Below are 121,794 nucleotides of genomic sequence, written 5' to 3'. Positions count from 1 at the left end.
GAAACAGCCCCATGAGGGAATTTGGGAGGATACATTGGATAATCTCATGCATGTGGATTGAGTACATGCAGCACCATTAGTAGAACACATCAGTGAAAGTTTTGGGAAAATCGGACAATTCTTTCAAAAAAAATCAAAAGTTATGAATTTTTAAAGTATCTGCACAGTCACTGCTGGATGAGAAGACTACTATATACATGTAGTGTATGATGTCACATGCGTACAACAATATAAAGAAAATATAAAGAGAATTTCACAAACTTTTACTTTTTGAAAAAAATGCACATTTCCTCGACTCGTCACTGACGTATGTTAAGGGTAATATTATTCCCCCCGTCTTCTGAAAGAGAGAAATCATAAATGTGTTCTTGCATTATGCGAGAAAAGTGAAAATATCTTGAATTTTCTTTATATTTTCTTTATATTGTTGTACACATGTGACATCACAAGCTGTAGTAGTCTTCTCATTGAGCAGTGACTAAGCAGAAACTTCAAAAATTCATAACTTTTGAACGGATTGTCCAATTTTCCTCAAACTCTTGCTGTGTTCTAGTAATATTGCTGCATTCACTCAATCCTATGTCTATGAAGGTGAACTTGTCCTTAAATGTTCAATTGAGCATCATACATCACTGTATAGTATGCTATGTACAGCATACTGTATACTTGTACAGATAACATTTCATGACTCATCTTTGCCAGTTTGTTTGTTTTTGTTTTTGTTTCCCATTATATGTTTGGATGTGAATTACTGAGTACTCTTAGCTCTATTGCTTCAAATTGCATTGGCACAGTTTCTTACAGGTGTACATTTTACATTTTAATGTACAGTCTGTATTGATAGGGAAAATTGAAAGCCCTACTTATTAAAAAGCAATCAAGTCATCCATTTATTCTACTGACAATGACAAAAACCTAGGCTTCTGATTCCAAAAAGCAAAGTACCGTACAGCTGTACATCCCACGCATGAGACCTTTAATTTGACTACCAACTTACAAAGAACAGGATGGTGATAACTGTAGTACAGTGTGCACCATTGTAATAGAGGACTCTGCTTTCAGGAAAACAAACAAACAACCAAACAAACAAACAAACAAACAAACAAACAAACAAACAAACTACTGGTAGAAATGGATATCTTCCCTTTGTATTTGTAGTGTGATTTGGCCAAATAGAGATTTTAGAGATACTGCTAGCCATACGGAGGGACATACATGTACAATCTTAAACGTTCAGATAGTAAAATATTTCGGCCCTGAAGTACCGGCTTATTGTAAAGTATGGTCTAAGTTCAAACAATACAAATGTGGTGTCTCTAATAGATTGTCTGCCAGCAGTACAAGCAATTCTCTGAGAGCCTTCAATGCCCCCAAACGAGATTCTTTTTGCCTATCAACATAGAACAGACAGGTTGGTTATCTGCCTACAACCATTGTATATGCAGAAGCAGTCTGAAAATTGCCAGCTCATTGACACGCTATTTTACACACTAACTCCCCATGATAACCAAAAGTTTAATATGAGCGCATGCACTGTGTGAGCTCAGTTGGTGATTTGATCACGGCACCATAGGCGAATTGGTCCCCCCTACAAACATGTACCACAGCCTTCAGTCTGTCAAGGAGGAGATTCTGTGAAACCAGACGTAGTCTCTTTGGATTATATCCCTGACAATAATACCTAGACTGATCTCTCAGTCAACATTGCAAGCATCACGTAACACCAAAATAACACTTGGACTGACAGATCTCACTTGGCAATGAAAAACACACAAAACGACATGTATCACAAAATATCAGCAACAAGAATAAACAGGTTGTTGCATTGCTGGTAACTTATTAAAAGTTTACATGGTCCATGATGAACTATGCTGAACTTTGTTGAACTTTGTTAAACTTCACTGTTGACCAGCTACAACGGGTCACACAGATTGTCTGAAGTGAATATTTACATTGTTCTAGAGACCAATAAATCAGCCTCTTGTTCAGTGGCCTCCTGTTAACTGTACAGTTGTAATATGGTAGGCCCTTCACAACATGAGGAGCCTACTAACAGCCACCTATTCTCAGATTGACCGCCCTCGCGCAATGGCTTTCTTGTGTATAAAATCAAAAGTACTCATATGTGTGGGATGGGACGCAGTATGCTGGAATATATTCAAACATAAATCAAGATAAAAAATGAGGACAGTATACCTGTAGGCAAATAACCTGAGGAAACAGGGGAGGAAAAAGAATTGAAGAAAATCCTCATTAGTTGATACACATAATTGATGACAGTGATGTTAACACATCTTTGCCATTTAATACTAGATTTTAATACGTGCTTCATCATTGGTACAGGTTGAAATGATGAGCTTGCACCAGCGCACCTGCTTTTGTCGCCAAGATTAAAGAATTCCGTGTGTAAGGTATGAGTCAACAATCTGAGCTGAGCGCCCATGATATAAATTTGCAGTATTTTCTGCCATAGTGAAATGAAATTAAAGTGAAACTGAAGAATATATTTTCTATCAAGATACAAGGTACTTAGTTATTTTTATAATTAAACTCTTAAAAGGCGGTTGATGACTGTAGTAGGTCCAATCATACACAGTGCAGAAACAGGGGAGGTAAGAACCTGGCCTTGACCTTGTATGGATAATCCTAAACCGCAGGGCGCTTCTTCACACATTTACAACTGTGGGAGCGAACGCTTTGTGTTTGGGCTGGTCACAGTTCCTGGGATAAATCCCTGCAGCAGCTGGTAGAAGAAAGCTAAACAAGGATGGAAGAGGTGAAATAAACATACGACTCCTATAAACACTATCACCATTCTGTGATCACAGTGGGAAGTGGTGATCAACTGCTAATACAACATGAGGGTTCCAGTTCTGTAGCGAGGCTTTTATGGCAGAATGTTGTTATACTATCTGGGCCTACAAAATAATGTATGCATGCTAGAACATATAATCATTTGGGTTATAATTAATACTGCAAACGAGTGTAGAGTAGTGACTAGTGTTGTATACTGTACAGTGTGTAACACTAACACAATGCCAATGGCAATGGCAATGGCAATGTTAATGGCAATGGCCATTGGCATTGCACGGACTGTCGACGAAAGTGAACCAAACGAAACTTACCAAACGACAGACAGAGACTAGTGAGAAATATGAATATGAAGAGCGCCGTTACATTTGTCATGGTCATCATTCTCAAATGAATGCTGGTACTTAATGTTAGATGCACATTCCTCTTAAATCAGAAAACTAAACAGAATTGTACGCTAGTAATCACAAGAGAGGAAGTGAAGACTGCAGCAGTGCCCGTTTATTCATTCCCGCAGCAGCTAGCATCGGCGGCTCACGTACATACATACGTACGTACGTACGGGGGACGTACCATCGGAATACACAACATAACAATGCCCAGGGGAAAATAGTGCCGTAAGATGGCGCTATAACACTTGACGCTGACGAGCCATGTATTTGCCCCGCCACCGTAATTTCGCCCAATACAGCCTATTAAACTCCTATACGATTTGCAGTTTGCCACGAGAACTTATTTTCATTTTACTCACAACCAACAAAAATCAAAGTGTCAAATCTAGGTCCCTTCGTAGTTTGACAAAACAGATGTATGAAATGGTTTCAGCATTCACATTTGAACATTCCTATACCTTCCCCCTCTACCTGACTCTTCTGCACTCCTCTGTAAATTCTGTATTAAAACCACGCAGAATTAATTATATTCGTTTCCTTTTTCTTTTCTCACTTTTTTTCAATAACATCGCACCCACCAACCGAAATAAAAAGTCGTAAAATTTAGAAGTCCTGCTGGATCCTAATATTGGTATGGTTTCTTGCAAAATTTATCAGTATATTTGATTTCTATTCATTTGATACATCTCTTTCATCTTAAAAATCGATACTGTCATGTTTAAAGAAGTAAAGGTCTACAGAAATTATGTAAATACAGTAGATAAATAAATAAACAAACAATTGATCAACTAACAAACTAACTGACTAACAATATAAATATATATGGCCATGCAAAAATAAACAGTTGCCCAACTTCAATTCTGATCTCTACTTTGACACAATTGATGAAAAAAAAAATCAATTTCTCTTCCTTCTCAAATCGAGTCAAACGAAGACTATCCCATCAGTACATATCAACAGTACAACTATGAACCGCATACATATTGTCGAACTCCACTTTCATCTGTTATTATTTCTATAGAATTAGAATAATAGACATCCTGTTTTTGTATATATAGTCGTACAGCTTGAACAATTTTCTATCCGACCGTATCATACCAACCATTTGCTGACTGGGTGGTGAGCAGGCGGCATAATTATGAGGAAGAATCAAAAACAAAATGTTGCAAAATGACTGAGTAATTCTGATGTTCTTACAAGTAATGATTTGAACTCAGTTTCATAATCATTCATCGCGTAAACCAGACCTTTCAATTCAAATGACATCTGGATATCGCAAACCCATACAGAACTGACCACAAAATATTATTATATAAGCTACGACATTACGGGGTTCGGGGTACTGCACTTACATGGTTTGAAAACTATTTGTTATGTAGAAAACAATTGAAGACCTGAATATAAGAACGACCCAAGTCCAATTTTTGGCCAAATTCAGTTTGACATGGGAAATTGTAGCTTATGCATGGACTCATCTTGTGTATAAATGATAAATTCTAATTACCCCCGGAAGTGCCTGAAATGAATGAGTTAAATCTTATATTAATGTCAGAATGAAGGACTTGGGTCATTCTTACATTCATATAATAGCGCCCTCTCTCATCCTTCTCTCATCTCTATAGCAGAATATCATGTATATGAATCAAAGAACGACCCAAGTCCACCACACAAAATGGCCTCTCCACAATATTGTAATAATGATATATGTTCTAATTTGTATATACAATGTTGCCTTCCCATCACAGTTAGATAGAATATTATTGGATAAATAAAAAAGATATGAAGTTGTTTTAGTTTACTCGAAATGGTCTTCCATGGACTTGGGTCGTTCTTATATTCATATACTCAATTGTTTCCTTTGATTCAGTATCCTCCAATACATTACCTGTAACATGTGGAGTCCCCCAGGGTTCAATCTTAGGTCCGTTATTGTTTCTAATCTACATTAACGCATCTTCCATGTTACAGTATTAAATTTATATTATTTGCTGATGATACAAATGTATTTTACTCACATACTGACCTAAACCATCTAGTTACTACTTTGAACAATGAATTACCGAAATTATCTACATGGTTTAAAAGTAATATACTGGCACTAAATTTAAGCAAAACTAATATTTCATTCATTTTAAATGTAAAAAAGCTGATTTGCCGGAATATGAATTGTATATTGATGGCACATCTCTTGAAAAGAAAACACTTAATAAATTTCTCGGTGTGTATATAAATGAAAACCTAAAATGGGATGATCATGTAAAACACATTATTTTGCCTGTATCCAGAAACGTTGGCCTGTTAACTAAGCTTCAGTATATTTTTTTTTTTACCAACTCGTGTATTGTTTACCCTGTATGCTGTGATGTGATCCTGCCATATATATCGTATTGCAACATTATTATTTTGGGCAACCCACAGAACACAGACCGCATATTTCTCCTACAGAAAAAAAAAAAGCAATTCGAGTGTGCAGTCGAGCACGCTCTCGAGATCACACCGACCCATCGTTTTTCCAGCTTAAAGGGATAGTACAGTATTGGTGGAGATGAGAATTGGGCTTTTAACTTTTTGTGAGATACCAACAAAACACTTATGATATAGTACAGAGCATACCATTTTAAGAGGAATTCAAAGTTTATTTGATGAAAATCGGGTTTGGAATGACTGAAACATCCAAAAACAAAGTAAAACAAAGCAATCGTAATAAAGTGTGGGTCCCACACTTTATTAGAATTGCCCTTTTTTGAATATCTAGGCCATTTCAAAACCAATTTTCATCAAATGTAGAATTCCTCATAAAATCACATGCTCTTTCATATTTCATAAGAGGTTTCTCATTATCTCACCAAAAAATGTTAGAAACCTGAAATTAGGTCTCAACCAAAACTGTACGATCCCTTTAAATCCCTTAAAATAAATGACATAAACTTTCTCCAAAAAACTGTATTTATGTTTTGCCTCAAGTCAAACCGCTTGCCTCCAATATTTAACAGAATATTTCGGTCAAATTCAGAGATTCACTCTTGACCGTCAAGCCTCAGCTTATTTTGGAGACCATTCTGTTTAAGTTCCCCAAGTTGTTTGTATTTGTTTTGTTTTGCACTAAAACTGTGTTGATATACTGTTTGTCATAAATTACTTGTACACAATTATATCTGATGTAACGGAATTAAGCAGAAATAAATCAAATCAAATCAAATCAAACTGATCATTAAATTGTATTCTTATTATTATTTGATGGGATGGGGGTTATCATAATACTTATCATAGTCAAAGTCATCTGATGACAGAAAGTTGGGGGGGGGGGGAGGCTGCACTCAACGGTTCAACAGCCCTTGCAGATACAACTCCACACACACACAGCTTTAGCTTTACCCAGCATTAAAAATAAAGAGACTCGACTTTGATCGCTATTGTATTTCTGTATCATTATGAGAGAAATAGTCATCATGTTGATATCATCTTGAATATTTATCAAACAGTGCAACATTTTATATGCTTCTTTAATCACGGGCAAAATCAACGAAGCTATCTCACATCGTTGAGTCTTTGGCCTACTTATACTTACTGGTACGTGCGATGTCTCAAGCGGACTGTGCCTCATCAACCGGCTCAAAGCGATGCACCCATCAACATAAAAATTTATGCGTGCGCTTTTTACAACCACATGCGCTGTTATTCAATAGAGTGTATAGATGGGCGCGTATGAAGAAACTCGTTATAACCAAAGAGATTAGTATGTAATCTCTTTTGGGTATAACCCATAGATACAATGTATCTGCAGGTACATCTTTCTGCTATACTTATTGTCCAGCATAAGTTTGGAAATTCGACTTTGATCGATTGTAGTTCCTGTCCTGCTAGAATAGTAGCTGTCCTGTTTGGTATCATCTTCGAGCTTGACCATCTTACAGTAGGTATAGGGTCCTTAAGGACCAGCTCGACTTTGATCGATTATACATGTACTTTTGTGATGTCAGGATAGCTGCAGTCGTCATGGATGGTATCATGTTAACGGTTAAACGGATGGTTATAAGGAAACTCAACTTTGATTGATTATAGTTCTGTAATATTAGAACACCAGTCGTCATGTGTTAATATCGTCATTCTAAGCCTGACCATTGCTCATATAAAAGGTAAGGACTCTCGCCTTCCATCGATCAGGCCTATATACAATTGTCATGTTTGGTATCATCCTAAAATCTTCATTACCGTATGGTCCGAGCTATATAGGACCACCTACGCACAACATGCAGTTAGTTTTCCCTGATGTCATCGTGCTCTTGCGTACATTCGTACATTCCAACTCGTTGTTCCTTCAACTCTCAAGAAAATAACTAGTAGTTCACAGTACGTCACAGGCGCCCACAATCGAATCCATGAAACCATGTTCTGTGGTTTGGTGATGTGTCTTTTTTATTATAATTTCACCAGGGTACTAAAAATTGTTGATGTTTCATTACGCAGAGTAGCTCCTTGCCTCCAATTTGTTTTTCTTTCTTTTAGAAACTTTCTGTTTCTTTCTTTGTTCATATATCTATATCAATTTCAATTGCAAAAGTGTCAAATACCTCCGAATCGCTAAATTTTTCAAACTAATTCTTAGAATTTGGCAATGCATCTTCAAATTGGCATCTAATACTTTCTTTCTGAATTTCTGCAGATTTCATCACGTTCCATCTTATTTTCTCCAATCTAAGATGTGCCGTACAATTTGGGAAGTGTTACCTACAGCAGTATTCATCTCGAAAGTGACCGTGTTCCTCATCATCATTATGACAAAACAAAAATAAAAACAAAAACAAAAACAGAGAAACTCTATACTGATCAGAGGCTGGCACCAAGCTGTGCATGCAAAGATATAGCTACTCACTGATAAGAGGTTTGGCGCCATATGCGTGCAGAGATTTAAAAACAAAAAACAAAACACGCTTAATGAATTCCAAAATCTAGGGCCGGTGTATACATAAACACATTCTGAGCCAATGAAGTTCTCAGGAGGAGTAAACAAGCTACACAAGCTTTCGAGAAATTTATGAAGCGATGACGTCATCGACTCAGTTATCTAATCTTGATTTGTGTTCATAACACTCCCATGATAGAAATATTCAAAGCGTTTTTGATGTCATTTGCTGTTGTTGGTTAGTTTTCTCGAAATATCCTCAAATGGACTTGGAATTTTCTTATGTTCAGGTAATGGTATTCATAATAATTATGTGTCTCTTTTATCATAATTATTTCATCGACACTTCTGATGTAGAAATAAAATCTAAGAAAGAGGGTTGCTAATTTTCACAAAAAGCTTCTTGATAGTCAGTATGAATATGTAACTGATTGATGTAATGATGTCATCGCCTCACAATTTGCAATATTGATAATAGTTTGTACACAGCGGTGTTGATAACACAGTTTGTGCACAGCGGTGTCAATAATATGGAGAGCGTCCTCTATCGCTAGCTCGCTTGCGCAGTGCAGCTCGTACACTGTCTTGTGGATGTCGGCAAAGTTCCTCAAACTTTCATACTTAAGCACGCCGATAGGCCTATGTTTTTTTTTTTCTTCTGAAATTACGGTCTTTCCCCCGTTGCACTCTCCCCTTGCTAACTGTAAAGGACGTCAAACGATTGAGAAAGTATATTGACTTAGGCTATTAGAGGTACCGTATGTTAGTTCCCGCGGAAGGCGTCAATGACAACATGAAGTCAGGGTTTATTATGCCAACCTGTTCAGGTCATTTCACGTTACACACTCCAGCTTCCTGCGACTGTACGCCAAGCCCTCCACAGACAGAGTTCAGTGTATGATCTCACTGGAGGAGACGTCCCCTCGATAGCCGAGTCAGACTAAAAAGACCCCCCCCCCCAAAAAAAAAAAAAAAAAAAATGGCTCGCGCTCTCATCAAGAAGGCGAATCAAGGGCGATATCCAAGAGGTCTCTACCAAATAAGGGGACATCTTCTTTCTCCGGAAGTGACGCCACTACGTCTCCGAAACGTCTCCGCGGTGCAGCGTCTCGGAGACGTCGCAAACAAAGTTTATCACCGCGACGTAGCCACAAGTATGGAGACGTCGCGTCGCGTTTCGAGACCAGCTGGAGAGTAGAAAAAAGTCTGTCTCTTAAAAAAGAAAAATAAACAAAAATCGAACATCTTAATTCTCTCGCGACTCCCCGGACAATGCCGAAGACAAAGCTAGTTTCCAGGAAATGTCACGGAGATGTCTTGGAGACATTTCGCCACCTCTGCGACTTAAGTCACCATTTAATTTTAGGTCATTGCCTAGTCTCTTACCCAATAAAGATATTCATTTCTTCTCACCCCACAACATTTCTCCCGTATGATACACGGCCATGATAGTTACGATGATACAGATTATATCATAATCTGCATGCACAATGAAATTTTCAGAAGCTTCCCTTAAAGCAAGCGAAGACATCGACAAATTATAATTTCACTCTCAGGCCCCAAATTTAGAGGAACATTGCAGAGACAAATTGCATTCAGAAACTGAGCGTTAAATAACAAGTGCGGTTACGACGAGGAAAACCACGGATTTTAGACGGAAATCGTTAAAATGAGGTTTTGCTCGTATTTTTGATTTGCGCCTACCATATCCTTGTATCACTCCAATTCAATTTCAATTTATTTCTTCAACGTTTTAAAAAAAGATCAGTAAATAATAATGATTACATAACTTCTTTTGAAAATAAAATTTCAACTTTAATCTCTACATTCTACTCACTTCTTGTAAGCCTCGAAAATCTGATGTTTTTCAGGGATTTATTTTGTTCTTGTCTGAACGGATGCGCACAGCATAGCGTGTTTATTTTCCACCGCAAATCCAAGCCTCAGGAGATTATGTTACACTTGACACCTGACAAATCCTGGCAGCGGAACGAACGTTAAGGATATGGAAATATGGGTGTACAAAGTCCCTTGCTTCCAGATGACATGAAAAAGAACAAAACATGACACATGCATGCGTATTTTCGTTCACTTCCTTGGCGTGCCAATCTCTTCCTCATGTCCGGTGGTGGTGTCAGTCGACTGTGTTCCACCTTCCTGCCTAAATCTGAGACGATGCACTCTCAACGTTACCATGGTTACTGCAAGGCACCTCATTGGATACTAGTAAAAGAGAGTCGATACTGGCAGTGAAAAGAGCCTGTCGGGTCTCACCTGCGGAAATGCGGAAGTCCTGGAAGTGGCGTCACATGGAATTGGGCTGATGAGTACAACATTTCATTCATTCCTTTCACTATATTTCATTTCATTTCCGACAAAAGTATACAATACAATATGAAATTTGCATAAACAAAATAGAGCACATATTTTGCATAATTTGAGTGTCTCGGCTTGAAATGCAGCACTCGAATTATCTTCAGGATGTAAACATGGGGTGAGATTTTGTTTAGCGTCAGTGTAGGTTGATGGGAAGCTATCACTTGAAGTGATTTAGGACATTAAAGGCCGTGTCACACCTTTCCGGGCAAGCCTTGCGCGCGGCTTGCGAAGAACAATTTTTGCCACCCGAAGGTCCCCGCAGATGACTCGCACATGACAGCACCTAGCACGTATCACATCCGTAGTTACCCGGAGATGTGCACGCAAGTCCTCTTTACCCGCAGCCAAGTTTTGGCCCTGTCACACCATCTTTCCGGGCAAGATACGCGGGCTCGATGCGTGTGGGGATTTTCGAGCACGCAGGACAATTTTTGCAGGCGGACAAGGATTTGGGCGAGTTTCGCATGCGTCTTACCTGCTGGACCCGTGCGACTTACGTTCTACTTACGTCCATTCCGTTTGACCCGCGTTTGACCCGCATGAGTGGCGAGTGAGGGCTGTAAACTCGGTGAAGTAATTCCTCTAAAGGAATTTGACATGGCAGATGTCCCACAGAATGTCATGCAGACGACACGCTCTTCAGGCGCATCAAGTATAGATCCACGGGTAACTTGCGTACGTCAAGCGGGTCAACTGCCTGTGACTTGCGGCATCTACGCGCCTCCTACTGCTGTCCTGCGTGGACTCACCCGCGACTCACCCGGAAAAGTTTTGGTCATGCTCTAAACTTAGCTGCAGGTAAATCGGACCTGCGTGCTCACCTCCGGGCGACTGCGGGCGAGATAAGCGCTATGTACTGTCAGGTGCGGACCAACTGCTAGGAGGTCCTTGTAGCAAAAATGTTTACTCACATATCAACCCGCAATACTTTCCCAGACACGGTGTGACAAGGCCTTGAGCATGCTCAAAACTCGTTCCGGGTGAGTCGCGGGGGTTTGCCCGCAGAGGTACACGTACAACGACAGTAGGAGGCCCTTAGCTGCAGCACCTCGCAGGCAACTCATGCGAGGATACTTCGCAGTTGTAACGCAGGTATTTCGCAGCCCCAGTATGTCACTCTTAACTGAAAACGGATCGATTTCGAAGCTCTCACGCAGGTCACACGGAATACACGCAAGTAGAAGGCAAGTAGCACGCATCTAGCAGGTGTATCGGAACTCGCCAACATCTTTGTCCGCCCGCAGAAAATTTTCCTGCATGCTGGAAAATCCCTATTCGCAACAAGCCTGCGTATCTCACCCGGAAAGGTGTGACAGGGCCTTAACAATGTCAAACTTCTAGGAAGAGGTGCAGGAAAATACCTGCAATGTATGCAATTTGCGGTCCAATGGTACTCTGGGCTGCTTGCAAAACATATCAACGTGTAACCTGATAATAATACCGTTAACCCCCCCCCCCCCCCCCCACCTCTGACATGTCTGGACGTATATTCGTCATAAACTTAAACTATGAAAGAGAATGAGGAGAACAGTAGAAAGGAGGAGACAGCTAATGACAGTTTTTAACAAAAAGTGCCATAGAAACATAACTATGGTGATAAAGTTTGGACAATCGTATTTCCTTCTTTATCGGATGAGTGCTGTCTATTTGAATAAGAGGACCAACCCAACGTGAGTTTTAAGAAATATAACTCGAGGTGCGTTTTTTCCTTTTTTATATTGTTGTGGTTTTGACATTGAGAAAGAAGGGTCTTCCACGGTTGGTTGCATATGGGGGATAACGCTCGCCCCTGTCGCTCTTGATATTGCCTTCTTTATAATGATAGCTATCGGATTTCTCATAATTTGACGATTATCAAACTCGTTATCTCTTGAGCGAACTTGATGTTCTCAGCGGTTATAGTTGATCCCAAGATAAAGAGGTATGTTTGGTAAATGACAATGATTTAGTTGATGGTTTCTACTCTCGAGATAAATTCAAGGTTATTACTCTTTGCTCTTACAAATCTTATGAACACATTGAAAGATCGCGCAAGAAATGATAACATAATCGATGACTCAAACGTGAAATACTGCGTGGTTTCTTTTTATGGTAATTATGAAGGCGTACGTCTATTATCTAACGAGGGACTAGATAGGATATTTTATTCGTGCGTTAGGCTTTCGAAAGCATCAGGAGTTTCGATGCTCAGCACTTACTAAAATGCTCTGATATAATGCACATTACCAGCTGCGCACGGCAAAGTAGCTCATATTGTTTTCAGAGCTCTCCCCACGCACTTCCTTTCACCAGCGGTTAGACGTCTACGTAAACAGATAAAATACGCTGACCAATTTTGTCTATATCAATACTCCCTTTGTTTCAGTATTTGTCACATTCTCTCCGCTCACCGTGAAAGAAGGAAACAACACATGCGATGGCGTTCCAGAATTTCGGGCGAAATGTCTTCATATTTTCTTTGATATTAATGGAATATTTAACGTTTGTTCCTGCCAACGGTGAGAAATTTATCTCCTATCATTTCTGGATGTGGTGTTTAGTTGCTTGTTTTTGGTCGAATCGAGTGAAACCGCCGAAATTCCCGTAGCATTTTACAGTCTGTCATTGTATAAGTCATTGCAAGTATACTTCTATGACTGTGCCACTAAATTATGTTTCAGTTGTTTGGGTGTAATCCAAAATTTTTACACTCAGTATAGCGTTCCTTTACTGAATTGTTGTCAGGAAATACAGCCATGACACGACGTCTAACCAAAGTCATCTGTGAAAATTTGTGAAAAAAAAATTGTGAAAACTTTGTGTTATGTAGTCATTTTGGCGGAAGAAACCTCTCGAGTATTGTGACCTTCAACTTGACACACAAACAGGACCCCAAGAGCTTATGACACCGGATTGTTTTTTTAAGTCTTTCCAGGTCTATCATCATGATCATATACGCAAACACGGCAAACATACTGTTGTAGTTGTGGTAGCACTCATATTCTGCTGTGTTGAAGTTTGACATAAATATCGACTCGTTGCATGATTTTGCAAGATAAAAGCGGATGTTCTGTTGTTGTTTCTCTGGTGTAAGAAGTCTTTGTCAACGCTATTCGCTGGGGAGAAACTGGTTCTAGTTTTCATTAATCTATACATTAGGCGCTTGATGTTTGACGTTTGATTATGAAATGTTCAACACATTCTACTACAGAAACAAATACAATTATTATACACGCAGAAAAAAAATGATTTGTAAGGAGCTTTCATGAATAAATGAAGTGATATATCGAATTGATCTATTATATATATATATATATATATATATATATATATATATATATAATATATATATATATATAAATAAATAAATAAATATATATATACATAATATAACCCGTTTTTTCACACATTCAAATACTACTGTCCTGTGATCTGCTCTCTTCCCGGTTACATGTTTTATCTCCTAGTGTGACCCACAAGACAATGACAAATGAAAGTACTGGTTTAGAGCTGCTACTGCATGTTTTTGTCGAAAATAAAATGTCTTTCCTCTTTTCTCATACAACGCATAACACTGCCAACTCGCATAAAGCCATTGTGGATGGCAGTCTACATCTATTTGGCAATACACACACACACACACGAGAGAAGTGGTCATATAGGTCTATCGTGACCATAGCTAATCACACTGAAATCCAACCTTTATAAAATAACAATGGTATTTTATTCGTCTTTGTCTGGTTTGACTCTACCAAATAAAACAAGTCATCATCAAAGTCTTCGATAGTGTTCCGCACGAGAATTTGGGAAGAAGATAGGCAATCTCGCTGTTACCCTCAAACAAGTCTAAATGTGGTACTTTGAATTGAATTCTGATAATGAACTATAAATAAAGAAAAACGGAAACGTAATCAATCTTTACTAAATGATAATCAATATGTCATAACCATCACATTCAAACATATATTTGTTTGGCTAGTTGTTTTGGTGTTGTCGTTTTTTTCCTCGGGGAAGATTGAGTGCTTGCGTTCGCTTAAGAATATCAAGAGTTATAAGTTTAAAGATATACAGAACATTCATGCTATCATTTGTTTTGAGGCCTTTGTAGTATTGTAGTACCATTTTCACCCTTTAATCGCTTGTTTTGACTATTCAATTTATTTATATGTGTTTGTTTGTTCTTCCATCAGGTCTGACCATGATCGACATGCAAAACAAAACGGTTCCGATATGCGATGAATTTACATGTCAGCAATCTAGCTGTGGAAATGCTACCCCGGAGTCGATTTCTTGTCGGTGCGATTTCGCGTGTACATACTTTGAAGACTGTTGTCCAGATCACGCCGACTCTTGTGGGTTATCAAGAACGTCTAGTGGACAAAATACGACTGGCGCAGAGCAACTGTTTCAGGAGACTATAAAACCGTTGGATAGAGAACTTGTATCGTGCAGCAAACTGCTGCAGGAGCAGGACGAGTTCTGGATGGTTGCTAAGTGTCCTAAAGACTGGAAAGAGGAGCAATCAAGGTCGAGATGCGAGGACCCGTATCCCAGTCACATAAACCTGACCATGGCGGTCATCCCTGTAGTTTATGAGGGGATACTAACGTACCGAAACATCTACTGTGCCCTGTGCAATGGAAGGGTTTTGGACGAGTTGGTTTTCTGGAAACTGGCTTTTCTCTGTCCGTCGACCTATATGTCAACCCTGGAGTCAGGGAATTTTACGGTGAAGGACTTGGTGACGAGCAACCAGTGTAACTCGACTCTGGAACCTCCTGATGGGAGTGTTAATCAGACTAGCGCAAGACAATGCTTTGCAACAAATTACATCGATCACTGTCCACCTGGGACATCTATAGAGCTGGGTGACATCTGCTCATCGTTCACTCAAATTGTTTCCGACGAAGCAGGCGTGCGTTACAAAAACGCGTACTGCCAAGTGTGCAACAGCCTGCGAAATGCCTCTTTGAACGATTCCTTCGCGGCACTAGAAGATTTGTGCCGTAGCCTAACGCCACCTTCGGATGGCAAAGGTACAGCGGACAGAGGAACATCAACTGGAGGAAGACCCGGGAGACCCAGACCCGATGTAATAGATCGTCTCCTGCCATTGTCGATCACCATGGACTTCTCCAGAGACAACAGCATTCAGCTGGTGCACAGGGAGGACATCATCAAGCAAGTGGAGATATCCTGTCCGCCCGGCAAGGTCTACGACCCAACCTTGGAGGACTGCCTCACTGTGTCATGTGCCGATGGATACCAGCTTCGTGAAAATACCTGTCATCGATCAGTTCCCCCTCTTAATCTCTCTTGTGGCATTAACAACTCCGACCTTAACCTGCGGCTCTCTGTGGAGGTATCTTCAGGCGAAGGAGATATTCCCATGTGTCTGGCAGCAGACATCATTAATTTTGTTGAAAGCATTCTGGAATTACCGAGACAAATTCTGAAACCAAACACAGAAAATGTGATTGTTACGGCCCGTGATACTCAAAGTCATCCTATCAATGTCTCAAATTGCGTCACTTTGCCTGAACACAACAGTATTCTCCTCGTTTACAGTATCGATGCAAACAACCTGGCCTATAGCGAACTGGACAATCTGATCGACAGAGCCCTCCTCTTGGAAAACTCCGATCCTAAGCTCACAGGTCTCACCATTCTTGGAGTGAACATTACCCAACAGTGTATGGTATCGTCTGGACTTAACGCGTGTCCTGATGAGCTCACTGTTCTTTCAAATGTATCGACAGAAACCATTAACGGTACTATGTTTGCTCATGACAGAGAGAATGACGAACTCTTTCACCCTTATGAGACCGTCCTGACTGTCCGATACTATCAGCAATCTAGCTTTGCTAATTTTGATTTCAGGAAGGAGATCCAGTTTGAAGTGTGTAAAGCGCAAATCCTAACCTGTCCCACGGTAACCAGGCCTGCAGATTATTTCATTCCTCTAGCAAACATGACTGGATTCCTAAATAATACCGTATCAGGTGAAATTCTCAGTCCACACGATTACAGAGTCACCTCCGAGGGAAATGTTCAATTCTGTACTAAGCTGGAGCGTAATGCCACACTCAATCAGACCGAAACTTTTATATTTTTTAGTTATAGCAGAGGTCAGGTGATCCTGACCTACGTTGCCCTTAGTATTTCGATACTGTCCCTTCTCATTACATTCGCCAGCTATTGTATATTCCAAAATATGAGGCGCTGCGTGAGTAACAAATTGATCATGACTCTCTGCCTTGTGCTCCTCCTTGCCCAACTTCTTCAAATGCTGAGTCCACTTGGATCCACCGTCCCAGTTCTCTGTGTATCACTTTCCGTTGTAGCACATTTTATGTGGACCAGCGTCTTTGCACTCACCACTTGCCTGGCCTTCGAGTTGAACCGTACCCTAGGGTCTCGAGACACTGTAATATTGCCAACTGACAGCTCAAAAGCCCTTGCTTACTACATTCTCTTCACCTTGGCCACATCTTCCGGCCTTGTGGCAACTTGTGTGGCCCTTTACTTGACTGTTGGTGATCAGCTGAGTTTCTGGTATGGCAGAGATGGGACCTGTTGGATAAGTGACAAAATGGCTAATTTCATTGCTTTCGGATGTCCACTTGCGAGCTTCATCCTGGTGAATATCCTCCTCTTCTGTCACACAGTGACCGGAATAAGGAGCACAACGAAAGTGAGAAAGAGTATGATCGGTGAGAAGGAAACCCTGAAGGAGCAGTCGAAGGAACTCCGCGTATATGTCAAGGTTAGAAGATAGCATTTATTTCTTTATTATTTTCTTTTATTTATTTCGTCACTGTATGTCCCACTGATTGGCGTGGCACGAAAAGTGTTTCAGCCAAACATGTTATTTGCATAAATCAATATTTTTTTCACAGAGAATCTAAGGTTTTTTTTTAATTTTATAGAATATGATTCCAGTGCATCAACACTATTGCATGTAATCATGACCTCAAAATTCGATGCATAACCTACGATATGCTATAGATTACATTTTTTTTTTTTTGCGTAACGTATACGATATGCAATAGATTACGTGGTTTTTTTTTTTTGCATAACATATATATGAAATAGATTACGTGTTTTTTGTTTTAATTTTCACCCTTTTTCTTCTTTCTGTGGTGTGTATATACCCATCCTTTCTTTTTTAATCAGTCATGCATACATTTAATTTTCAACTGAACATGTTATGTCGAAATGTAGCAAAAATGGAATCACTTATATAAACAAAATTCCACGACATTATGTCGATGGGTTAAAAAAAAAGTACACCCAAACAATTTATTTCTTCCTGAACAGATGTGTCTTCATATCTGTATAAGTTAGTCGATGATGTTATCCATGCAAATGACTTGTATGTGTTTCGTTTTATATGAATGCAGATATCGACTCTCCTTGGATTCACATGGCTGTTCGGGTTTATTGCTGGCTTCGCTGGTGTCAACGCACTTTGGTATATCTTCATCATTTTAAATGCTCTCCAAGGCTTTTACATATTTCTAGCCTTCATTGCTAATCGTCGCGTGGGTGCCATGTGGATGGAACTACTTTGTCACTGCAACACCTCGGGTCTTACAAGAATGTCTCGTGGAACCTCATCCGTGCCTCTTAGAACGTCTCGTTTCACATCGGTCACGTCGCTGCCGAGGAACGACGAGCAGTCGCCGAGCGGGAGCCGAAGATATTCCGGAGACAGAGTCCAAGGAAGCCGAAGGTACATGGGCGTTAGTCAGAAGGTGACGGGAGATCGGCGTCACTCGGCAGAGCGTGGAACGAAGAATGGGGAACAACGATTTTCGAGCGGGGATCGGACATCAGTTTCGTATGAACGGAGATACTCCAATGGTGACCGGAAACAGAGCGGAGATCGGAAATACATATCAGCTAGTGAAAGGAGACAATCTGGTGGTGCTAAAAGTTCTTCTGTATCACAGTATGTTTGAAGCATGCACGTTTTAAAAACATGATGACAGAGATTCGACGAGTGTTTTGAGTTTGATAGCTGACTGTATGAAATACAATTTTCTGCTCGACGGAACTTGAAACATTTACCATATCGAAATGGTTACGATATTGCAAATACGGACATTCACGCTGATTTTGTTTGATTTTTTAAATGTATTTTAGGAGTGTTTTGAACAAGAGCAAGTTTGGACTGAAGCGTGTAAGGCGAAGATCCGGAATATTGTGCCAAGGCAAATATTCTGGGATAGCGTATCTGCATGTAAAGCAATTACTAGTATATAACCCGTTCCGAATCATGGTCACACCACTGTTCTACATTTTTGTATTGTGCAATCCATGATTTGCGGAGAAGTAATTGTCCATTTTTCATTTCTTTCAACGTGGGAGGACAGCAGCTTTTGACATAATTACATCACTTAGCTATAGGACCAAATAAAAGAGCCTATCACTCAGTAAAACAAATAAACAGACTGAAAACAAACCCTCTTCATTGTGTCACTGAAATTCGTTACCACCTGCCAAATAGCAGAGTAGAACTGAAAATTCCTTATCTAGATTAGGTGTCATTATGTTATTCCGAATGTATATTAGGAATCTGCAAAGAGTATAGCCTAAACTGTGCAGCATTTTCAGTTCCGACTTTGTACCAGTGAACACTGTAACTGCTGGTATTGATGAAACTGTCGGCCTACTCGTAATAAATATTTCGATTTTCCATTGTATAGGATTGGAGATTCTATATGTAAAAAAAAATCACTTTCGTATGAAGGCCGATGAGTTTATTGGGACGTTGATTATCATAGGGTAACCACGATCATGACAATTTAGCGTGTCTTTCGTTCCCCATGACTCTCCTTCAAACAGCGAGTATCCGGAAATGGCAGGCGGATATATGGTGCCATCGGATAGATCTGAACCAGAATGGTGTCACTTCCTGAAGAAACCATTCTGTTTTAGAGGAATGTGTCTCGTTTTAGAATGGGTTTACGTGTCATAAGGTGAATTATATAAATTTTTATACAAGTCATGTGTTTGTGTGTCGAATTATTATGACCTCATTTTGATTAAGTACTACAGGATGTATTTACCTTTCAGAACTTGATAGAACTTGATAGAACGTGATATTATAGTGTATAGATATATCATGAATAAAAAGTGTGGAAGCGTGCTGCTATAGACTCAAATGAAATACGAATAGTGTAGTGAACACCTTGAACAGGGTAGAAATATAATTTAGAAGTACCTTCATGTACAAGTGATGCACGATTCGAGAACATCGTGAAAACATTATTTGTTGTGATCATAGGCTTTATCAGTTCACCTTGTCAAATGTTGAAGAGTTAAACATTTCTATTGATCAAAGGTTATACACGGTACATGTATCTCATTATGCCACTGCGTGTTAGTGAGAAGCCACAAATAGAAGCAAAGGTGACTTTCATAGTGCTCACTTTTTATTCAGCTTGAGATTTCGAAAGTAACGCTCCGTTAATAGCGTGCATCTGATGTATTGATATCAGATAATAGGTGGTATCGCACGTCATAATTTGTTTCAGTTGATACTGTGTCAATTTATAAAAGGGCAGGCTCAGTAAATAGAGTAGGGTTGTAGCAAACTTGTCGCGCGCTATCTCAGTGACAGAGCGATATGTCTAGTGCTAAACAAGTGCATATCTTGTATCAGAAAAAAATAAATAAATGATAATAAAAAACAAAAACAAAAACCATGAGAGTACCTGGTATTTCACTGGGCTTTTTCTTATGAAATTTACACCCATCTCTGAATGTTTGATACAAAGATTATAATCTCATCAAGCGGTTCCTGGACAATTGCCCCCGTTACCCCAGACCCGCCTTCCCCTGACCCTATAACCTAAATTGTAACCCTTATAACCCTAACTCAAATCCTAATCTTGAACCTAATCATATCCACAAACCAGTATTTAGCCGGGGGAGGGGACAATTTCTCAGAAATTTTTTGACATGTAGAGTGCATTTTAACAGATGGTCCTACACACACACGCACACACACACACACACACATACACACACACACACACATTTATGATGTACATGCTGTCACTCCATACACAAACATTCTTATCGTCAGTATTTCAGAATACACACTCTCTCAGGTTGTTGCCTAGAAATAAAAAGTTAAGACATTATTCTTCACGCCATCAAAAGTAACCCACTCAAGTGAACTTTGTTGCAGTCCTGGAGATCTGAAAATTGTGTTATTCTTTTTGTAGTTTCCTGATATCTTGTAACAGCACATATCGTTTCTTCAAACTTCAACTGTTATCTTTCAGAATATTTTTAAACTTCACTGAATCCAAATAATAATATGTCTAGGGAAATTTCCCTTGAAATCTTATTGTAACTTTTATTTCATTGCAGTCAGCTGGCAGTTGTCTTTTTTCCCCCCTACAAATCTGTTCAATTCTCTAGTATATATATATATATATATATATATATATATATATATATATATGTGTGTGTGTGTGTGTGTGTGTGTGTGTGTGTGTGTGCTGTGTGTTATGTTGGGGATATTTGATTTTATATCGTTTGGAATTTGTTCTTTAATTGATAAAGAAAATCACGAATTTTCTATTCTTATGTTACGCGATGCCTTTAAGATCGATAAAATCATGAATCCTGCTAGTGCAACATAATCACCTTGCACTGCTTGGATTCTATTGTCATAGAGAGATAGATTTGTCTCCAGATCAGGCTCAAAAGGAAAATCCCTTATCATATCCATCGGTCTCTAACTGGTCACGTGATGTCGGAGCACGTTGTCTTAAAGATTGTAATACTGTAGAACCATTCGGCTTTCTTCTTCGTTGCATTAGCAAAACACGTAGATCTAGCTGATATGATATTTTACAACAGTCTTACACAGCGAAGCAACAAGCACTTTTGTAACATTCATTTGTTCTGTTCTTTTTATTCATACGAATAAAAACAAGTTATCAGTAAAATGCATTTACAGCAAGATATATTACATTAATGCTCTGTCGGTAAGAAATATTTACACCTTTATTCTATTAAAAAAGGACAAATCTGAATGAAGTTTACTCGAGATTTCTTATTCATGTCCGTGACGCGTAGAATGGATCCAAACATCAGATACAAACAAAACAGTGGCAGCACAAAGAATAATATCACGACAGAACGTATCATATCTTTGTTATCATCTTTTGCGTCTATCTCGATGAAGAGAGATGGATATGTGGAGAGGGGGAGAAAGGGAGGAGAGGGAGATCTGGGCCCCGTTTCATAAAAGATGTAAGGATGGCAACTCTTGCTGGAATGGCAACTTCCAATAGAAACAGCCAATCAGGAAGCTGGATTCTTGTCCGCATTACCATGACAATTGCCATTCTAGCAAGAGTTGTCATCGTATCAACCTTTTATAAAATGGGGCCCTGGAGTTCTCAATGATGAAACCAGTCAATCACGGAAGTACTGCGAAAATAATATATAGCTTAGGCTTTGGAACCTTTTCTATTTACAGCATGTAAAAAGTAATACATCAAACTAAAGGATATGCGTAAAATGATTGTAGATTTTGTTTCAGTTTCAACTGTTTATTCATGTTGCTTTCCTTAATTCAAGTTGGGTTTCTCGAGTACAGCTAACTGTAAAGGATTCTTTTTCAACTTTTCAATAAGCTTGCAAGTCCAATTGTGAGAGACGCAATCATGCCTTTTACAATGCCAAAAAAAAAAAGGATGATATAATCATTTTGTCTCTTTATCGACCTCAGCCTTACAATATCTGGACTTGAGGTTGATTATAACAAATTGCAATAAACAAGGATGATGACATGGCAGGGTTACCATACGAATGCATGAGTTGGGACTGAAGGAAGCAGAACAAAAGAAGAAGGCATGCATAGATTATACACAGGTGAACACGCAAGCAAGCGGTATTGTAATGGAATTACTTTAGTACACTGCTACATTTCTGAATTATGTGAACCTCGTATGTCATCATGCTTGTTCAGTGTAATTTGTTAGAGGTTTTTCAGAGTATTGTTTCTCTGCTCAAATCTGTACATGGAACTATTGATTTATATACGACATAATGTGAACTTATGAAAATCGTCTGGAATTCCCCTTTAACGTATAACATGTATAAAGGTTTTGTTGTGGAGAATTTCTTCACTGCTAGCCCACATTGATGACATTGTGGTGCTCTAATGTCACTGGTGTTTCCCTTTAAGTACGTCTTACGTATAAAGGTTTCGTTGTGGAGGATCGTCCTCTAATTGCACTCTACTTTCATTTTCACAAAAGAAAAATCTCCTTGAATGAAAGTGTCGTGGGAGATGAAACCACATCAATCTAGAGGCTGTTGATTTCATTCTACTCAAAACCTCTGATTCGTAAAGAGGTGTATTGAAGAGGAAATCTTGCAAGGCTACCACATGTTTCATATTTCCTTTTCTTATTGAAAGGAATCAATTCATGATTGACTCTTTTTTAATCGAATTTAATTTAATCAAAATTAGTGCTGTCTGCAGGGTCTGGAAGAGGCCCCTCTACTAATCGAAAGAGTGTCAAAGTGTTATTTGATTTCATCATTCAATATTTATAAATAATTCTCACTATTTCTCACGGCGTGCACATTTGAAACGTCCATTAAGATTCCTCATTTTGAGTCGACTCTTCGATTGCATCGAGGTTCCGCAGTTTTAAATCTTTGAAAATGTCATTTCGAGGCCAAAACCCTCCCCATCGTCAGCGGAGGAGTGGACATGAGCGACATGCCTGCTTGCAAGTTATCATTCTCGTCCGTGAACGATGTCGCTCCCAGAGACTCCCCGCCCATGAGGTCGAGGTTGGAGCCCCGCGATCCGCTGCTGCACGCACTCCCCAAGCTGGAGATGGAGTTCACGGAGGCGGCGCCGGGCGTGGAAGGGGCGGTGGGTGAGGCGTCGATGCCCAAGAATCCCGGGTGCATCGGCTGGCCCCCGTTGGAATGCGGACACTCGAGACTTGTTCGATGGTGCTCCCGGGCAGCGGCTGTGGCGAACGTCTGGTTGCAGAGGTCACACATGTATGGTTTGTCTCCTAAAATACAAAGATACAAAATAAAATGCAACGAAGCAAAAATCCAATATTTAGTGTCTATTCTGGTGGTGGGATGGAAACAATTAAACATAAGATACAGTGTTTACACACACAACACACACATGTTCATATGTTTCAATGGTATAACCGTTATTACTACTTTCAGGGGATATGGGAAAGGTCAGTTTATTCATTCTTGACTATACTCTGTGATATTCTTATACTACAGACAGAAATAGGCAGGTTAAACAAACAAAAACATCCGAAAAACAACTCCAACGGAGTGCAAAGTTCATGGAGATTTCAGAATCTCGCTGAAAACGGGTTAACAAAAATACCTGATGGAGAAAATACTAGGAGATAGAGAAGCAGTTATAATTAGAGAAACGATTGGATTGAGGACGAAAATTACGTTTAAAGACACACGTCGATCAGGGTTTGTTTGGTTTCATCGCATTAACGTCGAGATTGAAATTTCTCTTTCTGTATAGTCGAACACACCTGCATGGATGCTCATGTGAAACTTGAGCTCATAGGACTGGGCGAACGTTTTCCCGCAGAACTGGCACACGGCCGGCTTGTCCTTAGTGTGCGTACGACGGACGTGGCTGTCGTGTGCCGCGTGCGAGGCGAACGCCTTGCCGCAGTGGCGACACTTGAACGGCTTCTCCCCGCTGTGCTGACGGAGGTGCGTTCGCAGAATGCTCGACGCCGTGAACGCTTTCCCGCAGTAAACACACTTGTACGGACGCTCGCCGGAATGAACGCGGAGGTGCTTGTTCAAACTCGATGACTGAGTGAGAAAAAGAATGGATAAATGGGGAAAAGATGAAATTAACTTCCGCCAGTTCCTATATTACGAATTCTGTGAATCACCATGCCAGCCATTCATGTTTGTACATTTGCAAGTTTTTCACAACGCTTAAAGTTTTTAGTGAATGTGGGAAAGTCTCGTTTTAATTAGTAGGCCTAATATTCCGCCTGACACTCGTCGCATGCTTAGATTCTGTTCTGTCATGGCTATAGCTTTCGTAAAGTTCTATTTATTGCTGTTCATCCTATAATGAATAAATAGATAATTATTGTTTAAGTACTGCGATTGTTGGCTATATGTGAGTAACGTGAATAAAACAAAGAGGGATAAAGGTCGAAAGTTACCACATTGCACTTCATGTCAGCTTATTCCATTTCCTGGTAAAATGATAACTTCAACCTGAACTTCATCCAATTGTTGTCATACCGTCTGTCGCAAAATGATAGTCGACCAGAATAACAACACAGAAAACCGCGATTTCCCTCTTACTAAACCTCACTCTTTTGTTTAACCACTCGTGCCCTGTATAATTCGATCAGCCTTTACAAAACCATGAACCCACAATGAAAAACACCTTGTCAGCTATACAGATACAAGCGGACTTACAAAAAGGTGAGGATTTGGTATGGTCTTAGATCATTACCAGTCAGTCATAGTTATGATGAGATAGTGTTAACAGAGACATAGTACGACTAACAAACATGTTTGCGAACCTACATAAGTGATATCGAGGAAAAGCAGAATTATTATTGAATTTATTCAAGTCGATTATGATTTAATCTTATCCAACAAAAGGGTCCTGTATTTCTTGTGGTTGTCTTTGCTATAGTGTTGTAAAGGCATTATCTGTCATTGTGCAGGCGAATTACACAAGACTGAACGCAGCAAAAAGCCGCTGCAGCTGGAAAGTATTAATCCCAAAATGGATGAAGAAATATCAAAGTATTTAGAAAAGAAATTTGGTCAGTATCAAGATATCCATAAACAAAAACTAATCAGCAAATGCCATTTACACAAAATGATTTACATGTTATTCTGTCAATGAGAAAATTGAGTTTGGGAGAAACTTGATCCCTCAAATCTATTGAATTATCAAAATATTAGAAGATAATCTTGGGTATGTTGGAGATCATTGGCAGAAGCTTAATTTGCTTTTTTTTGTGCATTAGTTGAGTATAAAATCAGGCAGCTCAGATTTTACAACTGGCAGCATAATCTTAACAATACCTCAATTGATTTCCTTTGTTTGCAAAAGAAATTACGATTTCTCTTGATTTTACATGACAAACAAATATTTTCTTTCATTTTGTTTTATGAGTAGTTTTTTTTTTTCAAAATTATTTCTACATAGAGCAGAGCCAGAAAGTGAAGGCGTTCGGGCCAGCATATACCTGAAATAAAAACATGATATAGCCTACACCTATTTTTACGAGTACATCCACACTTTACACATAGACCTGCATCTTCCCGACATAGCAACAACACCGTATTTTTGCAAACTTTCTTACATTCGATAAGTGTTATAATATAGTCAACAGGTATGAAGAGCTCGTTGCCATAAAGATACTTTGGGGGTAATGAGTTAGAACTTGTCACTAAATAGCCTATTCCCCATGCAAATCATAAAGAATCTGGCACGCACAAGATTGAGGCTCGGGGTGGGCGCGGAGAGGATATCGTCACTGGGGCGACAAGACCTTGTATATATTTATCTACAAAATGTCAAATGTTCAGGAGGGCTAAAAAAAAAACATGGCAGCCAAAGCATTATACCGAATGGGAAAACCTTTCCTTGGACATGCCGTGGTTGCTTCATTTAGGGCGTACGTCAGCTTGGACAGGACATCACTTAACTAGTGATTATCTGACCATAATCTAAAAAATTATTTTCCCCAAAATTTGGGATACAAGGTCTCGTCACCCCAGCGACGATATCAACTGCACTCATGTGAACTCACCTGGGAGAAACTCTTACCGCACACGGAACATTTGTGCGGTCGGTGCTTCTGGTGCACATGGAGAATGTGGATGCGGAGGCGGTCCCGCTTCTCGAAGGAACGCTTGCAGAGGTGGCAGGGAAACTTGCGGTCGCCCTGGTCCACGCACCTCGTATATTTCAAGTGCTTGTCTCGGTAGTCCTTGTAGGCGAACACCTTGCCGCACCGATCGCAGTGGTAACCCTCAGATTCTGTGACGTCACAAATGAAAAATATTGATATTGCCAAGCCTCTCTTTAAATAAATATATTTTGATATAATCATGTGATAGTAGCTTTATCAGTTGTTCCATCCTCTCTCATGGCCGGCACTACGAGTTTCAAGTTCTGGCAGATATCAATTTATGTTACTGATTATAAAACGTTCAAGTGTACAAATGATGCTTCTTGCATAGTTTAATTTCTCTATGCTATTTAAAGAAGTGATAAAAGGTAACGAAATTAATGGAATTTCAATAAAATAAAATCCTGATCCTGTAGAACTTAAGTGATTACTCATTCATGTCATGTTATAAGATAAGACACCACTAACAATATTGTTAATTTCATTACTGCATTTCGTTATTGTCTGTATGCACCTGGAGCACTCTCACATAGTGGATTGTCTATGTTAATTTTTGATGCTACATTTGTGGGCTTTCAGAGCAACAGTAAGCCGCAATTACTTTTGCCATCAGCCCAGACCAGCATGTAACATTTTCTTTTCTAATTTACGTCCTGCTGTGGCATTCTTATGTGTAATATTTTGTACTATTGTGCTGTGATCGTCTTTATTTTTTACATTGGTGAATTAATGAATGATGATAGTAATGACGATAATAACAATAATAACACGAGTTAGAATAAAACGATTTGTCCGAACGAACAAACAGAACAGAAAGTAAAACAGGTGAGGAATTCAAGGTAGTAATCACGTACAGGAAGGAGACAGGAACAAATTAAGGATGACCTCATAAAAGCTCGCTTGTGTAACTGCATGTCCCCGTAAATATTGAATTACGAAAAGCCAGAGAACTGATAGGATGTATTATGCCAAGTAAATTGAAATAAACATTTAACGGAGGAGGCGTTGCCATGCAGGTTCCCGCGAAATTCTGAAATCGCCATAGCCTTTGCACGGTATCTACCAGTTAAAGAGATATGCCTATCTCGAAGTACGATGAAGTAAACGGAAACTGTTATCACAATTGCAGCAGTAATCGAGAGAGTCTCAAGCGGAAGCGAACGCTGTTATCTGCGGCATTGATATTGTATTATACTAGTCTTGTCCGCTAACTCAAAATGCTGCATTTTATAGAGCGATCACATCCCATTTTTTTTTGGCTTGGAGGGAAATTGTATTTCATCTCCATGATACCCTTAATTGATGAAGCAAAAAAAACAAACAAACATGATAATCATAGTTGTTAACGTTTCATTATTTTCGGAAATTGAATGCGAAGATCATGTGGATTTATAGTATCTCACCTTTTTACATAGCAGTGAGATTAATTATCTATTATCATGAGTAGTTATTATGCAAATTAGAGATGATGACGTCATCACCTCACTAATAAATCTGTCATCAACCTGCCTGAAAATCTTTATTTAATTTAAGTCAAATCAAATAGAAAAAGAAACTTAAGTGACAAACACATTCATTTTTGCACCACGACTGTTATAGCTCATATGGTGATTTTATAAAGAGAAGAAGAAGGGTTGTTGATGTCATGACTAAAAATTAAAAAAACAAGGTTTTTATTGATAGTTTTGCGCTCAAAACAGAATGGGAGCAGTGTGAGACCCTCATATCATCGTCTCATTTAATTCACACACATAGCTCTCATCAATATCACCGTAATTTGAATGTCAAAAATGTCATAACATTCCCATTCCATATCTGATCCTTATGAAGCTTTAACTTGTTTTGTTGTTAGACTTTATTCAAGGCAAGTGCTTTTATTACTGAAGTGGGATAGACGCACAGATGAACAAAAGCATAAACTATGAAACTGACATGTGACCTCGTCATCAGGAGCAGCGTGACTAAGAGAGTAATCTTATACTAGAGGGAAATTCCAGTCAGGACTAAATGAAGAATGATAAGCCATGCAATGATAATGCGAACATGGAGAAAGCGGTTCGAATACCAGGAAATTGAGCTGATATGGTGATGTTTAATCGCTGTAAGCTGACGCATATTCCTTATCTATTGCTAAAGACTTCTCGACTATTAAGAAACAAAACAACAACACGAAGCTGTGGATTGCAGATGAAAAGATCCTCCTCGGTTATTATGCTGGTAGAATTGGTGGTCTGACCATGCATTGGCCCTGTACTTCCATCGTAATAAGACCTACATTGTACCAGCTATACTAACAACTTCCAAACATGGTCCTTGAAAAATAACGAAATCGCAACAGGACATTAGCTATGTTATGAATAAAGAGGAGGGCTCATGAGATGCATGTGTATAATTCAACTGTTTTGCACTCTTATTACAAGTTTCACCCTTCGATGTGTTCACACTCATGACGACGAAACTAATAAGCATTCTGTTCTAGTTTCTCTTTGCCCACTCTTTTTATGCCAAGAAATTCCAAAAAATATAATAAGAATATTAATACTCACACAGACACACGGACATTGCCTCTGTAAACAAACTTCTCCCCCTCTCTCTCCCTCACTCGTTCTTTTCTTTTGCTATTCAGTCTTCCTTTCTAGCATACTCTCACTCATTTGTTATTGTTGTTATTGTTATAAGTTACGTCAATACAAACTTAGTTCGATCATGCATACATTTTTCAATACAATTACTGTAACGTGACTCTCGGTTTTATATACGTTGAGATCAGTAAAAGCAAGGAGGAGAAAGGAAATGAAACGGAAAGTCCATATTCATCAGCCCAGTTGTTGTTGAATAGCCCATATTCAACGATGCCAACGTGACACCGCTGGTCTTCAATGAGGTCCAGAACATAAAAATTACAAATACCACAATATGAAAATAACGCCTGCCTATTCCCAATTGTATCACGGAAACATGTGCTCAAAAATTGTTCAAAAAGGCGTACACCGTGTATATACGAGATAATACATGACTCAGCCCTGGTGGTTTTGTTTGGGAGCATCCCACCAAACTCTTTCATGGTGCCGCCCACACGCGTTATCTTCGTGGCATTGTCATTTCCGGTTCACTTCATAAACATTCGTGTCATTTACATCTTTCTCTTGCCCCAACACCATCCATAATATAGGTCAAATGGCGGAGAAGATGAACAAAGTTCGGGGTCATCTCAGACTATATCAAAGGGTGGGAGTCACGACGTGGACACATCTATAAGGTTGACCAGTAGGCCTATAGTCTTCAACGATTACTTCTCGGTTCTCACAGTCCGTGCCTAAAAACGTTGATTTCTATTCACTCACATTGGACCATCAAACTCATGTTCTCTATACGTATTCATTCATTCATTCATTCATTCATTCATTCATTCATTCATTCATTCATTCATTCATGTATGCATTCATTCATTCATTCATTAACTCATCCATTCATTCATTCATTTACTCATTCATTCATTCATTTACTCATTCATTCATTCATTCATTCATTCATTCATTCATTCATTCACTCATTCACTTACTCATTCCTTTATTCATTCATTCATTCATTCATTTACTCATTCATGCATTCACTCACTCATTCATTGATTTACTCGTTCATTCTTTCCTTCCTTCTTTCATTCATTTATTCGATCTTTTCTTGAAAGAGAATTTTTCGTAAATGGAAAGTGGTGTCAAATTGACAGAAAAATAAAATATAAAATTTTATACACAGATAAAAAAACCCGCAAACAACCCTTACCATCAATGTTTTCGTTGTTGCCTATTCTGCTGTCACCGCGGGCGGCGTCCTTTAGGGCTATGGGGATCCCCATGAACTGTAAATAGGAATCCCCGTACCAGACGAGTAGCTCCGTTCCCTGTGAAGAATAGAAAGCAAGATAAAAATAGAGATGAGATCAAAATGAGAAAGCCTTTCCCACGGTCCTTATCTTAATGGTAAAGGACAATGAGTCACCAATGCTTTAACGCAAAGAATTTCGTTTTGTATCATAATTCATAGCAGAATAGTCGTTCTTTAATTGTTGTTATCATATTGCCAAAGTTATGAGGTTACAATTTGTTTACATCATCTTGAATTGAATTGAATTGAATAGAATTTATTACTCATATTTCACGACAAAACCAAATACAATACAATATCGCTGGACAAAAAACATCAAAATCAAAATTCTTTTGACAGTATGTTTTGGGTGCAGCGAGACTTGCCTACATGTGAAGTTAAAGGGCCTTAATTACAAATTTTGTGGCCTCAGGCGCGATAATACTTCAACTATGTTATACAATATAATCAGTTTGATAATAAGAAGTGCCCAGTCCTGTCTAGAGTATCTCTCCCTAATTCTTTGCGTTACTCCGTGTCGCCTTCCATCGCCTTCTCTCACTCTTCATTTCCTTATACGTGTTTCTCTTCCAAGCATCAGATTCATGTCCGAGACATCTTCTCGACAAATCCTAGGGCATGAGATTAAGCCTCCAAAAACCACAATCTTTACATTGCATCGACATGGTACATAAACACAGTATTGGCGGGACTGAAGGAGTTAATATCTCACCCGTGGAATGTCTTTGCATGCCTCGTAGTATATGCTGTCATCGACTTGCACCGCGATGAGATTCTGCTCCTGGGCGTAGCGGGCGCACTTCACCAAGCTCATCCAGTTATAAGCACCTTGCTTGCCATCAACGAAGTGACTCAACTTGCCGTCCTTGAAAATCTAAGTGAAAACAGGGAAATGTCAATAATTTGTCTTTTGTCAAGGAGAAACTTAAGAAGCAGTTTAAGGGGATTAACCACAACTATATAACATTTCATATCTTACCAAAGTAAAAAAAAAAAAAAGACAGGGAACAACGTCAAAGAAGTTACGTTATTTCTCATTTGACGTCTCAAATAGGAAGGGAAATACCTGTCAAGAGAATGAAACGGCTAAGGATGAGCTGATGCGACAGAATTAAAACTAATCTCGATTAAAATCTTCCATAATCTCAAATGATTCGGTCAGAAGGGTCTACGCACACAGAACCAATGCACAATCAACAACACTCCTTGCCTGATAGTGATGACAAAAGGTAAAACAGACCCCCTCCCCCCCCCCCAAAAAAAAAAAAAAAAATGCAAGAAAAGAAAATAAGGCTATTGTGACATTTAAGTAAAGACACCTTATAGGTGAACGCGTGAAGATGAATTTCCGGTACGTGACTGCGCTGGCTCGATTGGGAGAGAAAAAACGTGTATTTGGGATTCGGGGGTAAAGAACGATGATTTGAACCTCGCTAAAATCATCTTCGGGCAATTAGGACGAAGGGAACGTGAACAAACAAGTGTCAAGTTCAGGCTATAACAGCAAGTAATGGGGTGGTGCTCGTGGTCATCAACTCGTGCTTGATGAAAGGTTGACTCGATCGTCAACAAAAACACGTGCAAGATTAATAGCAGGCTATATAGTATTGCATTTTGAGGGCATCGGGCTGAGAGAAAAGTGTAAATATTTGATCGCCCGAGGAAGCCATGGCAGAGCCTTGCTAACTGAAGTGTGGATGGCAATGACGAGACAGTTTATACTTGACAACTATTGCCTTATAATCAGCCGTATACCGAGAGAGTTATTTAATCTTTTGTGGTGTGTGTTGGTTTCAAAACGTTCTGTTCTTGATTTCTAAGTTCTGTGAAAAGAAGGATAAACTACATGCACACACACTGCAGTAAAGCAAAATAAAAGTGTTTTCTACCCTAGGTAAGAGAAGTAGAAGATAATGATTTCAGTGTCATTATTTCTATCTTTTACTGTTGAGTCTTTGTGTTAGAGATTATATGGTGTACATTCTACGAGTAGGCCCTACACAGCAGACTAGACAGGCTGCTTCAGCATAAACCTTTTTTTTTTATGTGCCCGAACGTTACCCTCCCAACCACAAACACCCCCCCCCCCACCCACACACACACAAAAACAAAAGGGGAAAACAACAGTAGAGAAGCCAAGACATTAAGTCACAGAGTTATAAGAAACACGAAACGCGATAAAACATGACTGGGCTAATTCTTACCTCCCACATTAAACTCGTGTCGTCATGTGATTTGATCTCGCTCGGATGTACTACTCTGCCGGTGAAAGGACCAAAGCGGGCGCCCTTTAAGATGACGGTTTGCTGGCAATAGACGCTGTAGTGTGAGTGTGCTGGACTAAGAGTCGTCCGCAGAACGGCAAGACCTGTTGTGAAGAGGAGTTTGATAATGCAGAAATTTATTATTTAGTTCGAATGAATTGACTCATGAGTCAAGGGGATGTCATTAGCTATCAAATCGTCTTGTGTGTGTGTGTGTGGGTGTATGTCTGTGTGTGTCTGTGTGTAATATACAATATACCTCCTTTAACTCGTCTGCTCTGCGTTTGTTTTCTTAAATATCTTTCTTAATAATGCATGCTCTATCATTTCAGATATGGTAAAAAAAATTCAGTTTATTCAAAGATTCTGGTGATTGAACAAATAATCTAGAGCAAAGTAAAGTGCCTTTAAGTCATAGTGTGTTGGTTCTACCTTCTGGTAGTTCTGATGCGTTCACGTCCGCGAGGCTCTGGCGGACGATCTTTGCCTTGCTGTCCTCGTCTGCCGATTCTGTCGACTCGCAGCTTGGATTGTCGACCGACAAGCGCTTGTCACCTGCGAGAAATATGCAAATGAGTGAGAAGTAGTAGAAGCATTAGAACCACGCTTTCGCTGTGCATTGTGGGGAAGGATGTCATGCAAATAAAAATAACAAAAAACAACAATCCGACAACAACAACGACAACGACGACGACGACGTCGACGACGACAAAGCTTTCCACTGTTTATACCAATAGTCCTGATGTGCTCAGTATAACACAAGACAAAGTACATGACTTCTCCAATCATAAGCTTGATAGCGCTTCCATATCGTGCCCAGATGTGTGTGCGTGCTGTGGTTGGTGTGTGTTTGTGGGTGGTGCATGGACCGGTATTGCACTGTATTGCATAACAATAATACATTTTCCTGCTTGAAACAGTAAAGAGGTGACCAAAGTACATTCAAGGGAAACATTATTGGATTTGATGTAGCTCTTTTCAAAAAATATAAATCCATCTGATCGTTGCTGTAGTCGTCATCTAAACAGGTGGAAAAGTGAGTCCGTTTAAGGTCATTCCTCAGCAAAGACACAAGTCAACATGGCACGCTTCACGGAGCTGTAGCGACTCTCTGTTACCATGGAAACCTACAGAAAATAGTTTATCTATCACAGGCCCATTACGTGTTTCGTGTTTATGACCCCCTTTTTTTATTCGAAAAGGATACGAATTTTCATCGCACCTGGACTACCTCATTTCTTATCGTCTTGGCTTTTCGCATTGGATGCGTGGATATTAAATTATGTAACGACAATGTGTATCATCATTAAAACGATCAAGTGCCTTTTTATCCATCGACAACCAGAAGTGGAGCTCATCATCAAGTTAGTCATGGTTTGTTGTGCATTGCCAGATTTTCCTCTTATCCTATTTTTTCCCTCTCCCTAAAACTTCAAAAGGTATGCTCAAGACAGCCATTCGGTTCTCGACCATTTATTCCCAGTATTATACCTTGAATAAACGTAATCTGTAGCTGCTCATAGGGGGAAAAAGGGAAAAAAGCCCGCACCGACAGAAATAATGTCAGAGAAAAGTGCAATTTTGCTCTTCTGTGGATGAGGTTCGTTGTAATAGCATAGGGGTCATTAAGGTAACCCTGCTCACTCTTAGGACGAGATTTCTGGCGCAGTATGGCTTCGGATGGCTGCCTTTCTTCATCGTTGGGTATTATAACGCAAATTCACACAGGCCACGGAGATAAGACGCTTCGTCAGAAGGACGAGGCAATTTAATCGAAAGGGGATTACAGAGGAAAGCAGTATCCTATCTCCTTTTATTCCATATTAACCCCTTTCAATCAAGTTTATTATGAACTGGTCTTATCATTAAAGCCTCTCTAAGACGGGCTTAACACTTCCTACACAGTAGATTTAAACTTTGCGGCCTTTATGCTGAAAATTTCCGTCGTGCGTAATCAATTGTGCGGTAAGGAAGGACATTTATAGGGACCATCATATGGGGAGAATGTTGTAATGTTGTAAACAAAGACTTCAGTGGTACATACATAATGTGAAAATGTAGAAATGAAAGTACTGTAAAGCATTACACCACAAACTTGGTAAAATGGGTTGAGTGATATTGGTTAATTTGCTGTTTCTTATAAAGTTAATGGATTGGTTATTTTGATTATTGACATCCTTTTCTTTCTGGGTGAAATCGTGATGTACTAGGCCTTCCTTTATCATTATTTATTTTCATTTTATTTTTCAGCGAGTGGATTGAGTTGTTCGTGGTCATTACAAACATATGTTTTGTTCTTTTTCTTTAACAACAGATTTTCTTTTACAAACATGATAGAAGTCAATCTGTAGCTGGAGAGTGGCTGAAATTCTTCTCCTGATTCACTGTTTGCAAAGGGCGAAACGATTTTTAGTGGCTGTTGTCATTATTTTTAGGGGTCGTCGTTGATCCCTCTTTCTGAGAACACCTCTTAGGATACGGTGGTTTGCCGAGTCTGTACCGTCTCTGACCTAACAGTGTAACGCGCTGCTGCCTAATAAGAGCTATGCTCGTACAGGTATATCATGCCTTTGCGAAAGAATAGTCAATCAATACTCATTCATCGCTTGAAAGATGACCGACGAAACCGCAACTTTACGCTCCTTGCAAGTGTAATGGGAGTTTCATTTAACTGTTCAATCTTTTTTCCCGTGACTTTGAAGACAGAGAAACAAGTTAAACGAATCAGATCGCAGCGGTTCTCCGACATCCGTTTTTGATTTTTTATAATGTTAATCCCAAATTAGCAGAATAGCCAGAATTGATTCATTATCAAAAGGAAAAATAACGGAGTACGCTTTGGACAATATTAGACTTTCATGGTACTCAAATCGATGGCCGAAATATGAAGAAGTAGGTGCGAATTAGGCACAGAGAAAGAACAAATTGATTATTTAGCTAGTGGTGTATAATGGGTATGGAGACAGGATGGATGAAACAGCAGGGTATATATAGAGAGTTGAATACCGCCTCTTAGAGTGCGAAAGACTTCGTATCAAAACGGCTGGGATGAATGATTAAGCACATGACTACGTAATGAAAACTTATAACGGGAGAAAAGGAGAGAATAGAAAGTATGTTGTTTTTTCTTTCTTTTTTCCTTCCCTTTTTCTTGGGGAGATGAATATACAAAGGCGCACATTGCCGGGGTTTCTGACAAACATAGTATTGCTATACTGGAATCCCACAAAGTGACGTTGCCTTCGATAATGTACCAACCGATGTGCCAACACGCAAACTTTCATGCAGCAAATAACAAGTTATATGATATTCATGACAAAAAAGAAAAAAAGCACCTGATGATTGATTTTTTGCTACATTTCAGGGATAGACACCTTACCCTTTACCACAACTTTGACGCTCTAGTGGACAGAGTTGGTACATTGTCTCACTGCAAGCCTGTTGAGGTCTTTTTGTCCACTTTTCCTCCTTTGGAAGTGGGTACCTGTCACTATTCTAACGGCGAGACTACCACCTCTTTTATAATTGCCGCAAATCGCCTCTTTTGATCCAAAGTCATGCTCTTAACGGGTCCTTAGACGGGAGAAAAGACCATAATCCACTCTTTTCTACACCAGGCAGTGTTTTGTCCACTTCTACAGTCCCCTTTGCCCCGCGGCCTGGCGTGAACCAAGTAAACACCATGTCTTTTTGCAGGTATCATCTCCTGGTATAATAGCGCCTATTGTCACTTTGAAATTAGGTGTTCCTGTCGCAATTGTTATGGAGAGCCGATGTTTTAGCCTCCCGAATTGTCGGCCGACAGGGGCGAAGAATGCCCCTGTCCACTTGAGAGAGTTTGGGGATTGCGACTTAGCGGAATACACGGCGAAAATTGAAAGCGATGTTAAAGACGTTGGTTTAAGACCAGCCAGAAATACCTGGCCAAACAATAGGAGCTTCTGTGCACCTGGGTGTAAAACATGAAGAAGGTTGGAAAGTGGATAAGAGGGAAACAGAAAGAAAGAGAGAAAGAAAGAAAGAGGAGAAAGGGAGAGGAAGAGAGGGAGGGAATGACAAGAGTGAGAAAAGAGAAGAGACTTTAGAAAAAAAGAATCACGGCGGTTGTACAATAATTGTTTCATGAGTTAGCGGAATCGAAGAAGAATACGACGAAATAGCGCCTCTATTACTTGAGGGAAACAGTCCCTCTTATGTCTGCTCTCCAAAACATTCCCGTCAATGGGATGGAAATTAAGGAATAGATTAAAAAGTGAATTGGTCCACGGGGATGTCGGGGAGACAGTGGTTCTTGCGGAGAAATGAAAGAAAGACCGCCCGAGTGAAAACAAATAAACAAGTCGAGGAAAACTAATTTATTGGTTGTCACGTGAAAGACGTTGTCGAAGTTTTCTAAGTTTGGTTAGGGGAATCCATGTGTATTCAGCCTGCATAATTAGAAAAATGTATAATTTGACTACCAAATGAAAGATATTCAAAGAAATTCATTAAGACAGTTTTTGAGAAGTCGAAATTAATGTAAGAAAAATGATATAAAGTGTGATATGATTTATCAGTTAGTAAACAAGCTCTGATTCAGAAATGAGAGAAAAAAAAGCGATTGATCATTGCAGTCGGTGTCCAATCAAACACGCAGACTAGACGCTCTTGTTTCGAAACAACGACAAAAAGATGCATTTTATGCATACATGCTTTAAAAATGCACACACCTTTAATCTTCTAGACTTTAGAAGCCACGTTATTGTGTACTTGTTATGAGGAAAAGCGTAGAAATGAACAAGGAAAATAACTCTGTAGTCAGGAAATAATGTTCGCTTAGCCTTTTCTGAAACACAAATTAATCGTAAATAGTTCATGGCTGTTTTTTCGGTTGCTATTTATGTGAAGCCACACACTTTCATCGCACGTTGATGTCAGAATAGCCACGGTAAATGAGCTTCCTTGTTCTCAATTATCATGCTGACATTTTTTGCTTTCATACTGGCATTGTCCTTCTTCTCTTGAGGAGCTAGAGCCTAGAATAATTGATGTTTGGGTATAAACCTTTTCTCAACTTTAGCGGTTTTTATTGCTTTTCTACTGAAAGAAATTGCCACGATCAATGGGCCCGCTTTGGCGGTGTCAGACAATGTTCCAACGTTTCATTAAAGCGCCAAAGCTCGAAGGGAGTCCGACCGGGGAGCATGTGTTTCGCGCCCACACTTGCTTGACTTGACCGCATAACAACGCAGTGTTTTCCGCTGCTTTCTGTCGAAAATAGCACGCTTGTTGTCCGCCCAACAAAAACAAAGCGAGGACGCTCATTGCCCCGAGCTTTGGTCTCTAAAATGAAGTGACTTTCTTTTTTATGGTCTGTCCACCACTAAGGTTTGTGCGAATCCACGATAACATGCTGAAGCCAAGAAGACTAACACAATCATACTGTCACACAGTCACACAACTACACAAACACACTTAGGGCTGTACATAGAAATGTGCTCTCATAGTGTAAGAAAGTTAACACTTCTAGGGCTATTCGAGAAAAGAAAGGAAATAGAGTGAAACATTCAATTATCTCATTCTCCATCTCTCTCTACACTGAAAAACACGCCTAAGACATCGGGGTACCTGCATTCCAAGTGGTTACTTTACCTATTAATACCCAGCGCATGCTTTGTTACAGATGTCGTAGAGTTCTGAAAGGAGCACAAAGTCTCAACTGCGATTTCACTTTCTTACCTCTGGAAAGACAATAGCTTGTAGTGTATACTTTACTGTGCGACGGTACTACTTTACTGCAGCTTGTAGTGTAAACTTTACTGTACAATGGACGCAGATTGTCAGGCATAAATTTACACATTTTGTTATCCAATGCAGGTACACACACCCACAGGAGGGAGACGAGATTTTGGCAAAGCGATACACGTGATGAATCACCCATTTGACTGAATATTCCTACTTAGTACCTCACATATTCCGGTCATGTTAGAAAGCCGTAATGACAATGGGGAAGTGACAAGTTTAATAATAATTCTTTTCTTTCACAATGATAGATTCTTGGAGATTGTTTATGTCTCCAGAAATTTCCGAAACATGCTGCTGTGTGGAAAATTAGAAAACAAGAATGACAGTGATTTGCTTCAGCTTGATACAACAATAACAAGCAAACAAACAAACAAACACCAATAACAACAACAATAATAATAACAACAACAGCAATAGCAACAACAACAACAGCATCAAACAGGCTGGACATTAGGCTATAGTTTATGGATTGAACGTGTTGAATGGTATGAGAATCAAACCGTAGGTTTATCCTGAACAGAGTTGATTTCTAATACAGGTCATTAAAGTATGAAACATGAAACTCCACAGGGAATGAAGTAGTAGAGCAGATTCCGAATGTGACCAGTGGTTTTAGATCATCGTCTTTATGCGTATGCTGCTCGTATATAGTGCAAGTTGTAAAGTGTACCGATAAATAACGTGTCTCTATCGTAGAGGCGGTCGTATGGCAAGCCTTTTTTACATTTAAAGTTAATTTCTGATATCACAAATTCCATTTTGTGATATCAAAAAATCAAATTTTTGATATCAAGAATTCAATTTGTGATATCAAGAATTAAATTTGTGATATCACAAATTCACAAAATAGCGCAAAACTAATGCTCGAATTCACTTTGTATTTCTGCGCTCAACTAACGCTCGAATTCACAGTTGAATTTCAGCGCAAAACTAATGCTCGAATTCCCTGTGTATTTCTGCGCTCAACTAACGCTCGAATTCACAGTTGAATTTCAGCGCAAAACTAATGCTCGAATTCCCTGTGTATTTCTGCGCTCAACTAAAGCTCAAATTCCCGTTGGTTTTCTGCACTGAACTAAAGCTCGAATTCCCTGTGTATTTCTGCCCTCAACTAACGCTAGAATTTACGGTTGAATTTCAGCGCAAAACTAATGCTCGAAATCAAATGATTTCTTTGCGACAGATATGTGCTGAAATTCCATGTAAATTAATGATATCACAAATTGGAATTAGTGATATCACAAAATGTATTTCTTGATATCAAGAATGTGAATTCGTGATATCTCGAATTGAATTCATGATATCACGAATTGAATTTGTGATATCACTAATTCGATTTCGTGATATCAAAAATTGGTTTTACGTGATAAACCAATGGGTATTTGTGATATCAAAAATTGAATTTGTGATATCAGAAAGTCGAATTTTTGATATCACGAAAGGGAATTCGTGATATCAGAAAATCTTTTTAAAAAGTAATATGGCTTGCCATACGGTCGAAATTGAAATGCTACGTCGAAATATAATTTCCTCTATGCATTCTGACATAATCAAGTAGGATTGCCATCGGTCAGAGGATTAATACATTAAAAGTCTTGCTTAGAGCGAACGAAGAAAGCGTTTTATCACCAGTATTATTGGAGTAAGAGATCAAAGCAATATTCTTTTCTCTTTTTTCCCATAAAAAACACCGATAAGTCTGCAGCGCTTTGTAAAACCTATAGATCCTTCGCACGGTATAAATTTCAGTCAACTCGTACGGCTAATTGATAACTAATTCATTCATAATGCATGCAGTCCTCTTGTACGTCTCAATCGAATAGAAACCCGGCCATTCCCTCAGGCTATTTATATTATGCTTAAAACTTCGGCCGTCATCATGTTTTATAGCTGCTTTATACACCGTTTAATTCTTCAAAAACGCAAGCACAAATAAAGTCTATATATATATGAAAAAAAAAAATTCTGAGTTATTTTTCCCACATCTTATTTGTTTATTTTTTCTCTACAGTTCGTTTTTCTTATGTCAATATTTTGTCGTAACATATCAGGTATTACATGTAGAAAATGCAGAAATTAAGTTCTTCATTAACTAGGGAAACAGGCCAACCCAATTAATGACGTCGCAACTCGCATTGCATTGTGATACTGTGTGACGTGGTAGTAGCGATATATACCAGTGTGTATTATACGATAATGATTTCAGTTATGTCATGGGGAATCTGCTATCAATATTCTAATGTAAAAGACACATGTGGCACACCCACATCTCCAGACTGACTAGAATATGAATCGTTCGGGGGGGGGGGGGGGACAGGGAAAGTTTTAACGGCGATTTGAAAAAAAAAATAATGATTTTAAATGTATATCATTTAGCATGTAAAAAGCAATGAATGAGGTCTGCTGTGGATTCCCTCAACCCTGACACAATTTAAATTTTTAGTAGAAAAAAGAGGAAAGAAAAAGGGATTCCACTAATAAATTATATTCATTTCTGGTCAGTTTTCTTCTGTCTGCGTTTGTTACAATTTAATTCTGTGTCAATTTCGTTACCGCCGTCTTTCTGAGCAATCTGAAGATTCATTTTGAACTCTAACATAACGTCGTCAAGTATAGTTCTTTATAGATTGATATGTCAGATTAGTGTACAGACATGTTCAGTCGAACGATATTGATTTTTATTTCACCAATTTACTTTTTGGGCAATCTTTATTCGCACATCCCTGTGTCTGTACCTGTATGTCCAGACCACGCATGCTTTATAAAAAGGAACGGCGAAAGATAGTTACCATCATATAAAGACATTAAAATCTTCCTTGCAGAGTGACTAGTCATGATGCAATGACACATGAATCAATTGTCTTTCTATTCGTGGGGCAGCTCCAGTTTGCATACTTCAGACATTGTCAAATATTTATGAGTGGCGGCATTAAACCTGGGATCAAACCCATAGGAAACAAGACTGTTGTTACTCCATCTCTTAAACCTCCTTGGATATATCCACTCAAGATGACGACGTGTTTTGAATTTCATTCTCATCACACCTGGTTGTGCGTTAGAACACAATCCCAGGTGATGACGTTGAAATCTTAACTTAGTGCATTGTCAAGTCACCAACGTTTAGGCCTAATTAATACCAACATCTTAACCAGTTGTATTAATTTTACTTTCCCCTCAAATACCATGTTTGTTAATCTATTGTTGACGTTTGGTAGAGTTTTCACAAAATATTTACAAAATTCACTTCTGTTCACTTAATTTTCTGGCAGTTCATGACAAAAATCACGCGCCGTATATAGCGGATTGAACATCATAATTTGATACGGGGGTAGAATGTCAGAAAGATTTGGTCCTTGAAGCTTGGTTGGACTTGTGGTGTACATGGTGTTATAAATCTACATACCTATGATGTCTAGTGGAATGCCTGACATAGCGCAACCGGGATATCTCTCCGCTCCGCTACTCCCTCGTAGATACCCGTACAGCGCACACTCGAGGTCTGCCGGAGTGAAGTTGAACGTTTCTCGCTTCTCCGTGGTGTCACCACCAATACCAGCCCCCGGTGTAGAAGGCGATTTCACGGCCAGCGGTCTGTGAAAGGTTTGCAGTGGACGCACGGGAGATGCGGCTACTCTCGACGGCGAGGCCGCGGCTGAGACTGGGTACTGCGGCCCGCTGAAGTTACGCCGGGCAACCAAGGGGAACGGCGATTTCATCATTTCGGAGGGAAAATGATGTTGCATGTTCTTGTACTGTGAGTGTGGCGGGGTGGAAAAGATCCCTGGAATACCGCCCGAAAAATGGGCGCTGAGACTTGACGGGGTCAGGGGAAACCCTGTTGGCGGGAAACCAACCGGGCTGCGGAAAGACATCAAGCCGTCGGGAGAAGTGGACGAAGAACCAGCGATCATTGGGGGTGGATGTGGCCATAGCGGTAGCGGCAACCTGTCATCAGAAAAGAGAAAACAGAGAGAAAAAAAAATGAGGAAATGATGAAGAATTCAAATCAGTTTACATCTTAATCTCTAGAAACAAACGAACATTTAACAAACAAACGAACAAAACAGAGACTAATCAATGTATTTTGTAAAGTGCAAGCATAATACTAATAATTCTGATTTCTTACTAAAGGTAGATGATAAACAACGTTTTATGATCATTCATCACTGTCTATTCTGTATAAGATCTATCGATTGTGTTGACATGGACACATAATATCATGCACCCATACACACACAGAACGAAGATGTAAAGACATTGGATGTGCCTCTGTGGTGATTGTAAATCTGCATGAGGTTATTGTAAGATCCAATGTCAATATCATCATGATAATCCATGAGAAATAATTTGATTTTTTTTTTGAAGCAGACAGTTTTTTTTCTAATGATGACGAAGAGACATAAGAAAAAAAAAAGATAGTTCAAAGTATACACACAGTGTACCTTGTTCCAGCCTTAGAGTGGGTCACTTATAATATATGTAGTCATATATTATATAAGTAGGACCTGTCATGAAAATAATTGAAATGCTGCTGCTATGAACAAAGGCCTCCCAGTTAGCTTATTGAAACCACTGGTTTCATCATGAGCATTTTCTTACCTTCCCCAAAAATTTAGGACACACTTGTATCATTTGAGCCTCCTGATCAGAGCAATCGATTTTTTAAATTGCTTTTATCGAATACGAATTGATTGACTTTGTTCTATAACGAAATATTTATGACAGCAACAAAATATTACCGACAGGAAAAAAAAACAAGAATAAATATCCATCTCTGCTCGAATTTTGATTCTTGCTGTATTGTCTCTCTCTATTCTCGAATCAGTAGATGATAGAAATAATCTGAACATAGTTGGAAATGATATTTAAAACGATGTAAATATCTTACGGCAGTGTTCATTGCAGAAGTAGTCAAATCATCCTTGTTTTAAAATAAATTTACATTGGCAGGAACAGCGATTGTTAATTTGATTGTTGTATGTTCAACTAGAAATAAATAATTCATCATTACCAACTTACATTTCATCCGGAAAGTATAGCAAATGATCACAGATGAGATAGCTACGGTTTATCCTGGCCAATAGCTGCAACTAATTCTAACACCAATGAGACCAGTCACAACTTAGCGGTGAGTGAGTCATGATATTTAAGCCACTGGTTTCATTAAGTTGTAACCATTCAACACGAGGCTAGAGAAGAAAATTGTCGAAAGGAATGCAAGACGATAGAACCCTGACAACGCTAACAAAGATGGCCACTATGTCGGCTGACAAGCATCTCTCACGAGATTGTTGGGGGCAACAAATGAAAATCACACCTAATTTTTGCCTCAATTAATGAGATATAAGATCGAGCGGCCTTTAAATAAAAGGTGATTAAGGGTTGGAACGTTTCTTGCTCGTGGAGAAGGACATATCCTTTTCTCACTTTGTCCCTGCATATTTTGCATGTGAGGTGCTGAAACATTCTCGATAGGACAAACACATTTAATCCCCTTTACGGATGAACAATTAAGTTTGGTTCGCGCGCCACAATGACCGCACAATCGCGGGAAGAAGACACCATAGTGAGTTTGACCTTTTATGCTTTCTCTTCACAACTTTTTACGATGTCCATGGTAACATAAACAAAAAATCAAACCTCCATCACAACGCATTATTATTAAATACAAATCTGTGTCTTTTGATATCCAATGCCACATCTTGGTTAAAGATCTGGTTAAAGTTTCGCAACATGACTCAGAACCTGGCGGCTATCTTTTAATATGCAAACCATTAAATTGACTTTGACTATTGTGGTTTTAAACTGTGAGCAAAGAAAAGAAGATAGGTGAAGAACGGATAATTAAGGCGAAATGTGGAAGGGCTAAAACGAGCGAAACTGACGGGGATCTAAAGACATCGATAAGTTGAATAGAAGAGTGGGATGAAGAAGGGAGAGAAGCAAAGACAGACGGGTTTTTGCTAAGGTAGCCAGTTGAGAGGGGAAAAAATGACTAGTGCAGCCGTTTGCTGACGAGTCGCATCACCTCAAATCAGAAATGATACCCCTCGAGTAAGCCAAAGTCGGGTATCCACGTCTTCGGTTTGTCATGCACAAACATCCCGAATCCATGCAGTGGCATCGCTTACGGTCTCTCCGTACCATGCCGTACGGTCTTCCAGGCATCACCCTGATTATCGCGTAACAATACAGGGTACCACTTAGAGATTTTTATCAAAGATCAAACAATCAACTTGATTTGCCATATTCGCGCGCACGTATGAGAAATCAGCGCCGAACGGTGATCGGTAAAGAATCTCCCAATAATCAGACAACCAAATTTCCTGCCATTGAACTTGTACTATACAAATGTTTAACATCGGCGATCTGAAATCAAATAGAGATGTCTGTTGCGATAATCATGCTCAAAATCGTAATTCTGTGATTTTGATAATTAGCACTCTCATGGCTTATACCCCTTGTCATTCATTGTCATTCCTTTTCAGAATTTATTTTATGATATTGTGCGTGTCACAAAATCGCGCGTTTATTCTACAACACTCAAGATAGCTCATACATCATTTCTTTTTTTTTTAACAGTTATCCTCATAATCATCCCATGGGTCATTTCTGTGATGAGAGGGGAGGTGTCTAGAACTCATTTTTAGATAAAATGAAATAGAAATTTCAACTGCAAAGGCCTATGATACCAAGAGAGTTCTATTTCGATCAATGTCAGTGCTTTTTTTAATGCATAATCTATACACATTCTTGCTGCCGATTAAAATCAGCGAAGGTTTAGAAACGTGAATGTGGTCAAAGCATGTTAATTTCGTCTGATCATATTATGGATTACGCTCTTCTCCTCTTCTCCGACTGATCGTGATCGTAAGGTTAGATGTGATGCCGATAGTCGTGCTTTCTTCCCTTACTTCTACTGATTCAGCTGGAGTATAGGGGAAGAGACGAGATATCAGCTCATGTTTCCCCCGTAATGACTGATGCTATCCAATGATGTTATCGGAATTATATCATGTGCGGGGTAGAAATCAAGAAGAGGCGATAAACCAGAAGTTGAGGGATGGGGGGGGGGGGGGGGGAGGGGAGTATCTATGCGCCAGAAGAGATTCAATTCATTTTTGGCGAAGAAATGAATAGGATGCAGCCAGCGGTTGATTTAGGCACGTGTGCAAATATTGCGCAGCAGTAGGAGATAAGGTAATCGAATAGATTGAGATAATAATATGACCAATAGAAAGAGTGGTGTTGAAAATGATTGCAATGGCGAGAAACCTCCAAAGGCCACAAATCTTTGTCTTTTCAAATCGTTAAGAGGAAATACTATCGTCGCAGTTATGCGAGCTGTGATGTGATGGAGCAGCGCCGTGCAGGTGGTACATTCAGGCATCACTCTCTAATCTCACCACTCAACTCAATTACCATGATTACAGGTAGAGCAGGAAAAGCCTCGTGTTGTTCCTTCCCTCCCTCAGCTCAACAGTATATAAGCGCCCTGATTAGTTGGGAGCGTTACGCCTTTTAACCCTCCCGTTTAGACTCCCGCGAAGTTATTATCTTCTGTAATAGACCGTACCTTACTTTAGTCAGGGGGTGGACTTTACTTCAGCTGATGAGGTTCATGGATTATGACACCTTTGGCTCCGGAGATTATCCATCTTTCGGTGTAAGGGTGAGTGTGGGAGTGTGTGTTTTTATGTGTGTGTGTGTGTGGGGGGGGGGGGTGATAGAGACAGAGAAAAAGAGAGAAAAAAGAGGAAAGGGAGGGACAGACAACATTTTAGCTGACCAACCTAAAGAAGGGGCAGAAGAAGGAGAAAGAAAGGAAGGAAAGACGAGAAGAAGAAATAGCCCTAAAAATTATGTTTTTGAAAGATAAGACGTTGCTTCCAAAACTGACTTTGAAGCTGGAAAAAACAATAATATATTCTAAATTAGACAAGAGAGAACTGGCAGAGGGGAAATGAAGAGAGAAATCACAGAAAATGTGAAAGAGAATAGGAAATGCCATCTGGAGTAAATATTATGGACAATCATTCGAGGACCAAAGATAAATCGCTTAGTTTTAGCGATTCGGAAGAGACGAATAATTGATAACAAAGACATTGAAAGAGAAAGGTATACTGATATTGGAAAGATCAGTACAAAAATAAAGAAAGGTTATAGTAAAAGAGGCAAAAAAGAAACAAAACGGTGTGAAATTAAAAACTGAGACAGAGACAGGGCAAAAGAAAGAAAGAGAGGCAGACTGAGAAACAGACACACTGACACAGAGAGAGAGAGAGAGAGAGAGAGAAACACACACACACACGGATGGAGGAGAGAGGAGGAGGAGGAGGAGAAGAAGAGAGGAGAAGGAGGAGGAGGAGGAGGAGGAGGAGGAGGAAAAAGGAAAGCGAAGCGCAATCTTGGTCGGCTCGTTGGATTGTGGCGGCGCGGCGGGGTCCTCTTCGTGTTGTAATATTAACAGCTAATCAACGAGATCACAGCCACTTATCGTGATTAGTTTGGTACGAGGGTTTGATGACGTGCGAACTTTTCCACTGATATTAGCTCCAAGATAAAAAAAAATGGATAAAGACATGGAAAGCCGAAAATACAAACATGGTTTTAGGCGCCGCGAACGAGGAGAAAATCTCGAAGGCGATGCGCCGTTAGTCTCGTTCAATGTCCTCACGCCTGTCAAGATACGACGGGGAGAACCCGACCAGTTGATTACCTCATGATATCATCATTGCATTGTATCTGAATTCCTGGTAACCGTCACGTTTGTCTGCCAGGATGAAAGACATCGAGTATGGATATTTCTTTTATCTCTACTGCTCGTAAATAAGACTGTCCGCGTGTGTGTGTGTGCGTGTGTGTGTGTGTGTGCGCGCGCGCACTTGCATAGATTTATTGGATATAGCATTTTATGAATGACCAAGTGTTATGTCAAGTCTTGTGCAAAGTAGTATTCTTAAAACATATTTTCACTTCATGTTTTAAAAATGAAACACTAGACAAGGTTATGTTTCATACCTCACAACTTTACCTTTTCTCCCCATTTGTCTCTTATACACATGCGCTGCACTTCTTTACAGATCATAGACATGAACATGTTGTTATTCTTTCATTCTTGTGTATCATTCCACAAAATGCATATCTAATTTCACACATGACTCTGTACTCTGTTGTATATTCTGTTGAAAAAATGAAAATTGAAATTAAATTGAATTGAGCTGAATTGAATGTATGCTACCACCGCTCTTTACTGCTAATCAATAATAGCATTCAGTACTCTTTGCCAGACGACATTAGATGTGTTGAGCAGTTTCAGTTAAAATTTCATTGCCCCAGGGCAGAGACTATGAATAACTAAAGAAGTAGCAACTCGTTACACGTGATTTCAAAAGAAAAATCGTTTTGTCAAACAAAATAATAGCTCCGCATCTGCGTCTTTTAGCAAGCTGTCCTATCTGACTGATGCACTTCAAAAAAAAAAATCACCAATATAACGACCAATATAACGAGGAACTTTCAATTTATATTGTTTACTAACATGCTACCGGCGCGCTCCATGATTGGAATCAGAATTTAAACAATTGAAAAGTCAGTTCTGACTTTGGCTAATGTGCACCGTTGCTAAACTATGTCTGTAACGATTTCCGAATGCAAATACCACTGCCGTGCTGAGAAAGACGCATGTGTATTTGGTCAAACAAAACCGAAATAGGGTATTGCGACCCATTTAATCTCGCACACATCATGTCGCGTCTCAATTTAAAGCTATCCTGACACAAAGATCAATTCTTCACTGAACGGAGCGTTGTTCGTAATCAATAATGTCTGTGTTTCAAAATGAAAAATGCAGTCCTCTTCATGTCGTTATCCTGCGACAGGGGAAGGAATACAGTAACTCTAAGTCCCTTGATCTACCTTTGGGTGTTTATACAACCTGGAACCAGTGTCACATACATGTGATTGATTACACCTTGTATTAGAAGATCATTGAAATAATATAGTTGAAGCCCTTATGCAATGTCTTTCTGTATATCTTGTCAAATACGCAATATATATATATATATATATATATATATATATATATATATATATATTATTACATCAATTACGGCAAAAATGAACAAAGGCACCATTCTTCGTTACATTCGCATAATGAACATATTGAACATAACAAATGCAAAAATACATTTATAGCTCATTTTATTAGTCAAAACTACATCTGACTCACTGACACACATACACACAGAGACACACAGACACCACACACACACACACACACACACACACACACACACACACCACAAATACAACACAAACATACACACAAACACACCACAAATACACCACAAACATACACACAAAAACACTAACTCATACGAGCACATACCAAAAACATGCTGCATAAGATGTGCATAATCTATGGTGATGATGATTATGATGATGATGATCAACAAATCGATCTAATCGTATCAAATCAAATCAAATCAAATCAAATTAAATCAAATCAAATTAAATCAAATCAAATCAAATCAAATCAAATCGAGTCGAATCGAATCGAATCGAATCGAATCGAATCGAATCGATCAAAAATCAAATAAATCAAATCAAGTCAAATCAAATTAAATCAAAACAAATCCAACCAAACTCTCTATCTGTCCTATGAAACCCACAGCCGATCGGCTATAGTGTGCCTTCATTTTTAGTTGAATCGAATATAACCATTTCGTCACAGTCAATGCTGTTTAACATCTTAAATCATATTTCTACACTTTTATAATGATTAGAATGTCTAAACCTGGGACGACCCAGAAAGCGTTTATTTACTTTAATGTTTTTGTTTTACATCTTTGGTAGAGAATCATTATCCGCAAACTGAAATAGTCAGCAGACTCATCAAAAGTGTATGCCTCCTTTCTCTCTCTCTCTCTCTCTCTCTCTCCCCCTCTCTCTCTCCGTGATGAAACAAAAAGTTGAAAACAACCTAAACGAAGATCCGCATTTTTATGTATTTGTTTCAACAATGTCCATAATCAACAGCGTTATCAAATTATCCCGTCGAAAATCATTCACGGATCAATTGACTTTGTTGTACTAGTATATGCAGGGATAAAGTTGACGGGGATAGGTTGTCAGGGATATCTGAAATGCAATCTCATATTCATATCGTGGTATTTAATTCACAGCAATTCAGTGTCATCTTATTATTAACAACTAATCTAACAGAAAAGCGAATGTATATTCCAATGACACTGATAACATTTGAACAAGAATAAAAACAACAACGGGTGAACCAACAGTTTTGTCTGCATTTAGTGTTCTTGACTCGTTTGTATATTTATCGTTTTGTTTGCACCCTGTGAGTATACCTGATGTAAAATACATTAATGTTTATAAATCTAAAACTATTTAGGCCTACACTCTTCTAAGCTTCACTTAAGTGACGCGTTACTTCAAACGTATAATCCACTTTCAAAAATTTGGTATATCGGATAATCAACTTCTGCCCAAACAGCGAATACCATGTTAAATTGCAGGGGTGTTTGAAGGACAGAACATTCGAAAAGTCAAAATGTTCCAGTGCAATGGGAATTTGTCAAAGAGAGCTGGCGAACTTAAATTGGGTTAGATGAAATGTTTGTATCCGGTTTCTTTTGAACTCTGGGAGGTGAGTGTAAGATTGGCTATTGGGTTACTATCAGACCACTGAAGGAAGTCGAGAGAAACACAAACAAACAAAAAGAAAAAAGAAAGAACAAAATTACATATTGAGAAGGAATCCATGCCGGAATAAAACAACTACAACGCACAACTGACGCAGAGAATTATTAATTAAGAAAGAGCTATCTTTTTTTTAACGATATACAATGGCATAATAAAGTTCAGATGTACATGTGAATTGTATGCGAAGGTGCTTGTGTGCATATGAGTGCTTGTAAGGCCTTGTATACAAGGAGGCATTAACAAATGCTGATTTCGAGAAAAGAATGGAACTGTGTATGTGTATGCTCATTTAAGTGTGTATGCTTGTGGGTATGCATTATGTGTGTGAGAGAGAGAGAGAAAAAAAGAGAGAGAGAGAGACAAAAAGAGTGTGAGAGTCTTTTATAGCATGAGGGGAAAGTGGAAGATTAATAATGAATATAATAGTTCATGGGGAGTGCGTGGCGTCTGAATAATTTCACTTTTCAAGTTATTAATCAATTCATCCCCCCCCCCCCTCCCCCGTCTGACACAGGTTTTAGTTGAGTTGTACTTCTCTGCTATCACATCATGTAGATGTCGATCGGTCGATTCAAAGTTGTCAAGTTGTCAATGTCTGTCTATTTACCTTCGTGATTGGCTATCTCTTTACTTCGGTCTCTTAACAGACCTTAGCCAAAAGCGGCAGAGGAAATCCGAAGCAACAGGTGTCATTTCTTTTGATTAATGGATGCGGGAGGACCCAGTAATGGACCAAACCTTTAATCCTGATTAAAACTGTCTCATCTACAAACTGATTTTTCATGGCGGTCGATTAAGTTTTATGTCGACACTTTTCATTTTAATCACGCTACGCAATTGAGCTATCATAGTCATTCAAAAGCATCAGAACCATCAGAATGGCCAATCATGCCATCATGTAGGAGCCCAAATGTGTTTAAAGGCCTTGGAAAGGCGATGATCGCTCCGGAGGCAAAGAAAATGAGTTCTACTGCCGGCAGGATGCTTAGTAACTCGGCAATGACTGCAGGTGAATTATTACTAAGAACACCAGCTAAAATTGATGAATCACAACGTGAGGCTGGATAGGAGGGTTTTTCATTTTGCCTCTTTTTTTTTCTCAATGTCCTCGACAACTTTGCAAATCCTAAATGCGCAAAAACAGAATCCCTGGTAGTTCGACGACGATTAGCATTATAATTTTCGCATCGTTTTTCATAATACATTTTGCTCGGCGAAGCATGAAAATGAGAAAATAGGATCTTCGGTCCTTTAACATAATGACTGTTCTCCGCTATAGTCCACATTTGTACATATTGCAAGAGATACGATGCATCTCGAAAATGCAAATGTTTATTGCGAGGTTAGTCGGCCTTTTTATTGTCTTCATGTTCATTTGATCGCTGTTGTCCAATTTCACTTCGCTTTAAAGAATTCATGCAATCTCTGAAGTGTATGCGTGAAATACGGTATGAATACGTTATCTCTATTTGGTATGACCATATTGCGTGCTACACAGTTATCAGTGTAAAATTCGATTTTGTTTATTTATTTTATTTATTTATTTATTTATTTTTGGAGAGAGGAACGACAACGCGAAGGAATGATTTTAAAGGACAGTGCATTCCCTTTCCCTAGAGAAATGACATCTATCATAAAAGCCGAGTTGCCTTTTTCAATGAAAATGATCTCGTGATAACATGCATGACAATGTAGCTTATTTTTTTCTATACCGGAGGGGGAAAAAATATACTCAGCAATTAATGTGTTCGTTTGTTTTATTTCCATTTTTTTTTGCCGTTTCTCGAAGCAGCAACAGCACAGATATATGACAATGAAATAAAAAAAAATTGTTGTAAAAATTAGCTGAAGAGGAATACTCATTCGAACTTACAAGCGTAATTGGTCTAATTCTAAAGTACTCTATAGAATTACCATGAGAAATTTATCGAATCTTGCTCTAGTTAGGACGAAGAAATGCGGCAGACAGTTGTAATATAAATGTACACAACAAGCATGACAAGACATAAAATCACAATGATACATAGAAGACACAGAAAAGATACAAGCAAAAGTGAGACTTGACCCCATTCCTCTCAACCCGTGTTCCTCTTTGTTTGGTACTCTGAACGTGTTTTTATTTTTCATTTTTCTTTCAATATCTGAAAACACTCTGATTACGTTTTGCATTCATCACATATTTATTCTTCAATCCTTCTTCAATCCCTTGTACGGATTTCAAGACCGTTGGTGATAGAATGATCCTATATTGACGCCTCCAAACAGGTAGTTAGGCTAATACCATTTTATCGTATTAAAGCGATTGATTTCTGGCCGAAAAGTCTCTCGACCGACACATGCCGCTTAAGAACGAACAGAACATGTGAAATTAAGTGTGTTTTCTGCGGCGACGATCAAGACGTGGCTGGTGTCACTTGGGTGATGCGCAAACGGCTTGAGTTCGGCCGGCGGACTGGGCTAGTATCCCGAGTCCCCCGAGACAAAAATGCAATCATATTAACTGCTTTCCCTTCTTCCGCCCAGCGTGTTATTATTAGCGAGATTATATCAATTTCAAATCTCCCATTTATCAGAAGTGACAACGCGGAAAATGCGCCCAGAAAGAGGTTCCTTTTCTTTATTAGGTTTGCATCTTTGTTTTTGTTTCTTTTAAAATTCATCTAATAAAATGATTATGTATTTTGCCTGTATAAGTTCAACAAGATTTGCCACGCCTTTGGTGAGCCGACGTGTCACGACCTCACCAGAAAATTGGATGAAAGAAGCAAATAAAATCCAATGATAGAGATCGAATTACACTATGATGATACAATCGGAACATCTCCCGGTCTGTTTATTATTTTTCTTGCACCGGTTATTAGCTCTTTCCCTGGGCTAATATTGCATTAGACGTTATTAATCCTTTCTACGACGTCTTAATCCGCCAAACCGCCCTCTGATACACTTTAGATGAATCTCCATGATCCCAAGATGCTGACAAGAAGTGAGAAAGTTTTCTTCTTTTCTCAATTCTCATTTCTTCTCCCCTCCTGTCTTCCTTATTTTCTCTTTCTTTTAAAGTTTTATGATTTGTCAATGTGTGTTTGTACATGTGCTCCAAAGTCAATGTGTAAAGGAATCTGTATGTTTGGTTGTGCTTCTCAAAACTGGTGACTTCATTTGACAAGTTTTTGTTTCAAAGAAACTCTTCGAATTATAATGGATGCATATCAAGGCTTGCTTCCTTTAGTCCCTCATTTTTTGATAAATAAGCCTTTTCAAATCTTAGACATAATATAGATATATATACATTAAAAGAAGTTATATTACGATTTTTTTTTAAATGGTGATGGTCGCATATTGTAGGCCTATTAGGTTACTTTGTTCATGTTATGAAATTACACATAAGAACAATTGCTAATTGACAAATTTTGTGTTTGAAAAGATAAATGAGAAAGTGTATATATATATATATATATATATATATATAGGATGGTTTAGTTTTGGTTGAGATAGGGCTTCGGATTCTTGTTTTTTGTCAGATCAGAAACTATGTGTGAAATATGAAAGCGCATATAATTCTAAAAGAAAATCAAATAAACTACTTACAAAGTATGAAGAAGCATGCAATTCTAAGATGAATTAAAAGTTGATTTGATGAAAATTGGAAAAGTGGTCCTAAAGGTGGGTCCCACAGGACCACTTTGTTTTTGGCTATTTCAATTTTCATTGTCACCAAATAAATTTTGAATTTCTGTCAGAACTATATGATCTTTCATATTTCAAGAGTGGTTTCTCATTATTTTACAAAAAGGTAAAAACAGAACAAAACAAAACAAAACAAAACAAAACAGAAGTCCTATCTCAACCAATATTACACCATCCCATCCTTTTAAATCACGATTTTTCATAATGATCCCGGATTACCTGGTTGTAATTATCTACTTAGTTGGAAATCAAATACAAAAGAGAAATCTATGTACATTAGCCACAGAGTGATAACATTGTGGGTTTAATCAGATTTGATATGCAAGTGAGCCTCAAAACTTCCAAGTAGAGATCCATGCGATAACATCTAAGACAAAAAAAAAAAATGTGTTCTTATACTTTGGATCTCTTTTGACACAATCAACAAAAATACAATAAAATGATAAAAGCAATAACATAATAGAACAATTCTAAGCATTGTTTTGGAACAGAAGCAGCCGCTCATAGAAGACTGACAACCTTTTTGAAATCGAGGAAGTGTATTGTTGTTTTTGTTGTTTTCTATAGATTGCTTTTTTTTTTCGTGTGCGACGAGAACGTATCTGTTGTGGCAGACACGTGTTGCTGTCGTATCACAACCAGTAGACGGTAATCTAATCCACCCAATGAAACCACATGTGGATGATAGTTACGCGCCACCTCCATGATGCTTTGCGTTTTGCCTAAGACTAAGTCACCCCCTTCCTCCCCGTTATTTTGACATATACATGTACATGTGTATTAAAAAAAGAAAGAAATCTTCGATATTCATTGAAGGCTGTTAGTGAAATTAGAATAGGCCCGGAGGACATTTTGATATCTCATCGAGAAAAATTAGATCAGGGAATGTTAGGGAAACACGACTTCGGATAACGTAGGATAAAGACAGAAAAATAAGGGGAAGGGAGAGGGTGGGGGGGGGGGGGAGGAAGAGAACCTGCGGCGCACATCAGCTGAGAGCAGGTAGCAAGATGGTGTATGAACATACGAGGGCACAATGTGTGAGCTCTCTAGGCCCAGCGCGTCGCCGTGTCATGCCGCTAACCATGCACGTGATCATCGAAGCGCTAAGGCGGTATTAATTAGATGTTTAATGCCACTTAAATGCGTGTAAATGATGAGACTGGGCGAAGGCTTGACGTTTATCCGCTCGCCTGGGACCGGTTTGAGGGCCTGATAATCACATTAAGAGCCGTTCGAGGAGGGGTTTAGGTGAAATGCGAGAAAGAGAGAGCATAGATTTTTTTTTTCTTTGCGTGTGTGTATTTTTTCCTTCATTGCCATAGAATGCGGGGTCAGGTCGCAAGCAGACCCTTGACAACAAGTGGAGGTTGCTGGGGGTCGTTTTTTAAGGAGGGTGACAGAGAATTGGAAGAGTGAGAAAGATCAAGAGCGAGGGGGGGGGGGAACTGGTGTTGGGGCCTTACTGAGACGAACATTAAAATCGCACGAACTTGTTGGATCATGGTAAACCCCTACATGCAGCTCATGATAATCAAAATCAAAACTACATACATATATAATTTTATATATATATATATATAGGAGAGAGAAATCTATATAAACTGGCATGACTGGTGCGTGTTTGTTAATGTGCGTGTGTATGAGTGTGTGTAATTTTTGGAAAGAAATAGAGAGAGAGAGAGAGATGACGATATGCAAGGCATGTAATTGACGCTGGAAAGTATTTTATCACCATCCACTCGACAAAGAAAATTAAATCAGCCACACTAGCATGCTTGACGATCAATCGAGTCAATATCGTGTATAAGATACATCTGATCACAGACTGCCGGTTCTGCTGACATCTCTATCGGGAAGACTTCGGCTGATTGTCCAACCGGCCATCCCTATAATGAATCAGTGCGGTATAGGAAAACAACCAAGTCGATCTCCTTTCCCGGGAAAGACCTGCCTTGTCGAAATGATCGAGGAACCACGTTATGTTTGCTTTTGTTTGTTTCCTGTTTTTATTGCTTTGTTTCTGTCTTTTTTATGGCACATTGCACAGAGAAAATCAATTTAGTACCTCTTTAGGTAATCGAGAAGATATTCTTGTTGTTGCTGTTTTCTGTGTTGTTATCGTCCATATCTCCGTAGTTTTCTTTTGTAATGATTGCATTGGTTTGACTTGTTCTGTTTTGTCAACTTAACTGACATTTTTTTTTCTTAAATATGTCAAAGGTATGTATGTTACAGTAAAATGGGTCAGCTACTCACAAGGGCTTTTCCTTTCTTGCTGCTTCCCCCACCAATGGCATTGTCTCTGTATGTAGTCATACCGCCACATTATTTTTACTTTTATGTCGTATGTCCTATGAATTTTTCTCTTTTTGTATCTCATTTTGTACACTCATGTTTTATTGTATGCTCTGTATATTTTTAATGCTTGGTGCAAAATAAACTAAACTGAAACTAAACTGACTTGAATTGATGCTTTTGCTGTTATGTTTTCAATTCGATTCAAGATTCAAATTTCCAGTTCATAGACAGGTACTTATAAGATACGCATTTAAAATTGTGGTCTGAATTCGTAAGTCAACGAATGATAATTAATTAAAAACAGATGTACTTGGATTAGGGTAGAGAAAAAGAAAATCGATGATACACTATCAAAATAATGTCCAGATGTGTGAAGCAGAGAGGCAATACACACCTATTATCATTTCCTGCGAAATGACTATTTTTGTTTTATGTATTATGCGCGCACACACACATACATTCACTCCTGTAATGGTTCAGTATACGTCCATAGTTCTTACACGTCACTTCACGAACGTTCTTTCGATAGATTACAAATACCACTTAGGCGGATCCCATAAAGAAGTCATTTGCAGTAATGAAAGGCGGCGACCATTCAGCAATACTTATTCCCAGTGTCTAACTGCAATCGGGGGCATCCGTGCATATCGAGGCGCTTTACACTCTTCACGACGATGCAATCTCCATTTCCTCCTGATCACTAATGCTAAATTGAATTGTTGTTTTTCCCTTCTCTTCGACTTCATCATTTTTTTTTGTTCCCCGAAGTCGTATGTCAAAATCTTTCGTTTCTAGTTGATGAAGCCGTCCGTGAAGCTGAGAAAAGGCTGTCAATGTTCACACACTACTATCAGATGAAGTTTAATCATAATTACATATATCTATCTCTGTATATATATACGTACATATATTATGATTATGATTAAACGATACATATATATATATATAGTATATACAATTATGTATGTGTGCGTGTATGCGTGTGTGTGTGTGCGTGTACGTGTATACATACGAATAGACATATACTTATATATATATATATACATATATATATACATATACATATATATATACATATATATATACATATACATATATATACATATACATACATATATCTATATATCTATATATATATATATATATATATATATATATATATATATATATATATATATATATATAGGATACGGCAGAGTGCATCATCAGCCATAAAAGATTTACAACAGTTCTATCCTCCCTATACATTTTCCCCTCTCTACATAAACGCCGTTTCTTTCGTTTATCCGGTCTGCACATCACGCATTTTCACACACACTTATTATGACACCACACGTCTAATAACAATACGCATATTATAACATTTTTTTTTTGTATAAAACGTACCGTTTGAACTCCTTACGGATGGTTTAAACGATATAAATTGTCCAATTGTAAAAAAAAACGTAGGAGCGCAAGAAAGCATTCATTTTCCGCTCCTTTACAGCAAAATCGTTGAAAATGTCTTACCAAAGGCGCCTGGATATCTATAAAGTCATGATGTAGTAGGAAAGAGGCCAGAGCCTAACATTGCATACATCATTGCAATCTAATGTGAGCTTCAAGTGCGAAGACTGAACTCGACTGTATTTTATTTATCACAAAAGAAAGCTATTTGCATCTGTACAAGCCCACAATAGCTAGCCCACACAAATCCACTATTTTTAATCGATTAAATATATATAACAAATGTATTTGATACCAATTCCAATGTTTACTTTTCATGTTCAAATATTTAAACAATTTGCTCCCACTTTCTTTTCATGATTTTTTTTTTTTCAAATTGAATAATACAGTTCATTCTTATTATACTCGTATAATTCGCAAAACTTTTATTTAGTAAATCCAAAATTATTAATTGCACAATAATCCCTAAGACAAATGGACCAGACCTTCGGAACAAACTTCAAGATTATCTTAAAGCATGCAAAACGTTGCATTCTTTTAAGACTAGAATAAAAACTATGTTACTGTCAGACTATAATCTGTGAACATTCTTTGTGAATTGATCAGACTTCTGTGGATTGAATTTAAAACTCCTGGAAATGCATGTGTGCAAACTGTTTCTGCGCCTACCAATTCATTTTACCACCATTACCTTCATCATCACCGCCATCATTATCATCTTCATTATCATCTTTTCTTTTCATCATGACCCTAACATCATCACAATCATAATCTACCTTATCTTTGCTAAGATAGTATTTATGCCCCCAGAATATAAAATCTAATGCATGATACATGTTCAATTTTCTTCTATATTCTGCTGAACAAAATGCACATGTTCCTACCCCCACCCTGTCCCCTCCCCTCCAGGCAGGCTTTCTGGGCTGAGAGGTATTCAAGCAACGGCAGTAGAGGTAATCCTTCCTCTGCATAATTTCTTAGTTAATAATTTGCGAATTTGGTAAAATGATATAATTTTTGTTGATATTATTAATGTATATATATTTTTTCTTTCTTGGAATCAATACATTACATTGTAATCTGTATATTAACTTTTATTTTGTGTAGGAATTTGTGTTGAAGAAAATAGAATCAAACAAACACACAAACACATTAGAATTTTAGTCCCATTTTTGTTCGTTTGTTTCTTTTTCGTTTGTTTCTTTGTTTCTCGGTCTGGAAAAGAGGTATGCGACCTAGTCGGGTAATTCGAATTTTTCCCTCGAAGCATATTTGCTGTTCATTTGCTTGCTCTATTGGCTTGTTCAAATTTCCACTATCGGTAATTCGTTTATTTGATGTTAACATCATGTACTTCTCTCCCAACCGTATGCCATAATAGAAGAGGAACACCCCCATGATGAATATATATGAATTTGACTCGGATAGAGAACAAACGCCATGCAGTAGAAATATATCACCGCTGTCCCGCCGTCGTCTACGATCATGAATTTTTCATATACGCTACCAGTTTTATATCTGTTCTTTAGGACGTCATTTGCCAATAATGGGATTTCATTTGTACTGAATCCATTCGAGCACAGTCTGCTCCCTTTTCATGCATGCATTGTCCAGTACACGCTCCGCGTATTCAACGCATTAATAGGAGCCATTTATCATGCTTGTCCAACTGACATTGAGACGCACACTGTTTGTCTCATCATCCCAGTCATTAGTTCCCTCTCCCTGTCCCATCTTTCACTCGAAATAAAAAGAAATGTATCATTTCGACTCATTGGTTTATAAACCTATCAACTCTCAGCTCCGAGAGCTCTCATCTTATTCCAACGACTATCAACATCTTAATCTATCTGTGAAACAAAAATTGAAACAGAACCGAAACTTACGAGACATTCTACTACCTTACGAACAGCCAGTCACATCCTCCAATACAGTTTTAACGACACTTTCATTATAATATTAGACATTGCATGCTTTGTCGCCCTCTTCACTGGGAATGGGCTTGCTAATGATTTCAAGTATAATACACCAGTGCCCACGTGCATAAAAATGCAATCAAACGTAAGCCAGAAAATTAAACATAAATCAGGTATCAGTCAATTAGAATTGAGTATTCAGAGACTCGTGTTTGATTTCCTGACTTATATGATTGATCTTAACTTTTATGCAACATGCCCTATTTCCTTACAAGATTATGAAACTATAATAGACTCCGTATAACAGCCACTGGTTATCCAAAGGGAATTCGATAAGGACATGTCCTTATCTCGGTTGGACCCATTGCTCCTTGGGGAAAAAAAAAGATAATGCTACAAAAATTATGTCTTCGTCAGCTGATGACGAATCACGTGATCACAAATTGAAGACTCTGAGGAGCTGTGATATGGCGACTAAACCCCTGCCTATGGGATCATAACCCAAACTTCTGGGTGCCTGCTTTCAAACCATGAAGCAATACCCGAAGCCTACTGGCCTCGATTCATGGTCTCTATAATAATTATGGAGATATTATATTGGTCTATTCATCTCTCTTCCCTCCCTCCCTCTCTCTCTATCTATCTCTCAGTCCATCTCTCTCTTTCTCTCTTTTTTTTTTAGCCTTGGAAAAGATATAAAAGGTTTGCTAATTACCAATTAAACAAACAATTATCATTAGAGACATTTCAAAATCAAATCAAATTTGCTCATGCACCCAGCGCCAATATGTGCTTCTTTCCAATGAGTGGCAACAAGTGGAGTGTGAAAGTATTTTACTTCACACAGACAACAGGCTTCGACACTCTGGGTTGCAGTTCTTCTCAGGTTTATCCCGCTATTCAAATTCATTTATCATAATGCAGTCGGTGTCTATATCAACCGGTTTCCATGGTCGAGGGGCCAGATATAGAGCGATATACTGCAGTGACATATGTTAACATCCCAACAGATTGTGGGATCCCTTTATGTCCATTGTCATGATTGTGCGGCACTTCTATGCCGATGCCTGGCCGGAGCCGCGGTCTGTTTAACCTCCGGGCTATTCGTTTTATTGTGACACTCTAGCTGTTTTGAATAATAAACTGTAAAGTCAAGTTGATAATGACGTTTAAGAATTGTCTTTTTACAGTTACTGGGATTAAGGTAAGATTGATGTCTTATCGTCCGTTATTTAGAATTTATTCCATTCTATTTATATAAAGACTTTTTAAAAATGTCATTCGATAAAAAAGGTATAGATATAAAAATCTCAGATCCGTCTATCACAAGCGTCATTGTGTGTGCGTACCTGTATGTGTATGCGTGTCTGTGTGTGTTTTGACAGCTACTGCTTGCCATATGGCGGAGCTGATTGGTCTGATAAATCACCTCTCCACGCAAAACTTTGATTCGACACAATGTCATCAGGATGAAGAACGTTCATTATTCTCTATTCCCTGTACACGTTTTCATCACTGAAAATAGCTGGTATAATGCTGTGAAAGAGATCCTCTGTAGGATGAGCATTGGTAATGAATAAGACCATCACTTGAAGTAAACGAGAACTGGCTGATCTCTCTTTTTCCCTCTTCCGCGGTACAAAAACAAAATGGGAAAAATTCTCCGGTTTGTTTTCATTGACATTGGAATGTCTTGAAGTCATTGATATCTTACTGAAATTTTACCTCTTACTGAAATTTTACCTCTTACTTTTTAGGCCATTTTTTTTTCTCATTTTAGTATAAAGTTAACCAAAACACGGGATATACATCATCATTTTCAATCCTGTTTCACGGTGTTGAACATCGTCGATGATGATTGACTACTGAACAATCAACTCTTAAAGTTATGAGATGAAAGCTCACTTAACATTATCATGTCATACAGATATTGTAATTCTGTTTTGCATGCATCTTCCTAAATGTTTCATCTGAATATGTCGTTTTGGTTCCAGACCAACCGCAGGTCACCTGTGACAGTGAGATCCATGATGCCTATCTAGCAATCAGGAGCTCGTTGGTTCGAGTCCAACCATGAGTATGTATGCCCATGTTTTACTACCATAACAATGGTTACTACTAAAACACTGGATAGTTGTTTACGTCGATGAAGGGAAATTTATCAATAAGTTGGAACAAAAACAACTCTACTCAAGAATCATTAATTCCAGAGACAACCTCAGCGTTATCATTATAACCACAGATAAATGTATATTATCAGTCCCTGGTGTACCCTTAATGCTAAAGATGCAGCTCGAAAGACAACCATCTTTTGTACAGATTTCTCGCGACGGTGTGAAGTCAGTGGTCATTTGCATTCGACTTTACCCCATCAAATTACAGGAAAGTAGAAGGTGGAATAAAACCTTATTTTACACTTTACCCTTGTTTATCCAGTGTTTTGTTATTAAAGCCATTACGTGTTGTTTACTTTGGTTGCAAAAACTTATGAAAAAATTCGAAATGTCAACATTTATAACTGATCCTCATGGTAGCAACTTCGTTGATTAAGGATAATGTTTTTGTCAAAAATATCACTTTTTGTGATATGTGTTTTCCCTGACTTTGGGCACATTTCCTCCATAAGATATTTTGATATTATCCGTCATGCTTCTAGGACAGAATAACTACCCGTGCTTGGTATTTTACTTTACTTGGGATATCCTTGTAGCATATATAGTTAACTATATACCTTTAACGGTATGAAGTTCGTATCTTAATCAGCAAGAAGTGAAAAGATGCATGATTATGAATATAGCTTTCGGCATTCTGTATAAGAAATTGTTATAATCTGAGTAGCTACACTGGCATTTCATTTACTGATGTCATGCTCTTTCTAGCTATCTTTGAAGAAAAAGAAAAGAAAGTAAAATACTTCAGCTTTTCAGACGGAAGTTTCTCACTCTAAAGGAAATTTCGCAATTCGTGAAATGTATTAGCTGCTACTGGATATCATTACGATTATAATGATCATTTCAGTGATGCTGACGACAATTTAAAGAATCGTCTCAAACAGAAAAATGGCTATTCGTTTTCTATAAAACATGGTGTCAGTACATTGCGTTTAAGGTGTCAGTCTTAAATGGGAGGGGACATGGAAACAACCCCCCCCCAAAAAAAAAAAATATATATATACATGCTCATGTTATATGCCACATTCCTATAACGATTATGAGACAAAAGCGCAACCAAGGCGCACCACAATGGTCTTGCCCGAACGGACGTGGAGGACGCATGATGGGCACTACGGACAGAGGCGTCCGAGTGACGGGAAAGTCCGGCGGAGCATTATCTTGAGGAGCATATAGTTGCGAGCAATGCTGCTGCTCAGTGTTTCCCACGTGAAGTGGTAATATCACTGTAGATCTTTCAGTCCTTCATACGTTTTGGGTTGTACACTCTCAGTCACAAAAAGCGATGACGGACTCAATACCGTGTTCTCTTGCTAGATCTTAGTCATGTTAGTGCATTGGAGATACTCTAGGTGGAAGCTCATTTACTGTAATTACACGCAGGTATACCTTTCAAACCTTGTTTCCTTATCTTGTAACAATATTTCAGCCATTTCGTAGTTCTTGTGCTACATCACAAATATCACTTCAAACGGGTTGTCGATATGCTATGCCGTCAACAGGGAGCTGTATGTCTTCCTATAGCACATATGAGAAATAGCAAACTGCCGAATGAAAGGTACCTTCAATGTACCTTGTAAGACATTCACGTCCATTTCAATTGCTCCAGCTTCCATCTTCTGTCATAGAGATAATTATAGTGACAGACTGGTAAACCACTACTGAGGTGCTACTCCATTTGTAGTAACTTTGATAAATGGTTATTTACATAATACAGGCCAACAATGTGATGCATCTATACATGTATCAACAATGATTTCCCGTCAGTAAACTTTTAGTATTATGATAGCATAAACAATTTCGGTTTAATGTCTAGGAAATTAATTTCATAAGGTTTTAAAAGGAAACACTTAAAACGTTGATCATCAGAATTTTGTTTAGAAAAAGATGAACAGCTAAATGAGAACAAAGTCGTATGATAACCCAAACAAATCAGCTGGATTACAGTAACAAAGATTTTACATAGGTGATCTTTTTACACATTTCCTGACTAATTTTCAGAGAATTCTTAATTGTATACGTATAATTATATGTATTACAGATAGTATTTGATAGTTGGGGAGGGACGTTTCTAGTTCACTATATTGATTGTTAAGCCCAATGATATTCAAAATGAAAAGTCAAGCACCTTCTCTCGGGAATATATGTTTACACATGAAATCTACCCTTATCATACTATGTGATGCAGGAATGTTGTTTGTTTGTTGTTGTTGTTGTTGGGTTGTTGTTTTTTTTTTTTTTGGGGGGGGGGGGTCATAATATCATAATGTCTCACAGTCCTTTGATTATCTCTCGATATACTTTCAAAGTTACTGATCTTTATTATATGAAAATACTAGAAACGGTAAAATAAGTTGGAAGGAATCAAGAACTTCAGCTTGGAAAATCATTCCTACCAAATATATGTCATATTACAGTCAATTCAGGTTCTTGCAATTTGATTATATCATTTCAAGGAGTAAATAAAACGAAGTTAATTTCCTGTCTTGAATTACTAACAATTACTGTGCTTCCATCCATATACATATACACATAATATATTTGTGTTGCAGTGATCAAATATTCGACGACATACCATTGCCCATAAAAAAACAACAACAAGAAAGACCGAAAGACCGATAAAAAGAAAGAAGAAGAAAGAAGCAAATATCATAGGAAAAATTAACAAACTTACCTGGGCAGAGGAAGAACAGCCATGTCTTGACGGCTACTACCAAAATTCAGTCACAAGTAGAAAGAGTTCATGTAATCTAGATGATAGACCTCTTGATGACAATTCTTCGAAAGAGTCCCTCTTCCTCAGACGACCTTTTGCTCTTGCTCTTGGTTCAGAAACTTGTTCCCTTCGGTACAGTGCCCTCTCCCTATAGCTACGATGACACGGAAACGTCAAGGTTCTAGTTTGTCTAAAGCGGGACAGAATTGAGTGTTTATTGATGATACAAAACGGAGGCTATATCGTCATGAAGAATATAGTGGGGTCGACTGCATTAAGAATGTGTCTGCTTTTTGATCTGTAGATATTCAGCTGGTATGCTGTCACTTTACAATGTAGAAGAAAATGGGCGTAAGGACTTGCCGAGCAGTTCACATACGGAAATGTGTTTACGAATACTTCGGTGATGCATGTTACCAGCAGTCATTCATTTAAAAGGACATTTTCTATGAGAAAACCTCTGAGAAAATAGTGCACGCAGTCTGAGCGAACATTGGATAAAATCGACGGGATGTGTACTGATAAAATAAGAAATCAATGCCTCAAACGGGACCTCGCTGAATTGTTATGAATCGAGATGAACGTCTGTCACAGAGAACCGATTTGTAACAATGAAACAGGGGAAAGAAAAAGGCCAACGACAATAATGTATACGCGCTGACCTATTGTGCTGGAGCGAGGTGCTGAAGAAATTCTGGAGTGAACAGATTCGCTGACACTCCGCCCTTTTTCAATTCATTCTCACTGCAGCGACGGGCCGTGAATGGGAAGCTCGGCCCGAATCACACTGATTAACAGGTATCTGATTTCTAATTGGCTGGGAGGATATGTACGAGAATGTTGTGTTTTGTGCGCATGCGTGTGCAAGGGACAGACGGTCATCTGTACGTGCGGGCTTGAGGGGCGAATTTGTCGAGCTGTTTTATAGTCGGTCGCTTGACTGTTTGAAAATATCTGAGATACAGTCCTTGGCCCTATTCACCAAAGCATAAAAGACATAATATCGCCGCATTTTTCTCTTTTTATATTAAAGAGGGGATTGTCTCTGGATATAGTTGTGGTAAGATTTGTAGTCATTGATTGGTAGCCATTCCCAAAAGAGAAAATGAAAAGATTAAAAAAAATGTAAGGAATCTAACCTTGGATGATGCAGCGATGACGGCATTTGTCAACGATAGTGGACCTCGTGTTAACACGAACGCTAATGACATTGCAGCTCACGACGAGATTAAACCGCACATAAGAGGTTTCCCTCTCAAAAAAGCACACTTTAGATGGGCAAATAGCAACGAATTTGTATTGTCATTTAATAGACGTGAGCTGTAACAGGCAACGGGGAAATATTTCAGATGATACACGCTAAAAAGTGCTTCAATAACACGATTAGACGGGGTGCATGAACAATGTTTTCGTTGTTTGCTTGCTTATTTGCGCGTATATTTGCTTATATTTCTGTTCAGAATACTCGGCAAGAATGTTGAATGTGAAGCTATGTCATTCATTCTTCTTCTATTTCTCTACGTTCTCCTTCTTCTGTTCCTTCTATTCTTAAAGTCTTCCTGATTTTCCTCGTATTCGCATTTCCCCTGGATTAATTTTACCCTCATTCTACCATCACCTCCACCATCACCACCACCACTGGCAACACTAATCGACAAACAAACAACCAATATTACGACATCATTACCACTACCCATCATCATCATGCTAATCCTTCTGTCTTCTTCTTCGTTCTCTTCTTCCTTCTCATCATTCTAATCACCTATAACAGTACTATCAACTCCAACAACGCTAGCAGCTCTTAACTACTTTGCAATTCTCCCTCAATCATGTCAATAACTGTGTGTTTCTTCTCCTTTTTCTCCTGCTTTTACATCATCACCGTCATCATCACCACCTTTCACCACCACCATCAGACATCACTGACCATTTTCCTATATTTGCTCAGGTTCCAATTAAACTGAATAAACAAAATAATTATTATAAGCGTCGTAAGATTACTGCAGATAATCTTACAAGTCTCCAAAACAGTTTAAAAGAACTCGATTGGTCTTCTGTATACAACACTACCGATGTCAATTTGTCTTATGATTATTTCATATCTACTCTTACCTCCGAAATCGATAACCATATTCCCCTGCGTAACATAAAAAATAGATATAAGCAAATTCCAAGACTCCCGTGGATAACCCAGTCTATATTACGATCTATAAATAGGAAAAATAATTTGTTTTATAAATATAGATGTAATCCCACTGAAAAAAATAAGAAAAGATATGTTTCATACAAAAACACACTCACCAAATTATTGCGTACGCAGAAGAAACTTTTTTATGTTAATCAGATAAGCAAATATAAAAATGACATTAAAAACACATGGAAAACATTAAAGAATGCTATGAATACACCTAACAATTCATCTAATATTTCTGAAGTTCGGTGGGGCAATGCCTCCAGCAACACTCCCGCTGGCATGGCTGAAATTTTTAATGACTTCTTTTCTTCAATTGGAAAAAATCTTTCTCAAAATATTCCTCTTTCTAGTAAATCTTTTAGTGATTTTTTAGATACACCTAACTCTAAAACTATATTTTTTGACCCAACATATAAAGAAGAAATAATAAAGATTGTTGCCAATTTGAAAGAAGGTAAAAGTCCTGGCCATGACGGAATTGACAACCATTTGATAAAAAACATAATTCCTCAAATAGTGGATCCCTTAGTACATATTATCAACTCATCGCTTGCAACTGGCCATGTGCCAAATAGCATGAAAATTGCGAAAGTAATTCCTATTTATAAGAAAGGGGAGAAGGATGATGTCAATAACTATAGACCCATATCTTTATTATCTTCTATTTCTAAGATTCTTGAAAGAATAGTCTACATCAGGACAGTATGTTTTCTTAAAACCTGCGACATATTTTCAAACTTTCAATTTGGATTCAGGGAAAATCACAGCACAACACACGCACTACTTGCCCTCATCGACAAAGTCACACACGCACTCGACACACTTTCACACACAATAGGTATCTTCTTGGACTTCTCCAAGGCCTTTGACACGATTAACCACGGAATACTTCTCGCCAAACTGTCTCATTATGGAATACGTGGAAAGGCCTTGGAGTGGTTCACGAGTTACCTATCAGAAAGATCCCAATTTGTACATGTCAACGGCTTTGACTCTCAAAGTAAAACAATTGCATGTGGTGTTCCACAAGGGAGTTTATTAGGCCCATTGTTATTCATTATTTATATTAATGATTTTCATAGATCCTCGGAGAAACTATCATTCATATTATTCGCGGATGACTCTAATCTTTTTTTTTCCCACCCTGACCCAAATATCTTAATAAGAACAGTCAATGAAGAATTGATAAAGGTTATACAATGGATATACGCAAACAAATTGTCATTAAATATTCAAAAAACAAAAGTTATGCTTTTTAGTAATTCTTTAGATAGCCTCCCAGGCAATATAACATTTGATACTACTCCCTTAGAAGAAGTTTCTTCTTTTAAATTTCTTGGTGTTTGCGTTGATAACAAGCTTTCATGGAGGAATCATATTGATAACATATGTAAAATTATTTCACGTAACATTGGCGTAATGAATAGATTGAAATATTATCTTCCTTCATCTGCATTATTAACTCTTTATTCTAGTTTGATACTCCCTTATTTAAACTACGGGATTCTTGCTTGGGGTAATACATATCAGATGTTACTTGATAAACTTCTTTTATTGCAAAAGAAAGCGCTTAGAATTGTTTTTAATTTACATACCCGAGAACATACAGATGCTTTGTTTTCTGACCATAAAATATTAAAAGTAAATGATTTGTATGTGTTTCAACTTGGTCAGTTTATGTTTAATTACAATAGTACCTTTTTACCTAAAATATTCCACGATTTATTTCATCGAAACAGTCATGTTCATAACTATCCCACGCGACGATCCGACGAATTCCATCTTCCGTTAATGAGAACCGCACATGCCCAAAATACATTTCTTTATACCGGACCCAGACTTTGGAATAATTTAGATAATAGTTTAAAAGATTCCCCCAAATTTGTCACATTTAAATATAAACTCAGAAAACATTTACTTTCTACTTATAATCTTAGATAATTTAAATTGCTATAATTTGTTTGAGCTTTCACCTGTCCTGATGTCGCAGCACTTGGCGTGTTCTGTGTGCAGACCTCTCTTCTTTCTTCTCTCCTTTTCCTTTCTCGTCTATTGTTCTTCGTAGACTTGTATATTGTTACCGTCTTCTCTCCTCTCGGTACTGTCTCGCGTCCAACAGTGTATATGCGTGTGGGTAATTGAATGTGTGTACGAATGTATTGTCCTTGTCATATTCCCCGGTACACGTGGTTCAATGAACAGTGTCCGGGCACTATAGCATTGGTATTCTATATTTTTTTCCCGACCTGTGTATCTCAAAATAACTACATATTGTTATAGAATAGTATATCATTCACTCATTATTTATCTAGCGATCCACGTCCGACAAGCTTTGCTTTTTAGTGGATCACTATTTTCCATGATCGAATTTATTTTCCGCTCGCCCACGTAGTATTTGTACAGTGTTCCTCTTTAATATTGTACATATATGTTGTTCTATAATTTGTCTCGTATATTACATGAATCTTTTGCAAGCGTTTGAACAATATCATTTAATGACATGTATACATTGTACTATGTTTTTGATTTTCGTTGATTGGAAATAAACTATGATTGAATTGAATTGAATTGAATTGAATTATTCCCACCATCACGTCCATTAAGTCCTTTGTTCTTTAAGGAACAATTCCCTCCTCATCCACATCTTCCTTTCTTTATTTCTCCCCCTCCTCTCCTAGGTTATCATCAACTCCAGCGTCATCGACAAAAATCACTCCTTCCCGCTAGGAGATTAACCTTATCCTTGATCTATTCTATTTTCTTATATAACATGGATCTACACTGTAGCTCCATGCAAATACCGTCAGAGGAGCCAAATTCCCGCCCCGTCGTGATCAACTTCATTATTGTCCCGTCTCCTTTTCCTCCTCCTCCTCCTCCTCCTCCTCTTTCTCCTTCTCCTCCTCCCCTCCTCCTCTTCCACCAGCATCATCAAGTCCAACATCACTGGAGACATTCCCTTCCTCTCCTCTCACTGATCATTATCAGATCCTTCTTTACCATTCTGTTCCTTCTCTTCCCGTCCCTTTCCCTTCTTCCTCTCTCTATTCCTCCTCCTGCTGCATTATAATTATTATGATGATATGATGATATTATTATGGTGATATTATGACATTATGATGTTATTAGCCAATACTAATGTACGAAATTCTGCAATTTAGCCATCTGCAGGGCTGCAAATGAATTGTCAATAAACCATTACTACTCCTACTACCTGGAACATTGCCACTACTATACCATGCCACTTCCTCCCTTGCTAAAATCATCCGTTATCTTTTTTCTCTTATCCAGACGTCATCAAACCTTTCTACCTTTTCATCAGTCAGTTTAGCAGTCAATCTTCTCCATTGTGGCCCATTATAATTAATGTCATCCATTTCGTTCAGCTGATTCACAATACTTTAGCTTCTCCTTTTCATCTAGTCTACTTTGAGCTGGTGACGCCCTCGAGAACTGTTATGGTTTAGTTGATAACACCATAATTATAATCTGAATCTTGAGGTCTCCGGTTCATGTCCATCGTCTAGACATTCGGAGAGACCTTAGAACTGGTCACAAGATTGCTTTCTTGTTATGATCTCTTTATTACTTTCTCAATGACCTAAAATTGATCCAAACTCAACTCCGCTGACAAACCCAACTGATAGCTGCGCACAACAGATAAATTGATGAAGGAATCAATAGACAGATGAATAAAAGATTAAGAAAATGATAGTAATAGTAAGTAAGTCAGTAACACGAGTTGCAAAACTTTGTCCTAGATATACTTATTTGGTCAAGACAGTCACCCCTAAACACACACAAATACACAAAACAAGTTTGATCTGTTTTAATTTACTTCATAACTTGTGAAACAATCTTGTGAAATCCAGAGGTACTTCGAGGGCAAAGTCTGCCACATCTTTGAAAAAAAAAACCACACACACCAAACAAAACAAAGTCATCACAGTTAATGTTCCTCGTTATGCTATCAAAGTACATGCCTCTATTCCGTTAAGGCTTTCAAACCATAATCAAGTTTCGTTATTCCTACAAAAGTGTTGCACAATCAGACACAGAGAATCCATCTCTTGTATTTGCTTCTTGGTAGTTTTAATCAATGATACTTGATGAATTCACATGGCACTTTAATTTTTATTTATTTTTTGAAGGGGGGGGTGGGGTACAGAGGCAGAGGAAGCTGACATTAAAGGACAAGTTCACCTTCATAAACATAAGGATTGAGAGAATGTAGCAATATTAGTAGAACACATCATTGAAAGTTTGAGGAAAATCAGACAATCCGTTCAAAAGTTATGAGTTTTTGAAGTTTTTGTGCAGTAACCGCTGGATGAGAAGACTACTGCAGTGTATGAATAACTTAGATGTCACATGCGTACAACAATTTAAGGAAAATATAAAGAGAATTTCACAAAATTCCATCTTTTGAAAAAAGTACACATTCCCCTGACTCGTTACCGACAAATGTTATGGGTAATATTATTCCCCCTGCCTTTAGAAAGAGGCAAGTCAAGTGCACTTTTATTATGCCAAAAAAGTGAAAATATGTTGAATTTTCTTTTACATTTTCTTTATACTGTTGTACGCATATGACTCACAAGCTGTAGTAGTCTCCTCATCCAGCGGTTCCAACACAAAAATTTAAAAAATTCATAACTTTTGCATCGATTGTGCAATTTTCCTCAAACTTTCACTGATGTGTTCTACTAATATTGTTGCATTTTCTCAATCCTTATGTTTATGAAGGTGAACTTGTCCTTTAAAGGAAAAGATAAGCAAATAGGCTATTCGTCAGCTTACATTTGATGAGCACTGTCGGTGTTTGCGTATCTAATACAGGATGATATTTACTCCCGCAAGAAAAGTTTTTACGATGAATTTTGACAAAGTAATGGTCTTCAGTGCAAAGAGTTTTTTTTTTTTTCAACCTAAGGTGATAGCTAAAATGGAAATGTAGTGCCAACACTATATTAGGTTTGTTCTTTTATATGATATTTTGTGTATGACTGAAAGAACTGTGCAGGAAATCATCCTCTGAAGCGAGTCTAGTTTCATTGACATCTCGAGAATTCGTATATTAATGTTTCAATCTAATTTCGCTGGTGTGGGTAGACACAGCAGGATTCTAAGCGATGCGGGGTAAGATCTTAACAGGATATTTGTTGCAGTCACCCAGTGCTCGATTGTTATTATAATCAAGCCCGATAGATTTTCGTCGCACGCATAATCCTTCTTTACGTTCAATAATTCCAACAGAAACATGCGTGATTGCTTGAACAATGTTTACACGGTCATTATGATCTGAGGGGAGTCCCAATTTTGTATGGCTATCAGACTATACACGTCATCTGCTATGCGACACGAGTACAGTTCATTCGTTGTGATATTCCGCGAAAATTGGCGCGCTGTTGCGGCGATGCTGTCGCACGGACCAGCCTCCCGGCGCGTGGCGACTGGTGACAAGTCATTGTGATGGGACAACGAGAGCATTCGGGATGAAATGACAACAAGAGGCAGTGAGAGACGGAGAAAAATAGAACAAAAAAAAAATACAACCGAAAACAATTAGAAAGATCTCGCCTCACGCTGAAGGATGCTACCTTGTAATGTTCAAATGTATACTCCGGGATTATTATAGCGAATAATCGAAATGTTCTACGCTCACAGGTGATCAGCGGGAGATGAGCTTCTCAGATGCCCACGACAGCCGACCGACACTAGAGCGGAAGTGGATGTCTGCTGATGCCGCGTGGTTCATTATCTTTAAAGCTTTGTTGCGCGTCTTTTTCGTGTTATGCTTTTTTTTAACCTTTTCCTTTCTAATTGGGGGAGGATGACTACATCCCAATATTTGCCCTCTACATCATGCAATATTTTGTTTGGTTCATCCTTGTCGGTCTTGCACTGTGCTGTATGTACCATATCTATATAGAGTGCACTGTCATGTATAATTGTACTTCGACGTTGACGTAACAGAGCATGATATAAGCTCAGATACATTGTATTTCTCTCTCTCTCTCTCTCTCTCTCTCTCTCTCTCTCTTTCTTAGTCAGCTATTTCTGTCTTATATGTTTATATGTTTGAATTATCTACCGTGGCTTTACAATCACTTCATGTGTACACACAGAAACACAACTATATTTACAGTTTCCTCTTTCTCTCGCGATCGTTACACACAAATACACGCACACACACACACACACAGAGACACACACACACACACACACACACACATATATATATATATATATATATATATATATATATATATATATGTATATATGCAAATTCAGCATCATATTGCCTTCAATAACCATTTACCGATAGCTTATAGACACATCTTCAGTCATGCACGCATCTGTAGGCCTACATGTATCATGAGTGTGTATTCGATAGCCAGCTAGCTACAGAGATCAGGGGCAGACACAAACGAGAGGGAGAGAGAGAAAGGAGTACCCTTTAGCTTGTTTCTTAATCATTGACTAACGTTTTATAGCAAAAACTGACATTTAAGAACTAAAAAAAAAAAACTCGATTTGAACAACACCAAAGCAAATTTCACCATAATCATGATATTCAGTGATAACTACATCCAGTGTCTGGTATGAGACCATGAAAGCTTCTCATTTTTTATTACCATTTGGTTACATTAACTTTCATAACGTAAGTGCACTGCAAAAAGTCCGGTGTTAAATAGTGAACACCGAGCTGGTGTTAAATTTTTCGGTGCTCATTTATGGTGTTAAATTAACACCTCCGGGTGTCATTTCCAAATATAAAATGTTTTTTGAAGAGTTTCTTAGTAACTGCACTTCTTGTTGATTTTTAATTTAAACAAGACGATCAAGAATTTTACATTAGAATACTAGATTTTTGAAAATATGTGAAAATAAATTTACACCACAGTAACTCCAGCTGGTGTGGTCTCTTATTGAAGCTGGACGGGTGTTAAACCATTGATATTAACACCAACAAATATCAAATCAACACCATGTGGTGTCATTTTTGAATTAACACCAGTACAGTGTCAAAATAACACCAGGTACAGTGTCAAATTAACACCACGAAGTGTCAGGTGAACACTTTTCAACACCATCACAGTGCATTTTCTACACCTGTAGGTGTGGTCCTCTATTGAAGTTTGATCGGTGTTAGATTTAACACCCATGGTGTTAAATCTAGCACCGATGTTTTTACAGTGTGGATTGAAGCTTGGGTTTCTCAATCACAATGTAGAAATGTTCTTTAAGGAGTAATAACGATCTTTGAACGTTGGCTCTAATCCGTATAAGGCTGACCCGTTGAAACAGTTTGTGCGCGCACCAAATTTCTGGCTGTACGCGGACGATAATTCTTCGTGAATTATGAGGCCTAATTTAAAGTGTATGGAAATAGATTGTCTCTCGAATGAGTGTTCTCGAGATGATCAATACCGTTTGGAAGGTAGTTAGCGACCGCTTTCTGCTCCTCTCAACTCCTGTATCTTAAGAATGATTAATATCACTCGGAAATCGATAGACGGGCATTAGGGTGCGAGAATAACTCAACGGGCGGACGTCAACAAAGGTGTGGGTCTCGGGCAAACTCGTTTAATCTCGCCGCTGAACAAGGTGTGAACTACGAGACGGCGAGACGTGGTGATGATAGGTATGAAATTAACGACGTTGCGATATTAGCGCCCAGAAAGTCGTGTAACAATCGGTAATAGTCGAAGGCTATTCATTCCCAATTACCCGTGTCATAATTAAATTAGTTCAAAGGGGTGGGGATGGTATTACTCTGACCTTCTGTGCCATCAAAGAAGATGTCCGATTAGTGCGGCGTTATGACAGGTAAAAGGTAAATTGCGTCTCTTTGACACTGATACAAACACTGTTAATTACTCGCGAATCACCGTCGTAAAACCAGTGGCAAACTAACAATAGCTTTCACAATAGGGCGATGAATAGAGCGCCCCGCGGCCCGATTACGGCAAATATTGTTCACGACGAAATTTATTAAGCCCGTACAGCCTACCCTCACCAGCGTGCACCACACGGCGACCCGTCGGGCTGGATTTCCGCGCGCAAGCTCTAGCCGGATCAGGCATTGTCGGCAAAGCCGATTGAGGAAGAGAGTACGTGTGGGATGATAATGGAAGACCAGACCCAAACGGGTCCTCATTCGGCCACAGAGTGTGCTGGGAGAACAAACACTGTGGTCCCCTAATTAAAATGGTAATAGGCTGTCTGTTGAGGACGATACGTGAGTATTTACAGCCCTCTAATAAGCCTTAAATGGGTGGGTACGGAGGCTTCGCCTATTCTTGTAGGTGTAACTCGATGGGCGTTTTTTTTTTTTCAGGGAGAAGAAGTGGGCTCGTATTAGAACACCGTTACGTTCAAAGGAACAGGGGAAAGTAGGAGGTGTCAGTATTTAAAGAGCGGTACCATCTAAAGGTATACAGGTGGGTAAATTTGAACAAGCTAATAGGTGCTTAGCAAGATCCGGCGTTAAATCACTCTCGTTAAAAGAAGAAAAGAAAAACAACAGCAACGGTGCGCCGTTGTCCCAACGTTAGTGTAACAGGTTCGTATCATTTCTTCACCACCTATGTTTTGAAGTCCCCTTAACACAGATATGTATATAGGTCGTTATTAATCAATCATTGGTATATGCAAGGGAAGAAGGGGAGAAATGAGAAGTTGAGCACATGAGGTCGGCTCGTTAGATTTTTTTTATTCAATCATAGACGAACTGATTTACTGTATAAAAGTATTTACTTGCTTTTCCTGCATTGAAGTATTCTTTATTCACTTTCCCTCAACACTTGTTGATAAAACTGAAACACGTCCAAATGAAAATATCAATCATCACTGAAATACATTATTAACACAGTTGCTGCTCCTTATTCACTGGTATTTTCTTGCATTTTTCATCATTTAAGGTGAACGAAGACTGTTTTATACACATCCTTTGGCAAAAAAGATTATTATAAATATCTCCATGAAGACCGCTTGAAAAAAGAAGACTTTAAGTATAGGGCCTACATCAGAAGACACAATGATGTACTTTAAGAATACACACGAACGGGTCTGTATGGGAAATAACCATGCTAGAATTTTAACACGGTTTTTCCAAATAAGGGAAACGGACACTTCCAAATGATGACAAATGAAACAGCAAATGATAAAAAGAAACAGCCCATTGTTCAGCAAATGATGAAAAGAAACAGCCCATTGTTCAAACACCTATATAGTCTATTTTGTTACTTATTTCCACGCAGGGAAATTCATTCAAAGACATACTCTTCCGTTATAATATTCGGCGATGATTTACATTATTTGATGCGGTGTCCTAAAACATTAATTTTTTCCTGAATCCTCTTTAGATGATGAAGTGTATTTTTTTTTTTTTTGGGGGGGGGGGGGAGGGGGTAGTAATCGGGAAGGAAAACGACGGTCCAGTTAGGTGCAACCTCTGTATGGTCAAAAGCTGTATTTTGTCGCATTTTTGCTCCGCGTATATACGATGCGACAAATTACCACGCCAAAGAGGTCATATGAAATGGAGGGGGGAAACATCTAGCGTTGTTCGATTCGCATCACGTAGTTTGCCGCCAACTGAGCATGAAGCGTTCTCTCAACCAGTGTTGGTAATACTCTAATGTTATAGCCAGGAAGATGAGGATAAGGTGTACGAGGCGAAAAAAAAATATAGATGGGCTTGAGAAAGAAGAGAGGCAGAGTAGGGTTGGCGGTGGAGGGAAAGAGAAAAAAAAAGTCCAACGGAAAAGCTTTTAAGTGAATTAGTTTGCGGTAGACACCAAATGACAATGCAATAATCGCGCCCAAAACGGCTACCTGTTTGTGGACAGCTCATGCGTGCAACATACACTAATGCACGGGTATAGCACTTTGACTTAATTCCCATAAAATCCAAATCATATTGTAATTATGCGCATCCCCTCCCAGTCAGCAGCGGCGTGGAAAAGGCGGAGTGAGGGGCTTTGTTTTCAGAGAGAGAGATTGGAGCCGTGGAGCCAGGGGAAGAGCGACACGTACAACAGTGATGAATCGGCTGCGTATAGAAGAGATCGTAGATGACCTCACGCTTTCGTCATACACGTATACGTGTGTGTTTGTGTGTGTGTGTGTGTGTGTTTGTGTGTGTGTGTGTGTGTATGTATGTGTTTATTCACACACACATATATAAACACTTGTGTTTTCTATTATTTTCTTTATTTTACTTGAATTTCATTCGATATCAGCATCATAAACACAATGAAACAAATATCAACAAAACAAAGTAGCTATCGTCTTCTAACTTGTGTTGCTAAATCAATTCTTTTTTTTTTTTACATGGAGAGAAACATTTTTTTACGTAAGTCATACCATGTATACAAAAGTAATGCAAAATTCTATCGTAATGCAAAAATCCACCGTGATCAATTTGATTAAATTCATCAATGTCTGCTTGAAATTAATTGTGCAAAATATACAAACGAATAGACAGTGAATATCCCTCCAGTCCATATCCTCTCATTCAACTTAAACACAATGCTCAATAAGGATTTGCCATATCGGCTTAACTATGACACAATGTAAAAATGAATGTGAATAAGTTTCCAATTTTAATTGACAATAGGAACAAAGGTTATCATTTGCAATACCAACTTTATAAGACGTTCCCTAGTGTATTTCACCCCGTGTAAGAACTGGAACAGAAATTCTCTGTGTTTACTAAGTAATGTTATGTTTATTGGTCTAATATAATTCTGATTTCTTAATCAGTAAAATCAAAATTCCCATCGTCATCTTTCATTTCCAAACTACACAATTCTTGTAAATCTGTGACAAAATACCCATAAATTATCTTTGACTTGATATTTTGAAAATTTGATATGTTACCAAAAATCCTCAACTGTATATCATAAGTGAATAAAAATCAACGTACTGAATTCTCAGGCTGCCTGTGGACTCTTCCCAAGTCATTGGGAAAGCATTAAAAATATAATTAAATGCACTATCTTCTGCAATACCTAAACTTTGAAAATACTAAACGGGTTTATCAAGACACCTTTATAAGATGTGGTGTACATAAAAACTACCCATTTCATAAATATGACAATAGAAATACTCTTCCCATTATTTTGCACAAATATTTTTGTTGTTCTATATCATTGAGTTCATCTGGGTCCATCCTCGGAATTCCTACATTACTCCATTTCCAGCCATGCCATCACAATTTCTATGTACACAAAGGTGGGATTGGGTTATAATCAGCGTCAATCTAGACAGCTCATAGTCGTATAAATTATGAATCTTCATCCTACTGGTCGAAAACAATAATCGAAATTCGTTTTCCATCCAGATTTCTTTTCACCGTACATGAACGTTTCAACCCCCATAATACGTTGCGTTAATAACAAACAACTGTCTCTTTAAAATTCCGCACCCGTAGTTTCCCATCAGCATAATCTTGATACATAATCATGCAGTTACATAGGTATATATATTTATATATGTATATATATATATATATATATATATATATATATATATATATATATAGTTAGATAGATTGATTGATTAATAGATAGATAGATTAGATAGAGCGATAGAGCAAGGGATAAAGACCGAAAGTAAGAGAACCAGTATGACTGTGATGTATAATATATGTGTTTGTTTTATTGTTTGTTTGCATCCATTCTGCTTCTGAAGTCAAAGCCAACTAGAATTATAATGCTTTGACGAAATTACAAACAAGCAAAAAAAAAAAAAAAAATACATGTACACTGTATAATAACATGCAGTTTGACACTTATGGTCTTATAAATCAATAGAGGCAGTACATTTGAATCAACAAAGAAGCAGCAAACCATCAGCAGAAGTATGACTTGACTGGGCCGACTGCCTCATGGGCAATTTAGCTCAGGTTTACCTCTCACTAAAAGATCATTTTTGCAATACTGTAGTTGTGAGGGAAAGATGTAAGGTGGTGATGTACGAGTGTAGTATGTGTATTAGACGGTTAAATGTTCGTATTGGGGGCCATGTAAGAATCTAGACAGGGTTGCGTACTTGTTTATAGTAACAGGTGCATCTGGAATGCATCTGGAAAGAATCTCTGAGAATGTAGAAGCCGACGAAAGGCATATTTTGAGTATTGATAAGACAATAGATTATCGTGGCTTTTGGACTAGATTTAGTTGGAGACGACTGAAGAGTTCCCATAATTTCCTAAATGTGAACGTAAAACATGAAGAAAGATGAAACACTAGCACTTAGACAGAAATTATTCCTCAAGCAGCACGCGTGAGTAGAATTAATTACTCTTTTACTGTTTTATGTCTCACAAATTAATGTGAAACATTACGTCTTCTTATTCCTGTTACTCTGACGGAAATAACATCATGTCATTAAATTGTTATTGTCTTTGTATGTCGCTCGTATAAACCTTAATGGAAAGTACAGCTATGTTTAATGTCATTTTAAGACGCTGTTTAAGATGCATCTAATAATATGCTACTACCAATCTCTTTAAAGGAGGAAAGATGCCTAATCCTGAAGACAAGAACGATAAAACAAAAACAAAAACAAAACGCGCTTTTGATAGCATTTCGCGGGAGCTCTTAGGAGGTGTTCTCACGCGACGTCGTGATCATGCTATATGCATTATCATTGTCGTCGCCATCATCATCATCATCTTGTATTTGTAGGAAATCTGTGGATTTTTTTTAATGAGGTGACTATCAAAATCTAACGAGTTCAACACTAAGCAAAAAGGACCCAGGAGTTCGACACTAGGATAAAATGGCCCACGAGTTCGACATTACATCATTAATGGTCAATGTGTCCAACTCCTAGGCTTTGTTTGTCTAGTTTCGGACTCGTGGGCCTTATTTACCTATAGCGTCGAACTCATGGGGCTGTGTAACTAGTGGGCTGTATTACTCATGGACCTTTTTTTTTTCAGTGTCGAACTCGTGGGCCGTATATGACTCGTAGGTTTCAGTCTCGTGGGATGACACCAGGGGAACTGGGGTATAGCCGCGTATACGGCTTTGGCCTTTTGACCAATCAAGTCCCAGTCATGCCGTTAACTGCGCGACTACCGCATCTCTGTAGTTTGACGCTGAGTCTTTTTGTTATGATGATTTGTATTATTTTTCGTTAGTGGTTTATAGGGAAGAGCGAAAAATTCTCTCTTATGTGAGCTATTTCTTGCTCATCTATATTATGCTTTTTTCGGTTACAGAGGTGTTTTTTATCAGCTAACCTTGTAACTGATTATCACATTTGCATCACATTTTGTAGAAGACTTGAATTGCCTTTTCTCTCGCAAATTGGCAAATGTTTGTAAATTTGTTGCGTAGGTTTTTTCTACTCTTTCCCCAGGATGGAGTGATTCAATTCAATTCAATTCAATCATAGTTTATTTCCAATCAACGAAAATCAAAAACATAGTACAATGTATACATGTCATTAAATGATATTGTTCAAACGCTTGCAAAAGATTCATGTAATATACGAGACAAATTATAGAACAACATATATGTACAATAATAAAGAGGAACATATCTATAGGTGCTTATTTACGAAATATTAACGAAGACAAATTGATAATTGCTGTAGCAAAGTTTAACAAGGACATAAAGTCTTAAATAAGAATATATCATCCATGATGTCCCTCTTCATCTTTTTTTTTTTTTTTTACAAACGTGCACCTCTAAGGCATTATTTACCATTTGCAGATGAAATAAAAACTCAGCATTAGTGCTTCAAAATAATTCTTAAATGTGAGTAAGGGATATACACAACCAATGTAAGAAATTTTAATCAGTATAATGAACGTTAAATATTGTTAAATATACAAAATGTGAATAATAGTTATAATAGATATCATTTCTATAGACTGAACCGTCAACAGTTTTTATCTACTCTTTCCGCAGCATAATGTATGAATGACATTCATTGGTGCTTATTTTAGCGAAGACAATTATTGATAGTTACTGTACTGTAGCAAAATTGTCTAAAGCTACGGTCACAAAGGTTCGTACGAACGATGCGTTCGTACGAATGTCACTGTTCATACGAATTCTGGAGTTCGTAGAGATTCGTAGATGGGGCACAGATTCTTACGGCCTTCTTACGAATTTCGTACGAACGCTGTTTAATTCGCAAGAACAACTTAAGACCTATTAGAGAAACGAAATGATTTTCAGTTATACAATGGCCCTAGAATTCGTACTTTTTTCGGAAGAATGCCTTGAGTTATTATTTCGTCAGACTTACGGCCATCTTACGATTTCTTTTTGTCGTAAGATGGTCGTACGTGCAACTCACGGCACTCTCAAGTCATTCGTAGGAAGATTTTACGATTTTTTTTTTGTATATTCTGTCGGGTTGTTAAAAAGACGCTGACGTGTCCTGTCGAAAATTCTGTAACAGTTGAAAGTTTTATACTTCAAGATGGCAGTAGTGCTAAGGAGACTACAACTCTAGGGGGGGGGGGGGGCAAGGGGGGCACGTGCCCCGGGCGCCACTCCTAGGGGGCGCAAAAAACGAAAAAAAAAAAACGAAGAAGAAGGAGGAAAAAAAAGAAAAAAAAACGAAGAAAAAGAAAAAAAAAAGAAAAAAGGAAAGAAGAAGAAGAAGAAGAAGAAGAAAACTCGCCCGGAATGGTGGGGGGGGGGGCAGAAAACTAAATCAAACAAGATAAAAACAAAACATGATGATGACGCGGACAAAATGACCATGTTTATTGTGTTCACACAAGAATTCCATGTTCTGTAAGCTGAAATACAAAAATTTTCGGCTCGATCGCCAAAATTTATATAAAAAAAAGGAAGGTAAGAACAAAACGTGATGATGACGCGGACAAAATGACAATGTCTATTGTGTTCACACATGTCATTTTATATTTAGCAGGCAAAATGTTTCACGAAGCAGCGGCTGCAATTTCTTTCGTTCTGAAGCGATCACCAATTGGATCAAAAGAAGGCACCAACGGTTTTGAACATGGGGGGGGGGGGGGGGGGGAGGGGAGGGACGCAAAAAAAAGCCCCAAATCAAACAAGATAAGAACAAAACGTAATAGTGACGCGGAAATACACAAATTTCGGCTCACTCGCTCGTACGATTTAGAGTATTTAGTCCTCAGTTTGTTGGTATAAATCGTTATCTATACGGCCGTCACTATATCTTGATTAGAATTGTAAGATTTAATAAGCAAAAGATGACAAGAGTTCCATGTTTTGTAAGCTGAAATACAAAAATTTTTGGCTCGCTCGCTGCGCTCGCTCGCCAAAATATATCAAAAAACCCCCAAAACAAAAAACGTGACGATGACGCGGACAAAATGACAATGTTTATTGTGTTCACACATGTCATTTTATATTTAGCAGGAAAAATGTTACTCGCAGCAGCGGCTGCAATTTCATTCGTTCTGAAGCGATCGCCGATTGGATCAAGAGGACGCCAACGGTTTCGAACATAGGGGGGGGGGGGGGCGCAAAAAAAAAGTCAAAAAAGATAAGAACAAAACGTAATCATGACGCGGAAATATACAAATTTCGGCTCACTCGCGCGTACTATAAAACAGAGTATTTTTTCAAATCCTCAATTTGTTGGTATAAATCCTTATCTATAAGGTTGTCACTATATCTTGATTAGAATTGTAAGATTTAATAAGCAAAAATGACAAAAATTCCATGTTTTGTAAGCTGAAATACAAAAATTTTCGGCTCGCTCGCTGCGCTCGCTCGCCAAAATTTATAATAAAAAAAAAGTGATAAGAACAAAACGTGATGATGACGCGGAAATATACAAATTCGGCTCACTCGCGCATACTAATTTAGAGTACTTTTTAAAGTCCTCAGTTTGTTGGTATAAATCGTTATCTACAGTGTATCAGGCCGTCACTATATCTTGATTAGAATTGTAAGATTTGATGAGCAAAAAATGACAAGAATTCCATGTTTTGTAAGCTGAAATACAAATGCAGCTGCTCAAACTTTCCCCCTCTCGCTCCTTCATCCTCATCTCCCTCCTTTCTTTTCTTCCCCTGTGCCACCCTTTTCCCTTTGATTACCTTCCCTTTTGGTCCCATATTTAACAGAGATGCTTTCTGGTCGAACACCTAGAACAGAGTGAGGATTTGAACTTCGCGCGTTTGGCTTTATACCCCCTAAAACTCAACAGTTGCACATTTTTTTTTTTTTTTTTTGTACCTACGCCTTACGAGTCCCTTACGAACGCCTTACAAACTCGAAGAGTTGTTCGTAAGAACGCCGTACAAATCTCCGTTCGTAAGGCATTCTTACGAAAGACGTAAGAGCCCTCTATCAACGACTTAAGGCGTTCTTACAATCATCGTAAGAATTTAAGGCTTCTAGAATTGTCTTTCGACCCTACAAAATCTTGCGTAGTTCTTACGATGTTCTTACGACGTTCGTACGGCCGCCTTGGAAGACAGGATTTCGTACGAAGTTAAAAAAAAAATCTTGGACAAGACCATCGACCAGGCTACGAACTTACGAACGGTCTACGAACGGTCTACGAACGCTGGTTTCGTACGGCCTTCTCAAGAAGATCTTACGAAATTGTCTAAATATCGTTCGTACGGCGTTCGTAGCAGTTCTTGGTATTTGTGACCGCACCATAAGCAGTCAAGTGAGAACACCTCCTCAGAGCCCTGCACGAAATACTAGTAGTATCGAAAGGATGTTTTCTTTTTGTTTTTGCTTTTACCATTCTTATAGTCAGGATTAGGCGTCTTCCCTCTTGGAAATAGAGTGGTAGTAGCATATCATTAGATGCATCTTAAACAGCGTCTTAAAATGACATTGAAAATTAATGTAGCTGTACTTTCCATTAAGGTTTATGCATAATGCATCCTGGATTTTTATGCATTAGTCACTACCTGTTACCACGTATTATGTGCCAAACATTATTCACATGTGTTCACTTTGCTACGAGTTATGTGTGTCGACTTATGTCTCGGTCACAAATACCATTAAGAACTGCTACGAACGCCGTACGAACGATTTTTAGACAATTTCGTAAGATCTTCTTGAGAAGGCCGTACGAAACCAGCGTTCGTAGACCGTTCGTAAGTTCGTAGCCTGGTCGATGGTCTTGTCCAAGATTTTTTTTTTTTAACTTCGTACGAAATCCTGTCTTCCAAGGCGGCCGTACGAACGTCGTGCGAACATCGTAAGAACTACGCAAGATTTTGTAGGGTCGAAAGACAATTCTAGAAGCCTTAAATTCTTACGATGATTGTAAGAACGCCTTAAGTCGTTGATAGAGGGCTCTTACGTCTTTCGTAAGAATGCCTTACGAACGGAGATTTGTACAGCGTTCTTACGAACAACTCTTCGAGTTTGTAAGGCGTTCGTAAGGGACTCGTAAGGCGTAGGTACAAAAAAAAATGTGCAACTGTTGAGTTTTAGGGGGTATAAAGCCAAACGCGCGAAGTTGTTTAAAACTTCATACGAAACCCTCTGTTCGTAAGGCGTACGAACTCCAGAATTCGTGCGAACAGTAACATTATACGAACGCAACGTACGAACCTTTGTGACTGTACCTATAGTGAAATGTACATATAAGATGTTAATTGGACAGATGAATACAAAGGATGTAACGAAAAAAAAAAAGGATCATAGTTTGCCTTTTCATTTTGCTCTCTTCTTCATCGTAGATGACGGTATGGATAGAAATAAGATGAAGCAAGTTATGCAAGCATACATTTCATCAAAAAGCAAACAAACAGCAAATAAAAACAAAACAATCACATAAGAGGACAAAAGAAAGCAGGGAGACACTCTTTGATCCAGACAGACTACATTAGAACCCAACCGTGTACAGTCATACACAATGGAGATATTGATGATATCATGTATTGCAACTCCACACCATGCTCGTGCTTCACATCTATTCAACATCCAAAACAAAAATGGGAAAGACATCCCGACAAAAACGAGTTTTTGTCGGGACTTGTCGATCGGCATCTACTGTCGGTTGGAGCGGGGAACGACGGGAGGAGACGATCGAGCCACAAGCTGCCTAACTCCACGTCGCTCAAGCAAGCCGCTCAATCGTGCGCATCACAATTAGTATGATTAAAATCTTTTCAAATAGTGTACAAACGAGCTGTTCACACGGCTCATTGTGCGGAAGTGATGATCTGCTCCTCTTTGCTTTTGTGCTCTATTCACTATCCAAAAACATCCACTGTATTATATCCTCATTCCGTCTTTGTTTTCTTTGTTTCCTTTTTTTCAGTTACAAAAACTGAAATGTTCATCGTAATAATAATATGTCATGGTTCGGGAGCGAATCTCGACATGAGCGAAGCTCGTAACGTAACTGAAGAAAGGACGATTTCCCAACCTTGAGCACAGACAATCATGTACAGATGTTGTAAGATTTGAAACCATCTGCTTGATTTTCCTGAAAGCTTACATTGTATTGATAAAAGAACAAAAGACACAAGGAATAACGCGCCTTAAAACACAAAATACAATTCATAACAGGTTAGCCTTTCTTTGTGTGTGTGTGTGTGTGTGTGTGTGTGTGTGTGTGTGTGTGTGTGTTCAAAGCGATGACAAAATAAAAAAGAGTACTTCAAAAAGAGACGCTAGACGACAAGAAATGACTTTGCCGATGAACATGAATCAGACAGTGAAACTCGGTATAGTAGCTGAATAAAAGGGTTATAACAGCTTTATCGGATCTGCTGCAATAATTTGATTACACGTGTTTACATTCGAAATCATTTTCCGTGGTGCTAATCAGCCGGTGGATTCATGCATCGATGCTGCTTTTATTTTGAGCCACACCGATCAGAGTTATTATGTACGTAAATGAGGGCACTATAATGAAACAAAGTAAGACAAAAGCTTAGCTGATCATTGTGCCAATTACAATCGCTTAAAATTACAAAAGCAACATACATGTATTTCAAAATGGATAAAATATTTGGAAAGTCGAAGACGATACACGTTAACGACAGGTCCTTGTATATTCATTAAGCTCTGATTTGACATAGCATGCTGCACTATCAGTAACAATTATCAAAAGAAAAAGAATTCGCACGCTATGAGATGCACTTGCAAAAGTGTAACTGATAAGTATACAGTGCAGCAAACATGATATTGGTTACCCTCCGTTTTAAATGAATATAGATATCGCTTTGTTCGCACATCGTCTCTGCAAAAGTAAATCTATTACTTATGCAGGGTGTGAAGTGCATGGTACTGTACACCAGCGGAAAAAACAGCAACGCAGCTATCTCTTTCTGATTAAGTACTCCTGAACCCCCCTCCCCTCCCCAAGCGTTTATCAGTCATGTTTTAGTAATACAGATCAACCTCTCGTTTGGGAAGGTGAATCTGATTGTCAAATATTAATGATTACCCTTTCAAAGCCAATACAAAATTCATGCCTAATGAAAAGTGATTCAAACCGCATGCATTTTATCCCACTATCATTAACATCTAGGTACGGTAACTACGGTATATGCATTGCGTATCGGCCTCCCTTTCGGATATAACGGCACAAAATAATGGGAAACAGTTATGGGGCCAAAAATATAACAGAGGTTATTGTTGAAAACAGGATATTTCTCCTGTAACGGCTGGGACTGACATGATATAAATCCCAACCATGACAGAAATATAACATATCATGGCACAAATGAAATGCAATCAAAATATTCCCTCACCATTATACCGGATTAAAAAAAACACAAACAAACAAACAAACAAACAAACAAGCAAACAAAAAACCCTCAATCTGCCATATTTTACAATGGACCTAAATATTCTTTGGAGTAACCTTCTTCCATCAGTCAAAAATACTAACGCATTAAATCAAATTAAAAAGGTTTTATTGCAAAACAAATTTTTTTTGATGAAATGTAATTGAAATTACATGTATAAGTATGCAATGTTTCTTCGTCTGCCTCTTTTCTTCTCTTTTCATTGTATCTTCCAAATTTGATTTATCATCAAATTTGTCTGATTATTGTTTGTTTGAAATGTAATAATGATTGTTTGTAGGGGATCAGTTCCAACAGGCCTCGTGTGTACTTTTCATGATCTCTCCATTCAAAATGTATACATTGTATTTAACAAGGCGATAGTAGTTTGAATTTGAAAATTTTGTTATGTATTGAATTGGAAATATATAAATGAATGATTTAAATTGCTATCAAACCTAAAATATACATATATACAATACATATAAAATACATACATATAAGTATATATATATTTCTAAGAAAAATACTGTGCTACAACTTATTTCTTTACTTTCATATCCAGTACATTTTGTTAAACCAAACATGATACACAAGTCGCTTCTCGATATATCTAAGGGTAAATCGGCGAAGCTTAAAGCACACAAGGCATTAAGAATTTGATGCGATGAATTGAAGGAATAAATTGTTGAGAAGAGTGGGAATTACAGCGATTGATGTTCCTTTCTTGTTGCTCTCTGTTTTATGTTTGCGTGCTCATGCCACGTTAATTGCATCAAGGATCACGGAGGAAGGAACGTGAGAGCTTGACGATTTTAACTGTTTATTCCCTTGCTGGCGTCAACGGACTACGTGTAATACGCGTGGAGACTGGCCCCCTCAAAATAATATGTCTTTGGTGATTATCATACAATTACTGACACGCTCGCTTACACACAGACAAACCACAATACACACACACACACACACACACACACACATACACACATACTTTTTGTTTTCCTTCATATCTATTGATTTCATTCAAATCATTCATGAATTAACCCATTCTGGGTTGTAACCTGAACAAAAACAATACAAATACAAATCAAAACACAAACAAATCCATTTTTCAATTTATACTGCAAACAATCTCTCTTCAACATAAATATCTCGATTATGAATCAATACCACTGATAATTCAGTCACGAGAAAATACAGACACACACACACATACACGCACACACACACACACACACACACACACTCACATGTGTGCATAATAACTATACAAACCCAAACAAACGCGCACGCATCCGCGCATGCGCCTTTCGCTTTGTCTGGAATAGCACATCCAGTCACTTTTTGGCACCAACCAGGAAGGGCTTTCAGGGAGAAGCAAAAGTTGCATGAACCCAATGTTGGAAATTTTATTACAGAAAAGAAAAGAAAATACAAAACAAAACACAGATCAAGTGTTTCTGTGAAAAGTGTGAGGTAACTGACATCGGGAAATATCGTGCGGGTACATTGCAAAAAGACACTCATCACTAACCTAAAGTCACGCTTGAGCATGCATCCATTTTAACCTCCAGCAAAAAGGGTTAAAAGGCGGGGGAGACAAACAAAAATGCATTACAGTGGTTTTAGTAGTTTAGCAAAGCATCTATGAAAGAGTTTACGCATTTTCTATGACTTTGTCTCCTCCATGAAAGTTCCTAATCATACCAGAGTACCTCGCAATTTATATCACCCCGCTTTAACACTTTATTGTGGAGTAATTGTGCGTTGTTAATAAAAAGAAAACATGCACATCGTTAGATAAAGCTCTCACGCTGCGCCGTTCTGAAAAGTCACGAATTGATCTATCGCGAGAGAGGGTTTTCATGCCAGAAAACACGCGTTGCTATAAAGCGCACCATGTAATCTGTGAATTACATCGGGGCACCGGCACGTCCGTTCTGAATTATAAATGGTAGCGCGCACACAAACGCACGTAAGCTTGCATCCCGCACACGCTCATTTCTCGTCAAGATGGGGGACAACAATAGTCGCACTAGGCATTTCCATGGATTAAATAACGACCAACAGTTTATTCGCCACTGCTGTGCCATTATAATATCTATGAACATTGAAATAATTGGATGTATTAAGCATCGAATGCGTAGCTGTTCGATGCAACCCTTTCGTAGAACATACACTCTCTTTGCTTTTATCTATTCTATAGGTGTATTCACATCACCCAATCACCGCTAAACTCGGGTAGCTCGCCCATCTGTTTTCTGTGGTGGATGCGCCATTGATAAGTCACGTCTTGTTTCACTCTTTTATGCTGCTCTTTTTCTTTAAACTGTATAATGACAGCCCATAAAACGAGGGGAGACATGTTGTGTAGCCACTCGTACTATCGAGAAGAAGATGGAAAGAACTGAGGCGGAAAGCTAATACATCAGACGCTAAGATGGCTAATTTATACAATTAACTGGCGACTGTGTTTAGCATCGGGTCAAAGGCCGTAACTATGGTCATTGCACAGGGTTGACAGGAAGCTTGGTTACGTTGCATACTAGTAAGTTTTTCTTTTTTCCTCTCTCTCTCTCTCTGTTCGATATTTTAGTCCCTTTTTTAACAACCATCAGTGGAGAGCCATTCTTCTAAGGACTTATATCAATTATTGCCATTATACACATTATCAACGGGCTCCTTCTGAATGGAAAAAAAAAAGAATAATTATATATGATGGTAAAAGAAAAGACGGGAACAGAGTGACACCAATAACAATCGCTCGATTCTTTCACCTTGCTAAACCTGACAGAGTAAAGTTTAAAATACAACCATGTTCAAGAAAGTCAAAACGCTTTTGAGAGTTAGAAGGGATTACATTCACTTGCTAGAATAATTCAGAATACGAGATTCACGAAAAATGTATATATTCTTTCATTCTGTCATAATGGATGAATAAGTGGGTGCTGGTAATAATGAGTATCATCACAATTAACAATGATTCTGAAGACAAATTACAAACTGCAAGACTTCAAAATAAAACATGGGATTTAACTTCATCTCTTTCCAAGAGTTCATGCTATTTCTATTCGGCATCAATTCTTCTTGTATCTGTTGTACTTGTTTTCAAATGCCATTATGCCCCCCCCCCCAAAAAAAAACAAAAACAAAAACAAAAAAAAACAAAACAAAACAAAAAACAAAACAAAACAAAACAAACAAAAAAAAACACACACATAATATTATCATCAGTCTCATGTCAGTTCGTAGAAATTCTAATGTAACAAAACAATATCTATATTACGGGGATGTGTGTAGTGATGTTTTCGTGAGCAGTGGTTATACCTCATTACATGCATTATTATAGTAAAAAATTAAATTGCTTTACGAGAATCAAACCAATTCATATTTTGTAGGATTTTTGTGCACCATTTGAATCTCAAAAGCAAGAATAAAATCACTAATTATTAAAGGGATGGTAAAGTTTTGGTGGAGACGAGGATTGGGCTTTTAACTTTTATACCAAGAAACCACTAATGAAATAGTACAGAGCATGCTATTCTAAGAGGAATTGAAAGTTTATTTGATGAAAATCGGGTTTGGAATGGCTGAAACCTCCAAAAAAAATGTAAAAAAAAGCGATCGTAATGAAAGTTTTATTACTATCGCTCTGTTTTGGATATCTCAGCCATTTCAAAACCAATTTTCTTCAAATATCTCACCTCTCACAAAAAGAAAAAAGAGAAAAGAGAAGTTAGATCTTAACCAAAACTATACGATCCCTTCAATGTAATGTTGATATCAATATTAATTAATACGAAAGCGTAGATCTAAGAAAACATGTTTCCCACTGAGGAAATCTGACCTGTATATTATAGTTCCAAATATTAATGCCACCTGATAATGTGTTCATGAAGCTATAAATTATTGCTGTTCAAACTGAAAGCAAACGTGTCAAGAAAGTTAATACGCCTGTACATCATTTGTGACTGACTGAATGTACCGTACACAATTGTTCCTTATTATACACATTAAAGGGATGGTACAGTATTGGTGGAGATGAATTGGGCTTTTTAACTTTTTGTGAGATACCAAGAAAATACTTATAAAATAGTACAGAGCATACCATTTTGAGAGGAATTCAAAGTTTATTTGATGAAAATCGGGTTTGGAATGACTGAAACATCTAAAAACAAAGTAAAACAAAGTGATCGTAATAAAGTGTGGGTCCCACACTTGTTAGTCGCTCTGTTTTGGATATCTCAGCCATTTCAAAACCAACTTTCATCAAATAAACATTGAATTCCAAATGGAATTACATGCTCTTTCATATTTCATAAGAGGTTTCTCATTATCTCACCAAAAATGTTAGAAACCTGAAATTAGGTCTCAACCAAAACTATACGATCCCTTTAAAGCTAACATTATACCATAAAATAAACACTGTATTGAATACTCAGCCTAAAAGATTCCAATGGGCATCTTTGATTTCAATATTGCAGGGAAAATCAATTACTAGTATACCACGAAACCAATGTCCCTTTACTGATCCGGAATGTATAATTGAAGAGTATAGTTACTGCACAGATAACAATGTCAGTGCCGTGTGAAGGACAATACTGATTCAGTGAAGGCCTGAGTATTTCGAATCTTCAAACAACCAGACCTATATTCAACGTATTGGGAAACTGAGTGCGCCCCGTTCTCTCTTCCACGGTAGGGGACAAGACTTGAGGATCAGGTCAATATTCTAGGCAACCGGTTAGCACCTTAAAGGGATGGTACAGTATTGGTGGAGCTGAGGATTTGGCTTTCTACTTTTTGCGAGATACCTAGAAACCATTTATGGAATGGTACAGAGCATACCATTGTAAGAGAAATTCACTTAACTTTACTCGATGAAATCGATTTTGGAATGGCTGAGACATCCAACAACAATTCCAAAAACAAAATAATACATGACGATCGCAATAAAATGTGGGTCCCATATTTTATTAGTATTGTTCTGTTTTCGATATCTCAGCCATTTCATAACCAATTTTCATCAAATAAACGTTGAATTTCTCTTGGAATTACATGCTCTTTCATATTTCAGTAGAGGTTTTTCATTATCTCACCCCAAAATGTTAAAAACCTGAAGTTAGGTCTCAACCAAAAGTATACGAGCCCTTTAATTTAAACAGCGCCCTCTTTGAATCCCGGACCCGTCTCCCTTTAAAGTTTAAAGGGAGACGGTTCCGGGATTCAAAGAGGGCGCTGTTGCATGTGCACCCAACTGCTCTCGCAAACAATGAACCCCTGGATTGAACCCCAAACTTTCTTATAGAAAATTCAGTGTGCGAGTTCAAAAGATCATGACTTTTCTGCAGCAAAGGTCACTGTCACGGAATAGCCTTTTAAGACGAAACAGACAACGAAGTTGAAGAACGGTCAGCACCATTAATGACTGCAACGGATCTGCAACATTTCACCTATACTTCCGGGTATTTTGGCGCAAAGAAGATTTTCCTTCTCACGCCCTGCTTCCGTATATCGGGTGTTTGTAACATGGTTAGGACATCGCCCGTTTCAGTGATCATTTGTGCAGTAAGGCTGGTTACCCGCCGTGTCACCTGTAGGTTATGTATAAGAAGATTACACTTGCGTGACATTCAAGGGCAGGAGACATGGTAAAGTGGTGAGTCGAAAAAGGCAAGACAAGGGGAACGAGGGTTCACAGAGATAGTCTGGTGTGACTTGGAGAACAGCTTGAACGTATTTCACGCCACTAGATAATTCTCAGACCAGGGGCCCGTTGTATAAAAGTCACCATTATGGTAACTTTGCCATCCCATGGTAACTTCATGGAATTCTCGATTTTGATTGGCTATTGAGTATTGTTGCCATGGTAGTTACTATTATTATGGCGAAGTTACCACAATAGTAACTTTTATGCAACAGGCCCCAGGTTTGTTCCTACAGTAGCCCTCTACATTTCAGTTTATCGGTCTGTTTTTGTCGGGAAATATGATCTCATTAGAATCGATTACGCAAGTACATTAGAGGACATGAATGCTAGTACACTAGATTGGATTAGACTGAAACAGATCAGATAAACTTAGATTACATATCTTAGATTTCACACGATTAAAGTCATATTTGAGTTTTACATTGAGACGAGGAAAACAAACACCATTGCCCATGCAAAGCACATTTCAGGAAGTAGCAATGAATCACTAGGTCAATAGTCCACATTGCTTGGAAATCGGATAGCACGAATAAACGAAATGTTATATCCGCATACCTCTAGATTAGTTTATAGAAAAGTTAAGACTTGCTTCCTTCTTGGCAATGTGATATACTGGGCAACACTTTGTACATTCACTCGTTTGTGTAATGAAAAACATTCCCTCGGTTTTTTTGAATGGATAGCGGGCACAGATTTCAGACTTCTTGCCATATCTAAACATCTTCAGCTGAGCATGCATAAAATGGACTTACACTTTCCATCATTGTATCAAGATCGTCCACGTGACTTCCGGCAAGGAACTCCTCACAAATTGCCTGGACGAACCAGGTTCCTTTCTCCTTGTGTCTTATCGAAAAATATCCTGTGGGGTGTAGGGAAAACCACATATCACAGGAAAGAGACGACAGTATGATGAATCCTCTGTGTGAACACACAAGCCGCACAACCACACACGATTCATAACAGCACACAGCGTTGGCCTTGCTGTCCGCACGTTTAGAATATAATGTTCTTTACGTGTGCCACAGGCACCTGATTAGAACTTAATATCGTAAGGGCAATTTGTTGCAAGTGCGAAAACGGCATTGGTTTTGAAAACGGTATTCTTGTTTAATTCTACCATGTCAATTTCCTGATAGATCTCTATTGTTGAGTAAAATCATTATTACCTTTATATTTGCGTGAAGTCTTTGAAAGTGAAAACAAAATGTTACCATTGTGAAGGAACGTTATTTCTATGAAAGTTCAAATGAAAGCGTTGCATCGCAGATGATGAAAATAACCATGATACAGAACACTGCCTATAACAAAACGTTGCCCGAGAACAATAATCATTACTTATACAGATTTAATAAATCATTACTGTATGTTCTCAAAGTCTGTATTTTCCCAACAATGAACATTAAGTCAACTTGATTCTGCCCATGGCGTTTAATGATTGAAAGAATTGACGTAAATGTTGTAAACGATTTCATGCTTTGGTTCACATGTAATATACTGAAGTGTCAATTTATGTGTTTCTTTACATTGTCATGGATGTATGTCGCAAATACAACACTGTATACTATAATTTGAGTGGAATCTTAATGCATGAAACGGTATCTTTGCGCTCATACCATCAGATGTCGCGAACGCAACGTAGATGTCGCTGTTGTCGGGGATACCATCGGTTACCAGGGGCTGATCTGTCTCGTGTCCATCGTACTGAATGTTGGCGCTGTTATCCGTGGTAATGGCATCGCCATCACCGCTTGCTCTTGGTTTGATGTTTTCGTCATAGACCATGCCGTCGAATGCACTTTCTTGCACATTGGCTGCAATATAGTATGTAACAAGAGACTATTTTCATTTCATGTTATTGAAAGAAAAAAAGTCATCAGCATTGAATTCACGTGCAGTTTCGAGCAAAGTGCTTCTCTTAGCCAAAGGACTTCATGAAGGATTATTCTATTTGTGTTTTAATGGGGGTAGAGGAATATGAATGAACCTGTGATTGACAGGGTTGAGACTACGAAAGGGTCCTTGCGGATTAGGGAATGTGAAGTCTAAGTTTTGACTAGTTTCTGGTTGTTTTCAGTGACGAAGCTGCAAGAAGGAATAATTTCCAAATAAGGAAACAAAAAAGGAGGGAGAGAAAAAAAGGCTCCTTGGAAATTATCAACGATGCTGTAGTAGAAGAGGTTTCATTTGCTGCAAACGGAAATTTCATACCTTGCGTACACGTTGTAAAGAACTTTAAAAAAAATACGTAGATGCAGTTTGAAATTGTGGTAAATTCGTAAATACAGTGCACTCCAGTTATAACAAACACGGTTTTAACGAATTGCGGTTACGACTGAATAAAAAATTAGGCTTCAACATTATCAGCTCTATGTTCTTTACTGTTTTTTTTTTTCGGTTGTAACAAAATTTCGATATAACGAAAGAAAACTGTCGGTCCTGAGCACTTCGTTATTTTCTGAGGGTCCCATATTGTACAAGCTTTGCTTTATAGTGGGACGCTCAATTTCCATTCCCGTCCTTATTCAATTTTTACTTTAAAATTATGTTTTCTTCATATTGTTACTCATTATCACAAGTATTTTGTTAATTTACGTTTTTGCAATATCATCATAAACATTATGTTTGCTTATACATTGTATAATCATAATCATCTCTGTTTATCTGGTGGAAATGAAAATAAATTTGAACTTTAAACTTTTAACGGGAGTCCACCGTTGTTGTACAAATTGTACTCACATCCCCTACACGCCTGAATGAAGACCATCTTCGGCTTGTCGATGAGGGCTGGACACCGTTTTCCCGACAGTCGCGCCATAATTTCTTTGATGGTGACCACATTCTCGTCCGTTCCCAGAATACCGTCCTGCCTGCCGTGCGTCATCACGAATACGGCGGCAGAGCTGTGACGATGGGCGCCCTCTGCGTTGATTCGCAGAATAAAGGCATCCAATGTACTCCTGATCGCCTACATCAAATTAATAAAAAGTAGTGACTACTACTAGTCAAGATTAATAATCCGTGATAAAATTTCTTTAAAAAGAAGAAAAACGAAAAGACCCACAAGAATCAAGAAATGTAGATTTTAAGTCATAGTAGTACATGAGGCGACTATAAGCACATGATAAGGAAGGGAAATCAAATGTTGATGATCTAAATAAAATGGTCGTGATAGTTGGATAATGTGTCAGGAAGTCACTACATTTTAGTCTTACTCAAGTGACCACCTGAAGAAAATATCGAAACGTAATGTTGGGTCGAGGGAGAAACTCAGTCATCACAAGAACATTTATAGGTAGAATGTATAGTGTTTTACCTCATTTTGTACATGATAATGATCATGACGAAAATAATTACCATGTTTGATGTTACGCGGCATTTCCCCCTCAAGCACAGAATATGCGATAGGACATTATCAATGACGATGATAACGATAATGATAGAGAAAAACATGGATTTACAAAACTCAAAACATATGCACATAATATATAAGATTCTGCAGCGCTGCAAGAGCTGTTGATAAATTTTGAACAGTAGTTGCAAGACAGGATGCTTTTTCAGGTTTAATCTAAATTATGTTCCATAAATAAAATCTACACTCTATTTTGATTATGCTTCAATGTCTATTATTAAGTTGTATACAGGGTACGATGTCACATGGGTGTCCCATTTCGAGCGCGCGCGCGTATGTATGTGGGTGTGTGCTTGTGTGTGTGAATACCCTGTATATTTTCTAGACATTACTATCCTGTCAGAGGGCGAAGGAGGGAGATTACTAGTAATGATGTCACACTCACATCAGCCGTCAGATCCTGGTGAATCACTGGCTCGTACCCGAGCTGGGTGAAAACGTGTTTGATGTTTTCGACGTCAGCCTTTGAACCGGTTCGTTGACGTGACCGCTCGTTGGGGGCGCGCTTGAAGAATAGGAAGTTATTGAGAATGTAGACCAGACCCTTTTGCCGGGAATTGTACAACGACGCATAGAACTGTCGCAAAAACAAAGAAAAACAAAAACAAAAACAAAATGCATCGGATGGTTACTCTGTATCGCAGACTGTGCTGGACTAATAGTGCTATTCTCGATACTGAATGGTTTTGACTCAATCGACTCCTCATTAACCGTTTCAGTTTTCGTTTTAGAAGCAGTTGAGGATTAGACAAATCAATCATAATCAAATAAAAACAAATAAATATAGAATTATGACTGATAATAAGAAATGCTTTGTCATGAAATGAATTCAAATCAGTGCCACAATGAAGGAAAAAAAAAACTTTAAATAATTCTATTCTTTTTTTTTTGAAAAAGGGAATTACTATATATTTCTATGTCTTGTATCATTTCATTAGTTTCGTAAGCTCTGTTATTTACTGAACTGTATACGAAAATGTAAGTATTATGTGAAATCGTGTCGATCATGTCGCAATGAGGGTGGTAATGTTAGCATTATGATAGGTCCAACCCCCCTCCCCTTGTCTCTATTGCAACATCTAATATGCGTCCATAGCAGCATCAATGAAACGATTCTGTTTATGTGTGTTCGTGCGCACATAATTATGTGAGAGGAGGGGGAGGTCGAACATAGTGTGTTCACTGGCAGGTCTATTCTACATTGCCAAAACTAAAGGCCCTTAACTGAATTATTTCGAACAAAATCTGGATCCGCGCGAGTTCAGTATTAAAGCAAGAATACAGCACTGTTTACCTTGACTGGATTGAGCTGCTCTGTAGTCGGTCTTGCCGTTCCAACAAAGCGGTGTTCATATAAACCATTGCCATCCGGTTCAATATCAACTGCACAGAAGACATAATCATAAGCAAGTCTCAATCAAGACTGGTATTGTTATAAGTTTCTCTCTTCCACTCTCACCCACTCCCCCCTCCGCCCCCTTCTCACTCTTATTCTTTTAAGGCTCTTTATGAAAGTTGACATCGCAAAATAAAGAAGAAATAAACGAACAATGAAATGTCCACTTTGCTTACGGTCTGGCCAAAACATACATTTGAGACACAATTTACAAAATTACAATTGCCAGTAGAAATAACACTTTACATGAATACGAGAACAGGTCCGTAAACTAAAGGGATACAATAGAAATAAGGATAAATTATATCAATACACTTAGTTTACCTGCAAGAAGTCTGGCCAATGATACCTGTAGATAAAGGGAGTCGGATAATAGTGTTAACTAAGGTCATGACGTGATAGCATGTACGGCACCTTAAAGATTATAGTATTAGGTTAATATAGGGACATTAGCCATCATGAAATTTAATATCATTTATGAAAATTATATACCAATAATAAAATAGGACCTATCATTTTTATAAATAGGAAAGCAACATTAGACTATTTGATTAATTTGTCTTCTGTTCACGAGCTCGAGAAATGACAGATTTTCAAAACATCTTTGGTAACTTTTAATCAGTTTTCAATGCAGATGGGTAGCTCTGGTTCTTATTTTTATAAGCACATTACAGTGTTGGTACTTTCGCTCGTGTGTCATAGAATAATAAATGAATAATGAATTCTTCAAGCGATCATCATCATCATCAGTATTTTGGTTCTCACAACTCAAGTAATCCATTACGTACCATTTTGTGCATGCTCTCTTTACTGGACTTGGAATATCTCACGACAAGCCAAGCTATTACACACGATCCGATGAAAAGTGCGAATTCCTTTACGCCGCCCTCTACCGTCAAGTACTTCCAGAAGAATCGATAAACCGTGAACGTCCACTGACCTGTGAGATTATGAGATTTATATGCTATTTTGCTTGACGTATAGTTACGTGGTCAAATTTGTATATTAGATAGAAAGATGGAGAGGCATAGTTTTATAGATAAATAGATAGATAGATAGACAGACAGATAGATAGATAGATAGATAGATAAATAGATTGATAAATAGATAGATAGATAGATAAATTAATTAATAAATACATAAATAGACAAATGGAAAGGTTGTATAAGATGAATAAATAGATTATGGGTTAAAGATGGATGGACGGATTAATACAAAAATTGTCACGTGTGAATTTTTACGGTCACTTTTTGGATATAGGGCCTGCCAAGAAAAATTAATGTACTGTTCACACTACGTTAAGTAGTGGTTGTAGACACGATTGATACAAGCTACTGAACTCGTCGAAAATACTTATGAAATAAGAAATGTTTCCGTCGTTTACAGGTATCTAGGACACATTTACACACACTCCCATTCCGACTATTAATCATATTACTACACCTCCCATTTGTTTGCAAAGTTTTTAACAGTTGGCGGTACCAACCTGACTCTTGGTTGGCTGTGTCGGCGACTTTACTTTGGTCCAGCGTTTGCCCATCAGCTGCGTCCTTTTGCCTGGAGTTAGGATCTGTCTGTGTATTGATGGGTGCTACGTCATCAGTTGGTTGTGAGGGCTGCCTGTCTGATGGACTTGACGTTGTTTGTGGCGTATCAATATCCGGGATATGGTCAGTCTGGGAACTATCGTCATGCATATTACCTAACCGAAAAAAATAGCATGGAGAAGCACACAAAATAGCGAATCAAACGTTGTAAGCTTACCGCTGCCCCTCGACTGTCACTATTTTGACCTTCATTACACTCTTCCATGTTGCTTTCCTCCTTCACTTCCTCTCTTTCTATTCTACGGACTTCTTTCGCCATACAAAAGTCCTCTTTCAAACCAAGTCTGCTGTCACCGCTACCCTCTCTTCCTCAATAACTTACATCACCATGCAAACTTTCAAACACATCATATGATAGCATACTATACCTCCATCACGAACTGCTGATCCCAGCTCACTGAAGAGTTTTTCGACAGCCTTCTCGATGGCGTCGCTCTCACGCTTCTCGTGTCTGACTTCCACTTGGGTGCCGGTGACGACGTCCTTCATTTTGCAGTCGAACACCCAGCCGTCGTCCCAGCTGTGCAGGCGGTGGTGCGTCTCGTACACAACATCGCGCCCTCTTTTGACTGCCTGCATTGCCAGCGGCAACAACAACAACAACGATGACGAAACAATCATGTAAAATGAGTAGTACATGACGCCAGTTTGCTCACTTCATGTTTGGTGCATACGGAATTAGTGACAAATATCTGGATGTACACTGAAAAGGGCGTGGCATCCAAAAGCATAGCCTGAATTGAGCACGCCTTTTACAATTTAAATCGAGAAACACGACAACGTCTTTTGGCAGTCTAGTTGTGGACCAGAGTGAACAATGTGAAGATTAGATACCGGCTGTCTACGCTGAGAGTGTTGGTGCAAAGATTTGTGGGGAAAAGAGAGAGTGAGAATTCTACAAAATTTCAGTTTCATGGCATTCAATTTTAACAAACTCCTTTACAGAGGATACTGGATGATTCTATCCTTGAAATATCTCAGTGACAAGTCAAAAGAATGTGTATGGGATAGATTGTTATTGTTGGTGATGAGAAATACGCTTTTAACTTTTTGCGAGATACCACGAAACCACTTGCGAAATACATGTAGTACAGAGCATACCATTCTAACAGGAATTCAAAGTTTATTTTATGAAAATCGGTTTTGGAATGGCCGATATATCCAAAAACAAAGTAAAACAAAGCCGTCGGAATAAAAGGTGGGTCCCACCTTTTATTAATATTGCTCTGCTTTGGGTATCCCAGCCATTTCAAAACCAATTTTCATCAAATAAACGTTGAATTTCTCTTGGAATTGCATGCTCCTTCATATTTCATAAGAGCTTTCTCATTATCTCACCCAAAAATGTTAAAAATCCTGAAGTTTAGGCCTCAACCAAAACTATATACGATCCCTTTAAAAGGGGGAATCCAAAACTGTAGTAGAATTAGATAGGGATAGACTGTACTGACTTACTCGTTCGTTTTGAGGGAGAGGGAAACTGTGGAAGAGTTTCAATGTACAGGCACATTTTCTCAATGAGGGAAAAAGAAAAGGACACACACATAGCACATGCAACGGTAATCACGGTAACGAAGGCAATAAATCAAACTCACCTGTCCCCTCTTTCGCCCCAGGTTGCTGATCTGACCAGCGATTCCACTGAGAATATCAGCAACATTATCCGATTCACCATAATCTGTGAAGATCAGAGATAATTGGGTGTGAAAAGAGTGTGAAAATTGTTTTATTCCTAGTGCGATCTGTAGTCCAAATAAAACGAGTCAGAAACGATTGATTAGAACAAATTGCGTAAAGTGTAAAAAATGATTACTGTCAGTCAGTGGCGTATCTAGGGAAAACGACGCCCGGGGCAAGCGCGGAAATCTACGCCCCTCAATTTCTGAAAAAGTGTTCAACCCCAACCCCATCCTGGTAGGGACTTTATGCTTTTGGATGCTTTTTCAAGCACTTAAAAGGGGTCTTTTTGAGAGTGATTTAAATCGTGATAAGTTTTGGCGAGCGAGCGCAGCGAGCGAGCCGCAAATTTTTGTGTTTCAGCTTACAAAACATGGAATTCTTGTCTTTTTTTGCTTAATAAATCTTACAATTCTAATCAAGATATAGTGACGACCTTATAGATAACGATTTATATCAACAAACTAAAATACTCCAACTTAGTACGTGCGAGTGAGCCGAAGTTTGCATATTTCCGCGTCATCATCACGTTTTGTTCTTATCTTTTTTTTTGTGACAAATTTTGGCGAGCGAGCGCAGCGAGCGAGCCGAAAATTTTTGTATTTCAGCTTACAAAACATGGAATTCTTATTCTTGTCATTTTTTTGCTTATTAAATCTTACAATTCTAATCAAGATGTAGTGACGGCCTTATAGATAACGATTTATACCAACAAACTAAAATACTCCAACTCAGTACGCGCGAGTGAGCCGAAATTTGCATATATCCGCGTCATCATCACGTTTTGTTCTTATCTTTTTTTTTGTGACAAATTTTGGCGAGCGAGCGCAGCGAGCGAGCCGAAAATTTTTGTATTTCAGCTTACAAAACATGGAATTCTTGTCATTTTTTTGCTTATTAAATCTTACAATTGTAATCAAGATATAGTGACGGCCTAATAGATAACCTAACGATTTATATACCAACAAACTGAGGGGTTAAAGAAATACTCTAAATTACTATGCGCGAGTGAACAAACTGAGGACTTGAAAAAATACTTCATCTTAGTACGCGCGAGTGAGCCGAAATTTGTTTATTTCCGCGTCATCATCACGTTTTGTTCTTATCTTCTTCTTTTTTTGATAAACTTTGGCGAGCGAGCGCAGCGAGCTAGCCGAAAATTTTGTATTTCAGCTTACAAGACATGGAATTCTTGTCATTTTTTTACTTACTAAATCTCACAATTCTAATCACGATAATAGTGACGGCCTTTACTTAGATAACGATTTATACCAACAAACAGAGGACTTAAAAAAATACTCTAAATTAGTACGAGCAAGTGAGCCGAAATTTGTATATTTCCGCGTCATCATTACGTTTTGTTCTTATTTTGTTTTATTTTTTTGCGCCCCCCCCCATGTTCGAAACCGTTGCCGCCCTCCTTTGATCCAATCGGCGATCGCTTCAGAACGAAAGAAATTGCAGCCGCTGCTCCGTGTGACATTTTGCCTGCTAAATATGAAATGACATGTGTGAACACAATATACATTGTCATTTTGTCCGCATCATCTTCATGTGTTGTTTTTATCTTGTTTGACTTGGTTTTCTGCCCCCCCCCCCCCCCACGTCCGGGCGAGGGTTTTTTCTTCTTTTTCTTTTTCTTTTTCTTCTTCTTCTTCTTCTTCCTTTTCTTCCCCTTTTTTTCTTTTTTTTTTCCTTCTTCTTCGTTTTTTTTTTCGTTTTTTCGTTTTTGGCGCCCCCAAGGAGTGGCGCCCGGGGCACGTGCCCCCCTTGCCCCCCCCCCCCCCCCCCCCCCCCTAGATACGCCACTGCTGTCAGTGCAATATCGTTTTCATGCACTTCAGAAAACTAGTGTGTTCAAACATCAAATTACATAAAAACAAGTCTGAATTGTCAGAAACTCACAAGGTCCGTGGGGTGGGGGCTACATTGTTAGAAGAGGATCATATACACAGACAATAAGAGGTTATCAATCATTACAAATTTCTTGTTATTTTGGGGGAAACAACTGATTAGCGCTGTGCTCAAGACGAAGAAGATGAATTAAAATGAAAAGGAAGGACCATTTACCAGGAAATATGTTTCAAACTTTTTACTCTTTTTTTTTTTCTGGGAACTACAGTCACAATGAGTGCAGACTGCAATGATGTAGACAGATAGATGAAAATATTGTAAAGAAAATAGAAATATGACATTTTGAACGAATCTCTTTGCAAGAATAGCCCTGTCAGGAAATAATAATATTATGTCATATTTTTTTTTTTTCCCTGGGAACTACACTCACAATGAATACAGACTGTATGATGTAGACAGATAGATGGAAATGCTATTTAATAGTTACTTCAGCGCATACTCGAACGGCAGTAAAAATAATAAAATGAAAATATCATGACCTAATTTTGAGGGAATCTTTTCGCAAGAGTATAGCCCTGTCAGTCAATATTCACCGTCATACGCGCCATCTGTGATCCGGTTCTCCGTTTCCGAATCTCCTTTCCTAGACTTAGACACTTTCTCCGAGAGTTCTCGAACAAAGTCAGCACTGAGCTGCGCAGACGTGACTAAAAGCAATCCACCTTCATGCGAGGAAAAACACATAAACGAGCATGTCTCATAATATATGAGTCACGTTGGCACTCGTTTGACCTACTCATGGTATTGAATTCGTTTATTTATTTTCATTCATTCATTCATTTTCATTTTCAACAAAGAATATGAATGTGCAAAGCACAGGTAAAAAGGGCAATGTTTATACATGTTCTACGTATATGGGAATAGCAATATAAACACACAATAAATTGAGAAGCCTAGATGCATGATATTTACAACAAAACGTTGAACATGTTTGAAATGTATTGATATCGATTATTTACTTGCTGCCACTCCGTCGAATCTGTTCATTTCAGAATACACATTTGATATTCAAATTGACATATACGTCTGTCAAAATACCTTCTTTTTTTTTAGTTTCCGTGGTGCTTGCATATATCATGCCATGTCAATGATTGTGTACAAACACTGAAAACATCAGTCTAACCGTGCATGTACCTTCGAAGATACAGGCAAAATGAATATTGACAGGAAATAGAAAGGTATGGTAGTTCCTTAATGTCTAGTGCTGCTGCACCGTATGAGGACGGGTAGGCCTACCTACTTCACGTTACCACAAAACACTGGAAAGTGATGACTTACCATTATTACCAACGATGAATAACATACAAAGAAGACCTCTCGGAGGGACCATGGCGAATAATGTAACACGCCGGCATTAAATATTTAAATCTCTCAGAATCACCACTTCATAGTAATGTCACAACACACAACCCCCAGTGAATGATACACACTGTCACACGACCCCGTGCTGCCAGTGGAAATGAGAATGATGATAACTAACGCCGATGACGACGTGTATAGCAGCAAAGTACAGCCTTTAGTGTTTTCCTTCCGCAGCAACTGAGAGCAATCTTTCGTGTTTGGTAGGCCTACCACAGCAGTGTTTTATTTGGGAAGTTAAACACATGTGTTTACTACCACTGCTGCTGAATGGCGCATGGCATGGCGAGTACTTCCGCTGATCTACTCACAGGGCAATACAGCGTGCAGAATGTACTGCACGAGCTTGCAGTTCCACTGTAGTAGTCCCAGTAGTATATAGCTACTGTGTATCCGTTTCATACTGTACATACGAGCTCGAGAGGAACAGCTTCTCGGCGGAGCCTTCGGATTGAGCACTCAACCGTAACTTTCTGAGGGGAAACCCCTTTGTTTTGTAATCTGGTGCTCGTGTACATGACTGTATTGGTCACATATTGACGCAGCTAAAACGAAGAAGAGCTCCCCCTTTTAATCCTAAAAAGACTGGGCTATTTTGATGCCTAGCAAGACTGGGGGTCGAGTGGGGGGGGGGGGGGGGGGGGGGGGGCGATCTTGGCCGTTGACTGCGTGATCGCGAGGAAAATTGGCACGCGCGTCACCCACAGGGTAATCTACAAAACAGAATAGGTAATTATTCCGCCATTATTCAATTTCCTTTAAATAAATTAAGTATGCGAATTTATGCATAAAATAGAAAATTTGGTTGTAAATTTGTAAATAGGTCCAAAATTGCTAATTTTTTTATGTAGGTACTCTCTTTAAGATTCTTATTGAATGTACATGAAAAAGAAATGGCTGTATCAATTTTTTTCTTGTGTAATTTACAGTTTTTAGAATTTCTTATTTATGTAATTGTTTTCTACTTATCAGTTTTATTGTTTTTTGGATGGAAATCATCAGCGACACTATTCCGATCATAAACAACATGGAATTAATTGATTTTAACCAGTGAAAGTAAAAATAATGATACATTTATGAATTTTGGCTAAAAACAGAATTTGCATTGGATTTGTACTATATGTTTTCACATTTTTTAGGAATTTCGGGTCCGACATGTACTTGCGTAACTTCAGAACCGCGTACCCGGGGGTTGCAAATTTGGTCTCAAAAGTTGCGCAAGACTTCAAAGAAAAAGTCATGAAACGTCGTGGCGTGAGATTTTTACGTTACTGATTTATCGGGAAAAATGTCGAGGGGGCCAAAAGCCCCCCCCCCCCCCCAGTCTTTTTAGGTTCAACGAGTCTAAAGACCTAATCTGCATTCTCTTTTTTCATTCATTCTCTTTGTTATAGAAATCATGATTTCTGTGAAAAAGCACCCGAGTTTTGTGTGTACATGTACTATTTGCACTGCAGTTGACCATTACTTAGATTACATGTGCTCATCTCGCAACGAATCTATGATGTAGTCTCTGAATGTATTCGTCATTTTGGTGAAAATCTGAACAGCTATTGCCTCCACAACATTTTTAAACCTCCTTTTTTCTGTATTGACCGATTCGGGTTCGTTGAGGGCAGCAGACATTTCACGGCACTGGGCACAGCGCAGCAATAGTGGGTGTCTGAGCCGACCCCCCCCCCCCCCCCCCCCCCCCCGCTCTCCCCCACCCCGGGCAACATGTTTATCACGCACTTGTAATAAAGGTTCGCGCACTAAGCAAGCATTCGCGCACTCAGTACGAGACGCCCATTGGCTAAAGCAGTTTTTCATTCTGCGCGCGTGCTGATGTAGGGAGAGGGGTGGGGAGTGGGAAGGGGGGGGGGGTGGGGTCGGCTAAGACACCGAGTAATGGCGCTGCCCATGCCAAAAATACACATAGCGCGTCACAGAATCGGTCAATAGACTGGTATTACATTTTCAAGTTGTGTGATTAGTAAATTAGCAAATTTAGTTTGCATTTTGCTTATGTCTTGTGTTTACTAATTACATTTCTTCTTATCCTGGTGTGAGAATAATGATAGGCCTACGTGGTATTATCCTGATATCTGTCATCCCTCCGTTCACTGTATACTCTTTCTTCTGTACTACGTAAGTTATTGTTTACGCGAGCGCTATCCACCTTTATAGACTTACGACACAGTGAAGATGCACATAAGAAACGAAATGTAACAGATAAAATTATCTAGTCATATTCCCTATCTTTATTTATTTTTCTGTCTTTTTGCTTTTGCACAGGGATCACGATTTTGTTCATATCAGTAAAGTTATAACTAGAAACTCTGGAGTCATAAATGAAGCGAAGGATATTTTTCCTCGTCCTGTTGTGTTCAAACTTAATTCTACTTTGATTCTTCCTCATTTACATTATAGACTTTTGGCCTGGGGTAATTCAAGTAAAGTTTTGATTAATAGAATAACTTATGTCTTACTATAGAAAGTTCTCCATGTTATTTGTAACCCTGACTTTTATTCACTCACCAAGTCATTATTTCACTAACATGAAATTCTCAAAATTCAAGATTTAAATGATTTTAGGACAGCTTAAAATGCTTGAATTCAGTTATAATGATCTTCCAATAATATTATCTGAAATGTTTATCAAAAATGATTCTGTTCACAATAACATTACCCAAAAGACAGTCAAACTCATTGTATTTACCTTTGATTTAACTACAAAATTAATTGGTCGGGTATTGTTTTCCGTGCAAGCTGCCAACTTACATTTTTTCACCAAACAATTTCAAGATATTCCGCCCAACGTTTGCACAAGGTCATTAAATTTCAATTCTACGAATTGATGCAGGAAGACCACTGAGGTGGGAGCGCTCACCAAGGAATACAGTTACACCTTCGAACCTGTTCATTGTCTAAATGACGTAGTCTGGTTTTTGTTGCCGATTCCATTCAGTGAAGTCAGGAATATCAGGCATGTTCGGCGAATTTCGGTAGGTTTTCGAAATAGAAACGAGAATGGTATTCTCCTCGACGCTTTATGTTGCACAAATCTTTTCCGTGAATTCGGGAATTGTGATAACTGTAGCTGGCTTAAACTCTATTTGCAATTTCATGAAATGTCATTCATATTTGATATCTTGGAACGGAGAGTAGCAGTGGACAACAATATTTCCATCCATCGACATCATTCTGCTCGTTTGCTTTTGCTTTTTTTTTTTGCTATGGGGGGGGGGGGGGTGGAGTTGCGCTTTAAAGGCGATCAGTGCTTACACCTTAATTGCTGCTATCACTTGCAGACCTACCAAGCAGCAATGAAAATCACGCCTCAGAGGCCTGTCTCACCCTCACAAGCCTTAAAAGTTTTTATCTCACCTCATGCGCAGAAATACCCGCTGAAAAAATAAAATGTCGATTTTCAACAGTCGTAATTTAAAGTTTTTACAAATCTCTATCTGTAATCAAACTAAGCGGAAATATTACATTTCAGTTTGCATAATCAGACCGCACGATTCAGAGCTTTAAAATTATAAAGCAATGATATGGTTAAGAGGGAGGGTGACTCCCTTCTTTCCTCCCGCTCTTTCCCGTCTCAAAATCTCACTCCTACTTTATAAGAAAAAGTTAAAACAAGTTGAACTTACTGTTAAATGTTGGCGTATGAGAAACCTTTCACTTATTGGGAAAATATGTGTGACTAAAACTCTTGTATTGCCACAATTTCTGTATCTTTTCTCGGTGTAAGGTATCAAAATCCCTTCTGTTTTTTTCCAAAGAATTGAATAAGATATTTTATAGTTTTATTTGAAATGGTGGTAAGGATAGGGTGAAAAGGAAATTAATGTGTAATGATTATGCCTAATGTGGTCTTCGTATGATTGATCCCTATACATATGCCCTTGCTCAAACAATGACATGGTTAAATGTTTATTAGACAAAAATTATGACAGTGTATGGAAGAGAATTGAACTCACAGTTTAAAAAAAAAATTCACGCAAACATAGATATTTTGTGGATTTCTCATGCTCCAGCATCCATTCTGAGAACTCTTAATAACATCCAGTTGGTAGATTCCCTCCGGACTTTTTTTTTTTTTTTTTTTTTAGGGAAGGGGCTTCTAGGGAAATCTTAGGGAGAACTTTCTCAGATATTGGGAATTGTCAGTCATTGTGGTTCAATAAAAAGATAAGATCCAAATCAAAACAATATCTGTATTATGATGGATGGTATGATAAAAATGTTCGTAAGGTTTCGAATGTGTTGAACCCACCTCTCCTTGGACACAAATTATTAGAAGAATTAATTTTAGACTTTGATGTTTCTCGTAAAGATAGAAGAAAATATACATTTTTGTTGAAAAGTATACCAATTTTTTGGCTGGAATCCACTAATGCAGAAAATACTGACAATGATGTTGTTGGTATGATTGTTGATAAGCTTGTTCAATCTAAAAAAGTCCCTAAGTATGCATATTATGTAATACAAGAAAAATGTACCCCAGATGACCGTTATGAATATTGGAAAAGAAATGTAACTATTCCACCAGACTTGAATTGGGAAGTGGTCCATCATGTGAATTTCAAGTGTTCAATCGATACTCGTTTACGCTCTTTTTATTTTAAAATTTTTCATAAAGCTATTGCTTTAAATGATTTTTTGTTTAAGATAAAGAGAGAAGATTCGCCTAACTGTAGCTTTTGTGGAATATTACCTGAAACAATTGTTCACTTGTTTTGCGAGTGTAATGTAGTAATGCCTTTATGGAATGATTTGTTGCAAATAATGTTAAAACATGATAGTGATTTCAGTCTGGATAATTTCAAGAAAATGTTTGGAGTTTCTTCAGATAAATTCTTATCTTTTTTGTTTTTGTCGTTAAAATGTTTCATTTATATGTAAATTTAAAAACATTATACCCAATTTTGAATTTTTTGTTACACTTGAAAATTAAGAAAGAAACAGAGTATTATGTGGCTAAGAAACGAGGTAAACTTCATCTTCACTTAAGAAATTGAAATTTGAGTTGTTAAAGCCAGGAGATGTTTAACCTGGACTGTATTTGTTAGGGTAGAACCTGCAAGATGTTATACTGGTGACTACCACAATAATTTGTGTATTGATCAAAAAGATACTGCGTTTTTATGTCTTATTGATTATCTTATTTTTATTTTCATTTTTTGTTCCATATTTTCTTGATTATTGTGTAATTTGTATTGTTTGTAATCAAGAAAATCAATAAAACATATAAATACAAAAAAGTGAAGGTTGAACGAAAGTTCAAGAAAGGGAACCTTGTCTCATGCGTAGGTCTATGGTACACGTGCGCTCTCCACACAAGAACTTTGGTCCGACATCACCTATGTTTACATTTAAACGGTTGACCTCACCTGGCCTTGTAAGCTCTACCTATTACATGAAAGCAGATAACATCTATTCCCTAGGTCTATACTGAGACCTTGGATAACAAGCTCATTCTATTCGCACCAACATGGCAGCCACTCGGATCCTCTCTTTCGGCCTTGTAATCACATTCTTCGTTTGTCTTCTCCATCTTTCTTCGGCAGGTATTGAAGAAGACCGGCAGCCGATTGTGCAGGCTGGTAAAGCCACCTTTCGGGGGAAGTTCATCGATGTCAGGTCTCATCACCTACCCGATTTCAGCGAAGAAGTGGCAGCGTTCACTGGGATACCGTACGCGGAGCCACCGGTTGATGAGCGACGTTTCAAACGCCCTGTGCCGAAAGTAGTTGAAGGGGACTTTGATGCAACCAGAACCGACATATTTTGCGTACAAACCTTGCTGCCTATCCTTAATGCGGACTTTGAAGCGCCACAGACGGAAGATTGTCTGGTTCTTGATGTCTATGTGCCACAGCCTCAGGTAGAAATGGTTGTATTTGTGGTAAAATATGTCAATGATCATGTGGAATTGCCGCGTTTTTTTCACCCCTGTTATATATAGGTAAAACTTATAGGTCCTAGTTCTACAGAAGAACTCAAAATTCACCTTTTCTTATGTGGAATTTGTTTTCATATTTATGTCGAAAAGATCTCCTGAGAAACGTGTCTGGCTGACGCGATTTGCCGGGATACTGAATTGTTTTGGAATATTTAGAGATCAAAATTGTATAATAATTTCGGTAGTGGATAACACACGACTTTCATTCCTGAGGAGTAGGTACTTAAGGTAGGTTGAACGTTACGTGATGATCGATTGTGCCCTAGTACATTGTCCTCTTAATAGACTGCATGCGATTCACTCTCGCATTGTAGATCGATGGATATTGCCATAGCCTGATCAATAAGCAAAGATGTACCAACCACTATCGGATATATTCTCAGAATGCAATTTTGTCGACGTACCTTTTTCGTTAACATATCGCATTTTTCGTCGTTGCTCAGTTGAAATCGTGTTATTACCGACAGTATTATTTCACACATTTGTTATGCATATTGTGTCCACTTTAGAACAAAAAGTGACAGTTTAATGCTAATCTCCATCATATATTTGTTTATCTTGTTTAGTTTTATTGGGGATGGCACTATTCTCTGGGTTATAACTGGTGCTGTCAGAAGTTCAATAATGCAATAATAATTCAATAATTTTTCCCCTGCTATCTTCGCAGCAGAATTTGTATTGTTACCAATTTACCTACCTAACTTTTCCTCGGGCCGGCCATCTTCTCAAGCAATGCTTACAATGGCGGCCCTCTGCATTATCGCTTCTTAAATATAATATTGTTATTGTAATCCCAGCTGCATAGACAGGCATACTGTAATATCATTAATTTCCTTTTATATCGTTGTTTATGCAAGTCAAACGACTCTGTTTCAAATATACTTTGTATGTTTTCCATGTTCATGATTATGCAATTTATGTATATATTGATTTGCAGAAAATAAAGTATCTACCAAACAAATAATGCTTTCATGCAATGTGACAATGTGACATACATTTTAAGGAAGTTTTGAGTTGATTTCTCTACTTCCATGCAATTGTAAATTTAGTACTTGAACGCTTTTGTGCAATATTTTATGCTGACAAACGTGATGACCAAGACAATATCCCGGACATGCAATTTGCCCCTCAATGAAAAAAAAAAAAAGTTTAGTACAAAAACATAATTTCTTCTCAATATCTAGGATATTTTGCTGAAATGTAATTTCGTACACGTCAGCGAATCATCTGTAATTACATGATATTACATAAAGAAATACTCTCAAACTTATAATAGATATCCTTCAAAACAAAGAAGGAATGCATCGTTAACCCTTGAGTAATTTTTCTCTCTTTGTCACTGTAACTTTCACTTGTAGACTATTTCAAGCTATAGAGGTACGTAACATTTATCTTGTTTATAGCTCAGTGTATAAACGTATAAAGTCACTATGCTCGGTTCTTAAAAGAAATCTTTACTACAATTCAAATCTTACGGGAATCATTTCATGCTGGATATCAAGGTACCGATTTGATCTGTACAATCGAAAGGTCAGAAATGTGAGAAGATCATTGATCCTAAAGTTCAGGGCAGACCTGGCAGACATATGACGCTCTGTTCGAAGAGTAGACTGTGAGCAAATACGGACTTTTACCTCGAAAAAGACTATGAGATGGCAAACATTGGCAAATACGCGGTGATATATTTTTTTTGTATGTTGCAAAAAAAATATTAAGAAAATTGACTGTAGAGTATAGTCTCAATGCATATGCACGATAATTATACACTTGATTCTCTGGCACAGAGAGAACACAATAAACGGATACACGAACCCAGAAGTGGTCTTGATGTGACGACTATAGGTTCTGATGGAAGCCTGAAGTCTGCTTTGTGAATTTTGATTGCCGGATGACGTTATGACTTGGTGTTTTGGAAATATATCTGACTTGACAGTTTCTTGATTAGAGGAAAAGTGTATTCTTTCCCAAGTTTGGCAAGACTCAATATTATAATGTTGTGCTCTATACACTGCATTTGAGACAGGCTAAAATGGACAAAGAGAAGAAATCATCTCGACTGCCGTTGGGAAAGGTAACTATTGACGTGCATAATTACTGCGCAAACACAGACGAATATGGAAAAGAGCTAAGAATTACAGACAACCTCAGCGATAGAGAAATAAATTGGTTATGGCCCCCCCCCCCCCAAAAAAAAAAAACAAAACAAAAACAAAACACTATACAAATGTATTGGTTTTCAGTGAGATAGCAGAAGAAAAAGAATTGTTTAATCTTATTAAAAGAGATAGGAGAAAGAAAAAGAAGTTGTCAAATGCTATAATTCTTTATAACTTTATGGTCTGTAACTTTTTGTCAGAAATTTAAAATATGGCGCAAAGCACTGCAATTTTTGTTTCTTCAGTCAGTAATACGAACCCATTTCTCATTTCTTTTTTCAGCCAAGATCGGTGGCTGTGATGGTCTGGATCCACGGAGGTGGTTTTCAGGCTGGGGCTGGGGCCATCCCCACAATGTTACCAGTACCGCTGGCTGCCTTGAACGATGTCATCGTTGTCACCTTTAACTATCGACTTAGCATCCTCGGTTTCCTCACAACCGGTGGGTTGACATAGGACATATTTTAAGGATCTCAGTGGAAGGGGCAACAGACACAGAATCAGAAAAAGGATATCACCAATTTGCAAATGTGTTCGTACACCTACTAATTTGGGTTAATACCGTTTCTTTATTTGAATCTTGTTCAGTGGTATAGAGAGAACTTTATTCAAAGAAACCGAGATGAAATAATAAGAGCTAGTATTCTACTCACTGATGATGTTTGATCATATGAATATGTTTACAAAAATGTAAAAATGACATAGATTTATGAAAAAATGAATAACTGAAATGTTCGAGATTGATGCATTGATGCATGATGCATTTTTATCAACTTCATCATTTTTGATCGTTTAAAAAAATCATACATGCACGCACACGCCATACACATGAACACGTACACCCGTATGCACACGCACGCACAAAGTAACAAGTAAACAAACAACAGACACATGCATATAAACACACGTCCGGTCTTATACCCGGGATATTCCATCGGTAGGTGCCTACCGTAATGACAGCACTGCTTTCCATGGGGGTTAAGGGTCAAGACGGAGTGTAATACCTTCATTTAAAAGAGAATTTTTCTCATCGTCGGAAGCAAAGTTTGTTGCTTCCGGCCACCAACCGAAGTGTATCGGATAGCAGTCTGATGAATCCGACTTGTGTTGGTCGACTATGGGATCAGTATCAAGCATGTCGCGCCTCATGGGACAATCTTGCCCCGTCGGATCATACCCAACATGTCCGACGCTGAACCGATACTTGACCAACACAAACTTTGCTACCGACGAGTGACCGATGAGAAAGATCTCAGTGGAACCGGGATATAAGCAAATACACGTGACACAAGAAAACAACAGCATTTAACAGACAAAGATGTAATAATTTTCGAGGTAAATAGTCACCAAACACCTCATATTATGAAGGGAGAACTCCAATTCATTTTGTGATGATTGTGATAATTAATTCAGTACATTTCAATATAAACATTTGCATTTCCTGATGACCCCATTACAATAGCAGACATAATTGACAATACGTACGTAACAGAGAGATCAGTTAAACATATTATTGTGAGGGAATTGGACTGGTTCGGATCGAATATAATCGTACTATTTACAATTTTGTTTTCCAGCTTGATATTTTGATTTTGCCGGGGTAACATTGATTCATTCGTGTTGTGTGTCTCGTATTATGATATAAACGCACAACACAAACTCTCTTGTGTGTAACGTCTCTGGAAGCTTTTGAATGCTGGATCGTAAACAAGATCACTATTACGTAACAGAAGCCCCCCAAAAAGGAGAAAACGTTGTTATAATCATCTCTGTTTCTTTTTGATACAATTATCTATGGCTCTCTTCCTTTGTATGTGACATTTTCCCCGTTGTTTTGTCTTTAGGAGACGACGTTATCCCTGGCAATCTCGGGTTGCTTGATCAGCGGCAAGCGCTCATATGGGTTCAAGAAAATATTGCAGGTACAATTATAATGAGGCTGAGCCATTTTGCCAGTAAAGAAAAACAAAACAAAGCTAAGAAGTCCCTAATCCACGTGATTGCTTGTCTTCATCTGCCAGGAAAATATAAGGCCAAAAATATGTTTTGATACTAGGAAAGTGTCTTTGTTTGATTTTTCTCTTTCGTACATTTTTTTTTGTTCTAATATAATCATTACCGAGTGTCGAGGGGTGCAATGACAAGAAAAGAATAGTACGCAAAATGTAAAAGACGGCTGTACAATCCTCCTAACAATATCTCGCCGCAAGCACTTGCGACAATACAGGCTTTTTGAAATAATTTCTTCGAATCTCTTTCTTAGTGTTAATAAGATTGGCGAAGTTCAAACCTGCGTATCTTATACATTGGCTGGAAATGCCAGTATCATCTTTGTCGAAACACTTGTTTTAGTTTTATTAATAATGGTTTCCAGTCTAGGGATATTATTATTCAATCGATCATTGTCTGAAAGCAATAGACAAAATTACATGATAGATAGAGGTGATAACCGAATAGGCCCTAATAAGAGTTTGCACTTTATAAGTAGTGAGATTAAAGGCACCTATTTTCACCATTTTCAGAAAAAAAAAAACAGCTTCAGTGCTTCAAAATAGTTCTAAAATTTGAGTTAGGGATAGAAACAACCGTTGTAAAAATGTTAACCACTTTAATCAATGCTAAGTATTGTTAGATATACAAAATGTGAACAATACTTTATCAAAATCGGTTCTGTAATAAATCCTCTAGAAATATGGCTTTTAAGAAAATCTGTGATGTTTCTTTTCCTTTTTCATTGTGGCTATATTGTGATATGTTTGTATGGTTGAATGCATTGTATTTTGTGATACAACTAAAATATTCATATCCGTGAAATGTGATAACTCAAACGTTTTTATTAATCACTGCTCGAAATGGTAAAGAGTGCCTTCAAGGTGATGCTATATACAATATGAACGCAATATTACGTTTATTTTTGTCAGCCTTCGGTGGTGATCCCACTCGGGTGACTATCTTCGGTGAGAGTGCCGGAGGGGCGAGTGTCAACTTTCAAGTACTATCTCCTATGAGTGCTGGTCTCTTTTCAGGCGCCATCATGCAGGTAATGCCTCAGAAACCATTTATTTCTTTTTTTTTTTTCAAAGTGATCTATTAGAGTTATAGAAACCTTGGTTTTACAGGATATCATTTCACATCATTCTACCAGAAGTAAATGTCACGTGTGTTCAGGAACGTTTACGCATGCAGTGCTAAAACACTATAACAGATGAATGACACTTTTTTTCGTATAGAAGGCACTTGCCTACGCATGATAGAGCCCTCCAAAATGCTCCAAAATAGATTGAGAAACTTTAAATGCACAAAACATACTCTAGAAAATCGATTTTTTAGTTCGGGAATTCGTCATGTATGATGGCGGAAGTATTCAACTGATTCCCGATAATGAGATAATAAGATGAATAAGTCATTCTAATATGTTAGGATTTATCTTGAGATTATTCATCATGACGTCATTGACAGAGTGGAGTGGCGTCCGACTGGGCATCAGGGACTAGAGAGGAGGCGAGAGAGAAGGCGTTTACCCTGGGCGAGGCGCTAAACTGCGACGCGGTAACAAGTGAGGAGCTGCTGGAATGTCTCAACAGCAAATCGGTGGAAGAGATCGTCGACCTTCTGGCACGAGTAAGTGTAAGGTGACATCTGTGCAATTACACCAAGCACCTAACAAAGGAATAGAAGAAAGTTTGCTAAGATGATATTCTGAATTGTTGGTTTGTTTGTTTATTTTCCCCCTGTATTAGGGGATAATACATTTTTTCAGTCCTTTCCAAAACGACAAGGTCAATTTTCTACGAATCCTTATATCACTAATGACTTGACGTACCATTCATAATTTAAGGATGTCCTCATAATTTTACAGACGTCAACCATTATGATACATTCATGGCTTTCCGGATTAGAAACGTAATCACAATAAAAATGATAATACTAGAATTTTTAATGTTCATTTGTATTGGATTATTCGAAAAAAAGAAAACATCAGGACAAAGCACACCAGCATATCCTAAGAAAACGTATGTATCCCAAAACTGAGAGTAAACACACACTAATGTATACATTCACGTGTAGAATAAAAGCCTCGTATAATGGTCGCTGACGAAAAGCTTCTGGTGTAATCCCTGTCCACGCTTTGCTAATGTCTTTATATGATATTGTAAAGTTACGATACATATCATACTATCTTCAGAATTAGATACTGTGTTGTTATTCTTTGTTATTCTTTTATTCTATTTTTTATCTGTTTAGAAAAGTATGTCATTACTGACAATTAGTTTTGGTTTATGTTCTCATTATATGCCCCCTGTATCATTAACAAATTATTTTAAGCTCAATAGCCAGGTGCATACATGCGTAATAAGATTGTAACGTGGCTCTCATTTTCAATATTTCATGATATAAAACATATAATATCAGTGACAATTCGACGGAATCTCTATTTTCCGTTAAAAATGGAATTCTTTGGGATTCTGCTTATCTTTTTAACGTTGTCTATATTGTCGTCATGAAGTGCGGTAGTTTCTTTACCAGCGATATAACGGCACCGAAACTTTAAAAAAAAATCATAACTTTTGAATCGTTTGTCAATTTTCCATAAATTTTTACTGATATGTTATACTAATATTGCTACTTTCAACCAATCCACATTCATGTTTGGGATTTGGTTTTCTTTACAATATAGAGCTAAAATCCTACAAGCCGGGATAACTGCAAAAAGATTAAAAAAAAACCCTTTTAATATTAATCAATGTGATTTCATGCATTGATAAAAACTGCACATTAATTTTGAACAAAGATTGTGCAGATCAACAATAGTATTCATCCCCTTTCCTCTCTTTACATTTTTGCTTTCACTTTCTTCGTAGGATATGGCTTTTGCGGCAAAAATCATGTCTCGTCCTGCGGTAGACGGCCAGTTCATCCCACGAAATCCTTTCAACATGGCCGCCGATGGTGAATTCAACCGTGTCGACACCATGATCGGCTACCTCAGCGACGAGGGGAACGTGTTTATGCTGCCACGACATCGGGGCCTAGAGGGAAACGATAAACCAGTGATGAACAAGACTGTCATGCAGGACGCCCTCGCTCTTAACCTGATTTTAGGCGAAGGTGGCGTAGACCAGCAAGTATTTGACGCGATCACATTCGTCTATTCAACAGCTGATGAAGTAAGCAACTTAAATGTTTCAGGCTTAAGAAATCTTCTTTCTGTAATTGTTCTATTGTTTCTATCAGTCAACGTCATCTGAGCTGAAGTTCCCATAACAGAGATTAAAGAAATATTTATATTCTCCTACAGAATTACTGTCGTTTCATTCATTAATACTTTCAGTGTTCATATCAGAATTATCTTACTGTATGATCATCAGCTCTTTCTCGGTCATCTTTAGTGTATTGTATGGGCCATAATTATGATGCGTAGCTTAGGTTTGCTACAGGTCCTACTGAAGAGTATGAAGATAATTATCACAAATCATGAATTTGCTTTCATAGCTGGGCGATCCTGACCGGAATTACTTCGACATGGTAGCCGAGCAGTTCGGGGATAATTATTTCCTCTGTCCGGGCTTCAACATGGCGGAGTACCTTTCCGCAAGAGGAAACGCAGTCTACATGTACGTCATGTCTCATGTCCCCTCCTATTCCTTCTGGGGAAAAGATGCGACTTGGTTGGGAGCGACTCATGCAGAAGACATCCAGTTCGTGATGGGTTCGGCCCTCACTGTTGCTCCCGACGACGACATTGTCGGATTCGGCAAAACGAAATTCACCGACGAGGAGGCTCTGATATCAGTGCAGACCATGAAATACTGGACCAACTTTGCAAAGACACGGTAAGTCGAGTTTATGCATGCGATCGTGTCCTCAAGCGGACTCTCTATAGACCGATCCAACCTGACAGCGAAATCCGCCATTATTGCGATGCCCCATACGCGCACACGTATGGTGATTGGTGAATCCATTATTTTAGATGATGACTGGCTCACACCTGCTGCATATTTATATATATGTGTGTATATATATATATATATATATACATATATAATATATATATATATATATATATATATATATATATATATATCAAGGCATGTTTAAAAGGGGAAAGACGTACTATTTCATGTAATCCAGAATAACACATTTTTGTTCAATTGTCCAAAACAACTACATGGGTTATCACTTTAAAGAACAGAAAGATAGTTTTTTTTTCTTTGTTTTTTTTTTCTTTTTTATTCACAGAAATCCCAATCTTTCGTCAATAGATGGCAACGATGAGGTTGGCTCTTTGTTCCCACCTTGGCCGAAATTCAACAAGGAGACAGTGGCGTACAAAGACCTTTCGTTGTCCTTCGAGAACCACGTTGGTCATCCAAAGCCTTACATATGCTTTTTCAATGACAATATTTTACCACAACTTCGAGCAAATGCAGGTAAAGATATGTACAATGTTGTGACCAGTGTTCACTCTTTATTTCATCAATCCTGTCTCTGTCATTTTGAGAGGTTCTACTGTAATGATTTCATGAGGTCAAACTGCCTTATTCCACAACAACCTTGAAACTGATCCGATTCCATTTATATTTACTTGAGCATGCATATAATAGTACTACATATCATGCAAAATGCAGAAACAAATAGCCTAAAATATACCATGTAGTGCCTACATGCACATTTTTCATTTCTTACGCTAGATTATTTCATAAAAACAAGCAGGTCAGAATGATAGCATATTCAAACGCATGCACAGAGATTCATCTTGCATCACATAATCGATGTCACACGCACAGTGTTCAAATAAAATCTTGTAGTGTAGATTTTATAGTTGCTATGCCATATGTTGTAGTGTGGGTCAGGTTCACATATCGGATTGTTTCATGTGTGCTTACATTTTCATTTACATAATCTATCATTTATCTGACACATAATATGTAATTCAGACTTGGCGTCTTCTCTTTGCCATTGTACCTGATTTTAGACAGAAAAATAAACGAATCGTTGATTGAATTAACAGAGCGAATAATAGTGATGATACGCTGAGAGTTTCTACTTTTACTTGCTTTACTAAATTATTATGTTTGTATATTCATTGCAAATAACTTTTCAGCAATTGTACGCATACTACCATGACTCCATCTCGTTTTCCTTTGTCTTTATACAGCTGAGATGCAACGTCTGCGGTCCTTAGTAGGAGAAGGAAATAATCAGTAGATTCTTCCCCAGCGTCATTTGGGCCTATTTGACCGAAATGGAGCAGAAAACCAGCTACATTTTTTTTGGTAGTTTTTAATTATCAAGTTTGTAATACTGTTAATGAGCTGTTAACCTTGAGGTAGCAGTAATTTTGAAGTGACCATCAGGAAATATACTGTTTGTTTTTGGATGGATAAATAAAATCATGTACTCGCTAAATGTTCAGGATTGCTTTTATTCAATTGGTGACAGGAACTGCATTCCTATCCAATTCCACCCAAGACTAGATTTTTCAATAGCTTTAGAAAAGTATCACATCACTTTGTGCGCTGTGTCTGTTTCCTACTTTGCTTTTTGTTTGTTTGTTTTTTCGTTTTCAAATGCTTTCCTTCATCTTATTTTACAATAGGTTTTAACAATAGTCATGATAGTATGAAATATAAATGACAAAATAATCAAATGAAGAACAGACAAATAATGCATTGTACATATACAGTCAGCACTAAACCTTGTTAAAAAAATAAATACAATTTTATTCATGCAGAGAGAGAGACAATCATGAACAGTGTTAGGAGTAGAAAGCTCTAAAACACTTATGTATGGGTGTGGAAGATTCAGTGATAAATGTCATTGTAATAATTTGCCCCTCTGTATAATTTCAAAAGAAATGTGAACTGTGCATTGTGCGTACTGCTTGGAATACTTAACTCTGTGTGAAGTAATATCTCATTTTGCCATTGTTCAGATGGGGACTTGTTTTGTATAATAAGAAATGAAGAGAATAAGGTCTTGACATTCGACTCAATATTATTCATAGTTTTATTACAGCCTTAGAGAGAAGCAGCTTAAACACATTCGGGTAAAGACTTGCATGAAAGGCACCTCCATTAAACATATTATCATGGACAAACAAGCAGTTAAAGGCAAATAAAATGAGATTTACTTAAAATTAATGATATTTTATTTTACTTTAAGATATTATTAATGATTGATTGTGTTTCAGTGGCTTCAATGAGTTCATCTAAATTACTCTGGGAACAGAATAGATTACCGGTATTGTTATCTGCAATATAAGTATATGATAATAATGGTACTGAGAGAATAGTATCATCGTGAAAATTAGAAAGAGGAGCGGACCCTAGATAGATCCTTGGGGAATACCGCATGCTATGGTGCATTCTTTCGAACCGCTACCGTTACACAACACAAATTTTGATGCTTCATAAATATAACTGCTGTAAGAGAGATGTAGACTGTATGCCTGCTGTGTAAACGTTTCTAGTCGTTGATACAATTTTACAAAGCGCCAACTTCAAAATTAAACATGGATATAGGTAGGACTTATAGAATTGATAAAAAAAAACCATGATATGCCAAGTTTGAATAAATGGGTGCATAACCCGGTGAAGCAGCCTCACCTCACATCAAACTTGACCATATGGAATACCAGCTGGTGCAGCTGAGCATGGATGGGGTATCCAGCCATCTTCTCAGCTGTAAAAAAAAATATATAAAATAAAAAAAAGTTTTACATTTTCTCGTTGTTTGTTGTTCTGCATGAATACAAATTTAATGTCCTTGATTATTGATGTGACGGAATTCATCTTCTGTATTGAAATACATATCTTAATTGTGCTTTGGATAATGGTTTTTATCTATCTTATTTATTCTTTGCCTGCCCCGTGTTTTAGAATATCCAATTCCCTGATGTGTTGGCAATTGGTGGATGTGTTAAAGGTGTGATTACACGGAGCACGCGAACGATTTGCGAAGGACGCGAATGGCAAAATCCAGCATTCGTATTTTAGTGTGTAAAAGATCGCCAAACGAACGTGAGGGTTCGGAAGCATCGTCAATTGTTCGTGAATGTCTTTTTTACTTCAGCGAGAATTTCAAAAAAAAAATGATTTTTTTTTTGGGCGAATCTTTTCCGCACACTTGGTCGTGATTTGCTCGTGATTTGTTCTCGAAAGTGTCTTTAAAGCCTCGCCATATGCGCAAGACATTCGCAAGATACGCGCGATGTTCACAAAATATTTGTGAAACCCCAAACAGACTCCGAAACTTTGGATAATGTCTCGCGTATGTTTCGCGAAATCTGCGAAGTTTTTCCGATCATTTTACGGCGTAACCGCAAACTGTTCGCGTACCTTTTAGACATTCTCACAAACGTTTAGCGCATGTTTGGGGGTTGTATGACCTACGTTTTCTACAAATCAAAAACGTAGCATACATCTAAACATCACACAATTATTAACAACTATACATTATAGTAAAACAGAAATTAAAGACTAGCAAAGAGAAAGAAGTGTTAAATGTACAAGAAAATCGCAGAATACACGTAAAATGAATCTAAAGCATGCCAAAATTACATTTGAAACCACAGATTATTTGTTGGAGAAACTACAAAAAAAAACAAAACGAAAAATCAAATGGTTTACTAGTGGAGATAGGTCCTAAGAAAAAAAAAACTGTAGGCAGGCACACAATAGAGAAATGAGAGAAAAAGAAAGGAGAAATACAGGAGAGAAAAAAAACTTCAACTCAAGACAGCTCCTTAATTGGGTACATTTTCTCCCATGATTATTGAAAAATTTGCGTTGTTCGCATTTCCGTCGCGTGTTCTTCGTGTACGTAACATGCTGTACTTTAGCAATGATACACACGATATTCGCACACACGTCGTGAGAACGTCGCACAAATTGCGCAAAAATGGTTTTCAGCTTCATCGTCGGAACACATTCGGAGAAAAAACTTTTCCGAATATTGGATTTTTCCATTCGCGTCCTTCGCAAATCGTTCGCATGCCCCGTGAAATCACACCCTTATGATTAGTAATTGGATAACTCTCTTTACTTTCTACAAAATGATTAGCAAACATTTAGTTATATTCAAAGTTTATGTATTTGAGCTCTGAACCTGTTTACAACAACATAAGCACTGGCTCGGAAAGAAAGATCTGTATTTATTTTTTTTTAACGTATATCATTCACAATCTCCATTGTGAAAATCACAACAGGTGGTTACATTTTTCTTGTTCACATACATTCACAAATGCCGTTATGGGAAAAAAAACACACAAAAAAAAACTACCTAACAAACAAACAAACAAACATACAAACAAACAGAACTGCAGACCAACAGTCCAGGAATAATTGCGTTTAATCATATGAAGCCGT

General features: G+C 38.2%; 4 protein-coding genes across 4 annotated transcripts; 2 read left to right on the top strand and 2 right to left on the bottom strand.

Annotated features, from left to right (window-relative positions):
- Positions 1 to 12,851: 12,851 nt before the first annotated feature.
- LOC139728010 (uncharacterized) lies at positions 12,852 to 19,244 on the top strand. Its single transcript, XM_071638976.1, has 3 exons — positions 12,852 to 12,983; positions 14,655 to 17,230; positions 17,868 to 19,244. The coding sequence occupies exons 1-3, from the start codon at positions 12,902 to 12,904 to the stop codon at positions 18,426 to 18,428; spliced, it is 3,219 nt and encodes a 1,072-aa protein (XP_071495077.1). The 5' UTR covers positions 12,852 to 12,901; the 3' UTR covers positions 18,429 to 19,244.
- Positions 19,245 to 23,169: 3,925 nt separating this feature from the next.
- LOC139728009 (uncharacterized) lies at positions 23,170 to 64,280 on the bottom strand. The gene is made up of 9 exons (XM_071638975.1): positions 64,258 to 64,280; positions 41,742 to 42,283; positions 32,987 to 33,109; positions 32,495 to 32,658; positions 31,003 to 31,164; positions 30,189 to 30,306; positions 26,304 to 26,533; positions 24,033 to 24,324; positions 23,170 to 23,531 (listed from the first exon to the last, which is right to left on the bottom strand). Exons 1-9 carry the CDS (start codon positions 64,278 to 64,280, stop codon positions 23,170 to 23,172), a joined length of 2,016 nt encoding a protein of 671 aa, XP_071495076.1.
- A 27,154-nt stretch (positions 64,281 to 91,434) lies between these two features.
- Positions 91,435 to 103,286, bottom strand: LOC139728005 (uncharacterized). The gene is made up of 13 exons (XM_071638970.1): positions 103,262 to 103,286; positions 102,490 to 102,618; positions 99,961 to 100,043; positions 98,734 to 98,938; positions 98,245 to 98,460; positions 97,547 to 97,698; positions 97,083 to 97,107; positions 96,657 to 96,745; positions 95,748 to 95,939; positions 94,690 to 94,918; positions 93,567 to 93,764; positions 92,703 to 92,812; positions 91,435 to 91,834 (listed from the first exon to the last, which is right to left on the bottom strand). Exons 1-13 carry the CDS (start codon positions 103,284 to 103,286, stop codon positions 91,694 to 91,696), a joined length of 1,794 nt encoding a protein of 597 aa, XP_071495071.1. The 3' UTR covers positions 91,435 to 91,693.
- Positions 103,287 to 108,682: 5,396 nt separating this feature from the next.
- Positions 108,683 to 117,262, top strand: LOC139728004 (cholinesterase 1-like). Its single transcript, XM_071638969.1, has 7 exons — positions 108,683 to 109,190; positions 111,707 to 111,866; positions 113,269 to 113,346; positions 114,346 to 114,464; positions 114,884 to 115,045; positions 116,287 to 116,592; positions 116,918 to 117,262. Exons 1-7 carry the CDS (start codon positions 108,798 to 108,800, stop codon positions 117,260 to 117,262), a joined length of 1,563 nt encoding a protein of 520 aa, XP_071495070.1. The 5' UTR covers positions 108,683 to 108,797.
- The last annotated feature ends 4,532 nt before the right edge of the window (positions 117,263 to 121,794 follow it).

The sequence above is a fragment of the Diadema antillarum genome, unplaced genomic scaffold (genome assembly GCF_040938485.1).
Source record: "Diadema antillarum isolate AM-2024a unplaced genomic scaffold, OU_Dant_1.0 seq00000161_RagTag, whole genome shotgun sequence".
In the NCBI taxonomy this organism is placed as follows: Eukaryota; Metazoa; Echinodermata; class Echinoidea; order Diadematoida; family Diadematidae; genus Diadema; species Diadema antillarum.
The sequence above is the reverse complement of the archived record's forward strand: the minus strand, read 5'-3'. Positions and strand labels throughout refer to the sequence as shown.

Coding starts and splice junctions, on each gene's coding strand:
- LOC139728010 (XM_071638976.1), top strand. CDS start 12,902: ATGGCGTTCCAGAATTTCGGGCGAAATGTCTTCATATTTTCTTTGATA. Junction 12,984..14,654: donor AACGTTTGTTCCTGCCAACG/GTGAGAAATTTA, acceptor TTCTTCCATCAG/GTCTGACCATGATCGACATG. Junction 17,231..17,867: donor AACTCCGCGTATATGTCAAG/GTTAGAAGATAG, acceptor ATATGAATGCAG/ATATCGACTCTCCTTGGATT.
- LOC139728004 (XM_071638969.1), top strand. CDS start 108,798: ATGGCAGCCACTCGGATCCTCTCTTTCGGCCTTGTAATCACATTCTTC. Junction 111,867..113,268: donor CCTCGGTTTCCTCACAACCG/GTGGGTTGACAT, acceptor TTTTGTCTTTAG/GAGACGACGTTATCCCTGGC. Junction 115,046..116,286: donor TCGTCGACCTTCTGGCACGA/GTAAGTGTAAGG, acceptor CTTTCTTCGTAG/GATATGGCTTTTGCGGCAAA.
- LOC139728009 (XM_071638975.1), bottom strand. CDS start 64,280: ATGGCTGTTCTTCCTCTGCCCAG. Junction 30,307..31,002: donor CATGCAAAGACATTCCACGG/GTGAGATATTAA, acceptor TATTCTTCACAG/GGAACGGAGCTACTCGTCTG. Junction 26,534..30,188: donor CAACAACGAAAACATTGATG/GTAAGGGTTGTT, acceptor GTGACGTCACAG/AATCTGAGGGTTACCACTGC.
- LOC139728005 (XM_071638970.1), bottom strand. CDS start 103,286: ATGGTCCCTCCGAGAGGTCTTCTTT. Junction 94,919..95,747: donor ACCAGGATCTGACGGCTGAT/GTGAGTGTGACA, acceptor AATTTGATGTAG/GCGATCAGGAGTACATTGGA. Junction 91,835..92,702: donor TTGATACAATGATGGAAAGT/GTAAGTCCATTT, acceptor CATAACCTACAG/GTGACACGGCGGGTAACCAG.